Here is a 144,179-nt window from a genome sequence, read left to right as displayed (position 1 = left end):
TACAATAGTGTTACACTGGCACACAATAGTAGTATGGACTTGGAACAGCAACCAATCACACTACAAATAATGAAACAAAGAAATAAAGTATATACACTAAGAGAAAACACGTATACTGAGATAGTTCCAGGTGAACTTCACAACCACCTGTGGAAATATGTTACAAAAAGACAAAAGTGGAGACCACCCAGAATACGTATAATGAATAAAATACAAAAGGACAACCTGGTGAGGGTCCAATTCCCTAGAATGGGATCTGTGTGAAAATGAAAAACACTTTCATAGCGTAAAAAAGTAAATATCAATGGTGTTTAAAGTGAGATTAGAAATGCACTCACAAACAAACGGTTATTCAGGCCTTTCACCCTCTCAGGGGTAATAAGATGAGCACAGAGGTCCTCCAGCACGATATATGTGGATATAAAAATGCAATATAGTGAAGAATGTTTAGAAATATATAAATTCACATTTATTCATTGCACTTACAAATTTTCAGCATAAAAAAGGCATCTCTCCATAAACATATGGAACTCCTAGTGATGGTAATCGAGTATCCACAGTCCAGAGTCAGGAAGAAGATACAGCATACAAATAAAATTGAATAAAAACAATAGTACATAAGTACATGAGAAGTGTAGTAATATCCAACGCGTTTCGTCCTGTTGAATGACGGACTTCTTCAGGGATAATAGTAGATCCACTTCTGAGGGTTTTTGTACCCTTCAACATCCTTTTCTTAATCCGGTACAGCTGTTTACAGGCATGCGGTTCACTGTAAAACGCAGAAATCCGGCGCGAATACAGGAGGCTTCTCCAACAGTTCCGGGTAGTAGTGCGCATGCGCGTAATGTCCGCGCATGCGTCTATTGAAAAGATCACTGCCTGTGGGGGACAAAAAGCATAGGAAGGCGAAAAACGCCTCAGGCCTCAGGCGTTTTTCGCCTTCCTATGCTTTTTGTCCCCCACAGGCAGTGATCTTTTCAATAGACGCATGCGCGGACATTACGCGCATGCGCACTACTACCCGGAACTGTTGGAGAAGCCTCCTGTATTCGCGCCGGATTTCTGCGTTTTACAGTGAACCGCATGCCTGTAAACAGCTGTACCGGATTAAGAAAAGGATGTTGAAGGGTACAAAAACCCTCAGAAGTGGATCTACTATTATCCCTGAAGAAGTCCGTCATTCAACAGGACGAAACGCGTTGGATATTACTACACTTCTCATGTACTTATGTACTATTGTTTTTATTCAATTTTATTTGTATGCTGTATCTTCTTCCTGACTCTGGACTGTGGATACTCGATTACCATCACTAGGAGTTCCATATGTTTATGGAGAGATGCCTTTTTTATGCTGAAAATTTGTAAGTGCAATGAATAAATGTGAATTTATATATTTCTAAACATTCTTCACTATATTGCATTTTTATATCCACATATATCGTGCTGGAGGACCTCTGTGCTCATCTTATTACCCCTGAGAGGGTGAAAGGCCTGAATAACCGTTTGTTTGTGAGTGCATTTCTAATCTCACTTTAAACACCATTGATATTTACTTTTTTACACTATGAAAGTGTTTTTCATTTTCACACAGATCCCATTCTAGGGAATTGGACCCTCACCAGGTTGTCCTTTTGTATTTTATTCATTATACGTATTCTGGGTGGTCTCCACTTTTGTCTTTTTTTAATCACACTACAAAGCTTACAGTCAGTGTGAATATAGCCCTGTAATCATCAGTAGGGGTGTGCATGGGCAAAAAAGTTGGTTCAGTTCGCAACTTCCGAAAAGCGGGACTTCAGCAATTCGGGACTTCGAAAATAGGCACTTTGGTTCGGTTCGGCACTTTGGGAATTCTAGACTTGGGCAATTCCCTAACCCTACCTCTACTCCTAACCCCTAACCCTAACCCTTACCCCAACTTTCTTGGAAACTACCAATTTGGCATATTTATTGTGAATGCCACTCGGAAAATTGAGACTATACACCTGGACGTATTGTTAGAACATGTTTGCCTATTTGGTACTTATTGGCTGATATATTGTTGATTTCAAACGCAGATTTTTTTTTCTAGTTGAATTTGTTAGTATGTTAATGAGGATGTACAAGCATTATTTGATTTAGTCAATGTATCTTTTTGATGATGGAAGTTTGAATTGCATTGCACATACAATCTAATTATATTCTTAGAGAAACATTACACATTGTTTTGTCAATATATGGAAATTAAACATACATAATATTTTCTTAAGTCTATTGTTTTTAATTTGATCGGTTTGCCTTTTCCCATGATTTAATATTGTCTGTATATAATAAAGAGTAAAACGTGCAAATTTTCTTGAAATTTCCTTAGAATTTTTTTTTATTTGAGCTGAGATTGGGGAAAGTTCTGAGATACTTACACCAACACAATCAACAGAGTGCTCTCCTAGATTTATATATTTTTAACTGTTATTTTATAACATACAGTTACCACATGTGTGTATTTATACATACATACCTCCCAACATTTCAATGGAAAAAGTGGAACTGTTTAATTTTAGTGGTGTGAGTTGGGTAGTGGCCAGGGGAGAAATATCAGTTGATTTATTAACAATTATTGCAACTAAAATGTTATTCATAACAAGAACAATGTATCTTATTTACACACACTGATTTCTAAATGCATAAATTTAATACATATTTCTATTAGTGTTTTTTTTTTAAAAAATTTGCTGTGAAGCTCTGTTATACACTCAGACACACTAACAATATGGAACTCCTAGAAAAGCGGAACATTATGAAAGAAAAGAGGGACAGAGGAATTTGGACCCGAAATAGGGACTATCCCTCCTACATTGGGACACTTGCAAGGTATGTATATGGGACTGGAGGATGCTTTAAAGATACAGGCTATGGGGCAGCATGGAGGATAAATGATTCCCCTGTTATTTTCTGGATTTACTTCATAAAGTTTAAATAAAGGTTGTAAAAAAAAATCCAAATTGTGTCTGTGGCTGAGTTGGAGGATTTTTTACATATCCACTATTTTTTACCTCAGTTTTTCTATTTGGATTTAATTTGCAAAATTCAGCATTTAGTAAATAACCATGTGAGATGTTTCACCAGTTATGCCAACATTTGAGTACTAGAGTGAAATAAAAAAAAATACCAAAAGATAACTCTTTCATTGCAAATATAGTGCCTAAAAGGTTTTAGGCAATGTTGTTTGACAAGTAACACATTTTTTGCTCTAGGCCATTTTTAAGAGATCAGCTGATATTTTGGGGAAAATAAATTCACAAAAAGTGCTCACAATGTAAAACTGATTGCTATATGTAATGTAGTAAATACAGTCTGTGGCTGAATCCATTCATCTGTATTTCACAAGGCATTGCAGGCTGCTAATACGTTGTGTGTTCAGACTCAGAGTATTCCTTTGCAGACCTCTGCACAATGCAATGAAGTTGGAGGGTAGTTCAGTCCATACACTACCTCTGCATTAGGAAGAATTACTAATATCATGAACATGTCTGACCACTGCATGAAAGAAAGAACTCAGGACAAGGTGAAAGTATGAGAAGGTTTTGTTTTATTTTGATGCTTTTGTTTTTTTGCAATGGTAGTTAAAGAAGCATTTCTAGGCTAGGCTTAGGAATTAAACTGTTATAGATCAAAGCCTCCAAATAGAAGCTCAAAGAGGTAGTCTAGGAAATGAGGAAAAAGGCCAACCTCTCTGTTCAAACATCCCATGCAGGCCTCCTTCACCTAAAGCCCCATCAATGCCTCCACCTAAAGCTCGACCAAAGTCTCCAACTGGACCCTCATCTAGTCCAGTTATTCCCCAGTAAGGACTTCAAGTAAACCCTTACCAAGGCCACCCCCACCTAAAGCTCCACCAAGGGCTCTTCCACCTAGAGCTCCACAAACGCCTCCAACCGGATTCCCATTTAGTCCAACTAGAACCCCAGAAGGGACACTAAGTAGACCATTACCAATGCCTCCTCCAACTAGAGCTCCACCAATGCCTCCAACTGGATCCCCAATTAGTCCTAAAACCCCAGAAGGGACACTAAGTAGAACATTACCAATGCCTTCTCCACCTAGAGCTCCACCAATGCCTCCAACTGGATCCCCAATTAGTCCTAGAACCCCAGAAGGGACACTAAGTAGAACATTACCAATGCCTTCTCCACCTAGAGCTCCACCAACGCCTCCAACTGGATCCCCAATTAGTTCTAGAACCTCAGAAGGGACACTAAGTAGAACATTACCAATGTCTTCTCCACCTAGAGCTCCACCAACGCCTCCAACTGGATCCCCAATTAGTCCTAGAACCCCAGAAGGGACACTAAGTAGAACATTACCAATGCCTTCTCCACCTAGAGCTCCACCAACGCCTCCAACTGGATCCCCAATTAGTCCTATAACCCCAGAAGGGACACTAAGTAGACTATTACCAATGCCTCCAACTGGATCCCCAATTAGTCCTAGAACCCCAGAAGGGACACTAAGTAGACCATTACTAATGCCTTCTCCACCTAGAGCTCCACCAACGCCTCCAACTGGATCCCCAATTAGTCCTAGAACCCCAGAAGGGACACTAAGTAGACCATTACCAATGCCTCCTCCACCTAGAGCTCCACCAATGCCTCCAACTGGATCCCCAATTAGTCCTAGAACCCCAGAAGGGACACTAAGTAGACCGTTACCAATGCCTCCTTCACCTAGAGCTCCACCAATGCCTCCAACTGGATTCCCATTTAGTCCAGCTGGAGCCCCAGATGTGACACTAAGTGAACCCTTACCAATGCCTCCTCCACCTAGAGCTCCACCAACGCCTCCACCTAGAGCTCCACCAACACCTCTAACTGAACCTCCATCTAGTCCAGTTAAAACCCCAGGAAGGACTCCAAGACCTCCAACAAGTTTTCCAGCTGGACCCACAGTTTCAGTGAAGCCTCCATTTGTGTTATTTAGTAATTTCAGATCAGTTTTGCCATGTCCACTTCTGATCCTGTAACAGAAAATGTTTTGACATTGAGTTATTAACTGAACATGCGCACCCACCTACAGCAATTTCTGACAAGTCAAAGCCTGATGTTCCTCCTAATCTTCCAATAATTAAATAAGTGGCATGTGTCTTTTTTTTTTAAATTAAATTGTTACAAGAATGTTTTAAAAAGGCTAGAAAATTGGTAAAATAATATACAAGCTGTTCATTCGCAAAAAAAAATAGACTTGACATTTCAATATTTGTTTTCTCTCACACTTATATCTTTCTATTAAGATCCCTATAAATAAGAAATCTACATCTTTAAAGTACCCTACTACATTACTAAATGTATTTCTGCATTTCTATTTAATTTTGTTTCAAGTTTATTTATGAAAACGTGAGAATTTAAAGTGAATTTGAACATAAAGTCATAAGTCAGCTATGCTTTCAGTTGGGTTTGTTTGGCCCTAAGTTTGAAATACACTTTGAATTCACACTTTTATATATAATCCTGTTTAATCCTATTAACTACTGCCTTAAGAAATATGCTTTTTTTATACACTACATTATTAATATACTGACAAATGAAAAAAAAGTAATGTAGACTACAAACTTTAAAACAGCTGCCTCTTATGTGAAATCTATATATGTTTTCCTTTTTCTCAACTCCATAGCTCAGCATTATTCCTTCTGCGCCCCATTTCAAAGAGTGAGATTTCAACAGATTCCTGCTGTGCTATGCTTTAGGATTCTCTCCCATGTACACTGACATTAATTGTGACATTAGAGCTAAACTGTGAATACTAAATCTTGATATGAAAAACAAAATAACCAAAGTGATAAGCACATGTTCATGGACATATTTTGGACATGTGAACATCTCCAAGCAATTCGTTAAAGGCATACAAGAGACAACAGATATTGCAGATATCGCCAGGGATGTCAGGGCCATACATGAAAAACTGGAAGTATCAGACTGCAGAAATCATTCATCAAAAATGCTGTGTTAGCAGGAAATATGGATGGGGCAGAGTAAGGAAAATTCATCTCTGCTTTCATTACAGTACAAAAGAACTAAATCAATACAAAACAGTGCAGTTTGGGGTACAAGTTGTGATTGCTCCTTATTTAACATTTGGTCCCAGAATAGCATCTGTTCTCACCCTGATAAAACTCACAATAAATCAATAAATGTTTTGTCATCTAAGCAACATAATGTATTTTTACATGAAGTTACTTTTATATCATAGCCTTAGTTTGGTGAAAGGTTGTTGGCTGCAGCAACCTATAAAAGAATAGATAGGAGAACAGCGCCAGGTTCAGCAAGTAAAAAGTGCAGATTGTGCACATAGTTACTAAATTTAAACCAAATATATCTAAAACAAGTACACTAATTTTATAACAAGACACGGAGGCTCATATTGCATATCCCTTTCTTTACTGTTCCCCAATAGCAGCAAAGGAAACAAACAGAATGAAAAAAAGAATGAACATGTGATAACATAGGCCCCTCCCCGCTCAGGTCCCAGTATAACAGGCAGCGCTTCCCTTCCATTTCCCTCTTTCTTTGCTGCTCCGACACAAAGATAAGTACATGCCATATTTTTTCCTCATATTCTCTTATTATACTGGTTTTTGTTCATTGATAGTTTCTCTCATTTACTTGTATTTACTCGAATTTATTTATCCATTTATTTATCCGGTTATTTATTTATTCATTTATTCGTTTATTTCTTCAGTAGCTAAGCTACTTGTCTCATTGTTCCTATGTCCTATCTGGTTTTTCCGCTAGTCTCAGGGCCCAGACCTCCTCTGCCTATGTAGTCTTGTCTCCTGTTTGTACTTTTTCTGCCCGGGTGCCTCTTTGCGCACTTCGCATTCTTTCCCTCACGCTTGGTAGCTTTACCGCGTATCTCGCGGGCGCCGCGAATCCCGCGAGATTTTCCGGCGGCCATTTTCTGACATCCTGTCTCTACATCTTAGTGTGTCTCTGGTCTGGGCCCTGGTGAGAGCGATTTTTTCCTTATCTCCTACTTAGCTGTTTGGGTGACTAACCCATACGTTCTCTACTTCCTATTACTACTGCTAATTTCCCAACATGCCTAAACCCAGACTATCCGCTGGGTCCACTCCCTCTGGGGAGTCGGATGCCCCACTTATTAGAACTGAGGCCCCTGTCACCTCAGATATCTCGCCTTCTATGGCTGATGGAAATACCCACCACGGTGGGGCACAGTTTCTAGCGCTACAGCGCTCAGTAACAGACGCCATTATGGCAGCTATGGGGTCTATGTCCTCCACCCTCTCCCACACTATTTCACAGGCCCTCTTGCCACGTCCTTCAGGCGAGCAAATCTCGGGCCTATTGACACCCCAGAGAGAGGTGTCTAAAGAGGGGTTCAAAAAGGCTACCCGTAAGTCCAAACATTCCTCTGCCTCCAGAAACACCATGACTGGCGCACCTTCGGTCGCCCCAGAAAGCGTGTCCCATCCACGCAAAAGAGCCTTTCCGCGCCAGGCAGAACGGGCGCGGCTATGGAAATGTGCCAGAGCACAGATTGAGAGCGACAACGACTCAGAAATCGGGTCAAATGAGGAGGCTATGAGCAAGTCGGATTCCGACTCTGATACGGATGCCGCCGATGGCGCTCTCGACCTCCTTTCCTCTGCTCAGGCAGAGATGCCCGGAGGCGAGACAGGGACCAGGAACCCCGCGGCTGTGGGGCCCTCCCTCGTGGATCCTTCGGGGGTCCCACTCTTCGACCCGGATGACCTACACCATCCGAGGTCAGCGGAGTGGCTCCCGGCCGACCACGTTGCCACATACCTGGAAAATTGGGTCAGAAAACCCTTAAGCAAGGCGGCCCGCAACAAATTGAGGGCGGAGTGCCCTAGGCCTGTGGTGCCCAACAAGGTTTGTGACACCCCAGAGGTTGATCCCAAAATGACCCAGTTCCTCGCAAAAATGGGCTGGAATCCCCGTAAAGGACTGGAGTCCGCTTTGAAGTCCTGCCAGGACAAACACCTGGACATATTCGGACCTTTGGCCAAATTATTTGACTTGGCGGAAGACGCCAGAGCGGAAAACCGCATGGTCGACCCTGAAGACCTTAGAGGTTGGGTCCAGAGAGCAATTTGTATTGCTGGGAGTTTAAATACCTCCCTATCTATAGAAAGGCGTATGGCCATATTATTTAAAATTGAACCCAAACTAGCCAACCTCGCTCTTACGGAAGCGGGCAAAGACCCCCAAGGACTCCTCTTCGGAGATTCCTTCATTAAAGATTTAGGGCGCTTTGTGGGAGCATTCACGGCTCTAGACAAGGCCCAAGCCTCCATGAGGCGAGTATTCCAAGGGCGGGTCTCTACCAGGGCCGGCAGACTCAGGAGCCGTCTGTCCGGCCGCAACTACCCCCAATCCCGTGGCACGGGAAGAGGCTCCTTTCAACATCATAGCCAATACCGAGATGCCTCCCGCCCCATGTTTTTTCCATCCCGCGGACGTCCATGGCGATCCAGAGGCCTCCGGGGTAACCCAGGCTCAAGACGACCATACGGTGAGTTACCTCATACCACCCATTTCTTCTCCGGGTTACGTAGGGGGCAGACTCCAACATTTTTTCCCAGCCTGGTGACAGATCACTTCAGATCCCTGGGTACTGAACACTGTTCGGGGTTTCAATATAGAACTCACCAGCCACCCCATACACATTCCCCCTCCTCGACCGATCCGCTTTTCCCTCCAGGATCGCGGACAGATCGACGAGGAACTCTCTACCCTTTTGCTCAAAGGGGCTATAGAACTAGCGCCCCCCAACCCCGCAGGGGTACTAAGCAATATCTTCCTAGTGGAAAAGAAAGGCGGCCAATTGAGGCCAGTCATAAATTTGCGCCCCCTCAATGCCATAGTCAGGTACCGCCATTTCAAGATGGAGGGTATTCACCTGCTAAGGGATCTCCTCCTCCACGGAGACTGGCTAGCGAAGCTAGACTTAAAAGACGCCTACCTGACAGTGCCGATAGCGGCGGCGTCTTGGGACCTCCTACGCTTTTACTGGCGGCACGAGACATGGCGGTTCACCTGCTTACCCTTTGGCCTATCCTCAGCCCCGTGGTGTTTCACGAAACTTCTACGGCCTGTTATGGCCTGGCTACGCAGTCGAGGAGTTCGACTAATCGTCTACCTAGACGATATTCTCCTCATGGCTCAGGAGCGTTCCACCCTCCTCACACATCTACGGCTAGCCATAAACCTCCTGTCACGCTTAGGTTTCATAATCAACTGGGAGAAGTCATGCCTGACCCCCGCCACCCGTTTGGAATTCCTAGGATTCCAAGTGGATTCGGGGGCAGCAACGCTGAGCCTCCCGATGTCCAAAATTCGATCCATCCGCAAAGAGTCACGCAGGGCCCTTATCCGGCCCCAGCTCACCTTACGCCAACTGGCACGCCTCATAGGCCTACTGGCCTCCTCAATCCAGGCCGTGTTCCCGGGCCCTCTCCACTACCGAGCGCTACAGCGCTTAAAGATCGCTCACCTAAGAGCCGGGGCATCCTACGCGGATCTGGTATCATTGGACAACGAGACGAAAGACGAGCTGCGATGGTGGATTCTCAACCTGTCTGCATGGAATGGCAAAGCCATCTTCGGCTCAATGCCAGAATTCACGATCGACTCGGATGCGAGTCTACACGGCTGGGGAGCCCACTGCGAGGGAGTCTCCACGGGGGGCCGTTGGTCGGAGTCCGAATCCCGACTACACATCAATGCCCTGGAACTTCTGGCAGGCTCCTTCGCCATCCGCAGCTTCGCCAAGGACCGTGCCCTCTCATGCATTCGGCTCCGCATGGACAATGTTTCGGCGGTGAGATATGTCAACCACCTGGGTGGTACACAGTCGGCAGTCCTGGCCAGATTGGCGAAAGACTTTTGGGAATTCTGCCTGGAGCAGAACCTGATGGTCTACGCGGAGTACCTACCTGGTCTGCACAACGTTCAGGCGGACTGGGGTTCACGTTATCTCTCAGACACCAGCGATTGGAGATTGGCCAGGAAGGTGTTCTCCGATATATCATATCTCTGGGGACCATTTACCATAGACCTTTTCGCCTCCCGGCTCAACGCCCAACTCCCACGCTTCTTCAGCTGGAGGCCGGACCCAATGGCGGAGGCAGTGGATGCCTTCCTACAAGAGTGGAAGGGAGGCCTCCTTTATGCCTTTCCCCCGTTTTCCATGATCCCTCGCTCACTCCTGCAGGCCCGCAAGCACCGGGCGGAACTGGTCATGGTCACCCCATTCTGGGAAACGCAGTCATGGTTTCCCCAAATGCACGAGATGTCGTTGGACTACCCTCGACTCCTGCCGGGACACCACAACCTGCTGCAAGACCCGACGGGACGCTATCACCCCCTCCGGCTAGAGGGCTCTCTCCCACTCCTGGCATGGCGGATCTCCGGGGACCCTGGGAAGTCCAAGGAGTTTCGGACACGACTAGACACTTATTGGCAGCAGCATGGGCTCCCGGCACTAGACGGGCATATGGGTCAGCTTGGCGAGCTTGGGCTAGCTGGTGCATGGCTCGGAACGAGGATCCCGTTTCGGCCTCTGTAACAATAATCCTGCAGTTCCTGACATCCCTCTTCGAAGCCGGTAAGGCTTACAGGACTATTAACCTTTACCGTTCCGCTATCTCAGCGATTCACCAAGGCTTCGAGGGCCGCCCCGCAGGACAACACCCCCTAGTGTGCCGACTCATCAAGGGTTCTAAATTCTCAAGACCGCCCAGGCCCCGCTACTCCACGACCTGGGACGTATCAGTTATATTTGCTTTCCTCTCATCCTGGCCCGCTGTCAGGGTACCTGTAGTCTCTACCCCTGAGACGTTTTTCCATCCAGACGGCATGATTCTCCCGTTCCTCGCGGTCCCCTCGCGCATGTAAACGCCGGCCGCGAGAGAACTATGCCTTTTTGTAACGTGACGCTCAATAGTCGACGTCATGACGCTATTCTAGCCCGACCTGTCAGTCAAATCCCGGACACGAATCAGGTCTCGGCGGAGGCGTGATTAGTCTCTAGAACCAGGGTATTTAAGGGAGCTCTCAGCATTTGCTCATTGCCCTGTCGTGGTTCTAGCCAGCGTAGTCACACAGTGCTCTTGTATTCTCTTGTCTTTTGGTTCTGACCCGGCTTTGTTATTACTTACCTGTCTTCTCTGTTATCCTTGACCCGGCTTGTCTCTCGCTTACCTGTCTTCTCGTTCCCTCGACCTCGGCTTGTCCCTGACCATTCTATACGTAGTATTACGTTAAGTCCGGCCATTCTAAGGTCCGGTATACGTATCTGCTACGCTTTGTACTCTGCGTGTTGGATCCCTGTCCCGATCCTGACATTACGACAGGGCCAATGGATCCTGCAGGTACAAACTGTCAGCTTGGTTCTCCTGATCCTAGGTTTGACGCCATGGATCATAGAATGGATCAGATGGCACTAGCACTACAGGCGTTACTATCACGTCCTAATAATCCACCTGAGGAGATGCGTAATACTTCTATTCCTCCTGTGAGTTCAGGGCTAGAGGTAGCCACTGTAGGTGCTTCTTCCCGAGTTACCCCACCTGTATGTTATGCTGGTTCTCCTGAAAGGTGTCGTGGCTTTTTGAACCAGATCAGTATCCATTTCGAGCTACAACCCCGTTCCTACCCTACTGATAGGGCAAAGGTGGGATTTATTATCACCTTACTCATTGAGAAGGCTCTGAGATGGGCTAATCCGTTGTGGGAGAATGATAATCCATTAGTCTATAACTATAATGCCTTTGTAGCTGCTTTTAGAAGAACTTTTGACCCCCCTGGCAGAAAGGTCAATGCAGCTAGATTACTGTTGCGCCTTAGACAAGAGAACCGAACACTTGTGGATTACGCACTAGAGTTCAGGTCTTTGGCGGCAGAGGTTAAGTGGAATGAACAGGCTTATATAGACGTATTTTTAAATGGATTATCCGATGTAATACTTGACGAGGTAGCGACGAGAGAGCTTCCCGAGAATTTGGAGGACTTAATTTCCTTTATCTCTCGCATTGACGAACGTCTAAGAGAGAGGCAGAACACTCGAGATAGAACCGGTAGACCTTCCTTTAGACTAGCTCCTTCATTTCAAAGTCCTGAAACCAAAACTCCACAGTTTCCAGAACCTATGCAGATAGGCCTTACTCGCCTCTCAGAAGAGGAGAGACAGTACAGGAGAAGGGAGGGACTGTGTATGTATTGTGGAGTCAGATGTCACTTACGTTTGAATTGTCCCAATCGCCCGGGAAACGCTCGCACCTAAGTTTCTCTAGAGGACAGGCCTTGGGTGTTTCTATTTTGTCCTCTACTCATAACTACAAAGAACACAGGCTTCTATTACCCGTCTCTTTAACTTGGGAGAAGGGAACTTTAGAGACTGTGGCATTGATAGACTCCGGAGCTGCTGAGAGCTTTATCGACCAAGTTTTTCTCACCAAACACGCTATCCCATCCCAGTTAAGGAAGACACCTTTGGCTGTTGAGGCCATAGATGGTAGACCTTTAGTTGAGCCTGTGATTTTCCGGGAGACCACACCTCTTAACTTAACTACTGGTATTCTACACAAGGAGGAGATATCTCTACTACTCATTTCATCTCCTTCTGTTCCCATAGTCCTGGGATACTCCTGGCTGAAGAGACATAACCCCATTATAGATTGGAAATCAGGGGAAATAGTCTCGTGGGGTCAGGGTTGTCAAGAGAGATGTTTAAAGAGAGTGTCACCCCTTTGTATTGTTAACACACTTAATAACTCTACCGACTCTACTAAAGTACAGATACCGTTCTTGTATCTAGATTTAAAGGCGGTATTTGACAAAAGAAAGGCTGATACCTTACCACCACACAGGCCTTTTGATTGCAAAATTAATTTACTTCCTGGTACTATGCCTCCCAGGGGCCATGTATACCCTTTGTCTACGAATGAGAACTTAGTCTTAGAGGAGTATATTCGTGAAAACCTAGACAAAGGGTTCATTAGGAGATCCTCCTCCCCTGCTGGGGCTGGATTTTTTTTGTTAAAAAGAAGGATGGTTCTTTAAGACCTTGCATTGACTACCGAGGTTTGAACAAGATAACCATTAGAAATGCCTATCCGATCCCCTTGATCACCGAGCTTTTTGATCGATTAAAGGGTTCCAAGATTTTCACTAAGTTAGACCTCAGAGGTGCTTATAACTTGGTGAGAATTCAGCAGGGACACGAGTGGAAGACTGCGTTCAATACTCGTTATGGGCACTATGAGTATACTGTAATGCCTTTTGGTCTCTGTAATGCCCCGGCGGTATTTCAGGATCTAATTAATGAAGTTCTTAGGGAGTTTCAACATGACTGTGTTATTGTATACCTCGATGATATACTTATACATTCCAGGGATATTGAGACTCACCACGGACAGGTCAGAAGGGTTTTGCACAAACTTCTTCAACATGGCTTGTACTGCAAATTAGAGAAATGTAGCTTTGACCAATCCCAGACTACCTTTCTTGGTTACGTGATTTCTGGAGAGGGGTTTGAGATGGATCCGGAGAAACTCCAATCCATTTTAGATTGGCCTTTACCTAAGGGTCTCAAGGCCATTCAGAGATTTATTGGTTTCTCTAATTATTACAGACGTTTCATTAAGGGTTACTCCTCTATTATTGCTCCTATCACCAATATGACCAGACAAGGGGCTGACACTAAGAATTGGTCTACTGAAGCACTTCTGGCTTTTAAGACTCTCAAGGAGCTGTTTGCTTCCGCACCAATTTTAGTTCACCCTGATACTACTCTGCCTTTCCTACTCGAAGTTGACGCTTCTGAGACGGGTATAGGTGCCATCCTGTCCCAAAGGTTGGGTGTGGATAAACCATTACATCCATGTGGGTATTTTTCCAAAAAATTATCGGGTACTGAGAGCAGATATGACATTGGTGACAGGGAACTCCTAGCGGTTATCATGGCTTTAAAGGAGTGGAGACATCTATTGGAGGGGACTTTGCATCCTGTTACCATTTTGACGGATCATAAAAACTTATCCTATATTGGGGAGGCTAAACGATTATCATCGAGACAGGCCCGTTGGTCTATATTCCTCACTCACTTCAATTACATACTCACATATAGGCCTGGTTCTAAGAATTCTAAAGCTGATGCCTTGTCTCGCCAACATGAACCTTCTGCCATATCTGAGCCGGTTTTATCCTCTATAGTACCTAAGTGTAATATCATCGCTAACACAACTCTCAAAATCCATTCTCCGCTTCTTGATCAGATCAGGAGCTTGCAGCATCTGGCACCTAGACTGACTCCTGCGTCTAGACACTTCGTTCCTCCTGAACTCCAACTGGAGCTCTTACAGTGTCTTCACGAGAGTAAGGTGGCTGGTCATCCGGGCGTTCGCAAAACATATTCCTTGATCTCTAAGGATTTCTGGTGGCCTTCTTTACGGAGGGATATTAAGGATTTTATCGGAGCCTGTGAGGTCTGTACTAAGACTAAACTACCTCATTCGCTTCCTTGTGGTCTCTTACATCCCCTGGAAGTTCCAGAAAAACCTTGGTCCTGTTTGGCGATGGATTTTATTGTGGATTTGCCTGTTTCGAAAAAGCACACTGTTATTCTCACAGTGGTGGATAGGTTTACCAAGATGGCTCATTTCGTGCCTTTACCTAAACTTCCGACTTCACCTGAATTAGCGGAGATTTTTGCTAAAGAGATCTTTCGCTTACATGGGATACCTTCCGAGATTACTTCTGATAGAGTTTCCCAGTTTGTTTCACGTTTCTGGAGATCATTCTGTTCTCAACTAGGCATTAAATTGAATTTTTCTTCTGCTTATCACCCTCAGTCTAACGGAGCCGCTGAACGTACCAATCAAAAGATTGAACAATATCTGCGTTGTTTTGTTTCTGAACACCAGGACGATTGGGTCGGTCTGATTCCTTGGGCAGAGTTCGCACACAATAATCTTGTTTGCGATTCAACTCGCTCTAGCCCCTTTTTCATGAATTATGGTTTTCATCCTTCCATTCTTCCCTCGGTTCCTTCTTCCCAGGGGGTACCGTCGGTTGATACTCATGTTGCCAATCTGAAGAAGTTGTGGGATCAGACTCGACAAATTCTCCTACATAATTCTATTCTGTATAAAAAACACGCTGACAAACGCAGAAGGCCGGCTCCTAGTTTTGTCCCTGGTGATAGGGTATGGTTGAGTACTAGAAACATTCGTTTGAAAGTACCGTCTATGAAATTCGCTCCTCGCTACATTGGACCCTATAGGATCCTGAATCGAATTAATCCTGTTGCGTATCGCCTAGCGCTCCCCTCTGCCTTACGTATTCCTAATTCCTGTCATGTTTCCTTGCTAAAACCCCTGATCTGTAACAGATTCTCCTCCAAGGTCTCCTCTCCTCACTCTGTTCAGGTTGAGGGTCAGGAGGAGTACGAAATCAACTCCATCATCGATTCTCGAATCTCCCGGGGGAAAATCCAATACCTGGTTGACTGAAAGGGATATGGTCCAGAAGAGAGGACCTGGGTACCACAGGAGGATGTCCATGCTCCTCGTCTTCGCAGGGCTTTTCATTCCCGCTTTCCATCTCGTCCCGGTTCCTTCCGCCCGGTGGGCGTTTCTGAGAGGGGGGGTACTGTCAGGGTACCTGTAGTCTCTACCCCTGAGACGGGTAGAGACTTAGACGTTTTTCCATCCAGACGGCATGATTCTCCCGTTCCTCGCGGTCCCCTCGCGCATGTAAACGCCGGCCGCGAGAGAACTATGCCTTTTTGTAACGTGACGCTCAATAGTCGACGTCATGACGCTATTCTAGCCCGACCTGTCAGTCAAATCCCGGACACGAATCAGGTCTCGGCGGAGGCGTGATTAGTCTCTAGAACCAGGGTATTTAAGGGAGCTCTCAGCATTTGCTCATTGCCCTGTCGTGGTTCTAGCCAGCCTAGTCACACAGTGCTCTTGTATTCTCTTGTCTTTTGGTTCTGACCCGGCTTTGTTATTACTTACCTGTCTTCTCTGTTATCCTTGACCCGGCTTGTCTCTCGCTTACCTGTCTTCTCGTTCCCTCGACCTCGGCTTGTCCCTGACCATTCTATACGTAGTATTACGTTAAGTCCGGCCATTCTAAGGTCCGGTATACGTATCTGCTACGCTTTGTACTCTGCGTGTTGGATCCCTGTCCCGATCCTGACACCCGCTAACGCAGGACTCTCTCTCAAACAGCTGTCTGCCAAATTGGTTTGCCTGCTCTGCCTCATCTCATGCAAGAGAGTCTCGGATGTTAGTGCACTCGACTTCGATGCCAAGTCATATACCCCGGACGGGGTAACTTTTAACATCAGCAGGCGGACTAAGACTTCCATCTCAGCGGTATCATACCCTAGTTTCCCTGCCTCCCCTTCACTATGCCCAGTGTCCTGCCTTCGCGAATACGAAACTCGCACCGCACCACACCGCTCTACCGTCTCTCCTCAGTTGTTTTTATCTTTCCGCCCTCCTTTTCATCCAGTTTCTAGCACTACCTTGTCTCGCTGGGTGAAATGGCTGCTAGCCCAAGCAGGCATCGATACTACGGTATTTGGCGCCCATTCAGTACGGGGGGCATCAGCCTCCTCCATGATGTCGGCAGCCGCACGCTTAGAAGACATTATGAGGACAGCTGACTGGTCTAGGGAGTCTACTTTCTGAGAATTCTACTTTCGGCCGGCCCCACATACATTCGCTGCGGTAATGGACCAGCTTTAAACTTGCAATATGAGCCTCCGTGTCTTGTTATAAAATTGCATGATTTTGCTATTACATGACGAAAAGTCATGATTTTATTAAAGACACGGAGGCGAGTATTGTCCCACCCTTTTTGGTTGTTCTTACACACTGGTAACAATATTTTTCCCCCCCAGAATTACTCATACCACGACACACCGCATAGTATGGTTCAATACGGTAAGTGGGGCCATCCTTGGACATTGTTGTTTCGATAATACTAGATATATCTATTGTTTTGTGGGACTGTACATATGGGGGTCTTTGTCCTCACTGGTTTAACCTTGAAACTAGTTGCAAGTATCGACTTTAACCTATTGGCTCCTGTTCCTTTATATCTTCACAGCTTAATCCAGCAAGACAGCAAGCAATGGTCCGTCTTGTCGGTCTCTTCCCGCTGTTCTCCATCGGTCCTATGGATTCTACGGTCAAGCTTTCCAGTTTATGATGTTCTACCTTCTTTGGTTTTATGTTGTGCCTTGGGACTTTATTCTCACTACTCTCGTTATGGACATTTTTCCTTGGTCGCATCTGCAGAAAGAGGGAAATGGAAGGGAAGCGCTGCCTGTTATACTGGGACCTGAGCGGGGAGGGGCCTATGTTATCACATGTTCATTCTTTTTTTCATTCTGTTTGTTTCCTTTGCTGCTATTGGTGAACAGTAAAGAAAGGGATATGCAATACTCGCCTCCGTGTCTTTAATAAAATCATGACTTTTCATCATGTAATAGCAAAATTATGCAATTAAAAACAATCAAATAAGTTAAAGTTGGTTACTGATGGTAGAAGATGTGCACTCCTAGTAGTCTATAATAATTTTTTTTTGTTTTTTTGTTTTTTTTATCTATTGCTTGTATTACATACAAAAAAAGCCATTTATACTCACATTACAAATGTGCAACTCAAAAACAGGAACAGACCGGAGATTGTGGCTGAGGACATCCTGTGATTCAATTCCCGTGTCCAATCTCTATTTAGATGGATTTAAGAGACGGTTAACATACAGTCCACCTTTCTTCCATTCAAATTCTTCCTTGATCCACTTGCACAGCTTTGAAGGAGTTGGACCCGGAGTTGGAATCTGAATTGTATTTTTTTTATTAAAATGTATGAAGAAATGTTTACCGGCTCCCTTACAGGGAAAGAAAAAGCCTGATTTAAGAACTGTAATAATACAGACTGTTTCATTACAATTAACACATACCAGGAGGCACGGCTAGCCATAAGCCTTTAGGTGCTCTGTGTTTGTATAGGGTATTTAATAAAAAAATATATATTTTTTTTAAATATTCTTTCTTAATATGACCACCTGTGATCAACATGTCCTTCTCCCTGCAATTTAATAACAGGGAAGTAGGGTATGCTGATTTCTGGTGGTCCTGTGTGCTGGGAATCTGGTCTGAGCCTCCGTCTGGGGCAGACCATGAGTAATTGTCTTGGGAGGCACTTACAGTATCAGAGCTTTGCTGTGGTACTTTGTAGCAACATTCTGATTGGCCAGAGCTTGCGAGACATCTGCTTATTGTCTGCCACTGTCCACCTAATGCTGTAAATTGTTTTGCTTTGGAGCTCTAGATTATAACACACACAGTTATGTGTGTTTTGTATGACTGAGTGCTACTGTAATAAACCTCACAATAATATGATGTCATTTGTGTATGTGTGTGTTGTCTTTGTGTAATGGATGTGTGTGATATTGTATTCTACACACTATGAATCCCAACCCATGCTGCTATCATCATGAAAACATAGAACATGTTTGACCCATTCTCATACTAGCTAGTTGTATACTACAATCCATATATTATTTGTCTTGCATATGACATATTGACAAGATATAATACAATAATGTGACAGGTAAAACAAAATACATTTTTATTTTAATTTAACTATCATGAAACTTAATTCTTTATGGACAGTGTAAGTAGAATTTGCTTCTTTAGATGTGTATATATAAATCACAGTATGGATTGTACATTATAACACAATACATATCTTCCATTATAAATACAAAATTTACAAATATATAGGATTTAACTTATATTCACTTAACAGGTTGTTGGGTACAGAATTCAGATTGCCATTAACTCAAATGTATTAAGAACACTTCTTTATAACTAGAAAAAACAATACTTTTGCCTTATTAACACAATAAGTTACTCAAATCTCTACTCAATGAGTATACTGACTTCCTTGGACAGAGCTGCAGATTATGTTGATGCTTTAAAAATAGAAAAAAATTATTTTATAATCATATCTACCTTCTATTATTCTGTATCCAGTCGCTACTCTGTACCCTTTCTGCTCTTCAATTCAAGTCTTTCCTCTCTTTCTGACTGACCGAACTCACCTAATATAGTATTTTCACAACACGTGGTCTAATTGGCAAGACTTCTGATTGGTTGATGTGACATATTTTCATACGCAGACAGAATGAAAGGAAGCGGAAAACAAACAAAAAACAAACAGAAAAACAATTGGGCTTCAGGGAATATTTTGTATATTTACACAACCAGAAATAACCCTTACAATGTAAATGTTCCTCTAAGAAACTAATTGTATGTGCAATACAATTGAAATTTCTATCATGAAAAAGGGGCATTCACAAATCCTGATTCTATATGTATATAAGTTCCGGTGAACTTGATAGAAATATCAGCTATCCTATGCTCATTTGCACCCACTACAGCAGAAGAGGTTTCTGCTCTGCTCCGTTCCTCCTGCCCCACCACCACCCTCGATCCTATACCCTCATATCTCAGGCGCACTTTGTCTCCTTCCCTTGCTCGGCCTCTTACTAAAATTTTCAATCTCTCCCTCTCCTCTGGCACATTTCCTCTATCCTTCAAACATGCAACTGTAACCCCGATTCTGAAAAAGCCTAACCTTGACACTAAGTCCCCGTCCAACTATCGCCCTATCTCGCTACTGCCGTTTGTCTCCAAGATCCTTGAGAGAGTTGTGTATGTGAGATTGACAGACTTTCTCAAATCCAACTCTTTGCTTGACCCGCTTCAAACTGGATTCCGCGCTTGTCACTCATTTGCAACAGCTGTGACCAATGTATCCAATGATCTTATTGTCAGGATTACAGTATGATCCAGCACGTAGAATTGTGTAACACAGAGGACTGATAGGTAACATATACCGGACCTTAGAATGGCCGGACTAATGTACCAAAGAATAGTCAGGAATAGCCGAGGTCAATGGACACAGAAAAAGACACAACGATAAGGAAAAGCCAGGGTCAGGGATGCCAGAAAACAGGGAAGTCAAAATCCATGCCTAAGTCAAATAACCAGAATAACGAGAATCAATAATGCGCTCTCGGACAACCACAAGTGAAATAACGACAGGGCACTGAGCAAGAGGAGAACTGGGCCTAAATACCCCACCTGTGGATCTGATTGGTTGTAACCGGCCTTTGACCCCAAAGGCAGTTACCAGGTTCCTATTTGCATGATTGCTGCTCAGCACAAACCCTCCTGTGGATTGAGAATAAAAGATAATGGAGGGTGCACAATACTAAAACAATTCTAAATGATATACTTGAGGAACCTCTTGATCAGAAACACATAACATAAAACAAATCATAGCATAATACTGTTACATATATATTCAAGATCTATTATAGAGGTATTGGGTCACTCACACTTTCCAGAGCCACAACAAGCAGGCTCTGGCTCAGATAGCAGTTGAATAATCAGCTTATTCAGGCTGTAGAATTCCCATATGATGTCTCCTTTAAATGCCAACAGGAAACTAGCAGAATCCAGAATGTTGATAAAATAAACTTTACTGGATACTATAGCATATAATCAAAGAAGGCATACAGCATAAGCCAACTGCATACATATAAAAGAGTCCACTAGCACTAACGCGTTTCAACCTTGGGGTCTTTCTCAAAGTGCATGGTGGATCTTCTCTCTTGGTGCTTTATATATAGTTTTGTCTGCAGATGAATTTTGCGCTGTTTCGCCGGTGTCCCGCAATCTATTCCGGGTTCGTGACCCTCTTGTGGATTGATTGCTGCTCATCACAACTTTTCCTGTCAGGACAGTAATGTTGCTCGGCACAACTTTTCCTGTCAGAACAGTAAATGCCATTAATGACATTTTTATATGCGGATGAATACGTGACATTACCCCCCACCTGAAGAACGTCCACCGGGCGGGCAGGACTAGGCTTGAGAGGAAACTTGGCGTGAAAATAGCGAATCTTGCAGCCAGCATGTATATCAGATGCTGGAACTCAAGAACCATCGGCCGGTCCATAAGCTTTCCAATCCACCAAGTACTGTAAAGTGTCTCGAGAAAACCTGGAATCAATTATGGACGAGGCCTTATACTTTTCCTGTCCAGAAACAACTAAGGGAAGAGGAGGGACACTTGAGACAGGATATTTATTGTAAACAAGAGGTTTGAGTAAGGACACATGAAAGGTATTAGGAATTTCCATAAGGGAGGAAGGGCCAGAGAGTACGCAACAGGATTGAGCCTACGAAGGACACAAAAAGGTCCAAGGAACCTAGGAGCAAATTTCATGCTGGGGACTTTGAGCCTGATGTTACGAGTAGATAACCAAACCCTCTCACCCACTTGGTAAACAGGGTTGGCACCTCGACGTTTATCAGCATAATGCTTGAAATGGTCAGTAGCAGTACCCTCCTGTGGATTGATTGCTGCTCGGCACAACTTTTCCTGTCAGGACAGTAATGTTGCTCGGCACAACTTTTCCTGTCAGAACAGTAAATGCCATTAAACACATTTTTATATGTGGTTGAAAACGTGACACTTATCACTGCAAAATCCCATGGTCACTACTCTATCCTGATTATCCTCAACCTTTCTGCTGCTTTTAATACTGTTGATCATCAACAGCTTCTTCCCATCCTCCGTAATCTCGGTCTACGAGATACCTCTCTCCTGGTGCTCTTCCTACCTCTCTGTCACATCCTGCTTCTGCGGAGATATCTGGCCTTGGCTTCTGGTATCCAGTACTCTTTTTACAATTTTTGTTTAGTTTTTTGGTTTTTATGGTTTTCTATTCCTTGTCTGGTTTTCTTTATGCTGGGTTTTCCGGGTTCATTCCTTTATTCCGTTCTTGGAATTTCCAGTCTCTTGGATTCCTTTAAATGTTTGTTTTTTGTTGCCACACCCGTTCCTTTCCTATTAATCCTTTTTGTTTCAGTTGGTTCCTGCAGGCAGTTGCTACAAGTCCTGTGCCCTTTTCTAGCAGGTAAGTGCTGTGTGTGTTTTATTATTGTTTATTTAGTCATGCATATCTAGGTAGATAGGACCCACCTTAATTGGAGGACTTTGACATAGTTGGTGGACTGCATACATCTTGGCCATTTATGTATGTATGCATCTCCAATGTTTATTACATATATAGTACTTAGTTTTGTCTCCTCTTGTTTTGCCTTGCATCTCTGGTCTTGTTTTATTTTTGTCTTGTATCCCCAGTTCATGTACAGTCCTGTCCTGCCCTGTTCATGTTTCCCTCATGTCTTGTGTACATGTTCTGGGTTCTGCTTTCTGTCCTGCTCAGGTTCTGGGTTCTTCTAGTCTAGTCTTGTCTTGTTTTCTTGTTAGGTGCCTGTTCTAGTATTTCCTTGTTTCTGTACTGGATACATGTCAGCTGCAGAGCCCCCCCTATCCAGTTCCTGGGAGGTCTGCATATCAAGCTCCTAGCTCCTTGGATCTGCAGTAGCTGCATCAGGGCCCTGATATGTGGCTGCACAAACGCTGGTGCTCAATACCAGGGGGCGTGTGGTTACCCTGCACCAGGCCCTGATGGTCCATTTCCACGCTGAAGACTCTCATCTTTTCATCAGGCACTCAGGGGTACCGGTCTCCGTACCGCTACCCGTGACACTCTCCCAGTGCTCATTCAGTGTTTCTTTCTCTGGCTCTGCCTCTTCTCCCCAATCAATCTCTTTTGGTGTTCACCAAGGTTCTGTCCTTGGTCCCCTATTGTTCTCAATCTATACTGCCTCCCTTTGTAAACTCCTCAGCTTCTTCGGCTTCCAGTATAATTTCTATGTGGATGACACGCACATTTTTCTGTACTCCCCTGATTTATCATCATCCCTCTCGACTCATTTCTCTGACTGCCTCTCTGCTGTTTCCATCTGGGTGGCTGCTCATTTACTTAAACTGAACCTGTCCAAAACAGAACTTCTGGTTTTCCCTCACTCATGTTTTTGCTACTCCTGTGTCTGGCTCCCTCCAAGTCAATGGCGCTACCATCTGCTCTACTTCTAAGGCTTGCTGCCTAGGTGTTCTCTTTGACTCCGACCTCTCCTTCACCCCTCATGTCCAATCAATCGCCAAATCCTATTTAACGCCTGATAGGGCAAAAGTGCTTGTCCATGCCACTGTCCTCTCTTGCCTTGACTACTGTAATCTGCTTCTCAGTGGTCTTATGTGTTCCCAACTTGCCCTGGTACAGTCTATAATGAATGCGGAGGCAAGGCTCCTCTTCCTGCCCGCCCGCACCTTCTACGCCTCCCCCCTTTGTCAGTCCCTACATTGGCTTCCTATAAGATATTGGACTCAATTTAAGATCCTGATACTTGCTTACAAATCTCTACACAATGCTGCTTTCACCTACTTATCCTCACTAATACACAAATATGTCCCATCTAGGCCCCCATGCTCTGCCAGAGACCTACGTCTAACCTCTGTTCGTACTACTACCTCTGATGCTCAACTTAAAGACTGCACTGCACTCTTCACTCTATATTTTAGACAATGTGCATTTCAAGAACAATAGTTCTCATATAAACCACTTATTTTTAATTTGTACATACCATGATTAATCGTTCATCAAACCATGTTGAATACTACTAATGAATTTGTTCACAATTTATTCATATATTTGATCCCTTAATAACCTTTTAAAATAATTTCTCAAGCAGAAATGTGAAGCACGCAGATCTGTCATTTCAATGTAGAGATTTTGATTGATTTTTTTGAAGTCTTTGCTTTACACGGATAAAAGCATTTAACATTTCTGCCTTAACTCAATCCTCATTAACATTCTCATCTCTGATTTCAGTGAAACAACTCATGGTTGTTTTTTGTTGCTGTTGTTTTTTTTTTTTTTTTTAGAAATTATGAAATGTTACGGTCCATTCTTGCTCTCTCTTCATTGTTCAGGTTCTGTTTTAGCACATTTATTTGCAGTTTTGAAAGCATTGCTGGCGCTTGAGTTGTGTAGGCAAAAGAAAATACCATCAACCAAGTCTATTCATCATAAAAAATGTGTTCAATTATTAATATTATTATTATTGGCATTTATATAACGCCAACATATTCTGCAGCGCTTTACATTATAAAAGGGGGAAATTTAAGAATAAATGAGACAAGTACAGAGTGTTACAGGAACAGTAGGTTGATGAGGACCCTGCTCAAGTGAGCTTACAGTCAAGAGGAGCTGGGGTATAAAGCACAACAGGACAGGGGAAAGCAATCAAACAAGGTGGGAGTGAAGCAGAACTGGAGGAGAGAGTAGAGTGCTGCCCTTTAGGAGAGAGCAAGGGACAGAAATGTGAGGTAGAGGTTATTCTGGAAGGTCATACGCTTTCCTGAAGAGATGGGTTTTTAAGCACTTCTTAAATTATTGAAGACTAGGGGAGAGTCTGATAGGGGTAGGCAGACTGTTCCAAAGGAAAGGAGTTGCCCATGAGAAGTGTTGCAAGCATGAGTTAACTGTATGGCTAACTATGAATCAGTGAAGAGATACGACATGGGGCTAGAGTTGTTCAGTGCATTATAGGGATGGATTAGTATTTTGAATTGACTCCTATAGGGTACAGGAAGCCAATGTAAGGACTGGCAGAGGGGTGAGGTGTGAGAGGAGCGACTGGAGAGGAAACCCAGTCTGTCGGCAGCATCCATTGCAGACTGTAGCGGGGCAATTGGTCAGTTTGGGGGTTGTCCGTGTGACGCTTTGGTTTAGATGAAGTTTGCCCATGTGATCATTTCGTGAAAAAAATATTTTGATGACCCAATACTGCACAAATATGGGCCAGTCAGTGTACTGCTAAATATAAACGTGTATATATTTTGCAGTACACTGAAAGGCACACTGCCCCATCATTTGATTGACACATCAATTGAGAAGAAGTAACCAATAATGGGAAAAAGTAGAGGAAGAGCAAAAAAGCTATATTTTTATATAATACATTTATTACATATAAAATATATAAACTGTTTATCCTTTCTTACCCTCTACTGGTAACTTCAAATATTGGATTTGTATGGTGCTGCCAGCCCTTTAAGAACCATTTTGGGGCATGTAGAAAATTTGGGACAATGCCCCTTTAAATCTGTGTCCCCAGACCTATTTGGGACAATGCTCCTTTAAGACTTTGTGCCCAGTGTCCACAGACTGTTAATATACTGTGTTCCTGGCTTTCTCCCACTTGGTTCAGTAAATGGGGCTTACTGAACAAGGTACCACACAGGCGGACCACCCAGAACTGGAAGTGTGCAGGCAATTTACCTCCCAGGCTGGGAGCCTGCTGTAGGTAAATTGCCGACCGCTGGGTGGCCGCCATTCGACAAACGAACACGTGGCGGTTGCCATCTTTAATTCAGCTGAAGTTTTACCTTCTCCAGACTTCAATGCATTCGACAGTTTGAACGCCGTTCGACAGTTCATTCGACAGTTCGACAATACGAATGGTTGTCATTCGTGTGTTTGAACTGACTTTAACATGGGAAATAGACCGACCGCACAACCTGATTCTCTGGAACTGTTTTGGAGATGAAAATGTGCTTGCGGTCGGTCAAATAAGACTTTCCCTTAACTTTTTAACCCCGATTGCCCTGATTTTTGAGTATGTGTATATTTCAAGCATGCTGATTATGAAAATGTATGTTTTATGTGAATGGCATGAATGGATGGATGGTCCTAATGGATGAAAACTAACACATTTTGAATGATTTTTGTCCGAAAACAAATGGTTTGAAAACGAAATTCGGGATTGACGAATGAATTTTTTTTTTAAACGAAATCTTTCGTAGAAAATGAAAATTTCATTGGTGCACATGTCTAATTGTCACTGAAATGTAAAAATCTCAGCAGTAACTCGTATCTGGCTCTAGACATGGTTTGGGAGAATACTGGACTAGACATTATTGGGTTGGTGCTCCAGTATGAACAAATCGATGACTTCTTTATAATCCCCGTGAGCATTGTAAGAGCCCAGAATTTTTTAAGCTCTGGGACATCTGTGGGATGCCAGTCATGCTCCCTGACTGTATAGCTACCTGGATTGTTATCAATAAATTGGATAGCAAACAAGTTAGTCTGGGAAGCAATCTCCTCCCAGATGGTATCCCCTAAAAATAGTTCTTCATACTGCATTGGGGAGAAGCCATCCACATTAACATTAATGCCTGCATTGGCACTAAAAAGGGGGACGTTGGGCTCGGCTAACTGTGGAGGTACCCAGTCCTCCTCACATTCGGCGTAGCAGAGGAAGCACAGCTTCATTCTTCAGCCTGCTCACACACAGATGACATGTCGTCTTGACTAGACGTGTCAGAAAACTGACCTGGGTCAAAATCTGACGCAGTGTCAGTGGCGTCAGAGTCTGACGCCAAGAAGGCATATGCCTCCTGCAAGTTATACATACGCTGCATGCTTTACACATGACTAAAACAAATTACAAACACACACAATTTTTTTATACTTTTTTTTTTTTTTTTTACTAAAACAGACTAAACAGCAATCCCTAAACTAACTCCTGTCACAAAAAATCTAATGGGGATTTGGGGGAAGGAAACTGACTGACCAAGACAGACCAAGACAGACCAAGACACAGATTTTTAAGATCCTTTAACCTTTCCTGGTAAGTTTTATCCTGCAATCCATGAACCAGTTTAGTAGCCCTTCTCTGAACTCTCTCCAAAGTATCAAAGTATTCTTCTGGAGATACAGTCTCCAGTACTGCGTACAATACTCCAAGTGAGGTCTCACCCGTGTTCTGTACAATGGCATGAGCACTTCCCTCTTTCTACTGCTAACATCTCTCCATATACAACCAAGCAGTCTGCTAGCATTTCCTGCCTACCTTTACATTGTCTGCCTCCCTTTAAGTCATCTGAAATAATTATCCCTACATCCATTTCCTCAGATGTTGAGGCTAGGACTCAAATATTGCATACTCTGCCCTTGGGATTTTGCATCCAAGATGCGTTATCTTACACTTATCCACATAAAATGTCAGCTGCCACAGCTCTGACCATTTTTCTAGTTTACCTAAATCATTTGCCATTTGGCTTATCCCTCCTGGAACCATCAACCCTGTTACATATCTTAGTATCATCTGCAAAAAGGCATATCTTACCATCAACATCTTCTGCAATATCACTAATAAAAAATATTAAAGAGAATGGGTCCAAGTACAGATCCCAGAGATACCCCACTGGTAACAAGACCATGCTTCAAATATACTCCATTGACTACAGCCCTCAGTTGCCTGTCACACAGCCACTGCCTTACCCATTCATCAATATTGGAATCCAAACTTAAAGATTGCAATTTATTGATAAGCCTTCTATGTGCAACAATGTCAAAAGCTTTACTGAGATCTAGGTAAGCCATGATCTACTGCACCACCCTGATGTATTATTTTAGTTACCCAATCAAAAAAATCAATAAAATTAGTTTGGCATGATCTCCCTGAAGTAAACCCATGTTGTCTCTGATCTTTAAATCAATGTGATTTTAGATGTTGTAAGGAAACCACGTTTAACCAAATCGAGTTCGGTAGTTTCCTCCCGGACGGTCAGAGCCTAAGGTAGCGAGAATCCGGTTCGGTAGTTACAGGGACGAAGTCCATACGGAATATAACAGCTGCATAAGATAATTCCCTCGTTACAGCATACGAATTCCAAATAACAGTCAGAGTCCAGGTTCAGGATACAAGCAGAACTAACGTTTATTCACACACATGGCTTTTTATGCAGGTCCCCATGCAAGGGGACATCCCACAGGGAGGAGTAACAATTATCCAATCCCGAACAGTAAAAATATAAAACACACCCAATACAAACAGGCAGTTCCCTCCCCTAGTCCTGGAGATAATCAGGTCTGATATAGTAACAACCTAATTATCTCCAGGCTGAAAATTCACTATTTTCCCCAATTTCTGGAACACCCCTTTATACCTGGGGTATCCCCACAAATACTATATCCCCTGATAGCCCCGATCCGGGTGACCAACATATCCAAATTTCACCCGGATCGGTTCAGGGGTTCGCAAAAAGTATGGAAGTCCTTTGTGACCGGTCCACTGGGGCCGGACTGCCCAAAATAGTTCCAGAGGTTCGTGTGGTTTTGCCGGTCACTTCAGAAAAAGGGAAGAAATGCATAAAAGTACCGAATGAATTCCCCTGGCTCCTAGCAGCGATTGTTCCCCTCATTCGTGTGCATCTTTGTACCGAATAGCGCTCTCCTAGCTAATCGGTATCACTAGTTCCAGCGTTCGCATGATGGAGACCGGTGTTTGGGAAGTCGAGTGTCCGATTTTAGTTCCAGACACTCGACGACCAAGTCCCGCTGCCTTTGTTTGGCGAAAAAAAGATGGCCGCGGTTTTCTCTGCCACGTGGCGTTCGACAGTACGAACGCTGACCGCACACATAGAGGGTGAAAGTGATGCCGGCTTTGAAGTTAAGTGAGCCAGGGGTGGTCTCTGTTCGGCAGACCCATCTGCCGAATGAAAAGTACACAAAAAGCAAGAACTATGCAACAAAATATCGAATAATATAGTCATTTCTTCACACTGCTCCCCTATAAGTCCATAGGTCGGCATACCCGCCTAGACCCTGTCGGGTTGGCTTGGGGATGTCCGAGAAAAGTAGCGGTTTAGGAGTCCAGTTCGGTCTGGCGTGACAAGCCATCCGCATTACCATTTTGCTTTCCGGGCCGGTACTGCATAGTAAAATTATAAGGTTGAAGGGCTAGGCTCCACCGTAATAGCCTGGGATTGTCTCCAGCTACCCGGTTAAGCCATACCAGGGGGTTGTGGTCCGTCATAAGGGTAAATGCCCGCCCATACAAATAGGGCTGTAGCTTCTTGAGTGCCCACACGAGGGCCAAGCATTCTTTTTCTACGGTGGCATAGCTGACTTCTCGGGGTAACAGTTTACGGCTGAGGTATGCCACCGGGTGTTCCATGCCGTCTGTGCCCACTTGGCTTAGCACGGCTCCCAGTCCGAACATGGAGGCATCTGTGTGTACAAGAAATTGTTTAGTGTAGTCGGGTGCTGCCAACACAGGAGCCTCACTCAATGCCGCTTTAAGCTTCTGGAAAGCGTCCGTGCACTCTGGGGTCCAGGAAACCTGTTTGGGAAGGGCCTTTTTGGTAAGGTCGGTGAGGGGTTTGGCCAGGGCGCTGTACTCTGGGACAAACTTTCTATAATAACCGGCCGTCCCTAAGAAGGCTAGTACCTGGGTTTTGGTCCGAGGTTGGGGCCAGTTCGCTATGGCCTCTACCTTAGCTGGTTCTGGACGCTGTCTACCGGAGCCCACCCGGTGGCCGAGATACTGTACCTCGGCCAGTCCTACGTGACATTTGTCGGGTTTTAACGTGAGCCCTGCGAGGTGGATTCGTTGGAGTACCCTGGACACATGGCCCAGATGGTCTCCCCATGTGCGGCTGTAGACTGCAATATCGTCTAGATATGCGCATGCGAAGTCCTGAAACCCCTCCAGGAGCCTATCGGCCATCCTCTGAAAGGTAGCCGGGGCATTCTTCATCCCAAAGGGCATAACCTTGAATTGGTATAGCCCGAAAGGGGTGACGAATGCCGACTTGGGGATGGCCGCAGGCTCCAAGGGGATCTGCCAATAACCTTTGCACAGGTCCAGGGTAGTCAAGTAGTTCCCCCCCGCCATACGGTCTAAGAGCTCATCTATTCTGGGCATGGGGTAGGCGTCTGTTATGGTACGATCGTTAAGCCTCCGATAGTCTACACAGAAGCGCGTGGTACCGTCGCGCTTCGGCACTAGTACCACCGGGGAGGCCCAAGGACTTTGCGAGGGTTCTATTACCCCTAACTGTAACATATCCCTTAACTCGGTGAGCATATTCTCACGCACTGCTTCCGGGATCCGATATGGTTGTTGCCGCAGTGGCGTCTCTCCCTGTGTTTCCACGCGGTGTACCGCAGCGGAGGTATAGCCTGGGGTGGCTGAAAACATCTCTTGGTATCTCTGCAGCAGTTGCGTGGCCTCACCTTTCTCCAGGGGGTTTAAATTTTGACCCAAGCTTACTTGGTCAATAGTACAGGGAGCGGTGTCTAGTAAATCGGGGAGGGGTAGTCCCTCGCTATCTTCTGTGGCGGGCGCACACACGGCGCCCACATCCTCTGTTCTCTCAAAGTATGGTTTGAGCATATTCACATGGAAGGCTTTGGTCAGCCTTTCATCTGCGCATTTGCTCACGATGTAGGTGGTCTCGCTAACCCGTTCTACTACCTTAAATGGTCCCTGCCATGCGGCTTGTAGCTTATCCTTTTTAACTGGCCTCAAAGCTAACACCTTCTGCCCTAATTCTAGTACTCTATCTTGGGCTCCCCTATCGTACCATTTCCTCTGGTCCTCCTGGGCCGTCTGCAGGTTCTCCCGAACCGATGCAGTGAGCGCCCGCAGACGGTCCCGGAACTCCAGAACATACTGGACGATAGGGACTCCCCCCTCGTCTGTATTGCCCTCCCAGTGTTCCCGTACGAGCTCCAGTGGGCCCCGAACTTTTCTCCCGTACAGGAGTTCGAAGGGGGAAAACCCAGTGGAGGCCTGGGGCACTTCACGGTAGGCAAACAGAAGGTGGGGGAGGAATTTTTCCCAGTTCTTGTGGGACTCCGTAAAGGTTTTTAGCATCTGTTTTAGAGTGCCATTGAAACGTTCACAGAGCCCGTTAGTCTGGGGATGGTACGGGGCGCTGAACAGGGGTTTCACCCCACAGCTCTGCCACAATTGTTGTGTCAGGGTAGCCGTGAACTGAGTTCCCCGATCGGATAGGATCTCTTGTGGGAAACCTACTCGGGTGAAAATCTGAATAAGGGCTTCGGCCACGGTCTCTGCCTCTATATTGGTGAGGGCGACTGCCTCTGGGTATCTAGTGGCGTAGTCGACCACGGTTAGTATGAACTTTTTGCCCGACTGGCTGGGTCGGCTGAGGGGTCCTATTAAATCTACCGCTACTCGGTGAAAGGGCTGCTCTATAATGGGCAATGGGTGAAGTTTGGCCTTCCGAAGGTCTCCCCTTTTTCCCACCCTTTGGCAGACGTCGCACGTCCTGCAGTAATACTTGAGGTCCTGGGTGACCCTGGGCCAGAAGAAGGTTTGGGTTAACCTGTCTCTTGTCTTTTTAACCCCCAAATGTCCTGCTAGGGGAATGTCATGACTGAGTTTTAGCAATTCTGCCCGGAATTTACGGGGTACAATTAACTGTCTTTTGATGACCTGGGTGGCCCCCTGTCCCACCCCCTCGGTCACTCTATACAGCAACCCCTTATACCACTCAAACTTTTCGTGTGGGTTGTTCCCTGGGGTAACGGCCGCTGCCTTCCTATAACCCTCTAATGTGGGATCGGTACGCTGCTCTTGTTCAAACCCCTGGGGGTTATCCCAGAAAGGACAGGGAGGATCGGGTAAGGGGGGTATTTCGACTCTTACCTGGTTTTCCTCAGAGTGCAGCGGAGCTTCCAGTCTGGCTTGAGCTCGGGTGGTAACTGGGTATGCCTCGGCAGGGGGGTCTCGGGCCAGTTGGGAGGTCAAGCATCCTACATCATTTCCCAACAAAACCTCGGCGGGTAGTTCTTGCATAATCCCCACCTCCAGCTGTTTGGACCCGGAACCCCAATCAACAAGGATATTAGCAGTGGGCAGTTTGTGGATAGCGCCCCCAGCCACCCTCACAGCGACTGTGCGTCCGGTGCGAGCTTGCGCTCTGATCGTGTGAGGTTGCACCACAGTCAAAGTAGCCCCAGAGTCTCTCAGAGCCCGGGCCCCCACGCCATCTACGGTAATCCATTGGCGGTGGTGGTCCCGGTTGTCACCCCCAGCTTGAACTGGGTTGACCTCGTGTAACACACTCCACTGTTCTTCTTGGTTAGGAACACCGGTTGTGCCTTCCTGTTGCACACAATGAGCAGCTGCCCTGGGTTGTTGTGGGGGTTGCCTTTCCCAGCTTCCCCGGTTTAAGCGAGGGCACTGATTCTTATAATGCCCTGGTTGTTTGCAATAATGACACACTGCAGGGGGACGTGGTGTGTTTGCTGGGTTCGGTGAAGGGTTACTCATGGAGGGTCTAGGAGGGGTAGGGGTTGTTGGAGCCTGGTAGTTAGGCTTAAAAGGTGGTCTGCTCACCCCTTGCTCCTTCCTCCTATTATCCTGATACTCATCCGCTAACCTGGCGGCTTCCTCCACAGTTTTTGGTTTTCTATCTTTAACCCAGTCTTTTATGTCCTCTGCAGAGTGATTAAAAAATTGCTCCAGTAACATAAGTTGCAAAGCATCCTCCAGGGTGGTTGCTTGGCAGCCCTTCATCCAATTGCGGGCCGCCCGTTGTAGCCGAAATGCCCATTCCGTATGGGAATCTCTCCCAGTCTTTCTCAGATCTCTAAACGTTTTCCGGTATGCCTCCGGAGTTACAGCATATCTGGCCAACAAAATGTCTTTTATTTTTTCATAATTATGTATGTCCCCCTCAGGTACTGCTCGCAGCGCCTCGGCTGCTCTACCTGACAATTTACTGCTAATGACTGCAGCCCATTTCGTGGAGTCTAATCCCTCCAGTGCACATTGGCGTTCAAAGTCTTGCAAGTAACTGTCAATTTCCATCTCATTGTCATTAAAAGATTTAAAGGCTGCATAGTTTACCTTCTTTGGTATTTCCCCAGTACTTCCCGGGGAGTGTAGTAAATCCCCCTGTGACGGTCTGTCCCGGTCCTCTCGCTCTTTTTGCGATTGTCTAGCTTGTGCCATGACCTGCAGAACCGCCTCTGTAGCTGGGTTGGGTCCCAACAGACTGAGCATCCATCGGATGTCCTTTTGCATCACGTTTTCTTCCTCTTGATCCATTTCTGTGTTGCTGGTATTATCGCTCTGTATTAATTCTGCAATTAACGTGGCTTTTGTCTTGTTACTTGCCACTCTGCCTCGAGCTTCCAGTAAATCCTTTAGTGTGGTTCTTTTAAGTAGCTGGTACTGCTGAGCCATTCATTCCCTTGCTTGGTTTGCAATGTCCATTCGGGATTCGAATCCCTCCGCTTGCCACCAGTTGTAAGGAAACCACGTTTAACCAAATCGAGTTCGGTAGTTTCCTCCCGGACGGTCAGAGCCTAAGGTAGCGAGAATCCGGTTCGGTAGTTACAGGGACGAAGTCCATACGGAATATAACAGCTGCATAAGATAATTCCCTCGTTACAGCATACGAATTCCAAATAACAGTCAGAGTCCAGGTTCAGGATACAAGCAGAACTAACGTTTATTCACACACATGGCTTTTTATGCAGGTCCCCATGCAAGGGGACATCCCACAGGGAGGAGTAACAATTATCCAATCCCGAACAGTAAAAATATAAAACACACCCAATACAAACAGGCAGTTCCCTCCCCTAGTCCTGGAGATAATCAGGTCTGATATAGTAACAACCTAATTATCTCCAGGCTGAAAATTCACTATTTTCCCCAATTTCTGGAACACCCCTTTATACCTGGGGTATCCCCACAAATACTATATCCCCTGATAGCCCCGATCCGGGTGACCAACATATCCAAATTTCACCCGGATCGGTTCAGGGGTTCGCAAAAAGTATGGAAGTCCTTTGTGACCGGTCCACTGGGGCCGGACTGCCCAAAATAGTTCCAGAGGTTCGTGTGGTTTTGCCGGTCACTTCAGAAAAAGGGAAGAAATGCATAAAAGTACCGAATGAATTCCCCTGGCTCCTAGCAGCGATTGTTCCCCTCATTCGTGTGCATCTTTGTACCGAATAGCGCTCTCCTAGCTAATCGGTATCACTAGTTCCAGCGTTCGCATGATGGAGACCGGTGTTTGGGAAGTCGAGTTTCCGATTTTAGTTCCAGACACTCGACGACCAAGTCCCGCTGCCTTTGTTTGGCGAAAAAAAGATGGCCGCGGTTTTCTCTGCCACGTGGCGTTCGACAGTACGAACGCTGACCGCACACATAGAGGGTGAAAGTGATGCCGGCTTTGAAGTTAAGTGAGCCAGGGGTGGTCTCTGTTCGGCAGACCCATCTGCCGAATGAAAAGTACACAAAAAGCAAGAACTATGCAACAAAATATCGAATAATATAGTCATTTCTTCACAGATGTTCAACAATCCTATACTTTAACATGGTTTCCATCACGTAAGGCTTACTGGCCTATAGTTGCCCGACTCCTCCCTACTACCTTTCTTTGGAATGGGTAAAACATTCACTAACTTCTAGTGATGTCGCAAACATAACATTTTCGGTTCGCGAATGGCGAACGCGAACTTCCACAAATGTTCGCGAACCGGGCGAACCGCCATAGACTTCAATGGGCTGGCGAATTTTAAAACTCTTTCTGGCCACAATAGTGATGGAAAAGTTGTTTCAAGGGGACTAACACCTGGACTGTGGCATGCCAGAGGGGGATCCATGGCAAAACTCCCATAGAAAATTACACAGTTAATGCAGAGTCTGGTTTTAATCCATAAAGGGCATAAATCACCTAACATTCCTAAATCACAATGGATATGGATTGACACCTGACATATGACATATTGACACCTTGACATATGGATTGACACCTGCCCTCAGAGACCCTGATACACACTGACACAGAGCAGAATAGGGACTGTTCCCCCTACATAGGGTCACTTGGCAGATATAGATTTACACCTATCCTAAGGATCCCTGATACACACTGACACAGAGCAGAATAGGGAATGTTCCCCCTACATAGGGTCACTTGACAGATATGGATTGACACCTATCCTAAGGATCCCTGATACACACTGACACAGAGCAGAATAGGGACTGTTCCCCCTACATAGGGTCACTTGGCAGATATGGATTGACACCTATCCTAAGGATCCCTGATACACACTGACACAGAGAAGAATAGGGACTGTTTCCCCTACATAGGGTCACTTGGCAGATATGGATTGACACCTATCCTAAGGATCCCTGATACACACTGACACAGAGCAGAATAGGGACTGTTCCTCCTACAGGGTCACTTGGCAGATATGGATTGACAACTATCCTAAGGATCCCTGATACACACTGACACAGAGCAGAATAGGGACTGTTCCCCCTACATAGGGTCACTTGGAAGATATGGATTGACACCTATCCTAAGGATCCCTGATACACACTGACACAGAGCAGAATAGGGACTGTTCCCCCTACATAGGGTCACTTGGCAGATATGGATTGACACCTGTCCTCAGGGACCCTGATACACACTGAGGGGGGACCTACTGTCCTCCCCCCGCTCCCACCAGTGCGTGGTGGGTGGGGGCCATAAAAATAATGAGGGGGGACCTACTGTCCTCCCCCCAGCCCCCACCCCTGCACGGTGGGTGCCATAAATCACAATGGGGGGAGGACTTACTGTCCTACCACCACCCCCACCCCTGCGCGGTGGGTGGGGGCCATAAAAATGAGTGGTGGGACCTACTGACCTCCCCCCCGGCCCCCACCCCTGCGCGGTGTGTGGGGGCCATAAAAATAATGAGGGGGGACCTACTGTCCTCCCCCCTGGCCCCCAACCCTGAGCGGTGGGTGGGGGCCATAAAAATGAGTGGTGGGACCTACTGACCTCCCCCCCGGCCCCCACCCCTGCGCGGTGTGTGGGGGCCATAAAAATAATGAGGGGGGACCTACTGTCCTCCCCCCTGGCCCCCAACCCTGAGCGTTGGGTGGGGGCCCTAAAAAAAATAAGGGGGACCTACTGTCCCCCCTCAGCCCCCACCCCTGAGTGGTGGGTGGGGGCCCTAAACAACCCCCCCTAATCAAAGATGACTAGGGGTCCCCAAGCCCCTAGTCACCCACTCCCCCACAGCAAAAAAAGTTACCCCCTACCTACCCCCTCACCCAAAAAAATAGTGAAGGTGGAATAAAATAACTAACCTGTAAAGAAAAATTCAACTTACCATTTGACGTCTTCTTTTTTCTAAAATCTTCTTTTTTCATCCCCAAAAAAGGCCAAATAAAAAGCCATAAGAACCGACACAGTTTTAAAAAAAAATAAAAAATAAACGAGTGCAAAAAATAATAATCCATCTTCACCCATGGAGGGCTCCGCGCAGACTGAGCTCTGCAGGGCGGGGGAAGGCTTATAAAGCCTAGCCACGCCCTGCAATTATGCTAAGAACACTCTGATTGGCTGGTTTAAGCCAATCAGAGTGCTCTTTGTCATTTTACACAGCGTGGGAAAATTCCAAAGACCTTTCCCACGATGTGTATAATGACACAGAACACTCTGATTGGTTAGATTCCAAGCCCACCAATCAGAGTTCTCTTTGTCATTTTACACAGCGTGGGAAAATTCCAAAGAACTTTCCCACACTGTGTAAAATGACACAGAGCACTCTGATTGGTTAGATTCCAAGCCCACCAATCAGAGTTCTCTTTGTCATTTTACACAGCGTGGGAAAATTCCAAAGAACTTTCCCACGCTGTGTAAAATGACACAGAACACTCTGATTGGTTAGATTCCAAGCCCACCAATCAGAGTGCTCTTTGTCATTTTACACAGCGTGGGGAAATTCCAAAGAACTTTCCCACGCTGTGTAAAATGACACAGAACACTCTGATTGGTTAGATTCCAAGCCCACCAATCACAGTGCTCTGTGTCATTTTACACAGCGTGGGAAAGGTCTTTGGAATTTTCCCACGCTGTGTAAAATGACAAAGAGCACTCTGATTGGCTTAAACCAGCCAATCAGAGTGTTCTTAGCATAATTGCAGGGCGTGGCTAGGCTTTATAAGCCTTCCCCCGCCCTGCAGAGCTCAGTCTGCGTGGAGCCCTCCATGGGTGAAGATGGATTATTTTTTTTTGCGTTTTTTGGGGCTGAAAAAAGAAGATTTTAGAAAAAAGAAGACATCAAATGGTAAGTTGAATTTTTCTTTACAGGTAAGTTATTTTATTCCCCCTTCACTATTTTTTAGGGTGACGGGGGTAGGTAGGGGGTAACTTTTTTGGGGGTGGGGGAGTGGGTGTTGGAGTGGGAGTGGGTGACTAGGGGCTTGGGGACCCCTAGTCACCTTTGATTGGGTGGGGGGGAATTTTTATTTAGGGCCCACCCACCACTCAGGGGTGGGGGCTGGAGGGGGAACAGTAGGTCCCCCCTTATTGTTTTTTTTAGGGCCCCAACCCACCGCTCAGGGGTGGGGGCCAGGTGGGGAGGACAGTACGTCCCGTCCCCCTCATTATTTTTACGGCCGGGGGGAAGGACAGTAGGTCCCCCCTTCATTATTTTTATGGCCCCCACCCACCGCGCAGGGGTGGGGGCCGGGGGGGAGGACAGTAGGTCCCCCCCCTCATTATTTTTATGGCCCCCAACCACTGCGCAGGGGTGGGGGCGGGGGAAAGGACAGTAGGTCCTCCCTCCATTGTGATTTAGGGCCCCCACCCACTGTGCAGTGGTGGGGGCTGGGGGGAGGACAGTAGGTCCCCCCCTCATTATTTTTATGGCCCCCACCCACCGCGCAGGGGTGGGGGAGGGGGTAGGACAGTAGGACCCTCCCCTCGTTATTTTTATGGCCCCCACCCACCGTGCAGGGGTGGGGGCGGTGGGAGGACAGTAGGTCCCCACCCAACGCTCAGGGGTGGGGGCCGGGGGTAGAACAGTAGGTCCCTCCCCTCATTATTTTTATTACCACCACCCACCACGCAGGGGTGGGGGCGGGGGGTGGACAGTAGGTCCCCATCCAGTGTGTATCAGGGTCCCTATGCCAAGTGTCCCTATGTAGGGGAAACATTCCCTATTCTGCTCTGTGTCAGTGTGTATCAGGGATCCTTAGGATAGGTGTCAATCCATATCTGCCAAGTGACCCTATGTATGGGGAACAGTCCCTATTCTGCTCTGTGTCAGTGTGTATCAGGGATCCTTAGGAAAGGTGTCAACCATATCTGCCAAGTGACCCTATGTAGGGGGAACAGTCCCTATTTTGCTCTGTGTCAGTGTGTATCAGGGTCTCTGAGGACAGGTGTCAATCCATATCTGCCAAGTGACCCTATGTAGGGGGAACAGTCCCTATTCTGCTCTGTGTCAGTGTGTATAAGGGATCCTTAGGATAGGTGTCAATATATATCTGCCAAGTGACCCTATGTAGGGGGAACAGTCCCTATTCTGCTCTGTGTCAGTGTGTATCAGGGATCCTTAGGATAGGTGTCAATCCATATCTGCCAAGTGACCCTATGTAGGGGGAACAGTCCCTATTCTGCTCTGTGACAGTGTGTATCAGGGATTCTTAGGATAGGTGTCAATCCATATCTGCCAAGTGACCCTATGTAGGGGGAACAGTCCCTATTCTGCTCTGTGTCAGTGTGTATCAGGGATCCTTAGGAAAGGTGTCAATCCATATCTGCCGAGTGACCCTATGTAGGGGGAACAGTCCCTATTCTGCTCTGTGTCAGTGTGTATCAGGGTCTCTGAGGACAGGTGTCAATCAATATCTGCTAAGTGACCCTATGTAGGGGGAACAGTCCCTATTATGTTCTGTGTCAGTGTGTATCAGGGATCCTTAGGATAGGTGTCAATCCATATCTGCCAAGTGACCCTATGTAGGGGGAACAGTCCCTATTCTGCTCTGTGTCAGTGTGTATCAGGGATCCTTAGGATAGGTGTCAATCCATATCTGCCAAGTGACCCTATGTAGGAGGAACAGTCCCTATTCTGCTCTGTGTCAGTGTGTATCAGGAATCCTTAGTATAGGTGTCAATCCATATCTGCCAAGTGACCCTATGTAGGGGGAACAGTCCCTATTCTGCTCTGTGTCAGTGTCTGGGGGGAGTATCTGCAGTAATACAGAGTGTCTGGAGGGAGAATCTGCAGTAACACAGAGTGTCTGGAGGGAGTATCTGCAGTAACACAGAGTGTCTGGAAGGAGTATCTGCAGTAACACAGGGTGTCTGGAGGGAGTATCTGCAGCAACACAGAGTGTCTGGAGGGAGTATCTGCAGTAACACAGAGTGTCTGGAGGAAGTATCTGCAGTAACACAGAGTGTCTGGAGGGAGTATCTGCAGTAACACAGGGTGTCTGGAGGGAGTATCTGCAGTAACACAGAGTGTCTGGAGGGAGTATCTGCAGTAACACAGGGTGTCTGGAGGTAGTATCTGCAGTAACACAGAGTGTCTGGAGGGAGTATCTGCAGTAACACAGAGTGTCTGGGGGGAGTATCTGCAGTAATACAGAGTGTCTGGGGGAGTATCTGCTTGTAACATTTCTATGCACTTAAAAAAAATAATAATACATTGAAAAAAATAAATAAAATGGTTGCAGCTTCCGAATTAATCTAAAATGGATGCTGTCCAGTAGGTGGGAGGACCTGCTAGGGAGGGTCTGCTGCTGATTGGCTGGAATGTGTCTGCTGACTGTGAGGTACAGGGTCAAAGTTTACTCAATGATAAAGAATAGGGGGCGGACCGAACATTGCATGTGTTCGCCCCGCGGTGGTAAACGCGAACATGCTATGTTCGCCAGAAACTATTCGCCAGCGACATCACTACTAACTTCCAATCTTCTGGGACTTCTCCTGTTAATGATTGGTTAAATAAATCTGTTAATGGTTTTGCTAGTCCACCACTAAGCTCTTTTAATAGCTTTGGGTGTATTCCATCAGGTCCCATTGACTTATTTGTCTTTTCTTTTGACAGTCTAAATGGAACCTCTTCCTCTGTAAACTCACATGTAACAAATTACTCATTTGCTCACCTAATGGTCCATGCTAATAAGTGTTACTTTTAATATTGATTTATAGGTATCCTATTTATCTTCTATGTTTTGCCATTAAAGTAGAGTTTCTGCCAGTCAGTTAGTTGTAGAGCTGTCCTTATCATTGACATTGACATTGCTAAAGTAATATGTTTTAGTGAACCCCATTTAAATTATCATTTTTTAATTAGTTATAAAAATCTCTACATAATGGACATTATTTTCCAAGTGTGCGGTTACTTAAACCTTTTGCCACGAGGTCAGCATTACTTACCACCAGTTCCAGACACACATCCATTGCAATTGGTGTTTCTACTAATTAGGACATGAAGGTCTAATTTAACGGACACACTAAACAGATTCAAAACCTATTTCCTATAAATGAAAATCTAGTCCCATTATCCCAATCAGTATCTGGGTTATTAAAATATCCATATATATATATATATGTACATACAAACACAACATAAAACCAAAAACTCCAAAAAGATATATTGTAATACCTGCCAGCAAGCTAGTGCCATAAATACCAACCAGCGAGCTAGTGCAAGAGCCATAAATCATATACAGAAAACTATCTCCTAAAATATGAATACGAGAAGGAATAGAGATAAATAGAGATAGAGATGATGTCTATGCCATTTACAATACATAGTGAAGACTAAAAGCTCTGTGAAATCACACTTTGCTGACCATGTTGAAAATATACTTAGAAAATTTGGAAAGCATTACCTTTGAACCTTTTACCATTTGGAGACCCCAAATTACTATGTTTACAGGGTATCCACATAGTGGTGCAAAGAATGGTACAGTTTCAGCAATGTGAGCACTGACTTTTATTTTTTTAGAATTGTGTTCTAAGACCTTCTCTAGTAGCTTTAGCTTAGAGGAGATGCTGATTGACACAGAGTGGCAAAAGCTGTGGAAGTACACTAGCCCTGAAATTATCTATCACAATGATCTCAGCTAGGGTGGCGGCCTTGGTGAGACAAGTGATCGAATGATAAATAATAACTATTTATTCAAACATTTAAAGGATCACCATAGGGAAAGCATTGGATTGGCTAAAATCAACATGGGACGGGGCCAAATGCCATTTTGGCCAATCAGGATCTCCTCATAGAGATGCATTGAATCAATACATCTCTATGAGTAAAATTATGTGTCTCTATGCAGAATGTGGGGACGCTGAACGCCATTGCTGCTTACTGTGCAGCACTGATCCAGGAAGCCCCATCCAGTGGCCATCTAAGGAGTGACCACTTGGAGGTGTCCATAGGGGCAATATAAACACTGCATTTTCTCTGAAAAGGCAGTGTTTGCATGAAAATGCATGAAGGGAGCTATTATACTCATCAGAAGAACTACATTAAGCTTTTTTTTTAATTCTTTATTTTTGTTGTGCATAGGTGAACAAATCATCCTGCATCGTCACAATAACGAATGCAGGAACATGCAAAATTCACAATGAAACAGATTACATAAGAAATTATTCTTGAGAGTGATTACTTTGCTTCATTTTGCTGCGTCTGCACATTTTTTGTTAAGGTTAAAGTACAAAAGGTAACTGTACACATTTTTGAAATAGCTAGGGCACAAGTGATACATGCATGTCCGATGTGTATAGGTGTACGGTTGAAGCGGTAACTGTGAGACACTCAGATATGTGTGGTTATGATATGAAAAACTTAAACATATTGCATGCCTGTAAAACACAAGTAAAAGGGTAACTTGCAGAGACATTTAGGCACACGTAAGGGAGATTAGTCGAGCATTAGGCAGCATGCAGATAGACAATAATCTGCTCGCAAGATAGAGAAAACACGTTGCTTAATGGGATGCATATGATGGTTCTGCACTCTTTAACAATAGGTAGGCACATCAAGCTAGGTAAACCGTCCTAGGCCATTTACATTAAGCTAGTGTTACAGGCTGTTCTTGTACATCTAGCCATCAGATACCAAGCAGAAAGATAAACCCACTATAGCCCCCCATCAACGTTAGCATGTTACTTATAACAGCTGCCTCAGTAGGTGAGAGATTAATAAGGGAGCAAGGTTAACTAGAATGACGAACATGCTTTTGAGAATTCAGTAGATGACAGATATCTAAATACAAGCTGATTGAACTGATAAGATGGATACTCAGGCTTATAGGGTGATCTATTAACCAGCTTAGGGATGGGATTTACCACCAGGTAATGAGGGTAATACCGCTGGGTGTTAGTGGGTTAATATGTACAAATGACTCTAGTCCTCGAGGCTGTCCGTTTGTGAGTCTTTATTCAGCCCACGCCAATCGGGCAAAGTCCGGTGCCCCTATAGAGTGTTCAGTAGTCAAGGTTCTCCCCCCGGTGGGCCGCGGAGGGGCTCTCCACCCACATCTCATGCCAGTGTCCAGCTTCCCTGCCTCCCAGTCAGCGTCGCGGCTGGCACTGTGAGTTGTTAAGTGAGTAGTTGCGCCCTGCTGGGTGAGGGTAGTTGGGGCCGCTGAGGTGCGGGCGGGTCGGACCATCCCTGAGGCAATGGGGCGCGAGTGCTGGTGCCCAAGATACCTGGTGTTGTTTCTCCCCGTGCTGGTCCCCGGCGGGGAGGTTCCCTGGAGGTACGAGAGGGATACCCGCCCAGACGGTGCCGAAGTGCCGGGCGGATCCATGCCGCCACCGCATTTATTGCCATCTTAAAGGGTCGTCTCTGGGCATGGAACTTTGTCCAAAGGTTGGAGCAGATCCACTCGTAGAACTCCTGTGTTCGCTTAGGAGGCTTGATTAGTGTGCGGTTTGTGGTAGGCTGTGTCCGTGTCACCATTTTGTTTGGGCCTGGACAGTCCCATGTTGCCTTGGGTTTTGGTGCTGCAGACTTGCTGTGTGGGTTCGTCGCTTGTCTCCTTGGTAGCCAGGCTTGGATCGGGATAACCCTCACTGACCCGGGGGGGGGGGGGGGGAGGGTGAGGGCATCATGCCTCTGGGGCTGCTAGCGAGAGGACGGGGAACTCGGCCGTCTCTCCCTAGTTCCTGTGCACGCAGGCCGCGTTCATGCATCCTTGGATTCCGTGCACCGATTCTCTCAAGACGGGTATCCGTTTGTTCAGTGGGGCACACTGAGCTCAGGTAGGGTAGTCTTGTGTAGGTGAGAGCATTTTTTGCCGACTTTTAAGCGGTTTTCCAGTTTTAGCTGCAGGAGCTCTGCAACCATGCGTGTGGTCAGGATGCTGGTCAGGCTCCGCCCCCCGAATTCTCTCTTTTTTATCTTATTTGAAAGCCATTTTTTATCATTAAAAGTGTATTTCTGAATTGGTAATTTATAGAGCAAGTGTGGTAAAAGTTAACCCCCTTCACTACCAAGTGGTTTGCAAAAAAAAAAAAAAAAACACCTCCAGGACATGAGAACTTGGAGTGTCTTGGGAAGTAATGTTTAATTGTATTTTTCATTTCAGTATGCATAGATAGCATATTATTTAATAAACAAAAAATACCATTTTGGATGGACAGAAAAAAATAATAATTTACCAAAATAATTTTGTAGCCCACCCCCTCCCATCTTACAGGAACTGTAGCTAAACACAGACAGTGGCCAGCTCTGCGACGCTGAGAGCTTGGTGGTTTTTGGTGCCACAGAGCTCTATAAACTTCAGGATAAGATGTAAATGGAATTCTTTTGCAATTAACAAATTTCATTTGCAATTACTCAAATTGTGTATACGTGATTGCGGGGTACGAATGCATATATACATGTGCCGAGGCGATGTGGTTAAGCGACTGATGATAAGGTTTAAACAATTCAGCACAGATGTGTTTGTTTAGTACCAATATAGAAAAGTTATGTTCATTGGATATTAAACAAACTGAGTTTCATTCAAATTTTAGCCAGTTAGCCGGTCATCCGAAATAAGCTACTACAAAGAACCATATGGCTATATCACAAACAAACCAACAGGACAATGAATGAGCATATGAAAGTAAATTTAGAAATACAAAATTCAGATAAAGCATTGAAATAGGTGTATCAGAGGCATATAGAAAATATAAGGAAACCAGCTACAGTTGTGCTGTTGTTTACTCAGGCTAATTTGCTTATTACCACACCACATCACTGCACACATTGAGTGGTTTGTAAATACTGGGGTTAAACCCCTATTTACCTGTGGGCAGTTGGATAATGGCACCACTGTCCTTGCAATCGTATGTGGTGGGTAAGTTGTTAATAAAAAAAATTACCAAATTTTAAAATGGCCTAATACAGCTTTTGAAATCTCATAGCTTGGTTAGCTTGGTAAATCTCAGTTACACAGAATAAAATATACAACTGATATTAAACAAAAGGATGCATGGCCACTAAAATGAGAACTGGATAGATATTTTTTTTAATCTATTTGCTTTATCTACATTTGTGATAGTTTGAAATTGTACCTTAATCTGCACACTATGTCTGGGACAAAAGGATTTATTTGCAGAGTTAATTTATAGGCCATTGTAATTCATAGGCAACACCAACAAAACTATGCTACTAAATTAACTTTAAAAAAAAAAAATCAAAATGTAATTTTAAGCACCATAACAATGAAGCTTTATTGCAATCGGAATGGTGATTAGACTACCTTGCATCTAGGGCCAATGCAAGAATCTTTGTTGCCATACCCTCCAAAAAAATGCATCTTCCATTTTTGTCTCTTTACCACCCTTTTGAATTTCTCCCCCTCTTTTGTGTTTCCTACCCCATCTTTTGAATGTCTTACATCCCTCTTTAGTGTATCCTATCTCAAAGTTTTCCCCTTTGTGTCTTACACCACGCTTGTGTGTCTCTTACTTTCCAAATGTGTGTGTTTTACTTTCCCCCATCCCCTTTGTGTCTCTTACATCCACCTAGACCCTTTGTGCATCTCTTTCTTCCTCAGCCCCTTTGTGTGTCATTGTCCCCTTCCCAAGCCCCTCTGTGTGTGTGTGTGTGTCATTGTCCCCTTCCCCAGTCCCTCTGTGTGTGCATCATTGTCCCCTACCAAAGCCCCTCTGTGTATGTCATTGTCCCCTTCCCCAGCCCATCTGTGTGTCATTTTCACTTTCCACAGTCATTATCTTCTTCCCCAGCACCCCTTATCTGTCATTGTTCCCTTCCCCAGCCCCTTAGTTTCTGTCATTGTCCCCTTCGTCAACCCTTTTGTGTGTGCCATTATCCCCTTCTCTGCCACTCTCTGTGCCATTGTCCCCTTCTTCAGCCCCTCTCTCTGTTTCATTTTGCCCTTCCCCAGCCAGTGTGTGTGTGTGTCATTGTCCTCTTTTAAGCTCCTCTCTGTGCCGTTATCCTCTTCTCCAGCCACTCTGTGTGTTAATATCCCCTTCCCAAGCACCTCTGTGTGCCATTGCCCTGTTCCCCAGTCCCAATGTGTGTTTCATATTTGCTCTTTCCCAGGCCCCTCTGTGTGTCACGGTCCCCTTCTTAACTCTTCTCTGTGTCATTGTCTCCTTGCCCAGGCCCTTTTATGTGCCCTTCTCTTTTCCCACCTTGCTTGCCTGCTCACCTCCCCTTATGTAGCATACCTGAATGGACTGTGGTAGAGGAACCTCTGTTTCCTCTATCTGGACTGACAGGAAGGTGTTCAGTGCTCTCTTTTGTACTTTGCTCATCCAGAAGGGGCATCAGTTTTTAAGGTGGAAAAAAAAATTCTAGCACCGTGGGACCACTAAGATTTATTTTTTGGTGGTAAAGGGAGTGGTGTTTAAGCAAAAACATATGAAATAAAATACAAAAATACATAGATTAAATAACACCAGACATTTCTAATGTACATGTCAAAATTTAAAAAACAAAATTGTCTATACTTATGTCATCGGTGTCAGTACTAAAATGACCCCCACTTACACTTATTGATGACTTTCTGGAGAAGCTTTCTTGAGAGCATCCAGGCATGAAAAATAGGAACAGATTTGAATTTTTCCTGTTTCAGAAGTATATAACTTTGAGTAGTGCATGAATATATTTATGGTAGAATAAAGTGGTAATCTGTGATAAAAGGCGCTTAAAAAAGGTGGATTGCAATACAATACACAGTAAAGTGGTAGCAGCTCACACAACAGAAATAGGCACTCAACAACCTATTAACAATTAGATATATACAAAGAACGCTATTGTGCAAATAAATGCCTAATAGTGCAAAAGAGTGTGGAGCGCTTTAGCAGTAAACAAAACACTTACTCCTGTGGTATTCAGGAGATATGTAGAAATAGTCCAGAAATCCTTGTTTATCCACGGTAGATTAACCCCTTAAGGACCGCTGACGGTTCAGGACCGTCAGCGGTAAAACGTGCGTTTGGACCGCGGACGGTCCTGAACCGTCATAACGGTTTTGGGCTACTTACCTGATCGCCGTCGGTCCCACGGCGGCGATCAGCTCTCCTCCCGGTCCAGGGGGGTTGCCTGTCTGCCCGGGCAGCCCCCCCTCGGCAGATCAGGACCCCACGGCCATGTGATCACTCGATCACATGACCGCAATAGGGGTCTTTGTATCTGCCTGCAGGGGGACTGTCTGTGCTGACAGGCAGTCTCCCTGCAAGTGAAAAATCAGAAATAAAGTTTTAAAATAAAGTAATAAGTGTGAAAAAAATAATAATATGTGTATATATATATGCTATATATACATGTATTATATCTATATATACCTATATATAATATATGTATATATATCATATATATATAATGTCACACTAAGTGTATTTTTATATTTATATATACGTATATAATTATAAAAATACACTTATATTTAAATTACACACGAATATATACAATATATATAATAACTATATATATGGTATATATATATTATTATAAAATACAAATAATATGTTAATAAAAATAAATAACAAAAAATAAAAATTATTTTTAATAATTAAAAAAAAATTATATATATATATTCAGTTTTATTCTAACAGTATTTTGATATTGATATATATATATTTATATCAAAATACACTTAGAATGTAATGATATATATATCTATGAATAAATAAATAAATAAAAATAATACGAAATATACATATGTCCACATACATAATTACATAAATAATTTCATAAATATACACGTAGACGTCAAATATATAAATATGTATATATATTAAAATTCTACGTGCATATTTATGTAATATTTTTACCTAATTAAGTAATTTTAATGATTGCAATTTGAGGGACCTGCCTGCCAACCCAGGCCAAAAGTCCAGATAATTTAATTTGCTAGCACTGTGTTTAACCCTGTAACTTTCTATGACACCCTAAATCCTGTACATGGGGGTACTGTTTTACTCGGGAGACTTCGCTGAACACAAATATTAGTGTTTCAAAACAGTAAAACATATCACAGCGATGATATTGTCAGTGAAAGTGACGTTTTTTGCATTTTTCACACACAAACAGCTCTTTCACTGAGGATATTATTGCTGTGATATATTTTACTGTTCTGATACACTAATATTTGTGTTCAGCGAAGTCTCCTGAGTATAACAGTACCCCACATGTAGAGGTTTTATAGTGTTTGTGAAAGTTACAGGGTCAAATATAAGGCTTGATTTTACTTTTTTTTTTTTATTGAAATTTGTCAGATTGGTTAGGTTGCCTTTGAGAGCGTATGGTAGCCAAGGAATGAGAATTAGCCCCATGATGGCATACCATTTGCAAAAGAAGACAACCCAAGGTATTGCAAATGGGGTATGTTCAGCTTTTTTTAGTAGCCACTTAGTCACAAACACCGGCCAAAGTTAGCGTTTTTTGCATTTTTAACACACAAACAAATATAAATGCTAACTTTGGCCAGTGTTTGTGACTAGGTGGCTACTAAAAAAGACTGGACATACCCCATTTTGAATACCCTGGGTTGTCTACTTTAAAAAATATGTACATGTTAGGTGTGTTTCGGGGATTTATGACAGATAACGGTGTAACAATGTCACTATTGATACATTTAAAATATATATATATTGAAACAGCAATTTCCTACTTGTATTTATAGGCCTATAACTTGCAAAAAAAAGCAATAAAGCATGTAAACACTGGGTGTTTTTAAACTCGGGACAAAATTTTGAATCTATTTAGCAGTTTTTTTCATTAGCTTTTGTAGATAAGTAAAAGATTTTTCAAGTAAAAGTCCAAAAACATGTTTTTTTTTTTATTTTTCACCATATTTTATTATTTTTTTTAAATACAATATATGACATAATATAAATACTGGTATGTAAAGAAAGCCCTTCTTGTCGTGAAAAAAACAATATATAACTTGTATGGGAACCGTAAATGAGAGAGCGGAAAATTACAGCTAAACACAAACACCACAAAAGTGTTAAAACTGCTCTGGTCCTTAACGTACAAACATCGCAAAAACAGGCCGGTCCTGAAGGGGTTAACAACCTCGGAGATGGAAACAAAAGCAGAAAAGGGAAGCAGTGCTAACCCTAGTGTAGAAATCCTTTAAACAGTGATGTAGTTAAATGTTGGTGACAATTAGCTTCTCACCTTGTCTGGAGCCAGTAACCAGGCTCCAAGTATGCAGACGTGGTGTCAAATATAGAGTGACACAACCCTTCTTTGCAGCAGCTTAAATATTGCACTAATCCACTTGATTTAGAAATAAAACATTTATTGTGTATACAACTTTAAAACAATAAAATCAATACTCAAGTGTCAGTGCTCCGTCCAAGACGCGTTTCGCCTGTGTAATTCGGCTTTATCAATTGGTACAAACATGCTGCAAGTGTAAACTTTAAATATCACCTACTGGTAGTTGATTGGTGCATGGCGTCCGTGATACATCCAATCACAGCGCTCATGTTAGTGGGAGTGTAGGGACACAGCTGCTGATGATAATTCCGGCATCGTGACGTCATCACACACGACGGCTCGTGCGTGTGACGTCACACGCGGAAGTGAAACTTCTTGTGTGCGTCCGTCCCACAATACCAATAAGTCCAAGGAGTATTGTAGCTCCTCCAAATGTCCGAAAATGTCCCCTCCTGCTTCCTATCGTGACGTAGGCTTGTCAATCCGCACGATAGGAGTCGGCCATTTTTCTTGAGGGCAATGTGCTGGAAGTCAATGTTCATATGTAGTCCAGTATAAATCCAATATTAAAACATGTTGTTTAAATATGGTGAATTCTCAAGGGACATAGTCATAATAAGAGAAGAGAAATAAAAAGAAAGAAGTTGGTGTTTTATCCAAAGTAAGGGAATACAACAATAGAGAATACCTTCTCATATACATATCCCCACTGTGTAAATATATACCATAGTGACATCATTATTCAATCAGTACAGAAGTGCATAGTGTGAAACTGGAATGGTGACTTCATACATTTAAAGGCATATATAAGTAAAAAATATATATATATTAAAAATATATAAAAAATATATATGTTAAAAAATGTATATAAAAGTTAAAAATCACTATTAGTATGAATAAATAAAATTATAAAAAGTGACAAATCTCAAAGTCATCATTCAGTCCGTGGGGTTGCATTGTATCCAAATTAAATATCCATTTCATCTCTGTTTGTCCTATGGTCTTAATTAGATCACCCCCTCTCCAGTTTGTGGAAACCCTTTGAATACCCATGAATTCCATATGACTGGGGTCACAATTGTGTCTCTCTTTAAAATGCATAGAGACACTATGTTTTTCAAAACCGTTCTTTATGTTGCGTATATGTTCTTGAATACGTGTAAAGGAATAAACGCAGGCAACACTCCAATAGTAAGGATGGTATATTTATTGGTAGGTGAGCCACCCCATAGAAAGTGTGACGTTTCAGCTCATGCAATAAGGCTCTGCTGAGCTGAAACGTCACACTTTCTTTGGGGTGGTTCACCTATTAATAAATATACCATCCTTACTATTGGAGTGTTGCCTGCGTTTATTCCTTTTGAATACATACACAGACCGTCATACAGAGACATACAGACTGAATGTCTCTGTATGACGGTCTGTGTATGTACACAGGATGGCTTAAAGATAGATCCCCATCTGTCGTGCAACTTCAACAATGCTTTGAAAGCTGGGGCTCTACCGATTCCCCATGCTTGCAGGATTGTATTTAGCATGGAACAGTATTTGTGTGTTTGACTGTAAGCATGTGTTTGTATGGAGTATGTTTGTATGATTGTAGGGGTGTGTTTGTATGTAGTGTTTGCGTTTGAATGCAAGCATGCATTTATGTGTAGTGTTGGTTTTTGAACGCAGGTGTGTGTTTATATATAATTTTGGTGTCTGATACAGAGGTGTGTTTGTATGTAGATTTGACATTTGAATGCAGGGGTGTGTTTGTATGTTGTGTTGACGTTTGCATGCAGGTGTTTATTTGTGTGTAGTGTTGGTGTTTGAATGCTGAGATATATGCACATATACACATACACTGCCACACACGCACACACTGTGATACACATACACAAAGATACACACACTGACACACATGCAGATACACATATACACAAACTGATACACATTCAGATAGACAGACACACAGATACACACAAACACTGTCAGACATACAGATACACACACACTGACATACAGACACACTGACAGACACATAGATACACACTGACAGACATACAGATACACACATACACAATGATATACATACACAAACACACAAAGACACACTAACAGACAGACATACACACACTGACAGACAGACAGACATATACACACACACACACACTGACAGACATACATATACACACACACACACACACTGACAGACAGGTTCAGGAGGGTGGCTTACCTGGGATCCAAAGTGCTGCCTGAGGTAGTTGGGAGTTGGAGGAGCTGGTCCTGCCCAGCCCCCCTCCTACCTGCCTTCTCCTGTAGTCCTCCCATGTCGATGAGATGGAGGCCGGTGGTAGCTCCGCCCCTGCTGGGCGCCAGCCGCGCAGTGTGCTACAGAGGGAGCAGGGATATGTCGTGTTCATATTCCTGCCCCCTCCACTCAGTCCGCGGCACTGCAGGTTGGCGCTCGGCCACGATACAAGAAGTGACCGGCAGGAGAGGTGAGCTTTGCCGGTCACCCGGACATTTGCGCCCCCGGGCCGGTGCGCCCTAAGGCGGCCACCTGTGCCACCTTATGGATGCGCCGGCCCTGTATCCTAGTGGTATCCATCTGAAGTGTCTACAAATGAATCAAGTCAAAAAAATGGTGCTGACATTTTGTAAGTACCCAAAGTATACAATTCTTAAATAATCCCAAGTCGAACATTAGATTAGTCCTTAGGTAACTGTTTTTAAACAATAAGAAAAGTCATTTAAATTACTGAATAAGGAATTTCCAGACGCTCATATGATTAGGATGGCTCTGCACTATGACTACCAAGAGTTTATCTCATCACGGTGAGCAGTTTTAGGTTTAAAAAATGGATCAGATAAGCCTTCTAAGAGTTTCTCTATGCCCTCGGTAATGGGTTTGGTATAAATATTATATGTGGGAATTTTTGCCTAGGCAAACTTGCTTATTAACCCTCATCACTGCACACGTTGAGGGGTTTACAAATATTGGAGCGCAACCCCTATTTACCAGCAGGCAGTTGCATACTGGCCCCACTGTCTTAGCAACCTTATGTGCTGGGTAAGATGTTAATAAAAAAATTACAGTATGTTAAAATTTACATAGTACAGCTTTTAAAATATCAGTGCGTGGTTATAAATCTAGGTTACACAGAGTAAAATAAATATACAACTGATATTAAACAATGGGATTTATGGCCACTAAAATGAGAACTCGATAGAACTTTTGTTATCTGTTTGCTTTATCCAAATTTATGACATTTTCACAATGTACCATGATCTGCACACTCTGGGACAAAAGGATCTATTTGCAGAGTTAATTTATAGGCTATTGTAATTTATAGGTAAGACAAACAAAACAACGCAAGTGACTTCACTGTGAAAAAAAAAACATTGAAAGGTAATTTATGCACCATAACAATGAACCATTACTGGAAATGTTATAGTTATGATAGTTTCTTGTGACCAGGGCAAGTTCAAGGATTTTTGACTACTCAGGCGAAAATACATTTTGTAAAAAACAAAAAAAATCCCTCTGTGTTTGTCATTGCCACCCTCTTAGCACCTCTGTTTGTGTCATTGTCCCTTTCCCCAGCATTTTTGTGTGTGTTATTGCCCCTTCCCCATGCCCTCTCTGTATTGTTGTCTTCATCCCCAGCCCTACTGTGTGTCATTGTCCCCTTTCCCAGCCTTTCAGTGTATTTCATTGTTCCCTTTTACAGCCCCTCTGTGTGTATCATTGACCCCTCAGTTGTAATCTTCTCCATCCGCCTCTCTGTGTGTCATTTTCTCCTTCCAAAGTCAGAGTTGTCATTGTCCCCCTCGTATCCCCTCTCTGTGTCATTGTTACCTCCTCCAGACCCTCTATGTATGTCATTGTCCCCTTTTCCAACCCATCGGTGTATGTCATTGTCTTCTTACTCCAAGCTCCTCTCTGTCATCATCCTCTTTCCCAGGAACTCTTTGTGTGCTTTTGTCTCCTTCCACAGCCCCTGTGTGTGTCATCGTCCCCAGCCCATCTGTTATTATTCCATTTGAGAAAGCCTATATGGTGAAACACGTGGACATTACTTTTTATTTGATTGAATAAAGGATTTTGGTTTTACAATAATTTATTGTACCATTAGCTTTTTATTTCAACAACCTATTTATACTTCCTGGCATTTTATCATAATTTTTTATCATTCCTACTCTCAAGAATATCCCAGGTGGGATCATACCACCAACACTATCATAATAGAACAGTGAGTCTGCTCTACGCTTGTGAGTACAATTCTGTTTATTTTATATTACTGTTACTATATTACTGAGAACACTATTTGTGGCTATTTTATTTCTTTTCTGAGCACCTGGACAACCATCTGCTGTGAACGATCTTTACCATATCCCATAAGTGGGGATAATACCACGATATGCCATACACACTAGGGCTGGTCATAGCTCTTTTACATGTGGGTGCAATATTATTATTAGTGATGTACCGAACTGTCCGCCGGCGAACAGTTCCCGGCGAACTTAGCGTGTTCGCGTTCGCCGCGGCGGGCGGACACATGCGCAGTTCGATCCGCCCCCTATTCGACATCATTGGGCAAACTTTGACCCTGTGCCTCTCGGTCAGCAGACACATTCCAGCCAATCAGCAGCACTCCCTCCCTTCCACACCCTCCAACCTCCCTCCCAGCATCCATTTTCGATTCATTCTGAAGCTGCATGCTTAGTGAGAGGAGGGAAAGTTTAGCTGCTGCTGATTAGATAGGGAAATTGATAGCTAGGCTAGGGTATTCAGTGTCCACTACAATCCTGAAGGACTCATCTGATCTCTGCTGTAAGGACAGCACCCCAAAAAGCCATTTTTAGGGCTATAACATCAGGCTGCTTTTTTTTTTTTTTTTTTCTGTGTAATGTAATTGCAGGTGCCTGCCTGCCAGCTTCTGTGTGAGGTTCACATTAGATACTGTGCCCACTTGCCCAGTGCCACCACTCATATCTGTTTTAACAATTGGTTAAGCTTTAGATTTAAAATAAATAATTTGTTTTCACTGGAATAGAAGAGCAGTTGCCTGCCTGCCAGCTTCTGTGTCAGGTTGGATGCCTTGCCCATTTGCACAGTCAGTGCCACCACTCATATCTGTTTTAACAATTGGTTAAGCTTTAGATTTTAAATAAATAATTGTTTTCACTGTAATAGAAGAGCAGTTGCCTGCCTGCCAGCTTCTGTGTGAGGTTCACATTGGATACTGTGCCTACTTGCCCAGTGCCACCACTCATATCTGTTTTAACAATAGCTTAAGCTTTAGATTTTAAAGAAATCATTTTTTTTCACTGTAATAGAAGAGCAGTTGCCTGCCTGCCAGCTTCTGTGTCAGGTTGGATGCCTTGCCCATTTGCACAGTCAGTGCCACCACTCATATCTGTTTTAACAATTGGTTAAGCTTTAGATTTTAAATAAATAATTTTTTTCACTGTAATAGAAGAGCAGTTGCCTGCCTGCCAGCTTCTGTGTGAGGTTCACATTGGATACTGTGCCTACTTGCCCAGTGCCACCACTCATATCTGTTTTAACAATAGCTTAAGCTTTAGATTTTAAAGAAATCATTTTTTTTCACTGTAATAGAAGAGCAGTTGCCTGCCTGCCAGCTTCTGTGTCAGGTTGGATGCCTTGCCGATTTGCACAGTCAGTGCCACCACTCATATCTGTTTTAACAATAGCTTAAGCTTTAGATTTTAAAGAAATAATTTTTTTTCACTGTAATAGAAGATCAGTTAGTTGTCTGCAAGCGTCTGGGTGTCAGGCCTACTTCAGCGTGTGCTCTGCAGACCTGTGCCAGCGTGCTTTGACAGTTGCCAATCATATCTGGTGTCTCTTTAGCGTGCTTTTACAAAGAAAAAAGGTTTCCAGTGTAAGCTAATAGCAGCCAGTCAGTGTCCTTCAAGCGGCTCTGTCAGGCCTTCCTTCAGCGTGTGCCCTGCACAACCCTGCCAGCGTACTTTGACAGTTGCCACTCATATCTGGTGTCTCTATAGCGTGCTTTTACAACCAAAATTTTGTTTCCACTGTAATAGAAGAGCAGTTGCCTGCCTGCCAGCTTCTGTGTGAGGTTCACATTGGATACTGTGCCTACTTGCCCAGTGCCACCACTCATATCTATTTTAACAATAGGTTAAGCTTTACATTTAAAATAAATATTTTTTTTCACTGTAATAGAAGAGCAGTTGCCTGCCTGCCAGCTTCTGTGTGAGGTTCACATTGGATACTGTGCCCACTTGCCCAGTGCCACCACTCATATCTGTTTTAACAATTGGTTAAGCTTTAGATTTAAAATAAATAATTTGTTTTCACTGTAATAGAAGAGCAGTTGCCTGCCTGCCAGCTTCTGTGTCAGGTTGGATGCCTTGCCCATTTGCACAGTCAGTGCCACCACTCATATCTGTTTTAACAATTGGTTAAGCTTTAGATTTTAAATAAATAATTGTTTTCACTGTAATAGAAGAGCAGTTGCCTGCCTGCCAGCTTCTGTGTGAGGTTCACATTGGATACTGTGCCTACTTGCCCAGTGCCACCACTCATATCTGTTTTAACAATAGCTTAAGCTTTAGATTTTAAAGAAATCATTTTTTTTCACTGTAATAGAAGATCAGTTAGTTGTCTGCAAGCGTCTGGGTGTCAGGCCTACTTCAGCGTGTGCTCTGCAGACCTGTGCCAGCGTGCTTTGACAGTTGCCAATCATATCTGGTGTCTCTTTAGCGTGCTTTTACAAAGAAAAAAGGTTTCCAGTGTAAGCTAATAGCAGCCAGTCAGTGTCCTTCAAGCGGCTCTGTCAGGCCTTCCTTCAGCATGTGCCCTGCACAACCCTGCCAGCGTACTTTGACAGTTGCCACTCATATCTGGTGTCTCTATAGCGTGCTTTTACAACCAAAATTTTGTTTCCACTGTAATAGAAGAGCAGTTGCCTGCCTGCCAGCTTCTGTGTGAGGTTCACATTGGATACTGTGCCTACTTGCCCAGTGCCACCACTCATATCTGTTTTAACAATTGGTTAAGCTTTAGATTTTAAAGAAATCATTTTTTTTCACTGTAATAGAAGAGCAGTTGCCTGCCTGCCAGCTTCTGTGTCAGGTTGGATGCCTTGCCCATTTGCACAGTCAGTGCCACCACTCATATCTGTTTTAACAATAGCTTAAGCTTTAGATTTTAAAGAAATCATTTTTTTTTCACTGTAATAGAAGAGCAGTTGCCTGCCTGCCAGCTTCTGTGTCAGGTTGGATGCCTTGCCCATTTGCACAGTCAGTGCCACCACTCATATCTGTTTTAACAGTAGCTTAAGCTTTAGATTTAAAAGAAATTTTTTTTTTCACTGTAATAGAAGAGCAGTTAGTTGTCTGCAAGCGTCTGGGTGTCAGGCCTACTTCAGCGTGTGCTCTGTAGACCTGTTCCAGCGTGCTTTGACAGTTGCCAATCATATTTGGTGTCTCTTTAGCGGGCTTTTACAAAGAAAAAAGGTTTCTAGTGTAAGCTAATAGCAGCCAGTCAGTGTCCTTCAAGCGGCTCTGTCAGTCCTTCCTTCAGCGTGTGCTCTCCAGAACTGTTCCAGTGCACATTGCCAATCATATCTGGTGTCTCTATAGCGTGCTTTTAAAACCAAAATTTGTTTTTCACTGTTATAGATTGAATAGCAGTTACTTGTCTTCAAGCGGGTGTGTCAGGCCTACAGTGTGTGCTCTGCAGAACTGTTCAAGTGCACATTGCCAATCATATCTGGTGTCTCTATAGCGTGCTTTTACAAAGAAAAAAGGTTTCTAGTGTAAGCTAATAGCAGCCAGTCAGTGTCCTTCAAGCGGCTCTGTCAGTCCTTCCTTCAGCGTGTGCTCTCCAGAACTGTTCCAGTGCACATTGCCAATCATATCTGGTGTCTCTATAGCGTGCTTTTAAAACCATAAATTTTTCTGGCCGTGCTACAGCAGCGGCTGCAACAATACCACATTTTTCAGGCATGTGTACATGCCTAATTTTTAGGCCCACTGGTGCAGCACTGTGGCTTCAAAAACCAAACCCAAAAAAAATCCTCCAAGATGGCACCAATATACCAGTGGTCTAAGCATCTTCCCACCTTGGCCTAAAAAGGGGAGGTGATTCAACAATTAAAAATCTCTGCCATTTACACGTCCACTGATAGGAGACGCGGAAGGTATTAAACTGATATGAACAATACTAAACTCACCACTCCTATCTGGTGGCACATTAGCTTGCCCGCGCAGTGCCCCAAATTTCAAGTAAGAGGACCGACCAAGCATCTTCTTCCATCTCCCTGTTACATAAATCAATGCCATATCCAGAGAAATTGTAGAGAATATCCAGGATAGTTTTACAGGGCCAAATCATGTCGCCTGTTGAAAGAGGTGACCTTGCTCGGGTCCCAGGTGTGCGGTTCCTAAAATGGCTGCCATATACATGTCCTCTGATAGGAGACGCGGAAGGTATTAAACTGATATGAACAATACTAAACTCACCACTCCTATCTGGTGGCACATTAGCTTGCCCGCGCAGTGCCCCAAATTTCAAGTAAGAGGACCGACCAAGCATCTTCTTCCATCTCCCTGTTACATAAATCAATGCCATATCCAGAGAAATTGTAGAGAATATCCAGGATAGTTTTACAGGGCCAAATCATGTCGCCTGTTGAAAGAGGTGACCTTGCTCGGGTCCCAGGTGTGCGGTTCCTAAAATGGCTGCCATATACATGTCCTCTGATAGGAGACGCGGAAGGTATTAAACTGATATGAACAATACTAAACTCACCACTCCTATCTGGTGGCACATTAGCTTGCCCGCGCAGTGCCCCAAATTTCAAGTAAGAGGACCGACCAAGCATCTTCTTCCATCTCCCTGTTACATAAATCAATGCCATATCCAGAGAAATTGTAGAGAATATCCAGGATAGTTTTACAGGGCCAAATCATGTCGCCTGTTGAAAGAGGTGACCTTGCTCGGGTCCCAGGTGTGCGGTTCCTAAAATGGCTGCCATATACATGTCCTCTGATAGGAGACGCGGAAGGTATTAAACTGATATGAACAATACTAAACTCACCACTCCTATCTGGTGGCACATTAGCTTGCCCGCGCAGTGCCCCAAATTTCAAGTAAGAGGACCGACCAAGCATCTTCTTCCATCTCCCTGTTACATAAATCAATGCCATATCCAGAGAAATTGTAGAGAATATCCAGGATAGTTTTACAGGGCCAAATCATGTCGCCTGTTGAAAGAGGTGACCTTGATCGGGTCCCAGGTGTGCGGTTCCTAAAATGGCTGCCATATACATGTCCACTGATAGGAGACGCGGAAGGTATTAAACTGATATGAACATTTACTAAACTCACCACTCCGAGTGCTGTTATTTATTTAATTTTTTTGTGGTGAGGCTTTACAGGACAGAGTGCTTCTCCACGGGACATGTTAACTCACGGGCAGCTGGCTCATCAAGGAACCAGAGCAGCTTGAACGAGGTGACCTTGCTCGGGTCCCAGGTGTGCGGTTCCTAAAATGGCTGCCATATACACGTCCACTGATAGGAGACGCGGAAGGTATTAAACTGATATAAACTATACTCCACTCCTATCAGTAGGTCCGTCCCATTGTGATTTATGCCCCCCACCCACCGCGCAGGGATGGGGGCCGGGGGGGAGGAAAGTAGGCCCCCCCATTGTGATTTATGGCCCCCACCCACCGCGCAGGGGTGGGGGCAGAAGGGGGGAGGGCAGTAGGTCCCCCCATTGTGATTTATGGCCCCCACCCACCGCGCAGGGGTTGGGGAGGACAGTAGCTCCCCCCAGTGTGTATCATGCGCTTTGAGGACAGGTGTCAATCCATACCTGCCAAGTGACCCTATGTAGGGGTAACAGTCCCTATTCTGCTCTGTGTCAGTGTGTATCATGGTCTCTGTGGACGGGGAACAGTCTCTATTCTGCTCTGTGTCAGTGTGTATCATGGTCTCTGTGGACAGGGAACAGTCTCTATTCTGCTCTGTGTCAGTGTGTATCAGGGGCTTTGAGGACAGGTGTCAATCCATACCTGCCAAGTGACCCTTTGTATGGGTAACAGTCTCTATTCTGCTCTGTGTCAGTGTGTATCATGGTCTCTGTGGACGGGGAACAGTCTCTATTCTGCTCTGTGTCAGTGTGTATCATGGTCTCTGTGGACAGGGAACAGTCTCTATTCTGCTCTGTGTCAGTGTGTATCAGGGGTTTTGAGGACAGGTGTCAATCCATATCTGCCAAGTGACCCTATGTAGGAGGAACATTCCCTATTCTGCTCTGTGTCAGTGTGTATCAGGGGTTTTGAGGACAGGTGTCAATCCATATCTGCCAAGTGACCCTATGTAGGGGGAACAGTCCCTATTCTGCTCTGTGTCAGTGTATATCAGGGGTTTTGAGGACAGGTGTCAATCCATATCTGCCAAGTGACCCTATGTAGGGGGAACAGTCTCTATTCTGCTCTGTGTCAGTGTGTATCAGGGATCATTAGGATAGGTGTCAATCCATATCTGCCAAGTGACCCTATGTAGGGGGAACAGTCCCTATTCTGCTCTGTGTCAGTGTGTATCAGGGATCCTTAGGATATGTGTCAATCCATATCTGCCAAGTGATCCTATGTAGGGGGAACAGTCCCTATTCTGCTCTGTGTCAGTGTGTATCATGGTCTCTGTGGACGGGGAACAGTCTCTATTCTGCTCTGTGTCAGTGTGTATCATGGTCTCTGTGGACAGGGAACAGTCTCTATTCTGCTCTGTGTCAGTGTGTATCAGGGTTTTTGAGGACAGGTGTCAATCCATATCTGCCAAGTGACCCTATGTAGGAGGAACATTCCCTATTCTGCTCTGTGTCAGTGTGTATCAGGGGTTTTGAGGACAGGTGTCAATCCATATCTGCCAAGTGACCCTATGTAGGGGGAACAGTCCCTATTCTGCTCTATGTCAGTGTGTATCAGGGGATTTTGAGGACAGGTGTCAATCCATATCTGCCAAGTGACCCTATGTAGGGGGAACAGTCTCTATTCTGCTCTGTGTCAGTGTGTATCAGGGATCATTAGGATAGGTGTCAATCCATATCTGCCAAGTGACCCTATGTAGGGGGAACAGTCCCTATTCTGCTCTGTGTCAGTGTGTATCAGGGATCCTTAGGATATGTGTCAATCCATATCTGCCAAGTGATCCTATGTAGGGGGAACAGTCCCTATTCTGCTCTGTGTCAGTGTGTATCATGGTCTCTGTGGACGGGGAACAGTCTCTATTCTGCTCTGTGTCAGTGTGTATCATGGTCTCTGTGGACAGGGAACAGTCTCTATTCTGCTCTGTGTCAGTGTGTATCAGGGTTTTTGAGGACAGGTGTCAATCCATATCTGCCAAGTGACCCTATGTAGGAGGAACATTCCCTATTCTGCTCTGTGTCAGTGTGTATCAGGGGTTTTGAGGACAGGTGTCAATCCATATCTGCCAAGTGACCCTATGTAGGGGGAACAGTCCCTATTCTGCTCTGTGTCAGTGTGTATCAGGGGTTTTGAGGACAGGTGTCAATCCATATCTGCCAAGTGACCCTATGTAGGGGGAACAGTCTCTATTCTGCTCTGTGTCAGTGTGTATCAGGGATCATTAGGATAGGTGTCAATCCATATCTGCCAAGTGACCCTATGTAGGGGGAACAGTCCCTATTCTGCTCTGTGTCAGTGTGTATCAGGGATTTGACTATCTTTATTCAGATTCCAAAATTACAATTCCAGGAAAAATGTAACAAACATTTACAAGAACATGTTATGCACATCATAGAAACAACGTGAACCTCTTTAAAGCCACAAACTTAAGACAAAAAATACACACAATGTGTAAGGGTTTGAAAGAATATTCTGAATTCTTACATGTTTACTTTATCGTTTGTTTGATTTTTGTGAACCATATATAAACTACAAGCAGCGTGAAAACTATAAAAACTCAAGTGGCCATGCTGATCAAATTAAATAGTATGCTTTACACAGCGTATAAGGGTGATGTCACAGCACAACGGGAATCTAACAGGGGAAGAGGTGAAAGTCATCCTCCCCCTCCCACGACCCCGCCATATCTGCCAAGTGACCCTATGTAGGGGTAACAGTCTCTATTCTGCTCTGTGTCAGTGTGTATCATGGGCTCTGAGGACGGGGAACAGTCTCTATTCTGCTCTGTGTCAGTGTGTATCAGGGGCTTTGAGGACAGGTGTCAATGTTAGGTGATTTCTGCCCTTTATGGATTAAAAGCAGACTCTGCATCAACTGTGCAATTTTCCATGGGAGTTTTGCCATGGATCCCCCTCCGGCATGCCACAGTCCAGGTGTCAGTCCCCTTGAAACAACTTTTCCATCACTTTTGTGGCCAGAAAGAGTCCCTGTTGGTTTTAAAATTCGCCTGCCCATTGAAGTCAATGGCGGTTCGCGCGGTTTGCGGTTTGCGGAAGTTCGCGTTCGCCGCTCGCGAACCGAAAATTTCGGGTTCGCGACAACACTAATTATTATTATTATTTACGTTTTGTCTATCCAGCCCTGACTTATTGCACTATTAGGTTGTTTTGTCCTTTTTCTATCCATATACGGAGATTGAAGACACTCAGCCCTTCCACATCCCCCAAGCATAAAGAACTTAGAAACCACAGCTGCATTTACTTCTTGATAAAAGACACCTTCTTATGTGACAATCTGCACTGTTGGGACGAAGCTTTAAGTACTATCTATTTGATTTTATGGCGCAGCCCTTCTCTATTTTTTACCTCTTTTTGTGTTAAAATATATATATATATATATGTGTGTGTAATTATAGATTTTTTTGTTTGCTGCACCTCCTTTTTTCCCTCTCTTGGTCACCTTTTCTTATTTATTTTATAATATACAGGTGTGCTCAAAAGTTTACATACTCTTCCAGAAATTGTGAAATGTTTGCATTGATTTTGAAAATATGACTAATCATGCAAAAAAAGTATTTTATTGAAGAATAGTGATCGTATGAAGCTATATATATATATATATATATAGCTTCATACGATCACTATTGTTCAATAAAATACTTTTATATACTTTGTAATACTTTTATATATATAGCTTCATACGATCACTATTCTTCAATAAAATACTTTTTTTGCATGATTAGTCATATTTTCAAAATCAATGCAAACATTTCACAATTTCTGGAAGAGTATGTAAACTTTTGAGCACACCTGTATATTATAAAATAAATAAGAAAAGGTGACCAAGAGAGGGAAAAAAGAGGAGGTGCAGGAAACAAAAAAATCTATAATTACACACACACATATATATATATATATATATTTTAACACAAAAAGAGGTAAAAAATAGAGAAGGGCTGCGCCACATAAAATCGAATAGATAGTACTTAAAGCTTTGTCCCAACAGTGCAGATTGTCCCATAAGAAGGTGTCTTTTATCAAGACGTAAATGCAGCCGTGGTTTCTAAGTTCTTTATGCTTGGGGGATGTGGAAGGTCTGAGTGTCTTCACTTGCTTTATCCAAATTTAGGACATTTTCACAATGTACCATGATCTGCACACTCTGGGACAAAAGGATCTATTTGCAGAGTTAATTTATAGGCTATTGTAATTTATAGGTAAGACAAACAAAACAACGCAAGTGACTTCACTGTGAAAAAAAAACATTGAAAGGTAATTTATGCACCATAACAATGACAAATATATATATATATATATATATATATATATATATATATATATATATTTGAAGGTTAATTTCTCAAACCTGTGGCTTTTTAAATTGCAATTAGTGTCTGTGAATAAATAGTCAATGAGTGTATTAGCTCTCATGTAGATGCACTGAGCCATGAGGAGCAGAAAAGAACTCTCAAAAGACCTGTGTAACAAGGTAATGAAACTTTAAAAAATGGAAAAGGATATAGATAGATATCCAAAGTCTTGAAAATGTCAGTCAGTACTGTTCAATCACTTACTAAGAAGTGGAAAATTTGAGGATCTCTTGATACCAAGCCAAGGTCGGGTAGACCAAGAAAGATTTCAGCCACAACTGCCAAAGGAATTGTTCGGGATACAAAGAAAAACCCACAGGTAACTTCAGAAGAAATCCAGGCTGCTGGAAAAAGACAGTGGGGTTGTTTCAAGGAGCACAATACGACGATGCTTGAATAAAAATGAGCTGCGTGGTCGAGTTTCCAGAAAGAAGCCTTTACCGCACCAATGCCTCAAAAAACCTGGTTACAATATGCCCAACAACACCTTGAAATCCCTCACAGCTTCTGGCACACTAATTTGGAGTGACCAGATCAAAATAGAGCTTTATGGTTACAACTGTAAGCGCTATGTTTGGAGAGGGATCCACAAGGCCTATAGTGGAAAGAATACCTTCTCCACTGTGAAGCATGGTGGTGGCTCACTGATGTTTTGGTGGGAGTGAGCTCTAAAGGCATGAGGAATCTTGTGATAATTGATGGCAATATGAATGCAGCATGTTATCAGAAAATACTGGCAGACAATTTGCTTTCTCCTGCATGAAGGCTGCGCATGGGATGCTCTTGGACATTCCAGCATGACAATGACCCTAAGCACAAGGCCAAGTTGAAGTGTAAAAGGTTCTTGAGTGGCCATCACAGTCTCCTGACCTTAATATCATCAAGCCACTCTGAGGAGATCTCAAACGTGCGGTTAATGCAAAACGACCAGAGACTTTGCATGACCAGAAGGCATTTTGCCAAGACGAATGGGCAGCTACACCACCTGCAAGAATTAGGGGCCTCATAGACAACTATTACAAATGACTGCACACTGTCATTGATGCTAATGGGGGCAATACACAGTATTAAGAACTAAGGGTATGCAGACTTTTGAATAGGGGTCATTTATTATTATTTTTTTTGCCACATTTTGTTTCATGATTGTGCCATTCTTTTATAACCTACAGTTGAATATGAATCCCAAACAAAATGTTTTTTGTCTGTTCACTCATGTTTTCTTTATAGATGGTACATATATTGCCAATTCTCCAAGGGTATGCAAAAATTTGAGCACAACTGTAAAACTTTCATTAGTTCCTGGCCTTATCGTATATCTAGGATAACCTTATGCCTATTCCACACATGCTTAAACACCCTAACTGTGTTAATCTATACCACTTCAGCTAGAAGGCTATTCCACGCATCCACTACCATGACAGTAAAGTAATACTTTCAGATATTATTTTTAAACCTTTGCCCTTCTAATTTAATTTTAAGACTATGTCCTCTTGTTGTGGTAGTTGTATGGGCACTGTAATAATGATCTTCTTACAATAATTTTTCTCATGTAAAGAAAAATGAAAAAAGTTTAACCCATGTTTCCATGTAAAAGGACATTCAAAAAACATAACTACTACAACTCAGTGCAGTGGTTATGTTTTCTACAGTTTCTGGGTGACATTTCTGCGTTTTCTGTCAAACCATTTTTAAGTGGTTTGAAAAAAAAGTTGTGGCTCTACCTTGCACTTGCCTCTCACCCACATTGATAATTGAGAATTTTTACTTCCACATTATCAGTATCGATTTTGACCAAGCAGAGGAGCATTGATAGGATGAACATCTAATTACCAGTACCACCATTCCAGATTGTATGAAATTGGTTAAAAAAAAAAATGAGAAAATGTTTTATATTATATAGAGTATCCTTTTAATTGATGTTTAGTGGAGTGCCCCATTGTAGTGGACTTTACAAAGTTTGTCAGTAATATTAAAAATATGACATCATATTCCGGCTCCACGTGACCGGCATCACTCTGCGGCGCGCGAGGGAGCTGAGCAGAGAGCTCAGGGGAAAGTGCTCCCTTGCCAGCGCCGCCCGCCCAGCCTCCCCACTAGACCCCAGGGAGAGGGAGAACCCCTCCCAGCATTCCCAAAGGTAAGGAGTCTGGGGGGTTGAATTTTTAAAAGAAAAAGTGAGTGTGTTAATGTGTGTGTGTGTGTGTGTGTATTAGTGAGTGTGTGTGTCTGTTAGTGTGTGTCTGTTAGTGTGTGTGTGTGTGTCTGTCTGTTAGTGAGTGTGTGTGTGTTTGTTAGTGAGTGTGTGTGTGTGTGTCTGTTAGTGTGTGTGAGGGTGTGTGTCTGTTAGTGAGTGTGTGTGTGTGTGTGTCTGTTAGTGTGTGGGTCTGTTAGTGAGTGTGTGTTTGCCTGTTAGTGAGTGTGTGTGTATGTGTGTGTCTGTTAGTGTGTGTGTGCTTGTTAGTGAGTGTGTGTGTCTGTTAGTGTGTGTGTGTGTCTGTGTCACGACACTCCTTAGTCGACATGCCCTCGTGCAGTACTCGCACTCACCACTGTTTCTGTTTGGCACTGTTTCTCATTTCCTTTTGTTAGGCACTACACCTGGCCCTTGTTTAGCACCTATATATTCTGGTTTCTCCCCTCACTCCCGGTCAGATCATTATCCTCTATCCTTGACCCTGTACCTGCTGTTTCCTGGCTCCCGTGATTCTGGCTCCTGTCTCCTGTGTCTTGTTTCCTGAGTATCCTGAGTATCCTGAGTATCTTGTGTTTCCTTATCCGGTGTTCCGATGTCCTTATGGTCCTGTGTCCTGTGCCTCCTGTTCCAGTGTTCGCCTGCAGTGTTCCTGTCTAGACTCCTTCTCCAGTGATTCTGACCTTGCTGCATTATTTCTGTGTGACCTGCTTAGGACTTTGCCCCTTGATGTTCATTTTGTACTTGGTGGCTGCACTAACCTGACTAAGCCTTTACCTTTGCCTAGGACTATCGTGGACTCTGCCTGCTCTATTGTATATATTGGGTTATTGTATATATTTATATATTTGTGGCATTGTCATATTTTGTTTTGTATATATTATATATATCTATATCCTTTTGGTTTGCCTTAATACATTTTCTTTATTACTCCATTTATCGTGTCCTAGAATTATTTCTCTGCTAAGTTGGTTCCCACACTTAAAGGGACAGTGCTGTTGCAGGGCAGCACCCCTTCATGTCATGACAGTCTGTTAGTGAGTGTGTGTGTGTCTGTTAGTGAGTGTGTCTGTTAGTGAGTGTATGTCAGGGAATGTGTCTGTTAGGGAGTGTGTTACTATGTGTGTGTCTGTTAGTTTGTGTGTCTGTTAGTGAGAGTGTATGCATCTGTTAGTGAATGTGTGTGTCTGCTAGTGACTGTATGTGTCTGTTAGTGAGTGTGTATGTCTGTTAGCTAGTGTATGCGTGTCTGTCAGTGAATGTGTGTGTGTGTATTTAGAAGGCGGGGAAGAGGGGTGGCGCGGGGGTTGGTGCGAGGGGGGGGGGGGGGCGCCTGAGTTTTGGCATGCAAAGGACAGCACAAAACCAGGATACACCACTGCCCAGGTGGCATTATTTATCAGTGTCCTATGGTCTAAGTGGGGCCTCAATGAGGTGCAAAGCCCTGGGCCAGCAGGTTCATCTATTACAGCGTTACCAATTCGGTTGAGAAAACGAGATAGCTTGAGATGGTGAGGAGGAGGGAGGGGAAGAGAGAGATGAAGAGGGAGAGAAGATCGAAAAAGACAGAAAGAAAGAAAGAATGAATGAATAGGAGTGGTGGGGTACTGAATAAGTAATTTCCAGATCCTCTTATCAACAGGATGGATTCTGCAGCGCTGATAATGGCCCGACTATCCTTGCAACTTTTATGGGGTGGGTATGGTATTAATAAAATATTACCAGATGTAAAAAAAAGTCTAATACAGCTTTTAAAATCTCAGAGCTTGGTTATACATCAAGGTGACACAGAGTAAAATAAATATACAACTGTTATTAAACAATGGAATAAATTGCCACTAAAATGGCAACTGGACAGATCTTTTGTTAGCTATTTGCTTTACCCAAATCCTTGACATTTTAACAATGTACCTTGATCTGCACACTCTGGGACAAAATGATCTATTTGCTGAGTAAATGTATAGTCCATTGTAATTTATAGGCAACACAAACAACGCTATGCCAGCGAGTTAACTGTAAAATAAATAAATCAAAAGGTCATTTTAAGAACCATAACAAAGAAGTATTACTGCACATGTTATGGAAATGAGACTACTGTGCGTCTAGGGCCAATGAGAGTATTTTTGACTACTCATGCGAAGATGCATTTTTTGGGTGCTAAACTGCTAAATAGTACATTAGTGGGGTGCACTTCATATCTGAGAGTCAAATAGAAGTGTCAAATACTGCTGTCACATTGCAGTTTTAAAACATAAATGTTTTTGGGTGCTAAACTGCTAAATAGTGTTTTAGTGGGGTGCACTTCATATCTGAGAGTCAAATAGAATTGTCTAATAGTGTGCTTACAGCGCAGTGGTAAACATTCTAATTGTTTTGCTGCTAATCTGCTGCTTACATTGGAGTTTTAAAAAGTCAAATTTTTGTTTTGTGCTAAATAGTATATTTGGGGTGTGCACTTCATATCTGAGTGTCAAATAGAAGCGTCAAATAGTGTGCTTACTGCGCAGTTGTAAACATTCTAATTGTTTTGCTGCTAATCTGCTAAATAGTACAGTTTGTGGCCTGCTCTTCATATCTTTGAGTCAAATCGAAGTGTCTAATAGTGTGTTTACAGCGCAGTTGTAAAATTTGTAATTTTCTGGGTGCTAATCTGCTAAATAGTACATTTTGGGGCGTGCACTTCATATCTGAGTGTCAAATAGAAGCATCTAATAGTGTGTTTACAGCGCAGTGGTACAAATTCTTATTTTCTGGGTGCTAATCTGCTAAATAGTACATTTTGGGGTGTGCACGTCATATCTGAGAGTCAAATCGAAGCGTCTAATAGTGCGCCTACAACACAGTGGTAAACATTCTTAGTTTCTGGGTGCTAATCTGCTGCTAACATTGGAGTTTTAAAAAGTCAATTCTTTTTACATTTTTTTTTGGTGCTAAATAGTATATTTGGGGTGTTCACTTCATATCTGAGAGTCAAATCGAAGCGTAACTTTGATTTGAATTTACTACATCGGTCACTTGTAATATTGTTTCACACCCACAACACTTGTTACACAGATCTAAGTGATAGAAAACAGATTGATATTTTCTACACTAGAAACTACCAGATAACAAGCTGCTATATTTAAACCAGTTATCAATAGCTAAGAGGTACTTAAACAATATTGTAATTCTGGGGCAATACCCTCACAAGTCAAACTGAGAGGTCAGTTTATAAGGAAAACTGTTGCCTGGATACAATTCTAAAACAATTTCCATATGTCTGTCGCAGACTTTACATGCTGGGAAAACACAGGTGCCAACTGCTGTGGTTTCTGCGGTGTGCATACCGGCAAGGGGGCAGGGTTGAGGAGTGGGTGGAAGATGATGTGGAGGATGATGAGGTCCTAGACCCCACATGGAATCAAAGTCATGCGAGTGACGTGTGCAGTTTGGAGGAAGAGGCGCTGGTCGCACAGAGGCACCAGCACAGCATAAGCGGGAGCAGGGTGCAAAAGCAGAGCGGCGGTCCCCTAGCGCTCGTCGGCATGTATTAGCTCGAGAATTACCAGTTATGCAATTAATACATGTAGCGATCAAAGGATCCATAATAGAGTTAAGCGAACCCGAACTGCAAAGTTCGGGTTCGTACCAGATATAACGATCCATTCGTAGTTTCACAGTCAGGTGGGCAGTTCGGTGACCAGGACCCAGACACTGTCTGGGCAGCGGTCGGACGACCGGAACCCAGTATGCCTGATATTGAAGTTAGGAGTCACAGTGTGGAATGGATTAGCAGGGTCTGGTGCAGGGTAACCGCACGCCTCCTGGTGTTGAGCACCAGTGTGTGTGCGCCCACATACTAGGACCCTGATACAGCTTCAGTAAAAAGAGTACTGAATACTAGAAGCCATCACCAGACTGATCCGCAACTTGGAACAGGATGTCACATTCACTGTAGCGCCTGTGCGCTCTTATGGCATTGTCACCCTGCTGCTGCTTACTTGTCTGTGCTGCAGCGTAACTTCGGTCTTCCTGCTCACCGCCTCATAAGACTGTGCGAGATAGTGGAGTTTCAGCTGCAGCACGCACGGGTCAGTGGCTCTGCACCAGACTTCCCTCCATTTGATCAGAGTTAAAGGATTTCAAGTGGACTCATTACAATTACAGGGCCTCTAAAGAGTCCTGTATTGTTATTTGTCGTCACTACCTTCCCGCGTCGGGAGTGGGTCATTTGCTCGCATGCTGCCTTCCTTGCATGTTGTAGCCGTTTCTCAGGGTCCCTGTACGAAATGGAACCCTGATTCCCCATTACCCGTGGTCACCATGGTAGGTGCAGAAACTGGCATCGAAAGTTGATATGGATGACATCCGAATGCAAAGTCGCCGTCACGGAGATGTGCGATTGGCCCGAGGTTCTCTAGACAAAGTGTCAACAAAGTGCCTGCGCAACTATAATGTCAACAGCTACTATGCGGAACAGAGTTGTCTTTTTTTATATGTCCCAATATTTTGGGGGCTACCCCAATTAAAATATATATATTTCTCCATGCATCAGGAGTTGAGCATTTCTCCATGCATCAGGACTGCAAGAAATGCACCGCAGGCCGCAAATGTTTCTTTTTTTTGTATGTCCCAATATTTTGGGGGCTACCACAATAAAAAAAAAAAAAAACATAAAAAACAGGGAGGGCTACCTCATCCTCCTCCTCCATTGCTGCTTCCACCTACACCACCACGGTCACGCCTCCTCAACCTATGGGTCACTTAGTATAACTATGTACACAATAACAGAGGCTTGTGAAGGCCTTTTCTCCATACATCAGGAGTTGAGCATTTCTCCATGCATCAGTACTGCAAGAAATGCACCGCAGGCCACAAATGTTTATTTTTTTGTATGTCCCAATATTTTGGGGGCTACCACAATTAAAATAAAAAAAATATATATATATAAACAGTGTTGGCTACCTCATCCTCCTCCTCCACCGCCGCTTCCACCTACACCGCCACAGTCACCGCCTCCTCAACCTATGGGTCACTTAGTATAAACTATGTACACAATAGCAGAGGCTTGTGAAGGCCTTTTCTCCATGCATCAGGAGTTGAGCTCAGTTTGAACAACGAAAGAGAACACCCTGCACTCCAACCCTCTCTCAAATGGATAATTCTGGTGATCCTCCTGACTGCCATGCTTTAGATTTTGGTTCTTCCAAAGCTAAAATAAAAGATTCCATCTAGTGCTATTTTATGGCTCAGCTGTATTTAAATTTTTTAGGTATTTTATGTTATTTTAAGTGATTTCCCTATCTGCATTTGTTTGCAGGGCACTTGTCCTACTCTTACCCCCATTTTACTTATTTTGCACTTACTTATTTTGCAGCTCTCTAGCACTTTCCAGGAGTTTTTTAGAGGCATTTTTTGGCCAAAAGTTTGGGCCCTCATTGACTTCAATGGGGCTCGGGGTCAAGCTCCGGGTCAAGTTCGAGCCCGAACCCGTACTTTTTTTCAAAATGCGGCCGCCCCCGCCGGGCAATAACATCCAGGTGTCCGCTCAACTCTACTAGTGAGTGCACTTAATCTTACATGTTGTATGTTGCCATGAGCAGTAGTGTTATGGGCAAATGCAAATATTCCAAGTTTTAGAATGAAATGTTGTATTTCTTAAACTGTGTACTTTGTCTTTAAGAGATATTGCAAATTGACAAGGTGTTAGAAATGGAACATATTGTTTTTCATAGATGTTTCTTTAAGCAATAACCTCAGTGCATAATATGTTTGTGCCATTTTGTCCCAGACGAATTACAATAACAATAATGCATAAACAAGCTTCAAGGCTATACTACGACTCTGTCAGTACACAATATACTGTGGTAACCCCAAGTTAATGGAACTTCCCCAAATCCGGGAATCTCCCACGACTGTGCACTTACGTCTTAGTATAAACAACAGATAAGCTATTCAGACTTTAAGATGCCATCTTGAACCAAGTCAGGAAAATTTCCATGACGTATGCACCCTTTAGTTATGGCCTTGTATGTTTGCCAAGTTAAGGGAGGTCCTAAAATGAATAAAGTAAAAGAAGTATTACTTTTTCATATATATGAACTACGGTAACCCTAAAATGATGACACCTAATGTTAAGAGAGGAGCGACTTGGAGACAGACGCTGCTCCATCTTAAAATGACAGAGAGGCTGACATGATGACATGTTCAGAAGGGCATGTTAACCTATTAATGGTATTTGCAAGCATTTAATTTCATCTTATAAACTCTGATATAATGGATTTTATATGTCTATGTTTATATTTTTATATAATAAAAATCTAAAAGACAAAATTATTGCTTCCAAGACAATCCTTATTTTATATTGTATTCTCAATTATTTATATATGTAAATAGAGGATCTCTTACTAACTATATAAAATGATGGCTAAGATATCTGTATGGTTAGCCCTACTAAGTTCTATGCTTTAAGACATTATAGTGGTAAATAAGGGAACCAGCTGCGGTTACAGTAGACTCTCAAACCCTACTCAGAATTTTGGTACACCTTTTATGTGTGTGTTCATATCAAGGTACACTTAGAATGAAATGATTGATTTTTTTTTTTAATAAATACACCAGTCACATTTAACCTAAGACCTGCGAGTGTTTCATTCTTTTCCTTTTATGCTAAATATTTCAACGTGGGATATTTGCACCCAGGCAAGCAGTACTTTATATCTATATGTTGGTGGAGTGCCAGCAGACTTCCATTGTGATATATATATATATATATATATATATATATATATATATATATATATAGTGTCAAAATTCAGAGTAGGATTTGAGGAGTCAATAACTTTTTTATTAATCAACAATTTCAATGGTATTACATACAATGGATGCTTAAGGCATTGGCCTAGGGGTGCCCAAGTAGAGATTTCCCAATGGGCTTCCCTGCCGGTGTGCTGGACAAGCAGCTCCTTAGCCACCAGCCAGAGCAGCCATTCATCTGCTGGGCTCCTCTCAGATGATTATCTGCTCAGAAAGTGGGGTTTACTATAACCCAGCACCCGGGCAGAGCGCTCTGCTTTCTGCAGGCATGGGAAACCAGGACATGATCTGGTATTCCGACTGCCCCTTGCCTGTGGACACAGGAAACATTGTGAAGGGAGCAGGAAGCAGATTGTGCTCAGAGTGCGCTACTCTCCTGCTACCCCAGCGGAAAGAACACTTCCTGCAGGCTTGAGGCTGATCCCCTTCTCTTTCAGTTACAGTACTCAGGCATGACATATGTGGAGGCTAAGGGGGGCTGGTTATTGTGTGTGTAACGGATCACCTGGCACCCCGACTGGGTACCTCCGTTAAAGGATGCTCCTAGCGCTCCTGAGGACTCCAAGCACTCTGGCAGACACCACAATCACCGAATCTGAGAAGCATATAAATCCTCTCAAGCCTCTGAATGCTGTAGACAGTTGAATAGGAACCATACGAATAGGTTTTCAATCCTAGCAGTCAAACTGGAACAGCATACAATAAATCCTCCCCCAATAATGAGACGACACTTCACTTTGAGGGTAAAACAGGAACTCTGGACTGGCACATCCAGCCTGGCTTTTATTACAAGAGTACACATACAGGCCACATCCAGGGGGAGGCATAAAATAACCAATAGTATCACGGGTGCAACCCACACATCCCCTCCCCTTAGTGTGACACATAATCCCATTATTCATACAGTTTAAACATAACTTTTACACAATATCTATAACTTCTAAAATATACATGTCACAAACATAAAACATACATTTTCTTACTCAGCATACTTCAATTAGTAATACTCTCAAAAATCATCCCAATCCCTCCAGTAGATCAATAGTTAGCTGGAGGTCCCTTTATGACCGACCGCAAGCACATTTTCCTGCCCAAAACAGTTCCATGGATTTGGGCTGTGCGGTCGGTCAATTACTGGCATAAAACGGCTAAGTCCCATTCGAAGTGTGCCTGTACTTCGACTTTAGTCGAAGTGTCGTAGTGGAGGGGATGGTAAGGGTCGGCGGTGTTCGAAGTTAAAATGGCCGCCGCCACGTGGTCCTTTGTCCGATGCCGGCCACTTCGACGACTTCGACAACTTCGGTAACTTCGACAACTTCGACAGCTTCGACTGCTTCGACTGCTTCGACTGTGTCCGAAGTGCTATATACAAAAGTACCAATCTTTCCCCAAAGTATTTAAAGTGCTAGGGACAGTATTATACAATTCACATGCCCAAAAGTAGTTCTTAAAGGGTCAGTACATTATGGTAGCAGTCCATAAGCCCCAATTCAGTCCCTTAAAGGGCAATATCTCCCAGGGACCATAATCACTGGGCAGGAGGCTAGCAACCAGGCTTCTCCAGTTCTCAGTGGCGAGCTTGGTTCCGCCACAGTGTGCATAGTTGTACATTTTTGTGTGTGTTAAATTGCTGTCTGTGCATGTTAATAAAGTGTGTCTATATGTAAAGTGTTGTGAGTTTGAGTTTGAGTGACAGTGTGTGTTAGTGAGAGTATGTAAGTGACACTGTATATTAGTGACAGCGTGTAAGTAACACTATGTATGTCGCTGAGAGTATATGTGTTAGTGAGTGTGTGCAAGTGACACTGTGTGTATGTCAGTGAGCGTGTGTGTGCAAGTGACAGTGTGTGAGTGCATGTGTGTGTTAGCGAGAATGTGTAAGTAACACTGTATGCCAGTGACAGCGTGTAAGTAACACTATGTATGTCGCTGAGAGTATATGTGTTAGTGAGTGTGTGCAAGTGACACTGTGTGTATGTCAGTGAGCGTGTGTGTGCTAGTGAGAGTGTGAAGTGAAACTGTGTATGTTAGTGACAGTATATGTGTGTTAGTAAGAGTGTGTAAGTGACACTGTATATGTCAGTGTTAGTATGTTTGTTAGTACAAGTGTGTGTTAGTGAGAGTGTGTAAGTGACGCTGTGTATGTCAGTGAACGTGTCAGTGAGTGTGTTTGTGCTAGTGTGTGTGTGTGCTAATGTGTGTATGACCATGTAAAGAGATTCTTATATATTAAATAATATTTATAATTGATGTATGTTTTAGGCAGTATGATTGTATATATATATGTGTATATATATATATATATATATATATATATACTATGCAGTATGTGTACGGATATATGTATTAGGCAATATGTAGATATTCCAATAAACGGATAGCACTCCAGGGTCTTTCAGATGAAAGGTCTTTCAGGATACATGTCTCTATCCTGAAGAAGGCTCCAGAGGAGAGCCGAAACGTTGATGTATTTTTTAAAAAAAAATTTAACATGAGTTAAAAGTTACATTTTATTTTCATCTAAAAGACCCTGGAGTGCTATCCGTTTATTGGAATATCTACATCATGGTGCTGGATCAGCACCGGGCAATATTAGTGTCTTTACCAGGAGTGCAAGCATCTTTGGATTTTGTATTAGGCAATATGAGTGTATGTATGTATGTAGTGAGGTGTGTGTGGATTTATGTATTGGGCTATGTATGTAATTGTATGTAATAGGCAGTATTTATGTATATTTATGTATTAGGCAGAATGTGTATGGAGGCATATACTGGATGAGTGTGTTTATATTGAGCAGTGGGTTTCTTTCTGTCCCTAAATGTGTGCTCACTGTTTCTCTCTCCAAAAATGTCTCCCAGTCTCTGTTTCCTAAATATCTCAACAGTCTCTCTATTTTTTCCCTAATTATCTCCGCAGGCTATTTCCATTTTATTTCCAGTTTGTTTACGTACACCTGCTTCTTCAGAAATCCCCACAGGAAGCTATCTGGAGCTGAAAGGTCGGCAAACACGGCAGTCAAAAAATCTGGAATTTCTTGCAATTATCCATTCGATTAAAAGTTTTCTCAAATTTGAAAATAACCTTCTATTTTATTCGTTGCACTTTTGTGAAATGATCCATGATGAATCTCCCAAGGCTCAATTATATTATGTACCTGCACCAAAAAAAATTAACTACTAACAAATAAGTTATTTACCTGTCAAAACCTACTCTGAATGTTGGTCCAGCCTGTCTATACAGATATAATTTCACTCCAACTTTAATTATATATTATTTATATATAATGATATTATTTTCATAATAATATGTGAAAGCAACTGCTTGACAACCCAGGCAGAAAGTCCAGAGAATTTAAATTGCAATCCCTATATTTAACCTTGTAACGCTCCAATACACCATAATATCTGTACATCGGGGTTCTGTTGTACTCAGAAGACTCCACTGAACACAAATAGGAGTGTTTTAAAACAGTAAAATGTATCATGACAATGCTATCATCAGTGAAAGTGTAGTTTTTGTGTGAAAAATGCAAAAAACAAATAGGAATGCTAACTGTGGTCAGGTTTTGTGATAAAATGACTACTAATAAAATGGATATACCCCATTTCTAATGCCCTGGGATGTCTACTTTAATGGTATGCCTTGATGTGGTTAATATTTATTGCTGGGCTGCCATACGGTCTCAAATGCAACATAGGCCCAGCAAACTAATCTGGCAAATTTCAATGTGTAAACACTGAAAAGGAGAAAGCCCTATATTTAACCCTGTAACTTTCCAAAAACCCATTAAACCTGTATATGGGGGTACTGTTGTACTTGTGAGACATTGTGAGACAAGCATGGGTATTTCATTGCAGTAAAAGCTAACAGTTGTATGACATTCACAGTTACAAAGCTTGGAAAATAAAATTTCCTAATTTATCACACACTTGTTTAAGATTTTATTCATATCAAATTATGTTTCAAATATAAATATTTGATGTACAATGAAAGTCACGTTTCTCCTTAACAAACTGATATATAATAACTGTGGGTGTGCTAAATACAAAAGAGGTACACTATGGTTGAAACAAATTATAGCTTAAATTCTAGGCTTTGTTTCGCTCAGAACTTGTACAATTGCCTCTGTTATTTTTATTTTATAAGTGATTGTTTTTCTGATATTTATATTTCCCCTCCCTCATTAGAGAGTATTTAATGGACAGCAATATTGCATCAATTTCATTTTGAACAGCCCTGTAATAAGGACAAAGCATGTTGATAGTCGTGGCTGATAGAGGCAGAATGCCTGTTTACCGAAGGATTGGCGAAAATACCATTGCTCTATAGAAGAGGAATTACGTCACAGTGATATATGCTTTAACACTGTTACAGTTTGGTACACTCTTGATTGATCTGTATAAGTTATCCTTATCAGGTATTAAACAACACACTACTGCTATAGGACAGACTGATTCATTGGTACATTATTGCTAAATGTAGTTACTCTTTCAGTTTGGTGAATACATATTCTTTGCAGTGTATCCTTATAATATAATCCATTTGATGTTGTGTGTTATTGAATATTTAGGCTGCAGTTGATATACTTTTAAAGCTACATTAATTACAAGTTTTTTTAATATAAATTTTAAGGGGTATTTTGAAATGAATATTTTCCTTATTTCAGTTTTTTTTTAATGTCTAAGTAGAAAAGCATCAGTTTGATCGCTGGCAGTGGTCTTTAGGCTCTCTGTCACCTATGGTGATACTATATATTGACTGTATTGTCTCATCAGATTCCTGAAATTCTATGTAGGCTGTGTGTACACATATTTTTTGTTATTAGGACCAGAATATTTATATGTAAGTGTGTATTGTCAGAACTAGGTTTTCTTTCCAGTGGAAATAGAACTTGAATGTCCCATGTTAGGAGACTGTTTTAATAGTTTTTCGTGTTCTCTCCTTTTATTAGCATGATAGTGTGTACAACAAAGTTGATGCGCTGACAACTCCAAGTATGGTGAGTGTCAGGGCCAGATTAACATAGGGGCTGATGGAGCTGCAGCTCCAGGCCCAGGCCCATGGAATAGGCCCATTAAAAAAGATATATATATATATTTTTCTTCTTTTTAATACACTACTCTTAGGTTTGCCACCTGCCTGGTATTTTACTGGCACAGCCTGTATTTGAGGCTGCCTGGCTGTACAGGTATTGCAGTAATACCGGCAATACAAATGCAGATATTTTTCTCAGTATAAACAGAGATTACTCTGCAATACCAGCACCGGCCAGTAGGGGCACTGTGTGTGGAGAGAGGCAGGGATAGGAAGTTACAGCATATCCCTGCCTCTCTCTATTACTCACTGATCCGTGGGGTAGCCGCTACACAGCACTGAGAGTCCAGACAGCAGCTTAGGTAAGTGAGGGATGGGGGAAAGGTAGCAGGGAGACATGGGGACAGAGGCGGCTCTCTAATTAGGCGGTTTAGGCGGCCGCCTAAGGCCTCGCGCTGGCGGGGGCCTCGCGGCCGCCTAAACCGCCTGTTGGCAGAGTGTGTCAGGTCCTCGGTCAGTGACCGAGGACCTGACACCAGGAGGGGGCCCGGCGGCTTGCCCGGTATGCCGCCGGGTGCGAGGCCCCTCCTGGCTGCCCGGCCACCATCGCAGACACTGGTCTGCAGCTCCGCAGTGTGCAGAGCTGCAGACCATGTGACTCGCAAGAATTTGCCAATCAGAGCGTTGCCGCGGGTTACCACGGCAACGCTCTGAAATCTCGCGAGACTACTCGGTCTGCAGCTCTGCAGACCGAGAGCAGTGGCCACCGGACCACCAGGGAGCCCACTGGACCACCAGGGAAATCAAGGTAGGCTCTCCCTCCCCATCACCCCCAACACACTCAGCCTCACCCCCCCAGTCACCATCACCACACTCAGCCTTACCCCCAGCCTCACCATCCCCCCACCACCACCCTCAGCCTCACCACCCCCACCACCATCACCCCCACCACCCTCAGCCTCACCACCCCTAGCCCCCACCACCCTCACCATCACCCCACGCCACCACCCCCACCACCCTCAGCATCACCCCCCTCAGTCTCACCCCCAGCCCCCCTCAGCCTCACCCCCACCACCCTCAGCCTCACCACCCCTAGCCCCCACCACCTCACCCTCAGCCTCACCCCCCACCACCCTCAGCCTCACCACCCCTAGCCCCCACCACCTCACCATCACCCCCACCACCCCTAGCCCCCACCACCCTCACCACTACCCCACCACCCTCAGCCTCACCCCCAGTCCCACTCAGCCTCACCCCCACCACCCTCAGCCTCACCACCCCTAGCCCCCACCACCCTCACCATCACCCCCCACCACCCCTAGCCCCCACCACCCTCACCACCACCCTCAGCATCACCCCCAGCCCCCCTCAGTCTCACCCCCAGCCCCCCTCAGTCTCACCCCCAGCCCCCCTCAGCCTCACCCCCAGCCCCCCTCAGCCTCACCCCCAGCCCCCTCAGCCTCACCCCCAGCCCCCCTCAGCCTCGCCCCCACCCCCCCTCAGCATCATCCCCCTCAGCCTCACCCCCACCACCCTCAGCCTCACCCCCACCACCCTCAGCCTCACCATCACCCCACCACCCTCACCCCCTCACCCCCTCACCATCACCCCCCTCACCCCCTCACCCCCTCACCATCACCCCACCACCCTCAGCATCACCCTCAGCATCACCCCCCCACCACCCTCAGCATCACCCCCCACCACCCTCAGCATCACCCCCCACCACCCTCAGCATCACCCCCCACCACCCTCAGCATCACCTCCCCCCACCAGCCTCACCCCCCACCACCCTCAGCCTCACCACCCCCCACCACCCTCACCATCACCCCTACCACCCTCACCATCACCCCCACCACCCTCACCATCACCCCCACCACCCTCAGCCTCACCACCCACCACCCTCAGCCTCACCCCCCACCACCCTCAGCCTCACCCCCCACCACCCTCAGCATCACACCCCTCACCACCCTCAGCCTCACCACCCTCAGCCTCACCACCCTCAGCCTCACCACCCTCACCTCCCTCAGCCTCACCACCCTCACCACCCTCAGCATCACACCCCTCACCACCCTCAGCCTCACCACCCCCACCACCCTCAGCCTCACCACCCCCACCACCATCAGCATCACCACCCCCACCACCCTCAGCATCACCACCCCACCACCCTCAGCATCACCACCCCACCACCCTCAGCATCACCCCCCACCACCCTCAGCATCACCACCCCACCACCCTCAGCATCACCCCCCACCACCCTCAGCATCACCCCCCACCACCCTCAGCATCACCCCCCACCACCCCCCTCAGCATCACCCCCCACCACCACCCCCCACCACCACCCTCAGCATCACCCCCCCACCACCCTCAGCCTCACCCCCCTCTCACTCTCACATTATCCCCCCTCTCACTCTCACATTATCCCCCCTCTCACTCTCACATTATCCCCCCTCTCACTCTCACATTATCCCCCCTCTCACTCTCACATTATCCCCCCTCTCACTCTCACATTACCCCCTCTCACTCTCACATTACCATTACCCTCCCTCTCACCATCAACCCCCCGCTCCCTCTAACCATCAACCCCCCGCTCCCTCTCACCATCACCCCCCGCTCCCTCTCACCATCACCCCCCCGCTCCCTCTCACCATCACCCCCCGCTCCCTCTCACCATCACCCCCCGCTCCCTCTCACCATCACCCCCCGCTCCCTCTCACCATCACCCCCCGCTCCCTCTCACCATCACCCCCCGCTCCCTCTCACCATCACCCCCCGCTCCCTCTCACCATCACCCCCCGCTCCCTCTCACCATCACCCCCCGCTCCCTCTCACCATCACCCCCCGCTCCCTCTCACCATCACCCCCCCTCTCCCTCTCACCATCACCCCCCCCTCACCATCTCACATCACCCCCCCTCTCCCTCTCACCATCACCCCCCCTCTCCCTCTCACCATCACCCCCCCTCTCCCTCTCACCATCACCCCCCCTCTCCCTCTCACCATCACCCCCCCTCTCCCTCTCACCATCACCCCCCTCTCCCTCTCACCATCACCCCCCCTCTCCCTCTCACCATCACCCCCCCCTCCCTCTCACCATCACCCCCCTCTCCCTCTCACCATCACCCCCCTCTCCCTCTCACCATCACCCCCCTCTCCCTCTCACCATCACCCCCCTCTCCCTCTCACCATCACCCCCCTCTCCCTCTCACCATCACCCCCCCTCTCCCTCTCACCATCACCCCCCCCTCTCCCTCTCACCATCACCCCCCTCTCCCTCTCACCATCACCCCCCTCTCCCTCTCACCATCACCCCCCTCTCCCTCTCACCATCACCCCCCCTCTCCCTCTCACCATCACCCCCCCTCTCCCTCTCACCATCACCCCCCCTCTCCCTCTCACCATCACCCCCCCCCTCCCTCTCACCATCACCCCCCCTCCCTCTCACCATCACCCCCCCCCTCCCTCTCACCATCACCCCCCCCTCCCTCTCACCATCACCCCCCCTCCCTCTCACCATCACCCCCCTCCCTCTCACCATCACCCCCCCTCCCTCTCACCATCAACCCCCCTCTCCCTCTCACCATCACCCCCCCTCCCTCTCACCATCACCCCCCTCCCTCTCACCATCAACCCCCCTCTCCCTCCCCCCTTCACCATCAACCCCCCTCTCACCATCAACCCCCCTCTCACCATCAACCCCCCTCTCACCATCACCCCCACACCATCACCCCCCTCTCACCATCACCCGCCTCTCCCCCCCCCCATACACACAACACACTCAGAGACATACATTCACACACACAAGGATACTCTTTGTCAGACACACTCTCAGGCACATACACAGGTAGACAGTGCATCAATGTGTATATGTGACACTTTTTTTTGTTAGTGGGGCCTCATGTTTGCGTTTCGCCTAAGGCCTCATAAAGTCTAGAGCCGCCTTTGCATGGGGACACTGAGACACTAGGAGACACAGACACTAGGGGACACTGGAAGACCTGGGGACACTGAGATACTTGTGGACACTGGAAAACATGGGGACACTGACACACATGGGGACACTGTGACACATGGGGACGCTGAGACACATGGGAACGCTGTGAGACATAGGGACATTGGGACATGGAGACACTAGGGACACAGTGTCCCCATGTCTCCCAGTGTCCCCATGTCCCCCAGCCAGTGTCCCCATATCCCCCAGCCAGTGTCCCTAGTGGCTCAGTGTCCATATGGCTCCCAGTTTCCCCTAGTCTCCCATTGTCTGTGTCCCCATGTCTCTCAGTGTTCCTAGTGACTCAGAGTCCCCATGTCTCCCTGCCAGTGTCCTCAGTGTCCCCATGTCTCCCAGTGTCCCCCCAAGTCTCCCTGTGTCCCCATGTCTTCCAGTGTCCCCATGTCTCCCACTGTCCCCATGTCTGTATTCACAAGTGCCCCATGTCTCCCAGTGTCCCATAGTGTCTCAGTGCCCCCCATGTCTCCCAGTGTCCCCATGTCTCACTGTGTCCCCTAGTATCCTAGTGACATGGGGACACACTGAGACATGGGGACACTGGGAGAAATGGGGACACTAGGAGACAATGGGACTGGGCGACATGGGGAAACTGACACTGTGATACATAGGGACACTGAGACACTGTCAGGATCGGGACAGGGATCCAACACGCAGAGTACAAACAGGTGGTAGGTACGTATACCGGACCTTAGAATGGCCGGGCTTAACGTAAGGAGTAAGTAGAGAATGGTCTAGGAACAAGCCGAGGTCGAGGGAACGAGAGGACAGGTAAGCGAGAGACAAGCCGAATCAAAGGGTAACAGAGATAAACAGGGTAGTACAAACAAGCCGGGTCAGAACCAAAGAGACAACTAGAATACAAGAGCACTGAGTGACTAGACAGGCTAGAACCACGACAGGGCAATGAGCAGATGCCGAAAGCCTTACTTTATACCTTGATTCTAGAGGGTAATCACGCCCCCGACGAGTCCTGATTAGTACTCGGGACTTGACTGACAGGTCGACCCGGGTTGGCGTCATGACGTCGACTACTGAGCGTCGCGTCATATAAGGAAGTGGATCCCTCGCGGTCGGCTTGTAAATGGCCGAGAGAACCGCGAGGAACGGAAGAAACAACCCCTCTGGGAGGATAAACGTCTAAGTCTCTCACCTCCTCTGAGGTAGAGACTACAGGTACCCTGACAGTACCCCCCCCTCTCAGAAACGCCCACCGGGCGGAAGGAACCGGGACGAGATGGAAAACGGGAGTGAAAAGCCCTGCGGAGGCGAGGAGCATGTACATCCTCCTGAGGTACCCAAGTCCTCTCCTCAGGACCATATCCCTTCCAGTCAATAAGATATTGTAACTTCCCCCGGGAGATTCGAGAATCGATGATGGAGTTGATTTCGTACTCCTCCTGACCCTCAACCGGAACAGAGCGAAGAGAGGATATAGTGGAGGAAAATCTGTTACAGACTAGCGGTTTCAGTAAAGAAACATGAAAGGAGTTAGGAATGCGTAAGGCAGCTGGAAGAGCTAGGCGATACGCAACTGGGTTAATTCGAGTCAGAACCCTGTAAGGGCCAATGTAACGAGGAGCGAATTTCATAGAAGGAACCTTCAAACGAATGTTTCTAGTACTCAACCATACCCTATCACCTGGAACAAAAACCGGAGCCGCCCTTCTGTGCTTATCAGCGTGTTTCTTGAACAACATGGAATTATGTAGGAGAATTTGTCGAGTCTGATCCCACAACTTCCTCAAATTGGCAACATGAACATCAACCGACGGTACCCCTTGGGAAGGAGAAACCGAGGGAAGAATGGAAGGATGAAAGCCATAATTCATGAAGAAGGGACTGGAACAAGTAGAATCACAAACGAGATTATTGTGTGCAAACTCCGCCCAAGGAATCAAACCGACCCAATCGTCCTGGTGTTCAGAAACAAAACAACGCAAATATTGTTCAATCTTTTGATTGGTACGTTCAGCAGCTCCGTTAGACTGAGGGTGATAGGCAGAAGAAAAATTCAATTTGATGCCTAGTTGAGAACAGAAGGATCTCCAAAAACATGAAACAAATTGGGAACCTCTATCGGAAACAATTTCGGAAGGTATCCCATGTAAGCGAAAAATCTCTCTCGCGAATATCTCCGCCAATTCAGGAGAAGTCGGGAGTTTAGTTAAGGGCACGAAATGAGCCATCTTAGTAAACCTATCAACCACCGTGAGGATCACAGTCTGTTTTTTAGAAACAGGCAAATCTACAATGAAGTCCATAGCCAAACAGGACCATGGTCTCTCTGGAATGTTCAAGGGATGTAACAACCCACATGGAAGCGTATGAGGTTGCTTAGTCTTCATACAGACCTCACATGCTCCGATGAAATCCCTAATATCCTTCCGTAAAGAAGGCCACCAGAAATCTTTAGAGATCAAGGAACATGTCTTGCGAATACCCGGATGCCCAGCCGCCTTACTGTTGTGAAAACACTGTAAGAGTTCCAGTTGGAGTTCAGGAGGAACGAAATGCCTTGCCCCAGGAGTCTGTCTAGGCGCCAGATGCTGCAACTTCATGATCTGACCAAGCAACGGAGAGTGAATCTTAAGACTCGTGTTGGCGATAATATTGCACCTGGGTACTATAGAAGACAAAACCGGCTCAGATATCGCAGAAGGTTCATATTGTCGAGACAAAGCATCGGCTTTAGAATTCTTAGAACCAGGTCTATAAGTGAGCACGTAATTGAAATGCGTGAGGAATAAAGACCAACGAGCTTGCCTGGAGGACAAGCGCTTGGCCTCCCCAATATAGGACAGGTTCTTGTGGTCTGTCAAAATAGTAACAGGATGTAAGGTGCCCTCCAATAAATGTCTCCACTCCTTTAAAGCCATGATAACTGCTAGTAGTTCCCTCTCACCAATGTCATATCTGCTCTCAGGGCCTGATAGTTTCTTGGAAAAAAAAACACATGGATGTAAGGGCTTATCCACACCTAACCTTTGGGACAGGATAGCACCTATACCTGTCTCTGAGGCGTCTACCTCGAGTAGGAAAGGCAGAGTCGTATCAGGGTGAACTAAAATTGGTGCAGAAGCAAACAGTTCCTTGAGTGTTTTGAAGGCAAGAAGGGCTTCAGTAGACCAGTTCTTAGTGTCAGCCCCCTGTCTGGTCATATTGGTAATAGGAGCTATAATTGAAGAGTAACCCTTAATGAAGCGCCTATAATAGTTGGAGAATCCAATAAACCTCTGAATGGCCTTGAGGCCCCTGGGTAAAGGCCAATCCAAAATGGACTGGAGCTTATCCGGGTCCATCTTAAACCCTTCTCCAGAAATCACATAACCAAGAAAGTTTATCTGGGATTGGTCAAAGCTGCATTTCTCCAATTTGCAGTACAGGCCATGTTGAAGAAGCTTGCGCAATACCCTTCTGACTTGTCTGTGGTGAGTCTCAATCTCTCTAGAGTGTATAAGTATATCATCCAGATATACAATAACGCAGTCATGTTGAAATTCCCTAAGAACTTCATTGATCAGGTCCTGAAATACTGCCGGTGCATTACAGAGGCCAAAAGGCATTACTGTGTATTCATAGTGCCCATAACGGGTATTGAACGCCGTCATCCACTCGTGTCCCTGCTGAATTCTCACCAAGTTATACGCCCCTCTGAGATCTAACTTGGTGAAAATCTTGGAGCCTTTTAGACGATCAAAGAGCTCGGTAATCAAAGGAATTGGGTAGGCATTTCTAATGGTTATTTTGTTCAAACCTCGATAATCAATGCAAGGTCTTAGTGTACCATCCTTCTTTTTAACAAAAAAAACCCAGCCCCGGCAGGAGAGGAGGATCTCCTAATGAATCCTTTTTCAAGGTTCTCACGAATATACTCCTCTAAGACTCTAAGTTCTCTTTAGTGGACAAAGGATATACATTACCCCTGGGGGGCATAGTACCAGGTAGTAGATTAATCTTACAATCAAAAGACCTGTGTGGAGGTAAAGTATCAGCATTCTTTTTGTCAAATACTGCCTTTAAATCCAGGTACAGGGGCGGTATTTGTACCTCTGTAGAGTAGGTAGAATTAATCGGTGTGTTAACTGCGCAAAGCGGTGACACTGTCCGTAAGCACCTGTCCTGACAACCCTGACCCCATGAGATTATCTCCCCTAATTCCCAATCAATAATAGGGTTATGTTTTTTTAACCAAGGGTACCCCAGGACTATGGGAACAGAAGGAAAAGAAATAAGCAATAAAGATATGTCTTCCTCGTGTAAGATACCAACAGTTAATTTAACGGGTATGGTTTCATGGAAAATAACAGGCTCAACTAAAGGTCTACCATCTATGGCCTCAACGGCCAAGGGTGTCTCCCTTAACTGGGATGGGATAGCGTGTTTGGTAACAAAAACTTGGTCGATAAAGCTCTCAGCAGCTCCGGAATCTATCAATGCCATAGTTTCTAGTACTCCCTTCTCCCAAGTTAAAGAAACGGGTAGCAGAAGCCTGTGATCTTTATAATTAAGATTAGAGGACAAAATAGAAACACCCAAGGCCTGTCCTCTAGAGAAACTTAGGTGCGAGCGTTTCCCGAGCGATTAGGACAATTTAGGCGTAAATGACCTCTGACTCCACAGTACATACACAACCCCTCCCTTCTCCTGTACTGTCTCTCCTCTTCTGAGAGGCGAGTATTGCCTATCTGCATAGGTTCTGGAAAAAGTGAGGTTGTGGATTCAGAACTTTGAAATGAAGGAGCTAGTTTAAAGGAAGGTCTACGGTTTCTCTCTCGAGTGTTCTGCCTCTCTCTTAAACGTTCGTCAATGCGAGAAATAAAAGAAATTAAATCCTCCAAATTTTCAGGAAGCTCTCTAGTAGCAACCTCATCAAGGATTATGTCTGATAACCCGTTTAAAAATACATCTATATAAGCCTGTTCATTCCACTTAACCTCTGCCGCCAAGGACCTGAACTCTAGTGCATAATCCACAAGTGTTCGGTTTTCTTGTCTAAGGCGCAACAGTAATCTAGCTGCATTGACCTTTCTACCTGGAGGGTCAAAAGTTCTTCTGAAAGCAGCTACAAAGGCATTATAATTATATACTAACGGATTCTCATTTTCCCACAATGGATTGGCCCATCTCAAAGCTTTCTCAACAAGTAATGTGATAATAAATCCAACCTTCGCCCTATCTGTAGGATAGGAGCGGGGTTGTAATTCGAAATGGATACCTATTTGGTTTAACCCCTTAAGGACACATGACATGTGTGACACGTCATGATTCCCTTTTATTCCAGAAGCTTGGTCCTTAAGGGGTTAAGAAACCACGACACTTCTCTGGAGAACCACCATAACGTACAGGTGGAGTGATACGGGAAGAAGCACCTACAGTGGCTACCTCTAGACCTGAACTCACAGGAGAGATAGAAGTATTACGCATCTCCTCTGGTTGATTACTAGAACGAGATAGTAACGCCTGTAGTGCTAGAGCCATCTGGTCCATTCTGTGATCCATGGCGTCGAACCTAGAGTCAGAAGGACCAACCTGAGTGTTTGTACCTGCAGGATCCATTGGCCCTGTCGTAATGTCAGGATCGGGACAGGGATCCAACACGCAGAGTACAAACAGGTGGTAGGTACGTATACCGGACCTTAGAATGGCCGGGCTTAACGTAAGGATTAAGTAGAGAATGGTCTAGGAACAAGCCGAGGTCGAGGGAACGAGAGGACAGGTAAGCGAGAGACAAGCCGAATCAAAGGGTAACAGAGATAAACAGGGTAGTACAAACAAGCCGGGTCAGAACCAAAGAGACAACTAGAATACAAGAGCACTGAGTGACTAGACAGGCTAGAACCACGACAGGGCAATGAGCAGATGCCGAAAGCCTTACTTTATACCTTGATTCTAGAGGGTAATCACGCCCCCGACGAGTCCTGATTAGTGCTCGGGACTTGACTGACAGGTCGACCCGGGTTGGCGTCATGACGTCGACTACTGAGCGTCGCGTCATATAAGGAAGTGGATCCATCGCGGTCGGCTTGTAAATGGCCGAGAGAACCGCGAGGAACGGAAGAAACAACCCCTCTGGGAGGATAAACGTCTAAGTCTCTCACCTCCTCTGAGGTAGAGACTACAGGTACCCTGACAGACACTGGGTGACTTGCAAGACTGAGACACTGGGAGACAGGGAGACACTGGGAGCAATTCATCTATACAGCAGAATCAAACTGTGAACAGTTTGTTGGTGATTTTACAGAATTTTCTCTTATGGCACTCCTTGTGATTTACATCATGTGATGTCATGCATAACTAATTAATTATACAAATGATTAAGGCTGGTAATTTTTTTCCAAGAAAGGTGGCAACCCTAACTACTCTTCACATATTCTTGCTTAAAGGGACACTCCAGGCACCCAGACCACTTCTGCTCATTGGAGTGGTCTGGGTGCCAACTCCCACTACCCTTAACCCTGCAACTGTAATAATTGCAGGTTTTTTAAAACTGCAATAATTACCTTGCAGGGTTAAGTCCTCCCCTAGTGGCTGTCTATTAGACAGCCACTAGAGGGAACTTCCTGCTCTATAGCACAGGTTTTCTGTGCTAGAGCGTCGCTGGACGTCCTCACGCTGTGTGACGACCTCCAGCGTCGCTCTATTCCCCATAGGGAAGCATTGAAATTAATTTTCAATGCTTTCCTATGGGGTGCGCTAATGCGCATGCGCGGCATTGCCGCGCATGCGCATTAGGTCTCCTCGGCCGGCGGGCAGGATCAGTCTCGCCCACCGGCCGACGTAAGTAGAAGGAGGAGCAGTGGGGGAGGAGGAAGCAGCGACGTGGGACATGTCACTGCCTCTGGTAAGTCACTGAAGGGGTTTTCACCCCTTCAGCAACTGGGGATTGGGGGGTGGGAGGGAGAGGGACCCTCCAGTGCCAGGAAAACGGATCGTTTTCCTGGCACTGGAGTTTCCCTTTAAAGGAACACTATAGGGTCAGGAACACAATCATGTATTTCTGACCCTATTATGTAAAAACCACCATCTAGTCCCCCTGATCCCCTCTTGCCTCCCTAAATATAATAAAATCTTACTTGTATTCAAGTCTGCAGATGCTGGCTCTGCCTCTGAACTGACATCATCAGAAGTGGTGGTCGGAGCAAATTACAATGCTTCCCCATAAGATTGACTGAGACTGTGAACCAGGCAGAGCCAGAACAAGTCAAACATAGTCCTTGCCAATCAGCATCTCCTCATAAAGATCAATTGAATCATTGCATCTCTATGAGGTAAGTTCAGTGTCTGCATGCAGAGGGTGGAGACACTGAGTGACAGGCAACAGAGTGTTGTAGTCAATGGAGTATATTCGAAGCTTGGGCTTGTCACCAGTGGGGTACCTCAGGGATCTGTACTTGGACCCATTCTCTTTAATATTTTTATTAGTGATATTGCAGAAGGTCTTGATGGTAAGGTGTGTCTTTTTGCGGATGATACTAAGATATGTAACAGGGTTGATGTTCCAGGAGGGATAAGCCAAATGGCAAATGATTTAGGTAAACTAGAAAAATGGTTTAGAGTTGTGGCAACTGACATTTAATGTGGATAAGTGCAAGATAATGCATCTTGGACGTAAAAACCCAAGGGCAGAGTACAGAATATTTGATAGAGTCCTAACCTCAACATCTGAGGAAAGGGATTTAGGGGTGATTATTTCTGAGGACTTAAAGGTAGGCAGACAATGTAATAGAACAGCAGGAAATGCTAGCAGAATGCTTGGCTGTATAGGGAGAGGTATTAGCAGTAGAAAGAGGGAAGTGCTCATGCCATTGTACAGAACACTGGTGAGACCTCACTTGGAGTACTGTACACAGTACTGGAGACCATATCTTCAGAAGGATATTGATACCTTAGAGAGAGTTCAAAGAAGGGCTACTAAACTGGTTCATGGATTGCAGGATAAAACTTACCAGGAAAGGTTAAAGGATCTTAACATGTATAGCTTGGTGGAAAGACGAGACAGGGGGGATATGATAGAAACATTTAAATACATAAAGGGAATCAACACAGTAAAGGAGGAGACTATATTTAAAAGAAGAAAAACTACCACAACCAGAGGACATAGTCTAAAATTAGAGGGACAAAGGTTTAAAAATAATATCAGGAAGTATTACTTTACTGAGAGGGTAGTGGATGCATGGAATAGCCTTCCAGCTGAAGTGGTAGAGGTTAACACAGTAAAGGAGTTTAAGCATGTGTGGGATAGGCATAAGGCTATCCTAACTATAAGATAATGCCAGGGACTAATGAAAGTATTTAGAAAACTGGGCAGACTAGATGGGCCGAATGGTTCTTATCTGCCGTCACATTCTATGTTTCTATGTTTCTATGCTGCACACTAGGCAGTACTACCCCTGGAATCACCTCTAGCATCCATCTAAGGAGTGGCTAGTGGAGTTATTTTCTCTGAAAAGTCAGTGTATAATGCAAAAAGCCTGAAGGGAATGATTCTACATACCAGAACAAATACAATAAGCTGTAGTTGTTTTGGTGACTGTAGTGTCCCTTTAAGTTTGGAAGCTTAAGAGGGATGTATGGCAACAAAACATTTTGCTGGACTGGCTGACAATAAAATTAGTTTAGGTAATGCAGACTTTGGTTTCTCTAACACTGTGGTATGTCCCCTTTCTTCTACACTCACTACACACACTTTTACTCTGTCCCAGACTATATACCAGGAACTTCTGCCTGCTAGTAAGAAAGTAAGGAGACAAGTGGACATGTGAGTGCTAGGGGACCGTCCTTAGAATGCGTAGAGTAGGTGCATCATTTGATGCATTTATGTCAAGCTCAGGGTGCTGCTTGCATAGTATGCCCTTAGTTGGACAGCCTGCATGATTGGCAGGCAGCCTGACATGCATTCATGCCAGGCTGGCCTTCCAATTCTTTGGACAAACATGCCCCCTGTTTGGGCATGTTCACTCCTTTTGGCAGGTCTAGTCACGTGATTCGCATCAGTGGCACACCCTTTTACCCTGCCCATCGACTTCCTGCTTCACTGGACACTGCTATTAGGGGGTATGGATTTACTTGAAAGATGAAAACATAAATTAGAGAGAGATTAGCATAGAGGATGTGTTTTCGTACAGCTGCATCCTTTCCCTCCAACACCATCTCCATCAGATACACAACGCTTAGGAGGTATGGTTGTTTTAGTGTTTTTGGTTAATAAGAGTCTGTAATTAGGCCCATCATAATTGTCAGCTCCAGGCCCACTGGGCTCTTAATCTGGCCCTGGTGAGTGTACTCATGGCTATATTCCAGACCATTCTGTCAAGACAGGTTCTGTTAAGGGATAGCAGTCACCAAGCATGCAACCCAGAAGAGTTGCCATTGTGAAGCTATAGATTTTCTTCATAATGACACTCTGTGAATTACATGCAAATTCATCCCCAGAACACTGATTTGAATCATTTATAGAGTTAAAAGCTGTGCATACTGCGAGAGCAAATATACTAAGCATTTAAACTGTTCCATTTAATAACTGGACTTAGTGAAAGATCTGAGGAATGGAGTATTATATATTTTTACACATTATTTTAACCTTTTTATTATATTTTTCTTTCTTTTTTTAACCTCGCCCTTTTTTACCATAGAAAGATAGAATGTGACGGCAGATAAGAACTGTTTGGCCCATCTAGTATGCCCAATTTTCTAGATACTTTCATTAGTCCATGGCCTTATCTTAAAGGGACACTATAGTCACCTGAACAGCTTTGATCAGTTTGCCTTGTTTATTCAAGTTTGTTATTGATTATGTACAAGCATTATTTGGTTTTGTGATTGCCTCTTTTTGATGATGGAAGTTTGAATTGTTGTGCACATACAACCTAATTATATTTTTAGAGAAACATTACACATTGTTGTGTCATTATAGACAAATCAAATATACATATATATTATTATCTGAAGTCTACTGTGTTTGTTTTGTTTTTTGTTTGCTTTTTCACTCAATTTAATATTGTCTGCATATTGTAAAGATTATTGTGATGGATCCTGTCACAGGCCCGGGGTTGCAGTGTAGGGCTTCCTCTTGCTTGGGTGGGAATTTTAAAAAAGAGCCTTTGTTGTTTCAGGTTGTTAGAATTATATGGTCAAAATTGAGCTCAGCATTTGCTAGTTTTGGTGAGGCTCAGCTTTACTTTTTAGCAAGAAAAACAAGGAATTATGGGAAGAAGACTTGAGGGGGATATGTAAGCATTGCTAATTACCCTATTGTATGCAAATTACCTTCTGTGGGTTTAAATACCACTGCACAGCTGCAATAAAGTTCTTGTCCCCAGCACTACGTGTTGTCTAGTGTCAATAGAAACATAGAATGTGACGGCAGATAAGAACGATATGGCCCATCTAGTCTGCCCAATTTTCTAAATACTTTATTAGTCCCTGGCCTTATCTTATATGTAGGACAGTCTTATGCCAACCATACACATTCTTAAACTTTCTCACTGTGTTAACCTCTGTGACTTCAGTTGGAAGGCTATTCCATGCCTTCATTACCCTCTAAATAAATTAAACCTTCCTGATATTATTTTTAAACCTTTGCCCCTCTAATTTAAGACAATGTCCGCTTGTTGAGGTAGTTTTTCTTCTTTTGATTATAGTCTCCTCCTTTACTGTGTTGATTCCATTTATGTATGTAAATGTTTCTATCATATCCCACTGTATCATCTTTCCTCCAAGCTATACTGTAATGTCTCTTAAGAAGATTCAATTAATGGATGGAACACAACTGCAGAAATATTGATTAGATATTTTAATTAATTGCCAAAGAAAGCTACCATTGGTTGGAGCAGTTACTGTAGCTTTAAATCTTAGCTTGGGCGTTGCTGATAAAAATAGTGCAAGCAGAGATAGATTTGTTTCAGAGTAGCAGTAGTAATTAACACAATTCAAAATGTAAGGAGAGGATTCCAGAGCTGTTATATTAGCAGCAAACAATAGGAATATTATTTGGCAATAGCAGGTTAGCGGTTGCAAAAGCAAGCAGACAAATTCCCACTTTACTTAAGTGAAACTCAGCGTTCAGTGGATGTTAGATCCAATGCTCTTTAGGTGAAATAAATTTGCAGGAGAAAGGTTGCAAGCGTATATTGCAAAGGTAAGCAGTGAGTTGGCAATTCCGAAAGAACTTTTAACCCCTTGAGGACGCTAGACGGTTCAGGACCGTCATCGGCATTTTTCCCTTGCCGACCGACGACGGTCCTGAACCGTCCTAAATGTAAAATGTACTTACCCGATCGCCGTCGTTCCCCCGGCGGCGATCGGCGGTGCTCCCGGTGTGGGGAGACTGCCTGCAGCCCAGACAGTCTCCCCATGGCGGTTTAGGACCCCTGGGGCCATGTGATCGCCCAACAGGGCGACCACATGGTCACAATAGGTGTCCTAGTCTCTGCCTGCAGGGGGACTGTCTGTGCTGACAGGCAGTCTCCCTGCAACTGTAAAATCATAAAAAAATTTAAAGTGAAAGTTAATAAAAAAAAAAATATTATTATATATGTGTATATATATGATATATAGACATATATTATACCTATATAATATATGTCTATATATCATATATATAATGTCATGCTAAGTGTATTTTTATATTAATATGTACATATATTAATATAAAAATACACTTATAATTAATTTACACACGTATATATAATATATATATAATAACTATATATATTGTATATATATATTATTATAAAATACGAATAATAAATAATTTAAATTAAATTAAAAAAGTTAAAAATAATAATAAAAATAAAAAAAATTATATATCTATACGAAATTTTATTCTAACTGTATTTTGATATTAATATATATATATATTTATATCAAAATACACTTAGAATGAAATTGTATATATATCTATGTATATATAAATAAATAAAAAGAATGCGAACTATTCATATGTCCATATACAAAATTACATAAATAATTATATAAATATACACGTAGACTTCAAATATATAAATATGCATATATATTTAAATTCTACGTGCGTATTTATGTAATATTTTTACATAATTAAGTTATTTTATTGATTGCAATTTAAGGGACCTGCCTGCCAACCCAGGCCGAAAGTCCAGAGAATTTAATTTGCTATCACTGTATTTTACCCTGTAACGTTCTACGACACCCTAAAACCTGTACATGGGGGGTACTGTTTTACTCGGGAGACTTCGCTGAACACAAATATTAGTGATTCAAAACAGTAAAACATATCACAGCGATGATATTGTCAGTGAAAGTGACTTTTTTTGCATTTTTCACACACAAACAGCACTTTTATTGATGATATAATTGTTGTGATACATTTTCCAGTTTTGAAACACTAATATTTGTGTTCAGCAAAGTCTCCTGAGTAGAACAGGACCCCCATGTACAGGTTTTATAGCGCTTTTGAAAGTTACAGGGTCAAATATATGGGTCAAATATTTTTACATTGAAAATGGCCAGGTTGGTTACGTTGCCTTTGAGAGCGTATGGTAGCCCAGGAATGAGAATTACCCCCATGATGGCATACCATTTGCAAAAGAAGACACCCCATTTGCAATACCTTGGGTTATGTCCAGTCTTTTTTTAGTAACCACTTAGTCACAAACACTGGCCAAAATTAGTGTTCAATTTAGTTTTTTACTTTTTTCACACACAAACAAATATGAACGCTAACTTTGGCCAGTGTTTGCGACTAAGTGGCTACTAAAAAAGTCTGGACATACCCCATATTGAATACCCTGGGTTGTCTACTTTAAAAAAAATATGTACATGTGGGGTGTTATTTAGCAATTTATGACAGATAATAGTGTTACAATGTCACTATTGATACATTTTAAAAATGTATGTTTTGAAACCGCAATATCCTACTTGTACTTATAGCCCTATAACATGCAAAAAAATAGCAAAAAGCATGTAAACACTGGGTATTTTTGAACTCAGGACAACATTTTGAATCTATTTAGCAGTTTTTTTCATTTGCTTTTGTAGATGAGTAAAAGATTTTTCACATAAAATTCAAAAAACGTGTATTTTTTTCAATTTTTCATCATATTTTTTCATTTTTTTAAAATTAAATTACATGAGATTATATAAATAATGGTATGTAAAGAAAGCCCCTTTTGTCCTGAAAAAAACAATATATAATTTGTATGGGAACAGTAAATGAGAGAGCAGAAAATTACAGCTAAACACAAACACCACAAAAGTGTCAAAAAGATGCCTGGTCGCAAATGTACAACATCGCAAAAAAAGTCCGGTCCTTAAGGGGTTAAATGATACTTAGCGTTCAGTGGGAGGAATTCCGGGGTTCTTATTTGAATTGTATCTAGCACGAGGAAATCCTTATGAAGCAAGCAGAGATCCTGTTCAGTCCGAGGTCGAGGAGTGGAGAAGGTAGGTTAACGATGTCCAGTCCGGTTCAGTACACGTATCTTTAGTTTGTAGTTGTTGGAGCCGGTAAGAGGTACTTGGTGCAAGTCTCTTCATTAATCCAGCATTTTGAATCTGGCGCGGTCTCGTTATGTAGCGAGAAGAGACAGCGTCAGAGAAGGTGGCGTGGCTGCACTCCATTTATGCGGAAATGCCTGGGAAAAGTTGATGACGATAGATAAGACCTGACATATACATGTTAAGATCGTTTAACCTTTCCTGGTAAGTTTTAAATCCATGAACCGGTTTTCTAGTTATTTTCTGAACTTTCTCCAATGTATCAATGTGCTTCTTGACATAGGGTCTCTCGTACTGTGTACAACACTCCAAGTGAGGTCTCACCAGTTCTCTGTACAGGTGTACTGCGAACACCTCTCCCTATGCAACCAACCATTCTGCTAGAATGTCCTGCTGCTCTATTACATTGTCTGCCAACCTTTAAGTCATCTGAAATTTGCCATTTGGATTATCCATCCTGCAAATCTAAGTATCATCAACAAAAAGTCATACCTTCCCACCAAGACCTTCTGCAATATCACTAAAAAAAAATATTAAAGTGAATGGGTCCAAGTAAAGATCCCAGAGGTACCCCACTGGTAACTAGACCTTGCTTTGAATACACTCTGTTGACTACAACCCTGTTTTGTATGCCATTCAACCACTGCCTAACCCATTCTACAATATTGGAATCCAAACTCAAAGATTGCAGTGTATTGGTAAGCATTCTATGTGTGACAGTGTCAAAATCCTTACTGAAATCTATATAAGGGTTTTGCTAGTTCTATTAATAACTTTGGATGAATTCCATCAGGCCCTATGGACTAATTTGTTTTTACTTTAGCCAAATAAAATTTAACCTCATCCTGTAAACTAACATGTAGACAATTATTCAGTCTTTTTTCCTAACTGAGGTCCCTTTCTTTCATATTCATCTGTAAATACTGAACAAAAATATTCATTGAGGCGGACAGCTAGACCTTTATCCTCTTCCACATACCTTCCTTCTTTTGGTTTTAGTCTAACTATTCCTTGATTTACTTTCTTTTTCTCATTTATGTATTTAAAATATGTTTTATTGCCCTTTTTTACTGACAGCTATTTTCTATGTGTGCTTTGGAATATCTTATAATCTGATTTGCCTCTTTCTGCCTAAGCACTCTGTTTTGTTTTGTTTTTATAATTATTAAATGCTAACTTTTTGTTAATTAATATTTTGGCTACTTATCGGTGTAACAAAGTGGTTTCTTCACTTTGTTGCTCTTACTGACCTGCTTAATGCAATTTTCTTTTGCCATCAGTAGCAACCTTTAATCACTATAGTGCAATTTTCTCCTAAACTCCTCTTTAAGAACACTAAAAGAGAGGTACTCACTCTAAAATAAACAAATGTGTGGTATAGCACACTATACACCACTCTATACACCAAATACGTGAAACACAAGTCTATGTAATCACTATACAGGGTGAGGTAGAGGCAGAAATTGCCTACAAAATTAAAAATAAAAACAAAGAAAAAATTAAACCTGTGTAGCGGATACTCAACACTGAAGTCCCAACAGTGTATATACAACCAAAAAACAAACAGGAATCCTGCACATCCAGTATAGGTGTGCACACCCAGGTGGTACCACAATTTATTTGAGGACAAAGTTAATGCAGCAAACGTTTCGAGCAGCAGCCCGTTCTCAATGCTAATGTCCTTCTCAATGCTAATGTAAGTCTATGTAACAGAGGAGTACTGAGATCCACTACAAATATAAATAATTAATTATCCTGGTATTCAATTTCTTTTTATTTGATCTGGTATTGGGGAAAGTTCTGAGATACTTGCAACGACACAATTAACAGTGTTGTGTTAGATTTATATATTTTTTAAAACATATTTTATAACATACTGTAACTGTATGTGTGTGATTTTATATACATACCTCCTAACATTTCAAATGGATAAAGATGAACACTTTCATTTTAGAGGTGTGATTGCAGATGTGGCCAGGGAAGGGGGCTGTGCTGAGAAACATTAGGTGACTTACTAATAACAATTTATGAAATGTAACTAATAATAATTCATAACAAATGCATTGTTATGAGTTTTATTACTGTGGCGCAATAACACACTCAGACACTAACAGTATAAGGCTCCTAGAAAAGAGGAACAGAAGGATTTGGACCCAATATAAGGACTGTCCCTCATAAATACGGACACTTGGGAGTGATGTATATGGGACACAGGGTGCTTTCAGGAAACTTGTCTTGGGGCAGCAAGGAGTGTAAATGCTTTCACTATTGTATTCTGGATTTACTGCATACAATTTAAATAAAGATTGTAAAAGAAATGAGGTTGGAGGATATTTTGTCTTATTAGTCCATACCCTACCTCTGCATTGGGAAAAATGACTAAATACCATAAATATGTCTGAACACTGCATGAAAAAAGAACACAGGTGTACGTAAGAGAATGTTTTTCTTTATTTTGTGTTTTTGTTTTTTTTACAGTTGAAGTAAAAGAAGTACATCTAGGCTCAGCTCAGGAATTAAGCTGTTAAAGAAAGGATGTAACTAATACTATATTTAAATGTGAGCCTGGCCTTCAGAAAAGTAGTTGGAACAGCAATGTAAGGGATAGAGCAAGAATATATTTTAATTAACTCTCACCTATTAGACCCATCATGTGGACGTGCTAGATATGAGGGCCAGAAGGATACCAATTACCAAACGGTTTGTCTATCTTTGCACAATTCTCTTTATATATAGACTCATCATATCTCATTACAGTTTCCTCAGGGCATTTATCTAGACTCTCATCAAGGCACGGACAAGTTTTTCCGACATCACTAGTGCTTCCACATTTGGATATCGACACAGGGTTTCCAAATCCACTGCTGGGCCTGAAACAGTTACAATGTTTAGTTATTAAGTGAAAATTCTCAACCAACAGCATTTTCTGACAAGTTATACCCTGATTTTCCTCCTACATTTTCAATAATTAAAGTGATGCTATAGTCAGCTTATTGAAGTTGTTCAGAGAAAAGGCAGTGTTTACATTACAGCATATGAACACCTCCAGTGGCTTCTCTTCAGAAGGCTTTTAGAGGTGCTTCCTGGGGCAGCCGTAATGACCCTCAGCACAGGAGTCACAATTTTACTTAAGCTTAATTAAATCCACCCTATAAGTACCTAGTAATCTATATAGTGATTTATAGTGATTGTTTATATATGTTTTTTTTTATCTCAATAAATATTTTTGTGAAATCATCTGGATTTTCTATCTTCCATCCTTGAGAAGTGGGTTGAGCAGTCTTAAGAGGCACCCTTGAGCCATTTATATAGAGCCTGGTACGGCTTCGGGCCATGTGAGTGATATTCTTATTCTTAGAGTTGCATTTGTGTATACAGTTCACACTATGTGTCTTTTTAATGTTATCTTCTAGATATTTTATCAATGTTGCCATTATTTTTATACAAATTATAAGTTCATATTTATAATTTACACTGGTTTTGCACTGATACACTAAGGTTTCTTTGAAATGCTAGATTTGTATGATTCTTTGTGTGTTGGGAAACACTTAGATATAAGAACTTCACATTTCATTTGGCACTATCATTGAATTTAAGAGGCACCTGACACACTTCTACACATTTGCTTAATTTGAAGGACCAGCCTGACAACCCAGACAGAAAGTCCTGAGAATTTAATTGGCAATCCCTATATTTGACCCTGTAACTTTAAAAACACACGTACAGGGAGGTACTGTTGTACTCGGGAGGCTTCGCTAAACACAAATATTAGTGTTTCAAGACAGTAAAACGTATCACAATGATGATATAATCAGTGAAATTGCAGTGTTTGTGTGAAAAATGCAAAAAAACAAAAACAAATATGAACGTGTTTGTTACTAAGTGGCTGCTAACAAAGTCTGGACATATCACATTTTGAATACCCTGGGTTGTCTGGCAAATTTCAGTGTACAAAAACAGGAATGGACAAATCTTATATTTGACCCTGTTACTTTCTAAAACACCATGAACATATGGGGGGTACTGTTGTACTTGTGAGACATAACTGAACATAAATATGAGTGTTTTAAATCTGTAAAATTATAATGCTGATGATATCATCAGTGAAAGTGCAGTTTATTTATGAAAAATACAAAAAAAAAACAAATACATTGGCTACTAGAAAAGCCTGGATATACCCCATTTTGAGTACCCTGGGTTGGCTACTTTTTCAAAAAGAATGCCATAATGGGGGTACATTTAATTCCTGAGCTTCCATATGGCCTCACAAGCAACAGAGGCTCAACAAACCAAACTGGCAAATTTCAATGTGTAAAAGCTGAAAACATGAAAAGCCCTATATTTGACCCTGTAACTTTCCCAAACGTCATAAAACCTGTACATGGGCGGTACTATTGTAATTACAAATCTGTGTATTCTATTGCAGTAAAAGGTAACGGTATTGTGACATTCACAGTTAAAATCAGAACTTGAAATAAAAATGTTTTAGCTTGTATTCATATTAAATTATGTTTCATATATGAATATTTGATGTCAAATGAAAAACATGTTTCTCCTGAACAAAATTATATATAATAATAAGTGTGGGTGCACTTAATATGCAAGAGGTAAATTATTAACTTTGGGTGTGTTCTATCAGGCACCATGGACTAATTTGTCTTTACTTTAGACAACTTAAATGTAACCCCTTCCTGTAAACTCACATATAACAAATTATTCAGTATTTTTTCCTAATTGAGGTCCCTTTCTTTCATATTCATCTGTAAATACTGAACAAAAATATTCATTGAGGCAGTCAGCTAGACCTTTATCCTCTTCTATATACCTTCCTTCTTTGGTTTTAGTCTAACTATTCCTTGTTTTACCTTGATTTTCTCATTTATGTATTTAAAATATGTTTTATTCCCCTTTCTCACTGACTGAGCTATTTTCTCTTCAATGTGTGCTTTGGAATCTCTTATAACCTGCTTAGCCGCTATCTTCCTAATTTTATAGATCTGTCTGTCTTCCTCACTCACTTTTTTTAAAATTATTAAATGCTAACTTTTTGTTATCTACTATTTTGGCTACTAATGCGGTGTAACAAAGTGGTTTCTTCACTTTGTTGCTCTTACTGACATGCTTAATGCAATTTTCTTTTGCCTTCAGTAGTGAAACATTTAATCATTATAGTGCAATTTTCTCGTGGAATAAGAACACTAAAAGAGAGGTACTCACACTAAAATTAACAAATGTCTAGTATAATAGTGCACTATACACCGCACTATACACCAAATACGTGAAACACAAGTCTATGTAAGAGAGGAGTGCTGAGATCCACTACAGGTATAAATAGTTAATTACCCTGGTATTCATTTTCTTTTTATTTGATCTGGTATTGGGGAAAGTTATGAGATACTTGCAGTGAAACAGTTAACAGAGTGTTGTGTTTGATATATGTATATATATATATATTATTTCTCTTATAGCATACTGTAACTGTATGTGTGTGTTTTATATACATACCTCCTAACATTTCAAATGGATAAAGTTGAACACTTTCATTTTAGAGGTGTGATTGCAGGTGTGGCCGGGGGAAGGGGACTGTGGTGAGAAATATTAGGTGACTTACTAATAACAAGTTATGGAATGTATGTAACTAATTCTAATTCATAACAAACGCATTGAAGACATTTCTGTGAGTTTTATTACTGTGGAGCTGTTACACACTCAGACACTAACAGTATGAAGCTCATTGAAAAATGGGACAGAAGGATTTGGACCCAATATAGGGAATGTCCCTCCTAAATAGGGACACTTGGGAGTTATGTATATGGGGCATGGGGTGCATTCATGAAACTTGTCTTGGGGCAGCAAGAAGTGTAAATGCTTTCACTATTTTATTCTGGATTTACTGCATACAATTTAAATAAAGATTATTAAAGAAATGAGGTTGGAGGATATTTTGTCATTTTAGTCCATACCCTACCTCTGCATTGGGAAAAATGACTAAATACCATAAATGTGTCTGACCACTGCATGAAATAAGAACACAGGTGTACGGGAAAAGTAAGAGAATGTTTTTCTTTATTTTGTGTTTTAGTTTTTAGTTTTTTTGTTGTTTTTTACATTGGAAGTAAAATAAGTACTTCTAGGCTTGGCTCAGGAATTAAACTGTTATAGAAAGGTAACTAATACTATATTTACATGTGAGCCTGGCCTTTAGAAAAGTAGGTAGAACAGCAACGTAAGGAATAAAGCAAGAATATATTATTAATTAACTCTCACCTATTAGACCCATCATGTAAACTTGCAAGATATGAGGGGCAAGAAGGATACCAATTACCGAACGGTTTGTCTATCTTTGCACAATTCTCTTTATATATAGACTCGTCATATCTCATTACAGTTTTCTCAGGGCATTCATCTAGAATCTCATCAAGGCACGGACAAGTTTTTCCAACATGACTAGTGCTTCCACATGTGCTAGTTTTGGATATCGGCACAGGGTTGCCACATCCACTGCTGAGCCTGAAACAGTTAAAATGTTTAGTTATTAAGTGGAAATTCTCAACCAACAGCATTTTCTGACAAGTTATACCCTGATTAGTGATGTCGCGAACACGAAATTTTTGGTTCGCGAACGGCGAACGGGAACTTCCGCAAACGGTCGCGAACCGGCGAACCGGGCGAACCGCCATTGACTTCAATGGGCAGGCGAATTTTAAAACCCACAGGGACTCTTTCTGGCCACAAAAGTGATGTAAAAGTTGTTTCAAGGGGACTAACCACCAGCATGGGAAAGTTCTTTGGAATTTTCCCACGCTGTGTAAAATGACAAAGAGACCTCTGATTGGTGGGCTTGGAATCTAACCAATCAGAGTGCTCTGTGTCATTTTACACAGCGTGGGGAAATTCCAAAGAACTTTCCCACGCTGTGTAAAATGACACAGAACACTCTGATTGGTTAGATTCCAAGCCCACCAATCAGAGTTCTCTTTGTCATTTTACACAGCGTGGGAAAATTCCAAAGAACTTTCCCACGCTGTGTAAAATGACACAGAACACTCTGATTGGTTAGATTCCAAGCCCACCAATCAGAGTTCTCTTTGTCATTTTACACAGCGTGGGAAAGTTCTTTGGAATTTTCCCACGCTGTGTAAAATGACACAGAGCACTCTGATTGGTTAGATTCCAAGCCCACCAATCAGAGTGCTCTTTGTCATTTTACACAGCGTGGGAAAATTCCAAAGAACTTTCCCACGCTGTGTAAAATGACACAGAACACTCTGATTGGTTAGATTCCAAGCCCACCAATCAGAGTGCTCTTTGTAATTTTACACCGCGTGGGAAAATTCCAAAGAACTTTCCCACGCTGTGTAAAATTACACAGAGCACTGTGATTGGTGGGCTTGGAATCTAACCAATCAGAGTGCTCTGTGTCATTTTACACAGCGTGGGAAAGTTCTTTGGAATTTTCCCACGCTGTGTAAAATGACAAAGAGCACTCTGATTGGTTTAAACCAGCCAATCAGAGTGTTCTTAGCCTAATTGCAGGGCGTGGCAAGGCTTTATAAGCCTTCCCCTGCCCTGCAGAGCTCAGTCTGCGCGGAGCCCTCCATGGGTGAAGATGGATTATTTTGGATTATTTTTAAATTGCGTCAGTTCTTATGGCTTTTTATTTGTCCTTTTTTGGGGCTGAAAAAAGAAGATTTTAGAAAAAAGAAGACGTCAAATGGTAAGTTGAATTTTTCTTTACAGGTTAATTATTTTATTCCCCCTTCACTATTTTTTTGTGTGAGGGAGGTAGGTAGGGGGTAACTTTTTTGGGGTAGGGTGGTGGGTGACTAGGGGCTTGGGGACCCCTAGTCACCTTTGATTGGGGGGGATTTTTATTTAGGGCCCCCACCCACCACTAAGGGGTGGGGCTGGGGGGGACAGTAGGTCCCCCCTCATTATTTTTATGGCCCCCACCCACCACGCAGGGGTGGGGGCGGGAGGTGGACAGTAGGTCCTCCCCCTTTGTGATTTATGGCCCCCACCCGCCGCGCAGGGGTGGGGGCGGGGGGAGGACAGTAGCTACTCCCCCCATTGTGATTTATGGCCCCCACCCACTGTGCAGTGGTGGGGGCCGGGGGTAGGACAGTAGGTCCCCCCCTCATTATTTTTATGGCCCCCACCCACCACGCAGGGGTGGGGGCAGGGGGAGGACAGTAGGTCCCACCCCAGTGTGTATCAGGGTCCCTGAGGACAGATGTCAATCCATATCTGCCAAGTGACCCTATCTAGGGGGAACAGTCCCTATTCTGCTCTGTGTCAGTGTGTATCAGGGATCCTTAGGATAGGTGTCAATCCATATCTGCCAAGTGACCCTATGTAGGGGGATAGTCCCTATTCTGCTCTGTGTCAGTGTGTATCAGGGATCCTTAGAATAGGTGTCAATCCATATCTGCCAAGTGACCCTATGTATGGAGAACAGTCCCTATTCTGCTCTATGTCAGTGTCTGGGGGGAGTATCTGCAGTAATACAGAGTGTCTGGAGGGAGTATCTGCAGTAACACAGGGTGTCTGGAGGGAGTATCTGCAGTAACACAGAATGTCTGGAGGGAGTATCTGCAGTAACACAGAGTGTCTGGAGGGAGTATCTGCAGTAGCACAGGGTGTCCGGAGGGAGTATCTGCAGTAACACCGAGTGTCTGGAGGGAGTATCTACAGTAACACAGAGTGTCTGGAGGGAGTATCTGCAGTAACACAGGGTGTCTGGAGGGAGTATCTGCAGTAACACAGAGTGTCTGGGGGGGAGTATCTGCAGTAATACAGAGTGTCTTGGGGAGTATCTGCTTGTAACATTTATATGCACTAGAAAAATAAAATAAATAAAAAATTGAAAAAATAAAATAAAATGGTTGCAACTTCCGAATGATCCTAAAATGGATGCTGTCCAGTAGGTGGGAGGGTCTGCTAGGGAGGGTGTGCTGCTGATTGGCTGGAATGTGTCTGCTGACTGTGAGATACAGGGTCAAAGTTTACTCAATGATAAAGAATAGGGGGCGGACCGAACATCACTAACCCTGATTTTTATCATACACTTTCAATAATTAAAGTGATGCTATAGTCGGCTTATTGAAGTTGTTCAGAGAAAAGGCTGTGTTTACATTACAGCCTAGGGACACCTCCAGTGACCGCTCTTCAGAAGGCTTCTAGAGGTGCTTCCTAGGGCAGCCGTAACGGCTTTGAGCCCAGGAGTTGCTGTTTTCCTTAAGCTTAATTAAATCCATCCTATAAGTACCCAGTGATCTATATTGTGATTTATTTGTTATTTTTATATATGTATGTTTTGATCTCAATAAATAATTTCGTGTAATCATCTGGATTTTCCATCTTCCATCCTTGAGAAGTGGATTGAGCAGCCTTAAGAGGTACCCTTGAGCCATTTATACAGAGCCTGGTACAGCTCTGGGCCATGTGAGTGATATTCTTATTCTTAGAGTTGCATTTTTTTGTATACAGTACACACTATGTGTCTTTTTAATTTTATCTTAGTTTTTTTTATCTATGTTACCAGTATTTGTATACAAAGTATATGTTTATATTTATATTTTACACTGGTTTTGCACTGATACACTAAGGTTTGTTTGAACTGCTATATTTAATATTTCAGAGTTTTATGATTCTTTGTGTGTTGGGAAACAGATATAAACTAGAGAAAAAAAAAAAAAAGACCCAGCGAAAAGGCGATTGGGATCAGAAGTTAAGGCAGCATGAGTCATTCTGGATCTACAAACTTAATACACTTTCACCACAGGGTCTAAATGAAGGCTTTTCGTTTTCTTCTCTTTTGTAATTTTTTTGTAATTGCCCCTTTTTTGAGATGTGTGTGCTTTTTAACCACAAAGTTAAGTTTGAGACATGTATATTTAGTTTTTGCTGTAATTATGTAATATATTATGAATAAAGTTTGTTAATTTTTAACCCATTTATCTAACAGAGTGCCTTAAGGGAAATCCTGGTCCACATTATATTAGCCAATAGCTACACTGTCTATAATATAGTAATATACACTGGGCTAGTATCATGAGCATACATTGTGGCATATACAGTAGATCACCCTTGCTGTAGAGAAAGATGTTAGTAATCCTTTAAGGGGTTAAGTGTTTTTCTAGAGCTTTAACATTGATGTCTTTAAACAGTTACCTGTTATTAGGATTTAGCCATTTATACCAACATCATATCAGCATAATCATCATCACTTATGTATTATATACATCCTCAGGATTGAGTCCCTTATCTCTATATAGTACCTATGATGCACAGAGGGTGTGTTGAGTGACGTCGGGACACGCCCCCCCCCCTAACCACGCCACGGGACAGCAGTTGATTAAATTTAACTTGCTGTATGGTGAGTATATTTACCGGCTGGGTGGACACATAGTCTTCTTAGCTCCTGACGACGGCATTGTAGACACGCCGAAACGCGCGTCGAGCGTTTAGTCTTTTTTTATTTTGGTTCTCACTAGGTAGCACTGCTTGTTATGTTCTATTTAGGTTAATTTAATTTATTTTCTTAGCAACTTTAATGGCAGGCGCTGGGATGTGGTTGGGGTAACTGCAGATTTAGTACTGCTCTCCTAGGGACAGGTCAACTTTGTCTGGTCAGTTTCCCTTTTGTTATGAGGAGTTTATCTATGTTTTCTGCAGCAACCTACCATATCTGCCAAGTGACCCTATGTAGGGGGAACAGTCCCTATTCTGCTCTGTGTCAGTGTGTATCAGGGATCCTTAGAATAGGTGTCAATCCATATCTGCCAAGTGACCCTATGTAGGGGGGACAGTCCCTATTCTGCTCTGTGTCAGTGTGTATCAGGGATCCTTAGGATAGGTGTCAATCCATATCTGCCAAGTGACCCTATGTAGGTGGAACAGTCCCTATTCTGCTCTGTGTCAGTGTGTATCAGGGATCCTCAGGATAGGTGTCAATCCATATCTGCCAAGTGACCCTATGTAGGTCACCCTTGCTGTAGAGAAAGATGTTAGTAATCCTTTAAGGGGTTAAGTGTTTTTCTAGAGCTTTAACATTGATGTCTTTAAACAGTTACTAGTTATTAGGATTTAGCCATTTATACCAACATCATATCAGCATAATCATCATCACTTAAGTATTATATACATCCTCAGGATTAAGTCCCTTATCTCTATATAGTACCTATGATGCACAGAGGGTGTGTTGAGTGACGTCGGGACACGCCCCCCCCCCCCCCCCCCGAACCACGCCACGGGACAGCAGTTGATTCAATTTAACTTGCTGTATGGTGAGTATATTTACCGGCTGGGTGGACACATAGTCTTCTTACATTAATTGTCAGTCCCTATATTTCACCCTGTGACTTTGCAAAACACCATAAAGCCCGTACATGGAGGTACTGTTGTACTCAGGAGACTTTGCTAAACATGAATATTAGTGTTTAAAAACAGTAAAACATATTAAAATGATGATATAATCCGTGAAATTTCAGTTTTTGTGTGATAAAGGCAAAAAAACAAATATGAACGCATTTGTTACTAGGTGGGTACTAAAAAATTCTGGACATACCACAGTTTGAATACCCTGAGTTGTCTACTTTCTCAAATGGTATGCCATGATGGGAGTAATTTTCATTCTTCGGCTGCCATACGGTCTCAAAGGCAGCATAACCAATCTCGCAAATTTCAAAGTACAAAAACAGGAATGGACAACAAGTCTTATATTTGACCCTGTTACTTTCTATAACACCATGCACATATGGGGGGGGGGGGGAGTGGGGGGGTACAGTTGTACTTGTGAAACATTACTGAACAGAAATATGAGTGTTTTAAATCAGTAAAATTATAATGCTGATGATATCATTTTGAATACCCGGGTTTGGCTACTTTTTCAAATGGAATGCCATGATGGGCTAAGCAAACCAATCTGGCAAATGTTAATCTGTAAAAACTGAAAACATGAAAAGTCCTATAATTGACCCTGTAACTTTCCAAAAACTTCCTAAAACCTGTTTATGTGTATTCTATTGCAGTAAAAGCTAACCGTATTGTGACATTCACAGTTAAAATACGATGCAGAACTTGAAAAAAAATCTTAGCTTGTATTCATATTAAATTATGTTTCATATATGAATATTTGGTGTGAAATTAAAGACATGTTTCTCCTGAACAAAATTATATATAATATTTGAATCAAGTTAGATTTATATCATAGCCTTAGTTTGGTGAGCGGTTGTTGGCTTTAGCGACCTTTAGAAGTGTGCTGAGGAGAACAGAGCCCAGTTCAGCAAGTAATAAGAGCAGGATTTGCAAATAATTCCTACATTTGAAATAAATATATTTAACCCCTTAAGGACCAAACTTCTGGAATAAAAGGGAATCATGACATGTCACACATGTCATGTGTCCTTAAGGGGTTAAAACAAGAACACTATTTAAAACAATTAAATAAGTTCAAATTGTAAAAAGTTTTGAGACTACCAATCACTGATAGTAAATACTGTGCACTCAAAATATATTTTAATAAAAGTATATTTTGCTACTAGTGATGTCGCGAACATAACATTTTCGGTTCACGAACGCAACTTCCGCAAATGTTCGCGACCGGGCGAACGGGGCGAACCACCATAGACTTCAATAGGCAGGTGAATTTTAAAACCCACAGGGACTCTTTCTGGCCACACTAGTGATGGAAAAGTAGTTTCAAGGGGACTAATACCTGGACTGTGGCATGCCGGAGGGGGATCCATGGCAAAACTCCCATGGAAAATTACATAGTTGATGCAGAGTCTGGTTTTAATCCATAAAGGGCATAAATCACCTAGAAAAAAGAGAGGAATACTGTGGAGTGGATCAAGTCCACACCTGGATTCCTGAGGGGTTACAGAGATATCACGGGGCATGAACCCCAAATGTTAGTAAAGAGAAAAAGACTGAAGTGGAATAGTAGCACCAATAAGGATGACACAGTTGGGCGTCTATTCCACAGATTGATATCTCAAAATTACAGTTAAAAATAATTACGGGATATACCCTTTATTTAGCCGCTTACGGACAAGACACACACACAGTGTAATAATGGTGAAACACTCGTGTAAACTAAAGGTGAATTAAAAACTGGGTGGATGCAATTTGGATATTCCCCAGCAGTAGTGAGGGTGGCAGAGACAAAATATATATCTGAGATATAGTGTTGAATATATAATACGGTATATAGTATAGTCTATATTTAGTCAGATAGGCACCCTAAACCTACATGTATGGAGGACTTAGTATATATCCCAGCTATTGGACGTGTCAGTTCCTTTCTACAGACTCTAAGGTAAAATAATGAGGGACAGAGCACACATAATCTCTGTATAGTCATAAAGTGTCCGTCCAGATTTCGATTGATTATATAGAGTCTATAGTGGGCTAAAGGAGAGTGTACACTAAAAATGTCACTCTACATTTACAGCATAGTGGTAGTGCATACGGAACTGTTCAGTCAGTGAGGGCAGAAGTCAGTATCCATTAGTCTATACACATCTCTAATGGATAAAAATAGGGTCGTTTTCACCAGGTGTTGCCAGGTAAACAATGTCTCTGAGTCTTAATCTAGTAGCCTACAGAGAATAGAGTTAACCTCATCCCGACTAGTCTTTGTAGTTGATTTAGTCAGGATGTAGTTTATTAGACCCTGCTAGGCAGCTGATTGTACAGGAAATGTCTGTGGGACTTGTATGTAGCACACCTATATAGAGAATCTCCCCAGGAGATCAACAATTAGTATTGGATATATAAAAATACCGGATACAAATGTGTGAATCAGCCGGTCCAGTTCCTGCATATACTTAGTAAAGCTTAGTAAGACTGTTACTTCAAGGCAGCCTGCCGTTATATAGTGCAGGAAGATGAGAGTGTGAATCAGCCGGTCTAGTCCCTAAATGCACTTAGTAAAACTTAATTAAACTGCAACTTCAAGGCAGCCCTCCGTTATCTAGTGCAGGAAAATAGTCCAGCTGACCACAATAGTATCCCACTCAGATCTGACTCATAGAAGTATTAAATAGGTAGACTGCTGCTTCAAGGCAGCCTAGCGTTTTGTATGTCCCATAGACTGTCTAGCTGACTAAAGAGGTTTTAACTGCCTCAAAAGGGTATCTCTCTATGTATGAATCACAGAGCCCCCTATTCCCAAGAGCTGCCAGGACTGGGTGTTACTGCTGCTATTTGAAAGGTAGCCTAGCAGTCTCTGGTCCAAGCACAGTCACCCGATCCCTAGCAATAGCAGACTTCCCCCATAATAAAGTTAAGCCTAAAGCATCCCCCAGTATTAAAAATAAAATACGGCAAAACGCTCGACGCGCGTTTCGGCGTGCTCACACGCCTTTGTCAAGAGCTACTGGCACAGCTGAAGGGAGGTGAATATGAACCGAGGGAAATCCCGCCCCTCTCACTGTGTCTTCCAATCGGCACGATTGCGGACTAGCCGAGGGCGGGGTTAGACCTCGAAACACCTACTCGTTACTCATAGGCTCATTACTTGTAGGGTCACGTGTCTCCAACACATCGGTCACCATGGTGACGTGACTCGCCTCATGGTGTGCGCGCTCAGTGTCTAGTAGCTGCACACAGTCCTAAATTCGGAACTCCAGTGCCCACATTCAGTCTCCATTAAATTTGCCCTAAACAAAGCGAAGTGGCTGAACTGACTTCCAGTAGTGATTGGAATTATTACACAGATTTAGTCCACTTGTTTAGTAGGGGGGTCTAAACTGTAATTATATCGGTCTAAGCAAAGGAGTTAGATCGCTATATCTATTCCCAAATGGATTCATCTAAGGACTTCCCTATAGAGAATCATTCGCTGTGGTGGGTCACTGATGTGTATAAATGTACCTTTGAGCTAGCGCTCACCATTAGTATTATGCCCAATGAGTTAGATTGGGTTCAAGATCCAAGATGATTTTCATTTATTTTGTTCTATCATTTATTTACATATTTTGACTAACATGGTAAATTTATGACCAGACTGTCTTGTTTCATTAATTCAGTAGTGAAGCTAATGTGCATAAATTACCTACATGTTCTATAGTCATCATCTTAGTATATTGAACCTGTGCCAGGTATAGGGTATATACAATGTAGAATTATTATAAACAGATCAAAAAAATTATAATTATAGAATGACAATATATACAGGTGGCGGCTTGTTCTTAGTAGAATAATGCCATACATTTTTCTATTGGTGTTTAGTTGAAGTTTTTGGTGTTTTATATTTTATATTTTTTATACTTTATTTATTAAAGTATATATTTTTTATTTTGTATTTTTTATTTTTTATATATATATATATGTGCGTGTGTTACAAGGTCAGGGAGGTGGGTCACGGAATTGCGAGTAGATCGTGTGCTGATGGTTATATGTAGGGGGAAAAGGAGAAGCCTTCATTTAGGCCTTTTGGACTCAGGGTCTTGAGTTTATCTATCCACCTACACTCCTTTTGACGTAAAAGTTTGTCAAAATCACCTCGTCTCTGATCTCGTTTAACCCATTCCAGACCACAGAACCTAATCTCACTCGAGACGCCTTCATGGAAATTCTTCAGGTGTCTGGAGATTGGGGTTTCCATGCGGTTTTTTGGGGACCTCACGTGCTCTTTGATCCGTTCCTTGAGCGGTCTGAAGGTTTTACCCACATACATCATGTTGCAGCTACAGACTAGAAGGTACACCACACCAGCTGTGTTGCAGTTGAAAAAATGGGTAATCTCAAAAACCTGTTGTCCATCACTGTCTTGGACTTTCTTTGAATCGCGTAGGATATATTTGCACGCGACACATCTGCCGCAACCGAACGAACCACATGGGGGATTACGTCCTAGCCATGTTGTTTTACTCTGTTTCATTGAAAAATGACTTGGTACCAACATATCGCGGAGGTTTTTGCCTCTACGAGCTGTGATGGTTGCTTTGGAGCTAAGTACGTCTTTCAAGTGGACATCTTTCAAAAGGATGGGCCAAAATTTCTCAATAGAGTTTTTCACTGTGTTCCATCCTGTGTCAAAGGTTCCAATCATACGGATGAGTTTATTAGATGGTACTTGTTTCGGTTGATCCAGGATAAGGTCATCTCTATCCATTTCTAGGGCTCGTCTATATGCCTTTTTCAGACATTTGTTCGGGTAGCCTTTTTCTCGGAATTGTTGCCTTAGTAAGGCTGCTTTTATTTTAAAGTCTGATAGGTCTGTACAGTTTCTGCGTACTCTTAGGTATTGTCCGACTGGTATGCCCTGCTTCAGAGGTCTAGGGTGACAACTATCCCATCTCAAGAGTGCATTAGATGCAGTTGGCTTCTTATAGAGGGTTGTTTTCAGAGAGCCATTTATATTAATGGAGATAGTTATGTCCAGGAAATTCAATGATTGTCCCCCAAATTCTGCTGTAAATTTTAAATTCTCTTCGTTGATGTTCAGAAGGGAGACGAACTCTTTGAATTCATCTTCTATACCTAGCCAGACAATAAAGATGTCGTCTATATACCTGAGCCATGTATGTGTTTTGGGTATATATGTCTGGAGGGTATCCGATTTCATAAATTGTGACTCCCACCAGCCTAGGTGGAGATTGGCGTAGGAGGGTGCACACGCCGTGCCCATCGCTGTCCCCCTTATTTGATGAAAGAATTTGCCGTGAAACAAAAAATAATTATGGGACAGGATATACCCTAATAGTTTCAATACAAATTTTGTATGGAGGGTATGAGTTGGGCCTCTTTGGTCTAAAAAGTATTTTGTGTGCTCAATACCCCGTTCATGGGGGATTGAGGAGTATAGCGCCTCAACATCAAGGCTACACAAGCTTGCTGAGCTTGGTAGTTGTAGGTTCGAGAAAAGTGACAGTGCCTGTTTTGTGTCCCTGATATACGAGGGAAGCTGTTCCACAAAAGGTCTCAGTATTTTCTCGATATACAGGCTACCATTCTGTGTTAGATTATCCACACCGGAGACGATGGGACGGCCCGGTGGGAATTGTGTGTCTTTATGGATTTTGGGCAGGCAGTAGAAGGTTGCTATCCTGGGACAACGATTCAGAATGAATTCGTACTCGTCCCCGGATAGCAACCCCCCACTGCGGCCCTCATCCAGTATCTCCTTGTATTTAGATAGAAAGAGATTAGTGGGGTCAGTTTTCAGCAACATATATGTGTCGTCATTTCCTAATACTCTCTGTACCATGTTCTCATAATCGGATGTATTCATGACCACCACATTGCCCCCCTTGTCGGCTGGTTTAATAACCAGCTGGTCATTCTCTTTCAGTGACTTCAAAGCTGTTTGTTCAGTTCTGGAGAGATTGTCATTAGGGAAAGATTCAAAAATACTACTATCGATACCCTCGATTTCACTCTTAACTGCTTCTAAGAACAGATCTAAGTTCCTAAAGCTAGAGAAATTTGGAGTGAATCGGCTCTTGGGTTTCAATTTAGTGTAGTCAGTATGTAAATGGACATCATTTTCGTCCAAAAGAGATACTAGTGTATTCACCAGAGCTAGATCTTTACAGGACAGACCGTAGGCTCTCGCTTTTTTCTCTTCATTAATAGTGTGATATTTATGTAAGGCCAGTTTTCGTACGAATAAATGTAGATCCTTGATCCAAGTAAATTTGTCGAAAACGGGCGTTGGTACAAAGGACAATCCCCTCTCCAGAACCCTAATATGATGTACATTTAGCTCATATGTAGACAGATTTATCACATGTTGTTTTAGTACCGGGGTTGATGGGGTCTTTACATTTCTAGTTAGTAGCGTCTCCTGCGTGTTCTCCCTCTTCCCCTCCCTCCTCCTCCCCTAAGCACTGACATCATGCGTCCAAAAACGTGATGACGCGTTTCGCCTTGGCGGCTTCCTCAGATCACGTTCAGGTGGTTGCCGTCTCTCACGAGAGACGGCAACCACCTGAACGTGATCTGAGGAAGCCGCCAAGGCGAAACGCGTCATCACGTTTTTGGACGCACAACGTCAGTACGTGCTACCAGCACCTCCCATTCCCGGAAGCATTCAACCACTGGAAAGACCGCAAGTGCATGCCGCGAGTGTTTTGTGAACCATCCAAGCTTTCCAGGGAGAGGGGTGAAAATTTTTATATTTTACTTTGTACCAATAAAAGGCTTATTTGGATTCCGGTGCCGTCCTGCTTGTTTTAAGCACACCATCCAACTGTTCTACAGAATCCTGCAGAAAGGATTTTTTCATAAGTTAGAGCAGACTTTATACTGCTCTACCATTGTGAGTTGCCAATTCACTTGTTATTTTTATTATACTCATCATACGGATTTACACTATATTGTTTTCCTATTTTCTTTATTTATATGTGGAGCGATTTAAAAAGATACTCCTTCAATCTTCAGCGGTTTCTATATTTTGAGGAACAAGTGTTTCTCTGGTTATATTTTCACAAAAGCCTGTTTTAATTGTTTAACTAGCACTTAAAGGCACAGCACACTTTTTTCTGCACATACTATTCAAGTGGTTTTAGAGTTATTTTCACTTTTATTAGTGCTTGCTAGCCTTTGTTGTGATATTTCAAATTATTTTCACTGATTTTATAGCGCCATTTTTACTTGATTTTTTTGTACTGTTGCTATTATATTACAGTCAAAAAGTTTTTTGTTTTTTTTAAATGCAAGCTGTTGTGACACCAGTGAGTGAGTGGTGGCACTGGGCAGACCCTGAAACGCACACTAGTGAAGGAAACTGACTGCTATTATATTACAGTCAAAAAAGTTTTGTTTTTTTAAAATGCAAGCTATTGTGACACCAGTGAGTGAGTGGTGGCACTGGGCAAGTGGGCACAGTATATGCTGTGAGCCTGACACACAGTCTGGCAGGCAGGCAACTGCAATTACATTACACAGAAAAAAAAAGCAGACTGATGTTCTAGCCCTAAAAAGGGCTTTTTGGGGTGCTGTCCTTACAGCAGAGATCAGATGAGTCCTTCAGGACTGTAGTGGACACTGAATACACTAGCCTAGCTATCAATTTCCCTATCAAATCAGCAGCAGCTACACTGTCCCTCCTCTCACTAAGAATGCAGCTTCAAAATGAATGTAAAATGGATGCTATCCAGGAGGTGGGAGGGTCTGGGAGGGAGGGTCTGCTGCTGATTGACTGGAATGTGTCTGCTGACTGTGAGGTACAGGGTCAAAGTTTACTCAACGATGACGAATAGGGGGCGGACCGAACAGCGCATGTGTTCGCCGTCCGTGGCGAACGCGAACAAGCAATGTTCGCCAGGAACTATTCGCCAGCGAACAGTTCGGGACATCACTATTTGCTACCTATCATTAACATTGCATACAAAAAAAACTATTATACTCACATTAGGAACATGTAACTCAAAAACAGGAGCAGACTGGAGATTTTGGCTGAGGACATCCTGTGATTATAATCCCGTGTCCAATCTCTAGACCACTTTAATTTAAATTAAATGCTGCCAGATCCACGTGCACACCTTTTAATGAGTCGGACCTGGATTGTGATCACAGAAGTAGCGTGGTACTTGAAATTAAGAAAAATAGAGCTAATGATAGGACATGTTTGATGATCACTGACATTTTAATTAGATAAATACACATATTGCAATCCACATATTCTAAATTATCTAATGCTACTGACCTCAAACAAAAATACTAAATATATGAGTGAGGTCTAGAATGATAAGAGACCATGTCAGGAATACAACCTGGGATTTCTTTGTTAAACTGTATGAATAAAAGGGTTCCCTTACAGGGAAAGAAAAAAACTGATTAAGAACTGTAATACTTTCCTGTTTCATTATATTTAACACATACCAGGAGGCAGGTGCCCTGCGGGAAAAATCTTCACAGCGCCACTCCCTGGTCACCCATTCATCCAGGTATAGTCTGTGTGTATAGGGGTTTAGTGTTTGTATAGGGTATTTATTAAACATTATTTTTAAACTATATTCATTTTTAATACGACCACTTGTGATCATGTCCCTCTCCCTGCAAGCTAACATAAATGATGGGGGGCATGCTGATCTCTGTTGGTCCTGTGTGCTGGGAATCTGTTCTGTGCCTCCATCTGGGGTAGACCAAGAGTAACTGTCTGCGAGGCACTTACAGTGTCCGCTTTGCTGTGGTAATTTGTGGCAACACTCTGATTGCCTGGAGCTCGGGAGACAGCTGCTTATGGTCTGCCACTGTAACAATTGGTTGTTTAGCTTTGGAGCTCTGGATTATAAAACACAGTGTAATGAGTCTCACAATAATATGATGGTATTTGTGTATTTGTGTGTTGTCTTTGTGTGATGGCTGTGTGTGATATTGTAATGTGTGTATCGACGGTGTGTGCATTGGCTGTGTGATATTGGTGATGGGTTAATCAGCTGTGTGTGATGGGTATTTCATTCAGATAAAATATGCATGTAGACCCGTGTGGGAATTGTGGTCTGTTTTTTTGCTGTGTAACATGCACACAGTCCCACAGTTAGATGCACACAGTTATACACATACACTGTCAGAAACAGTCCTAGGCACATGGTCATACACAGTTACAGGTGGTCATAAACACACATATTATTACAAGCAGACAGTCACACACTCAGTTACAAGCACACAGTCACACATAGTTACCAGTAAGTGTATTTATTTTTACCGCCACTGCCTGCTTAGCTCTGCCCCTCATGCAGGGCTGTCCATTTAGCTATGCCCCTACTGCCCATACCATTTAGCTATGCCCCTACTGCCCTTCAACCTGGATGCAGCGCAGCCACACTACATAGCATGACCTTGAGGACGAGGGCGCTCAGTGCACCAACTCACACCTGTCAGTTAGAGCATTTGTGAGCTATGTCAACCACCTGGTATCCATGCTGCAATGATGCCCTTTGTGGTCGCACAGTGCCATTTTTCCCAAAATGTACCAAAACAGTAGAATATTAAATCTAAGTAAACATGTCTACTATTTATATTTTGCAATCTCTTCTCCAAATCGGAGTGAGTGCCTTCTTCCTGCAACTCAATCTGTCCAAAGCAGGACTTCATATTTTTCCTTCTTTATTCCCAAGCATTCTATTGTTTACCCTGATATATTTTTCGCTCCACAGTCCACACTATATCTACACACTATGAATCTCTAACCCATGTTGCTATCACCATAAAAAGATCTCTTCCCCATTCTCATGCTAGTTGTAACTAGCTAGTTGATTACTGCAACCCACACAGCATTTGTCTTGTAGATGACATAATGACAGTAGAAAGAGAGTAATACAATTTTGTATACCTTTTAATTACTCTCTAGATATTTTATATAGAGAGTTTAATCAAATAAAAGTTCTGCTGAATTGACAAATGGGATGCAGAATTTAGGAAATTATGCAATAAATGTGCCTATCTAAGACTTGGAGTGACAATTAACTATACATATCACAGTCTGGATTGTACAATATAACATAATATGTTTCTTCCATTATAAATACAAAATATACAAATATATACGATTTTACTTGTATTTACTGAACAGAGGTTACTGGGTACAGCAAACAGATTACCATTGAATTAATAACACAACAATCTATACAGATCTCTACTCAATGAGTATATTGACTTCCTCGGACAGAGCTACAGATAATGTCGGTGCGTTATAAACAGTAAAAAGGTATTTTATAATCATATCTACCTTATATTATTCTGTATCCAGTCGATACTCAGATTGTACTTTTTCTGATCTTCAATTCAACCAAGTCTTCCCTCTCTTTCTGCCTGACCTATCTCACCTAATTTAGCATTTTCACAACATATGTTACAATAGGGAAACCTTCTGATTGGTTGGTTTAACATGTTTTTCATACGCAGACAATATGAAAGGAAGCGAAAAACAAACAAAAACACATTTAGGCTTCAGGGAATATTATGTATATTTGATTTATGCATAATGGCACAACCACCAATAACTCTTACAATGTGTGATGTTCCCGTAAAGAAAACGAATTGAATTGCATGTGCAAAAAAAATCTACCTTCAAAAAGGTGCATTCATAAATCCTGATTATATTTATATATAAGCTCCAGCGAACTTGATATATTATGAATTCATCCAGAAAAAAATAACTATGTCCACTTTTTAAGTCAACAGCTCCGTTGAAAAGTTCCAAATGAACACAATTTTAAGAATATGTTCGGGTTTATAGTCCCGCTGAGTTGAAGTGGCACTTTAATAAACAGGTTGAAGAGAAGTGGACGCAGGACAGACCCCGAGGGATTCCACTTACCACCTTTCTCATTAAAATGATAGTGGTACAAATATCTAACCAAAAATCATTTATTTTATAAATAACACAATATAAATAACCATTAATGGAAAAGTGTCATTTTTGATAAAGCCCCAGCGGTGAAACGCGTTAATGGTTATTTATATTGTGTTATTTATAAAATAAATGAATTTTTGGTTAGATATTTGTACCACTATCATTTTTTGCACACTATTATTACTATTTTATTTTTTCTCCTGGCATTTTATACTACATATCCTGAAGTGGGGATTATACCACTAACGCTATTTCTAAAGTGCAGTGTGACCTGCACTTTACTTGTGAGTATATTTTATCTTATTTTATTCACTACCTTATAAATATCATCAGAGAGCACTATCTGCTGTTTTTATCTCCTTCTTCTCCTGAGAGTTAGACAAACCCCCTGGAGGACAAGCACCGATATATCCTGTAAGCGGGGATTATACCGCTATATGCCTACAAACCCTGAGCTGGCTATAGCTCATCCAAATGTGAGTGCAATATATATATTTTTAATACTGTCACATTAAGTGTATACACTCCGCACGATTGATCCTTTCTCCTTGTGTTTTCCATATCACGAGACGGTGTGAACTACTACAACAAGAGAACTTACCCCCACAGCGGAATCAGTGACTATACTCATCTTATCTCCTGACACTCATTGGAACTTACCTATTATTTTGTATTTTATTTTATTTTAATTTAACTTTAATTTATTTTTATTTTTTATTATTTTTATTTTTATTTATTTTAATTTCTGGCGCAACCTTTCTTTCTCTTTACTATGTCAGGAATAATGCACATTTTATAAAAAAGACATTAATAACAATTGTGAGTGAGGATAGAAATAAAACATGCAGAAATTTGTACGGCTACTCAAACTGTATATACAAGAGTAAATATGTGTGAATGGAATGACTAAGCAGTGTAGAGTTTGAGCTCAAGCAGCTAACCCTGATATGCGTTTTAAGAAAAGGAGCACAGAACAGGCATATTAAGTCAATGCTGCAGATAGGGGCCAAGATACTACATGAAACATGTCCAAAGTAACAGCCAAGTTCATCTCAGACCAGATGGCCCTGTGAGTTTAGGTCACTCAACCTATCCCTGACGAGGCCAGGCTGAGTGAACCTACTTGATTCCCCATCTGGGAGAAGGCCCCCAAACTGGAGCTCTGACCGGAGCTCTCCCAAAATCGCTAGCATATGGCATCACATTTTTGTAGAAATTCCACTTCACAGTTTCTAAAAGTTGCTCACTCAGCAGGCATAACGGTGCCATCTGCCATTTTGGTCAGCTGCCCAGGAGCAATACAGAGGTAGGTGCTCACTTTGTGGGGGGACCGGGATAATCCCCACCAGCCCAGAGAGGAGAGTGTGGGGCTCTGAGAGACCTCAAGAAAGGAAGCAAAAGTAACCCCAGATGGAAATATCGACTGCTTCCCCTGCCATGGAACCAGGCCTAAACAAGCTGGAGGCCGCAGTTGCCGTTTATCAAGAGTGTCGATGCTGAAACTCTCTCCAAAGGTGTCCCAGCTGTGCCAGTTGAGGGTATCATTGTGTGAGAGTCCAGTAGCATGGTATTTGCACCTTTTAAAGCTCAATTAAAGCTCAATCAAAGCTCAATTAAAGCTCTATTGGTCACTTAACACGTTGCGTGTGAAAAAACAAAAAACAACATTTAGTGACTGTCCCTAACTAACACTCATGTTTTTTCCCCATCAACCAACTGTTTTTTTTGTGCCATGTATAGAACTGCGAATCACAAACAAAGAATTTCTGTCAGCTAATGAGTTGTAAAGCTTACCATTGAAATGAAATTATGATATTATATTAAATTCTATAAATTATGCAAATCAACTGCCAGCTATACATGGACATTTATCAAGGTAAGAATAGACATCTTGACCCACCAGGATGCCCTTATTCAATGGGCACAAATGGCAAGATTGTGTGGGATGTGAAAAACGAAGGTAGTGTCAGCTTCTGTCATTGGAAGAACTGAAACGCAGGAAAAACCGAAGAGCATCGTAGACTACATCAAGTATAAAGGGGGAAGTAGAAATGGTTGACCAATGTTTACCACCTCATCTGTTAAACCGAGGTCCTGGTACAAGAAAATTGCAATCTATTTGTAACCGCAACTGGTACCTTTATTTACCACTACAACATCTTAAAGCATAGAGATATCTTAGCCATAATTTTACATAGTTAGTAAGAGATCCTCTATTTAACATATATAAATAATTGAGAATACAATATAAAATAAGGATTGTCTTGGAAGTAATAAAGTTTTGTCTGTTTAGATATTTATTATATAAAAATATAAATATAGACATATAAAATCCATTACAATAATTTATAGCAGAGTTTATAAGATTAAACTAAATGCTTGCAAATATCATTAATAGATTAACATACCCTCCTGAACATGCCATCATGTCAGTCTCTCTGTCATTTTAAGATGGAACAGCATCTGTCTCCAAGTCTCTCCTCTGTCCGTTACCATTTAAAAGTACACCTATTTATACCCTATGTGTCTTCATTTTAGGGTCACCGTAGTTCATATATGAAAAAGTAACTTTTTTTACTTTATTCATTTTAGGACCTCTCTTTACTTGGCAAAAATACATAACTAAAGGGCCTACACGTCATGGCATCTTAAAGTCTGAACATCTTTATCTACTTAGGGTAACCACAGTATATTATGTACTGAAAGAGTCGTAGCATAGCCTTGAAGCTTTTTTATGCATTATTGTTATTGTAATTCGTCTGGGACAAAATGGTGTAAACGTAATATGCCCATAACATATTTAAGCCAGGTTGCCTTTCAATTCCTATATGCTGTATAAAAAAGCAATCCATACCCATTTTTAAATTTTATTTTATGTTAAACCGTACAATATTTTATTTACCCAGTCCCCCAATCCTCTCTCTTTAGAATCAGTTGATGTCCAGAGACTTTGTGGCAAGTACTTTCCTTCCCAAATTTGTAAAAACAAAAGAAAAGCAAAATGAACACAACATTTCATTAGATATGCTCTGAATTCACTCTCCTCCAATAATTTTATAGTGATATCAATTTAAAATTTCTCCAAATTAATCCGATCAACAAGATGGGGCTGATTTTCACTAAATACCCAGCAGCAAAGACTACAGCAATACTGAATTAGTCCCAAGTCGAACAAATAGATTAGTCATTAGGCAACTGTTTTTAAAAAATAAAAATTAATTTATTACTGAATAAGGAATTCCCAGACTCTCTTATGAACAGGATGGCTCTGCACTATGGCTACCAAGAGTTTATCTCATCACGGTGAGCAGTTTTAGGTTTAAAAAATGGATCAGCTACTACGCACTCATGAGTTTCTCTATACACTAAATATTGTGTTAGATATCAATAATATAAGTGTTTGTTTGTTTTTTACTTAGGGGTACTTGATTATTACCACCCCCCCATTAGTGATGTCGTGAACATAACATTTTCCGTTCGCAAACGGCCAATGAGAATTTCCGCAAATGTTCGCGAACGGGCGAACCGGGCGAACCGGGCGAACCGCCATAGACTTCAATGGGCAGGCGAATTTTAAAACCCACAGGGACTCTTTCTGGCCACAATAGTGATGGAAAAGTTGTTTCAAGGGGACTAACACCTGGACTGTGGCATGACGGAGGGGGTCCATGGCAAAACTCCCATGGAAAATTACATAGTTGATGCAGAGTCTGGTTTTAATCCATAAAGGGCATAAATCACCTAACATTCCTAAATTGTTTGGAATAACGTGCTTTAAAACATTAGGTATGATGTTGTATCGATCAGGTAGTGTAAGGGTTACGCCCGCTTCACAGTGACAGACCAAACTCCCCGTTTAATGCACCGCAAACAACCGCAAACTCCCCATTTGCACAAGGTTGGATACCAAGCTAGCCATGTCCCGTTCCTTGTCCTCACTGATGTCATTGAAGGTCTCTTCCTCCACCCAGCCATGTACAACACCAAGGGTCCCCGAAAGGGGACAACAAGCCCCCTGTAATTTTTTTTTAAATGTACACTACTGTTACACCAGATATGAGTTGCACTGGTGTAACACTGTGCCCTGGCAGGCCCTGAAACGTACACGCGTGAAGGAAACTGACTGCTATTATTTCACAGTCAAAAAAGTGTTGTTTTTTTTAAATGTACACTACTGTTAAACCAGATATGAGTTGCACTGGTGTGACACTGTGCCCGGGCAGGCCCTGAAACGCACACGTGTGAAGGAAACTGACTGCTATTATTTCACAGTCAAAAAAGTGTTGTTTTTTTTTAAATGTACACTACTGTTACACCAGATATGAGTTGCACTGGTGTGACACTGTGCCCTGGCAGGCCCTGAAACGCACACGCGTGAAGGAAACTGACTGCTATTATTTCACAGTCAAAAAAGTGTTGTTTTTTTTAAAATGTACACTACTGTTACACCAGATATGAGTTGCACTGGTGTGACACTGTGCCCTGGCAGGCCCTGAAACGCACACGTGTGAAGGAAACTGACTGCTATTATATTACAGTCAAAAACGTTTTTGTTTTTTTTAAATACAAGCTATTGTGACACCAGATATGAGTGGTGGCACTGGGCAAGTGGGCACAGTATATGCTGTGAGCCTGACACACACGCTGGCAGGCAGGCAACTGCAATTAGATTACACAGGGAAAAAAGGAAAAAAAAGCAGACTGATGTTCTAGCCCTAAAAATGACTTTTTGGGGAGCTGTCCTTACAGCAGAGATCAGATGAGTCCTTCAGGACTGTAGTGGACACCGAATACACTAGCCTAGCTATCAATTTCCCTATTAAATCAGCAGCAGCACACTGTCCCTCCTCTCACTAAGAATGCAGCTTCAGAATGAATCTAAAATGGATGCTGTCCAGGAGGTGGGAGGGTCTAGGAGGGAGGGTCTGCTGCTTATTGGCTGGAATGTGTCTGCTGACTGTGAGGTACAGGGTCAAAGTTTACTCAATGATGACGAATAGGGGGCGGACCGAACATCGCATATGTTTGCCGTCCGTGGCGAACACGAACAAGCTATGTTCGCCAGGAACTATTCGCCAGCGAACCGTTCGGGACATTACTACCCCCCATCATTGCACATTGTTTGAGATGTTTGCAAATACTGGGGTGAAACCTTATGTGGTGGGTAATGTGTTAATAATAAAAAATGATCCAATGTTATAAAGGCCTAATACAGCATTTAAAATTTAGAAGCTTGGCTAAAAATCAAGGTTACACAGTGAAAAATAAATATACAACTGATATTAAACAATGGGATGCATGAGAACTGGATAGATCTTTTGTTATTTATTTGCTTTACCCAAATCCATGACATTTTGACAATGTACCTTGATCTGCACACTCTGTCTGGTACATAAGGATCTATTTGCAGAGTTAATTTATAGGCTATTGTAATATACAAGCAACACAAATAAAACTATGCCAGCAAAATAACTGTAAAAAATAAATCAAAAGGTAATTTCAAGCACCATAACAATAAGGCATTACTGCACACATTATGGTGATGACTACCTTGCGTCCTGATTTTTGATGAAGATGCATTTGAAAATGAAGATGCATTTTACCATATCCCTACCCAAACTGCATCTTATTTGTGTGCCTCTTAAAGGGATTCTATGAGTGTCAGGAATACAAAACTGAGAGCTTCCATTGCCAGTTACCGGACCATAGAATTCAGGAAGCACCTCTAGTGGCTGTCTGGGAGACTTAGGGCTGCAATGTAAATTTTGCAGTTTATCTGGTTTAATATTGCAGCACTAAGTGCAATAGGGACACTGCACCCAAACCCCTTCAATGATCTGAAGTGGTCTGGGTGCCTATAGTGTCCCTTTAACTCCCTCTTTGAATTTCTTACCCCCTTTTGTGTTTCTTATCCCATATTGTGAATGTATTTTAGTGTGTCATATCCCTTATTTTTAGCCTTTATGTTTTACACTCCTCCTTGTGTTTCTTTTACTTTCCCCCTGTATGTGTTTTACTTTACCGTAGCCATTGTCCCCTTCTCCGGCCCCTCTGTGTCATTGATGCCTTCCATATCTCCTTTCTGTGTCATTTTCCCCTTCTCACCTCCTCTCTATGTCATTGTCCCCTTCTAGTGCCCCTATGCATGTATTATTGTCCTCTTCTCCAGCTCCACTGTGTGTCATTGTCCTATTACCCCAGCTCCACTCTGTGTCATTGTCACCTTCTCAGCTCCTCTCTATATCATTGTCACCTTCTACAGCCCCTTTGTGTATGTTTTATTGTCTTCTTATCCAACCTTCTGTGTTTCATTGTCCCCTTCCCGATCCCCTCTGTGTGGGTCATAATTGGCCTCTTTCACAACCCCTCTGAGTGTCTTTATCCCCTTCTAAGCCCCTATTTGTGTCATTGTCCCCTTCCCCAGGCCCTTTTCTATGCCCTCCTCTTTTCCTGCCTTGCATACCTGCTTACCTCCCTTCATATAGCGTGGTCAATCTTACCTCCTGTTTCCTCTATCCGGACTGACATGAAGCTGTTTGGTGCTCTCACTGAGCACTTCCTGTCAGACTGTGTAGAGGATAAAGATCTGCTTAATCAAACTACAAGAAGTCACTGAAAGGAGGGGGAGAACTGTGCACTCTACTCCTGCCGGTCACCCGGAGCTCAGATATTGATATGTCAGTTACATCTTAGTTGTGAATGATGTGTATAAATGCCACACATATAACTAGCTCAGGAATGATCAGTGCTGCAGCCTCACATCTGCTGATGTCTGTATGAAAATCAGGCAGCTTTATTGCTTTTCTTCAATGGAGGCTTATCCAGAGGGGCACTAACGGCCATGTCCCACTAGTTTTTATGTGGAAAAATCTATTTCTGCCACTTCTTTATTTAAGCTAAAACACATGGGATAAAAAGTATATTAAAATACTCCAGACATTTCTTATGTGCATGTAAAAATAAAAAAATAAAAATTGGTGGGTGGTGAAGTTAGTTGGGAGACCAACCCATCTGTGAAGATTGAGGGGTAATAATATTGGGCACTTCGAATGTGAAGGTGACAAAATATTGTAACAGGAATGTAAGAAAAACATTATAACTAAATAAACTATATATAGCCTGGTGTTATTACGACTGATAAACTGTCATCTGTGGGCTCTCCGGTGAACAAACAGGATGGTAGTCGCAGGGTCCCACGTGTAGGGTGTTGCGTTAGCTTTTGACTTAGAGAGTCCCATGGGAGGCCAATGGTTTCCAGGAGATCCGCAGCTTCGCGTAGGTCCTGTATAGAATGGACCAAGTTGCCATGTTGAACTTGGAGGGTCCTCGACCCGCGCCATCTGTAGCTGATGTCGCAATCCCTATGGAGCTTGGTAAATGGACGTAGGGAGCTCCACTATTGTAGTATGTCTCCAGATAGGTCTGAAAACAACGTAAGTTCCATGTTCTCGAATTTGTATGGAGAGGTTCCCTTTAGAGCTGACTGTACAGCAACTTTATTGCTGCTATTCTGGAAGCGCATTACTAAATCTCTAGGCACCACTTCGGGGGCTCTCCCTGGCTCAGGAACTCTGAAGTATTCATCGATGGAGATCTGCTTGGTCTGTTTTGGTGACAGCAAGGCCGTTAGCAACCTCCTCAGGAGATGCAGAAGCTCCGCAGCTGGTGACGTCCTCCGGGATGCCCCTGATCTTCACATTTTTGCGGCGTCTCATATACTCCAAGGCTGCAAAACTCCGGCTTCCTGCTTTCTTTTCAGGGCCTGCATTTCCTGTTCAAGTGAAGTGATCTCTAGAGCCTGTGTATCTGCTAAGGCCTCGACTGTACTCGGTCGGATTACGAGGCCTGAAATGTCATGCCGTAGGGACGCTATACCAGCTTGTTGTCACGTCAAGGGTGTATAATTCATTGTTGCACTATAGAATATTTCCATTTAATGTAATTTGTGTAGTGCATATATGGATTGGCCACTTGGTAGGGGGTCAGATGACAGAAGGGGTAGTGCAAATTGAATAGGAATGTGAAAGGGGGAAGATGGTTTACCATATAGATTGATCCTTTGATTAATCAATGGCTCTGTAAGGTGTGAGAAGTCACACATAAGTGATCTGAAAGTCTAGTTCCAATGTAAACTAGCTGACTTCAGCCATATGGTTTGTACCTTGTAATTGATGAGCTTATTTCTTTGATATGTTAATGATCATTAGCCATTAAGAAAACAATAAAACAAAAACAAGCCTTGTGTTCCAGTATCATATCCAAAAGAAACCCACGGAATAATAATTGAGCCTCATTATTGCAATATTTGGAATGAGACGGGCACAGTCTTCTAATCAAGCCTAAATATGATTTGCGTAACCTACTCATATGGGAAGGGATTGTGAAGTCTGCTATATTGGGTCACAATTAAGAAGTATGACATATCTATGGAATAGAAAAATGGTAACACATTCATGGATGCAATTATTATTTCTGTGGCAAGTATATATGAGGAGATAAAATCAAATGCTTTCATTTGGATTGATGTTGGTCTGGAACACAAGGGGGTGGTTACTTATTGTTTCTATAGGTAGGCCTTAACTACACCCCTGGGCAAGACTTGGTAATCCACAGGGTATATATCTAATGATTCTGAAAGGTATTAGTACTTGCTTGGGTACAGAATCGAATTCTGAGTGAGTCACCATCAAGTTGGATTTGGTGGGTTTTTATTATTTATTTACCTAGGGGACCAAGGCACCCCATTTCTAAATTGTTTTGGTGGTGGCAGCGTTAAAATAGTAATATTATAATTGTTATGGTTAAGTGTGGGTGGTGTTAACTTTTACCCTTTCATCACCACAACTACATCACGCACACTCTTGAAGTAGGGTGCGTTCATGACAGAAGTGTATTTTGGAGATTCACCAGTAGCTCCTTCAGCATCTCTGTCATTACCGGCTGAGAGTCCAGTTTTCGTGGGACAGATAGTGATGCTGCTTGGGGTGGTAAGTCTCCGGTTCCTCTGCCTTGGGAAAACACGTCTGAGAAATCTGAGTCGTCGAAGTCCGCTGCCATTTTGAGCCCACAAGCACCCTGCATTTGGCAAAAGAGGTCTCTGATTTTCATGCCCTGTCTGGGCTTGTCGGACCTCGACCTTTTGGTCTTGGGACCCATGAAGACTTGGGGTATGAGACTGCTCGATGTTAGGCATAGAAATTAGCTCAAATATGCTTTTTTAAGCACGTCTGCACAGAGCTCTTCAGATGTGCGTCTAGTCTTCTCGACAGTATGTCAGTGTGTCTGTGTGTCTTAGCATGTTTGTGTGTGCCTGTGTGTCTGTGTGTGTGAGTCAGTGTGTCTACGTGTTTCTGTCTGTGTGTGTCTGTGTGTGTCTGTCTGTGTGTGTCTGTCTGTCTGTGTGTGTGTCTGTGTCAATATGTCTCTCAGTGTGTCAATATGTCTCTCATTGTGTCAGTATGTCTGTGGGTGTGTGTCAGTATTTATATATATAAAAATAGTAATGCACTCCACCTCCCTTGATGTACTTGCCAGGTGCTAATCAGCAAACAGATACAGCCAAAAGTACAAGATAGCACTCCAGAACCTTCCAAGTCAAATGAATAAAACTTAGCTTTTATTAGCTCAAAATAAAAATCAAGTTTCAGTCTGTATCACAGACTTTCATCAGGATCATCAGGATTGTACTTTTGGCTATATATATATATATATATATATATATATATATATATATATATATATAAATATAGAAAATAATCTTGCACTCCATATAGAAAAAATACTTGCCCGGTGCTTGTCAAGCCAAAATGTAGATAGGTAGAAAATGATAGCACTCCCAGGACTCCAATTTAAGATTTAACTTTTAATTTATTAATAAAATAAAAAGATCGACGTTTCAGTCTGCCATTTGCAGACTTTCATCAGGACTAACACATACACAACTGGTGCACACATATATACAGAAATAAAAACCAGCAATCAACTTACCCACCACCGGAATACACTCCCACTCCCTGTCTGTCCGGTTCGAAAAACGCGCGGGTTCCGCCGTCGGTCACGTGTGCGTGCGTGACGTCATCACGTGGCGTCGGCGTCATTACCACGTCACGTGATCGGCCGGAATACAGATTCATGGGGAGACTGTTGCTATGCGACCAAAGTGTCCATAGCAACTAAAATAAACATAAACACTGCTCGAGGGACATTTGCATAATATGTATATAGATTGTAGCCACCACAATCTGCCTAATCTAATCCATTTATCAAAATATATAATATACATTTAGTCATTGGTCAAGTATGTACATAAAGTACTAAATATAAAGACAGAACAGGCTTATCAGTAAATTTAACGACCAAGCAAAGCAGGCATATGAATCAAACCAGAGAGGAACTGGAAAACAAGAAAAATACAGAAAAAATAAAGAAAAATTGCATAATAATAATGATTATAGCTTGCTTGAGCTCAAGAGAAACGTATCAAATGCCCTCCATCTAAATATTGTAGGGTAAATAATGGTACTGACTGTCATACATCAAACGCCTATGTATCCATATCCAATTATATTACAACCCATAGGAAAAAGAGAAAGCCACAGCAAAAGTCAGAGATATATACCAAGTAGAAATTAGAGCAAATAAAGAGTTGTATAGTGGGAGGATATATCTCCCCAAATATATACAACACAATACTCTGTACACAAATATTGGGGGAACGAGCAGTACCCTAGTTAGCAGGGAAGTCAGGGTGTATGCCTATCCCCCAGGGTGGGCATCACTTCCCCCAAATCTGCCTCCACAGGGTGCATAGATGTACAAATAGGTAAAAAAGAACAAATACCATACAAAATGTACCCAACTGCGTAACTAACCAGTAATCTAGGTTCTAAAGCAGGGTATTTAGACTATACCGAGATCATAAATGTACTAGGTACAGCCTTAGTAGGCAATGACACTAAGGAATAATAGCCGCAGATAGTGCACATTGGTGTACCGGGCCTTACAAAGAACCTCTACATCCTAACACGCTGAGCCATAGAGATGGTACATGGATCCATTGGATGGGTACCAAACTCCCACCACAGCTAGTGTTAGAGTGAGTATCTCACAGAAAAGCAGACAGTGAATACTTTTCATTTAAACCGTTGGGGTGGACAGTTTGTAATGTCCTGATCCAGTATAACTCCCTCTGTAATAGCATCTTTTTGCGGTCGCCACCCCTCCTGGGCATGGGAACCTGGTCGATAGCCATCAATTTCATAGATGGGAGAGTATGTCCCAATTCGAGGAAGTGCTTGGCAACCGGTAGCTCGGATTTGTTGTCCCTGTATGCCGTCCTAATGCTTGACCTATGATTCCGTACTCTTTCTCTCAAGGGTAGATCGGTCTTTCCGATATAAGTAAGTCCACACGGGCATACTAGTTTGTAGACCACGAAGTCACTAGTGCACGTTAGACGGTGTTGAATTCGATAACTGGTGCCTGTGTGTGGATGGGTGAAAGTTTTACCTGGGATCATGTGTCCACAGGTTACGCAACCAAGGCAGCGATAGCAACCTAGGTTCTGTGCCGTTTTATCCTTCAGGTAACAGTGTGTAGGGTCAGTTTTTACTAGTAGATCTTTCAGGTTTTTATTTCTTTTGTAACAGATCATTGGTGGTTGTTGGAAAATGGCTGGTAGTGTGACATCGTTTCTTAATATTCTCCAGTTGTCATGGATGATGTCCCTGAATTTCGATGATGACGTAGTATATGTAGTAGGGAACACCAGTCTCTTGGGCTGAGTCATAGAAGATGAGATGTCACTGGATGTAAGGCATCTATTGAGGGCTTTCTGTAGCACATAGCCACTGTATCCCCGCTCACGGAATTTATGCCACATATTCTTGAGTTGTTCTTGAGCGTTGTTAAAATTAGAATTATTTCGCAGCACTCGGAGAAATTGAGAATAAGGTAATGAGTTTTTCAATGCCGTCGGATGGAAACTATTTGCTTGTAATAGCATATTGCGATCCGTGGGTTTGGAGTATAGTGTGTAGGCCAGACTGGAGTCTACACGTGTTACCCTGACATCCAAAAATTCCACTGAAGATGCATCCACCACCGCCGTGAGTTCTATATTAGGCGTACAAGAGTTGATCTGTGTAATCATCTGTTCCACTTCCACTGCGTCCCCCTTCACTAGCATGAATATGTCATCGATATAGCGGACATATAATAGGATACGATCTTTATAAGGTTCCAAGATGTAGTTAGTCTCAAAGTTGAACATGTAACCATTGGCATACATGGGTGCCATAGCAGCACCCATGGATGTTCCAGCGATTTGTCTGTACCATTCAGATTCAAATCTGAAATAGTTTTGAGATAGGACAATGTCCAGTATTTCCAATGTGAATTCTATTGGAGGACCAGTATAGTATGTGGACGTGGCTAGAATAGATCTCATCGCCTCAATACCTTCTTGGTGCGGTATAACTGTATATAGGCTTTTCACATCGCAAGTCACTAGGACTATGGGTTCAGAGGGTAGGCACATGTCGGACAGCCGCTTAATGAAGCTTGGAGTGTCTTTAATGCATGTTGGGAGATGTTCTATAGTTTCCTTGAATAGATGGTCCAACCATTTGGCCAATGGTTCCAATACGCCCCCTATTGCAGATACAATGGGGCGTCCAGGTGGTGTCTCTCTGTTCTTATGCACTTTGGGCAGTGTATATAGCACTGGAGTTCTAGGTGCTGTTGACTGCAGGTATGAAAATAACTCCATAGAAATGTGATTGGAGTGCAAGCCTCGTAATAAGCAAGTTTCAATCAGATGGATCACCTATTCCGTAGGGTCATTTGCCAATCTGAGATAGGTCGATTGATCAGAGAGTTGTCCCAAAATTTCGGAGCGGTAATTGGAGTAATTTTGAATGACAATACCGCCACCCTTGTCAGCTGGCCTAATGACGATGGTCTTGTCAGTAGCCAGTGACTTAATTGTTGCTCGATCCTTCTGTGTACAGTTGGAGTGGTGTGGGGGACTTTCCTTCAGATAATCAGATGACTCTTTGTGTACTGAACGCAGAAACGTCTTAATAGAAGCCTGATTGGGCATGGGATCGAACGTACTCTTCTTCCTAAATTGAGCAGACTGAGTAGAGTAGTCAGTGGGTTTAGCCTTGAAAAAATCCTTCAGCCTTAATGAGCGGCCGAATTTGTACAATTCCACCTCCCAATTTAATGGACTTGGTTTAGAGGTGGGGACAAAAGATAGTCCCTTGCTTAATAGGCTCACTTCATCTGTTGATAGAATTCTTGAAGATAAATTAAAGATAGGGGCTACCTCTGCTGGCGGGGGGGTCTGCCTCTTCCCCCAAAAGGTACGCCCTTGCTGCCCACGTCTTGTGATGTGTCTGTGCCTGCCCCTCCGTGTCTGCTCTGATAGCGTGTCCGTATACCCGTGTCCTCTGATGATGATGTCCCTAAAAAAGGTTGTGATGTGCCAGTCGCACCACCATGATGTCGTGTAGATCCTTGTTCACGAGGGTACTCCGATTCGGACGTAGATTCACCAGAGGTTTTATCAATGGTATACTGTCTAGGCTTTCTAATGGGTCTCCGTTTCTTTATAAAGTATGGTTGATCGTTCTTCCCACTCAGCCACCTGTACACTCGGTGCTCCTTATAATCTGTGGTTACTTTGTCTTGTTTTTCCTTTTTCTGAACTATGCTATGCTTTTTCTGAACTATTGAAGATGAACGATTGAACTATTTTGTAACAACAGTTTGTGTGTGTATGTCAGTGAGTGTGTTTCATAAAAGTGAGATTGTGTATGTTATTGAGAATGTGTGTCAATGTGTCAAGGATCAGATCAACCGCAGGGGGACTACCTGAACCCTCTATTCAGTCTCCAGAATGGCGACCTCTGGCGGGGCTTTTCAGGGATTGGGTAAGTAATAAGGATGGTGGGTACATTCTATTCTGCCCTGTGGCATTTAGGACTGCCCCCTTAAGGATGGCATGGAACACCCATCCTTAAATGGTTAATGTAACGGACCGTTTCACTTACAAGAGGATAAAACCCAGTTTAGGCGATAATCCCCTTTCCAGATGCACAGGCAGCTACTGCAAACACCATTCTCCCGACTGGAACCACACGAACACTGGAACAGCTGAACAAGAAAAGCAGACATCGGCTTACACTCTTGGCAGTCAGCATACAATCCCATTCCCCCAAAGACCGAGACAACACATCGCTTTGAGGGTTAAGCAAGAACTCTAGACTGGGACACCCAGTCTGGCTTTTATTTCCAACTCACACATACAGGCCACACCCAGGGGGAGGCATAAAAGAACCAATGACATAGATGTTACCTCCCACACATCCCCTCCCCTTAGTGTGACACATAATCCCATTATGCATACAGAGTAAAATATACTTTTACACAACTTTCATAACTTTAAAACCATACATCACATTCACATAAAAATACATATCCACAATCAATCCATTCAGGGGAACAACATATTAAAAAATGGCATGAATCCGAACAGGGGTTTAAAAGTTACTAAAAGTATCTTTTGGGCCCTGGCTTGCAGCATGGCACAATCTGGCTCAAACAGAAGTAAAACATCCCCCACAATGCATCCCGGCTTCCTCCCTTCTGCCCTGGAGATAATTGGAGAAGTAATCCAATTATCTAGGACTAGAGTCAGACTCCATTAACCACATGGTTGCAAAAAGACAGTAAAAGACATAAAATTACATACTGATACATTTAACACATAAAACACACATTTCTACATATCCCCAGTTTAACTGAACACATAAATACCTACATAATATTTAAGACAGTATTACTGTGATATGTTACAAAGTCTTAAAGGGACATTAGTCCCAAAAGTCCCAATATGTCCATCGCTGATTTTAAAGGGCCAGTAGCAGCAATATAAATTATTACATGCCCAAATATAGTGTTTATAGAGCAATATGTCCATGGGCCGTAGTCGCAGGGCAGGAGGCTAGCAGCCAGGCCTCTCCAGTTCACAGTGGCGAAGCTGGTTTCGCCACATTTCTCCTCTTTGCCAATTAGACTAACAGGGTACCTGACTTTCTGCCGGTCAGTGCCCTGGTTAGTCCAGCAACCCACCCACAAAACAGAAATAACAGAGCAGCCCACCCACACTAACCGGTTACTACATCTGGGTGAGGAAGGATTTTGTCCAAGTTCTGGTGTTTCACCACTGCTGGGTGGGAGACGGGTAGGCTGCCTTGGTGGGTTGCTGAGGGGGCAGAGACCAGCGGTACTCTGTCCTGTTGCCAGCACTACCACGGGAGTAGTCTGGTGGGCGCCTGGTTGCTGGAGACTGGCTGTCTCCCCTTTAGGTGCACAGCTCGACTGCCGGAGCGGGAGACCGACTGTCTCCCCTTTGGATCCATCACACTGAGGCTGGGGAACAGGACCGACCGTCCCTATCCCTTGTGCTGTAAGTGCAGAGACTACGGTCCCATCTGCACAGTTGTGGGGCTTAACATCTCCCCTTGGTGGGTTAGGTTGCCGTGGGAGAGAGGGTGTAACAAGTTCCTCTCTCTGGATGGCAAACTGCCGCTGGGGAGAAAGGATGGCACCTTCTGCTCCCTGGGGTACACACTGCCGCTGGGGAGGAAGGACGACACCATCAGCTCCCTGGGGTACACACTGCCGCTGGGGAGGAAGGATTGCACCTTCTGCTCCCTGAGGTACACACTGCCGCTGGGGAGGAAGGACGACACCTTCATCTCCCTGGGGTCCACACTGCCGCTGGGGAGGGAGGACGCTGCTCTCCTCTCCCTTCACTTCACACTGCCTTCCTGGCACATCACTTTGTTGCTGGGGGGCAGGAACAACAACCTCTGCCCCCTGTAACTCAGCCTGCCGCTGGGGAGGATGGACGACACCATCAGCTCCCAGAGACACACACTGCCGCTGGGGAGGAAGGACTGCACCTTCTGCTCCCTGGGGCACACACTGCCGCTGGGGAGGGAGGACGCTGCTCTCCTCTCCCTTCACTTCACACTGCCTTCTTGGCATATCACTTTGCTGCTGGGGGGCAGGAACAACAACCTCTGCCCCCTGTAACACAACCTGCCGCTGGGGAGGAAGGACTGCACCTTCGGCTCCCTGGGGCACACACTGCCGCTGGGGAGGGAGGACGCTGCTCTCCTCTCCCTTTACTTCACACTGCCTTCCTGGCACATCACTTTTCTGCTGGGGGGCAGGAACAACAACCTCTGCCCCCTGTAACTCAGCCTGCCGCTGGGGAGGAAGGACGACACCTTCATCTCCCTGGGGTACACACTGCCGCTGGGGAGGAAGGACGACACCTTCATCTCCCTGGGGTTGCTCACAGGACCAGTCTAGGAACTCTGCTACCTCGGGTACTGCTGGTTGCTGTTGGGCGGGAGGACCGGTTGTCTCTTCCCAGGCCTCATTGATGAGTCGCAGGTAATCCCCCTCCAGGTTCCATTCCTTGGTGACCAAATATCGTAGGTCTGCCTCGAGGTCCATAGCGCCAAAGAGACCCAGCATGTTCTCTCGGATGCCGTACAGGTCCCAAAAACGATAGTCGGTATCTTCCCCAAAGTCCTCGTCACCACTATTATCCCAAAATAGACCGGGGCCAGTGTATTCTCCGCCTTCTGGGAACTCATACTCTGCCATCCTGGGGACACACTGAGCCGCGTACCACTGTAGCGCCTGGTACGCGTTGTCGAGCGTCAGTTCTGCGTATACTAGAATCTCGAGTCTAGTCACCCACTTTCCTGTGGTCTGGTTTCTCAGGAGGGGCATCCGCTCTGCCATTCTAGCCAGGATTTGCTGCCTTCTGCTGCGGCGCCGCTCCCCTCGTGAATACGGTACTTCTTCCATGGCTTTGTCCCACAATTTGGCTCTGGCCCTCTGTCTGTACATCAACCTGAGCTCCTCTGGGACTACTCCAGACCACAGGCCTACGTAACTGGACATTTCATCCTGAAGCTTCTTCTCCATTTTCTGAGTTCCTTTGTAGATAGGGTCGCTGTACGGATACTAGCGTTGCCCTCAATTTGTAATCCAGAAATAGTGTTGTCTGTAGCTGTCCCTCTGGTTGTAGGAACGATCCCACCGCTGCCACCAATTGTAACGGACCGTTTCACTTACAAGAGGATAAAACCCAGTTTAGGCGATAATCCCCTTTCCAGATGCACAGGCAGCTACTGCAAACACCATTCTCCCGACTGGAACCACACGAACACTGGAACAGCTGAACAAGAAAAGCAGACATCGGCTTACACTCTTGGCAGTCAGCATACAATCCCATTCCCCCAAAGACCGAGACAACACATCGCTTTGAGGGTTAAGCAAGAACTCTAGACTGGGACACCCAGTCTGGCTTTTATTTCCAACTCACACATACAGGCCACACCCAGGGGGAGGCATAAAAGAACCAATGACATAGATGTTACCTCCCACACATCCCCTCCCCTTAGTGTGACACATAATCCCATTATGCATACAGAGTAAAATATACTTTTACACAACTTTCATAACTTTAAAACCATACATCACATTCACATAAAAATACATATCCACAATCAATCCATTCAGGGGAACAACATATTATAAAATGGCATGAATCCGAACAGGGGTTTAAAAGTTACTAAAAGTATCTTTTGGGCCCTGGCTTGCAGCATGGCACAATCTGGCTCAAACAGAAGTAAAACATCCCCCACAATGCATCCCGGCTTCCTCCCTTCTGCCCTGGAGATAATTGGAGAAGTAATCCAATTATCTAGGACTAGAGTCAGACTCCATTAACCACATGGTTGCAAAAAGACAGTAAAAGACATAAAATTACATACTGATACATTTAACACATAAAACACACATTTCTACATATCCCCAGTTTAACTGAACACATAAATACCTACATAATATTTAAGACAGTATTACTGTGATATGTTACAAAGTCTTAAAGGGACATTAGTCCCAAAAGTCCCAATATGTCCATCGCTGATTTTAAAGGGCCAGTAGCAGCAATATAAATTATTACATGCCCAAATATAGTGTTTATAGAGCAATATGTCCATGGGCCGTAGTCGCCGGGCAGGAGGCTAGCAGCCAGGCCTCTCCAGTTCACAGTGGCGAAGCTGGTTTCGCCACAGTTAATATTGTCTATTTAGCTATAAATAGCTAAAAACTAAACCGATTGCACCAATCAGCTGCCCAATCAAAAGAAAGTGTGCGAAACCTAGTTTAAACGAGCACTCCTGCTCTGATTGGTCGCTGGCTCCCTCGTGCTGACCAACGTGAAGAATGGCGTGAACCCAGTTTGAATGGATGCTCCTTCACAGTCCCAGGGATTCCCTGCTGGCACGCGTCCCTCTCTCGGGTGGATATCCCCACGCTGGTATCCACCAGAGAGCGGTTTTCTGGGCAGCCACGAGCCTAGCCTCGTAAACCCAAGTAGGGGTGTTGTAACAGCACCCCCAAGTATACGAAGGGTTAACGTGTTTAGGATGTTCCCTTTCTGAATGCCAAGGCAGCTAACCAACACTCCAATCAGCCGAACAGGAATCATACGAACACTTCAAACAGCCAAGCAGTAAATCCATACAAATAAATTCCCCCAAGTATGAGACAAGGCTCTGTATTGAGGGTCAAGCAGTGAACTGATTTAATGGGACTAACCGCCCGGTATTTATGCATGTCTTCCACCAGGTGGACATTTTCCCTAGGGGACCTGGTGGAAAAATGGGACAAAAATAGTACAGTAGCCAATCATAGTGTTACAGGCATGAACACTCCCCTTTAGCTGTAAAAGACCCTCCTCTCTATCCTGGAGATAATTGGGAAGGAATTAAATTATCTCAGAGGATAGAAGCAAAACTCCTTATTATACATGGCAATAAAAATACATAATATGAAAACTACCAAATGCACTAGGTACAATTAACATATCCCCAGATAGCTTAGATCTGAGCACACATTATTACCGAATGGCGCTCAGATCACATACATACAGTTCAGCCATGGAGCTAAAGTCTTTCACATAGTCTTTCGTTATACGAATGGGCTTCATGGCATGGCTATCTGGGGTAAGTCCATTTCTGCAGAAAAGTACCGAACAGACCGGCGTTTGTATGATGGAGAAATAAGAGAAGGGAGTTCGGTGGCTTCAGCGGTGTTCGTGCAAACTAGTATCCGTTTTTAGTTCCATTAAATCGTCGACGCATTCGTATGTCCAAGATGGCCGCCGCCTCGTGTTCGTTATACAAACGACGACCACCCAGCCTACATTCAACAATTAAGAGGTGTCTGCAGTTAACCACAACATTCTAATGAGGCCAAGAGGTTAACCAGCAGCACACTTCCATGCTGGGTGGCCGGCTGTTCGGCAGTTAATTCGTTCAAATGAAGAATAAGCGAACGGGCTGTACGGACAAAGAACTAGCCGAACAAACAGACGAACCAAGGAGAAATTAAGCAATTTAAAAGACAGAGAGGTCTGTCACAGGTGTAAAGAGGGGTTTTAGCTCCATTGGGAGTGGGTAGGACGATCCTCGACACGGGGATCAAAGACAGTGTGCGCCGGCCAATTCGGGATGCGAATGCTCCCCTGTTGGAAGAATGCACCGCTTGTTTCCCTTGCGGTCTGAGGTTTTCACACCTTGTTAGCGAGGGGTGAATATTCTAACTATACATTCTAAATGGGGTATCGGGGTGTCCCTGTGTGGTTGAAAAGTAATTTGCCTGATTTAATGTGAAAATTACAGAAAGGAGGGAAATTAAAAAGGGAAAACATACATTCCAGGAGAGTACATCCACACTGTGGTGGAAACAGCCCCGCCACTTGTGCCTGGAGAGGACTGCTTGCCAGCCTCTTGCCATGTGATTATGGTCCCTGGGAGGTTTGGCACTTGAAATAACATATTTGAACCTTTAACCTTTAAGAACTATCTGGGGACATACTGTTGAGTTACTGGGTGGCCACCATTTCATGTATCAGAGGCACATGGTGAGAACAATGGATGAAGCACATGGTGAGAACAATGGATGGCGGTCTTTTTAACTCACAGACACTGTTTGGACTTTTCTACATGGTGCCATCTCGCCGGTATTTGGTGCACAAAGACATCGTGCAGTAGTTTTAAACTATACAACAGGGGACACATTATACAGTAATTATTTTTCATATAGCCTGTATATGTTCTGCGGAATCTGCATTAAACTGTATCTTCCAAACTACTAAACGGATCTGGGTGAATTTTGGATTTATGGGGTTATTGTATGTTTTGGGGTCCCTGTGATATGATTTATACAACTGTATTTCTCTGCCTGTGATAATTATATTACCCATTGTGTTCAGTAATCATATCACAGGCAGAGGGGAGGATTTTGTGTGGGAGTGTCTGTGTGTATTGTGCAGAGTGATTGGTTGTATTCCAAAACCCTGTGGGCAGTACTATGTTTGTGGATTGTGAATAAAAGAGGCTGTATGTGCCAGTACAGACAGTTCTGCTTGACCTCAAAACGAAGTGTCGTCTCGTTATTGGGGGAATTGGATTGTATGCTGATTGCCAGGAGTGTAAGCTGATTGTATGCTTTGCCTGTTCAGCTGTTTACAGCATTCATATGCTTGAGAGCATTCGTATGCTTCTCCGGTTCAGTGGTTGTGGTGTCTGCTGCAGTGCTTGGAGTCCTCAAGAAGCGCTAGGAGCATCCTTCAACGGAGGTACCCAGTCGGGGTGCCGTTGATCCGTCGATCCGTTACACACACATAGGAGAGGGCAAATCACAGTTATGCAGCGGTCACGCCACAGGGATAAAACATTTTTTAGATACATAAATGAGAAGAGCAAAATAAAACAAGGATTAGATAGACGAAAACCAAAAGAAGGAAGGTATGTAGAAGAGGATACAGGTATAGTTGACTGCCTCAATGAATATTGTGTTTAGTATTTACAAATGGAAATGAAGGAAATGTACCTCAGTTAGGAAAAAATACTATTTTTAGTAACTTGTTACATTTAAGTTTACAATGGAAGAAGTTCTATTTCAGCTGTCTACAGTAAAGACAAATAAGTCAATGGGGCCAGATGGGATACACCCAAAGTTATTAAAATATTTATTTAACCAATCATTATTAACGGGAATAGGGTCTGAAGATTTTAAATAAGCAAATGGTGTGCCAATTCACAAGAAAGGAAGAAGGGAGGAGTCAGGAAACTATAGGCTAGTAAGCCTTACTTCAGTAGTGGGGAAAGTGATGGAAACCATGTTAAAGGATAGGATTGTTGAACATCTAAAGTCACATGGATTTCAAAATCAGAGACAACATGGGTTTACTTCAGGGAGATCATTGATCTTATTGATTTTTTGATTGGGTAACTAAAATAATAGATCAGTGTGGTGCAGTAGGCATTGCTTACCTAGATTTCAGTAAGGCTTTTGACACTGTTGCACATAGAAGGCTTATCAATAAACTGCAATCTTTAAGTTTGGATTCCAATATTGTTGAATGGGTAAGGCAGTGGCTGAGTGACAGACAACAGAGGGTTGTAGTCAATGGAGTTTATTCGAATCATGGGCTTGTCACCAGTGGGGTACCTCAGGGATCTGTACTTGGACCCATTCTCTTTAATATTTTTATTAGTGATATTGAAGAAGGTCTTGATGGTAAGGTATGTATTTTTGCTGGTGATACAAAGATATGTAACACGGTTGATATTCCAGGACGGATAAGCCAAATGGCAAATGTTTTAGGTAAACTAGAACAATGGTCAGAGTTGTGGCAACTGACATTTAATGTGAATAAGTGCAAGATAATGCATCTTGGACGTGAAAACACAAGGGCAGAGTACAGAATATTTGATAGAGTCCTAACCTCAACCTCTGAGGAAAGGGATTTAGGGGTGATTATTTCTGATGACTTAAAGACAATGTAATAGAACAGCAGGAAATGCTAGCAGAATGCTTTGTTGTATAGGGAGAGGTATTAGCAGTAGAAAGAGGGAAGTGCTCATGCCATTGTACAGAACACTGGTGAGACCTCACTTGGAGTATTGTACACAGTACTAGAGACCAGGGTTGCCATCGGGGGGTGACAACCATAACGATTGTCACGGGCCTGGCGGTCCTGGGGGGCCCGGACTGCTTTGGCAGTCTATGGCCCCACAATTACTCTCTGCACCTATATATAGCGATGATCGCTATATATAGGTGCAGCCGCGGGCCCCTGGCTTCCTATACTTGCAGAGGGGGCCCAACGGACTGCAGCTGTACTTTACAGCATTTCCCTCGCTCTAACTCCCGCGAGACACCACATCTCGCGGGAGTTAGAGAGAGGGAAATGCTGTAAAGTACAGCTGCAGTCCTCTGGGCCCCCTCTGAAAGTATAGGGAGACGGAGGGCCCCACCATGCCACCGGACCACCAGGGATCATGGAATCTCCCCCCTCCCTGAACCAGGTAAGAAACAGGGAGGGGAGAATAACAGATTACATTTACATTATTATATTACATGCATACACTAGTAAACACACACACAGTCTGCAATCATTACACTGACACACATACTGCATTCATTACACTAACACACACTCTGCATACACTACACTAACACACACTCTGCATTCACTACACTGACACACACACACTCTGAATACATTACACTAACACACACTCTGCATTCACTACACTGACACACACTTTGCATTCATTACACTAACACACTCTGCATTCATTACACTAGCACACACTCTGCATACATTACACTAACACACACTCTGCATTCACTACACTGACACACACACATTCTGCATACACTATACTAACACACACTCTGCATTCACTACACTGACACACACACTGCATTCATTACACTAACACACACTGCATTCATTGCAGGGGAGGAGGCCGGCCGGGCGAAGGGGTGGGCCCAGACCTTGTGCTTTGTCAGGGGCCACAACATTTCTGGTGGCGGCCCTGCTAGAGACCGTATCTCCGGAAGGTTATTGATACTTTAGAGAGAGTTCCGAGAAGGGCTACTATACTGGTTCATGGATTGCAGGATAAAACTTACAAGGAAAGGTTAAAGGAACTTAACATGTATAACTTGGAGGAAAGACAAGACGGGGGGATATGATGCAAACATTTAAATACATAAAGGGAATCAACACAGTAAAGAAGGAGACTATACTTAAAAGAAGAAAAACTACCACAACAAGAGGAGATAGTCTTAAGTTAGTGGGGCAAAGGTTTAAAAATAATATCAGGAAGTATCACTTTACTGAGAGGGTAGTGGATGCATGGAATAGCCTTTCAGCTGAATTGGTAGAGGTTAACACAGTAATGGAGTTTAAGCATGCGTGGGATAGACATAAGGCTATCCTAACTATAAGATAAGGCCAGGGACTAATGAGAGTATTTAGAAAATTGGGCAGACTAGATGGGCCGAATGGTTCTTATCTGCCGTCACATTCTATGTTTCTATGAGTCTATACCGATAGTCTGGGGGTAAGGAAGGGGGGGGGGGGTCGTTGGCATATGTTTATGAAATCTATACATTTGCTAGAAATTTTGCAAGCACAATGTATAAAGAGTATGAGGAGAGATATCAAATAACCTAAAGTAGAAAGTACCATGACAGATACCCTTTAAATGCACATTATTATTTTGAAATGATTACCTGTTTATTGGGTTTGGCTGCTTAAATTATGGCTGTCATTAATTCCAATCAATATATGTTTTAAAAACAGCCAAAACCACTTGATGATTATCGTTTTTTGTCAATAGAATTTATTAAAAGTCAAAATACCTTTACAGAGGTTATTTTATTCAACGGATAATGGCCTTTACATACTTTTGTATAAGCTTATCAAATGATTTAAAATTGTCGATACACTTTTCATATGATTTTTAACAAATATTAAAAGATTAAAAAATGCACACACACAAAGTTGTATCCAAAGTTGCTTTCAATGGCAACCATATCACTCGATATTTCACTTTGACTGACGTACAGGATAGTCTTTTATATAATTGTTTCGTACCCAGTTTATACTAGACGTCTTTGTGAGGACCAAGTATGAAATTTCCATTTAAGGGCTATTTCTTATTTAGCTGCAAGTAGAAAAATTCATTAAAGGAATTTTGTTTGGAAAATACGTTGATACAAAATAAGCAGGGGAAAAGGGAATCTCTGAGAAGCATGTTTGTTTGAGGTTCATGTGATCATGTAACCAGAAATTTTTGATTTGGGTACTTTCTAATCATATAGGGCAAAATGTCTGAGATACTGTCATTATAGACCAGACACGTCAAGGAGAATTTTGTGTTTTTTCTCAGGGGTGAAGTACCATATTTAATCAGATTTTATGCTCTTTGATGCGGTTGCAGCAGGCAGTTTTCTTGGAAATACATGTCAGTGCAACCCACTATGGAAGAGATAAGGAGAGAGATTAGTCAATATTCCGTGCTATTCTATAACTACATTTGTATTCCTCCATAGTATGATAATCGCATTGTAGCAGAAAGAAAGACCATTTTATTTGGCAGTCACGTTGACACGTTAGGAATAGTTCTGGTATATCATTTATTAATTGGACATCTGGAGACTCCAGTAATTTTGTTTCCAGAGACAGTTGGGAGATATAAGGGATATATCGTTCCAGGGTGAGATTTGTAAGTGTTTCTGGTGAGTGTGATAGCCTGCAGTGCACATTAATTAATTCCAAATGTTTAAATTAAGTAAAGTAATTGGAAAGCAGTCCTTAAAAAGCTTTCTTTATTTCTTAGGTGTTCAGAAAATTTCAGAATGAGAGGGGAGTGCATTGCTTTCCATGTCTACTCGTTACTCAGGACCTGATGATGCATTTAGATGTATGGCCTGGGCCATTATAGTGACTTTACAATACCCCTGAATGTTGGGTGTCACTATGACTCCCACATTTGAGGGTTTGCGTAATAACTTTACAAGAAGTTAAAGGTTCAAAGATGGAATAAAGGCCTGAAATGGACAGGGTTCCAATATAAATATATAGGATGATAGGTAGTCATCTTTTTTATAATGTTAAGTTTACCTGCCCATAAAAACCTTTTATTGTTCCAGGACAACCGCTCAATACGTACAAATGTAAGAATCGAGGAATAGTTGTATTTAAAGATAATTTGACTATATCTAGTATGTACACCAGGCACTTTGTCTGTATCTGCTGGAACTGTTTAGTTAAATAAGGAGCTAATATATCTTTAAGTGATTTGTCACAAACATTGGGTAGTCCATCAAGGATGGGAATTTATCTACTGGACAGATAGGGGATAAATTGTTGTTGCCCCAGGCTAGCTGAGGGTTGGACCGTAGATAGGATGCTCCTGGCACTTACCAAGGACCATCAGCACCGCACCGGACATCATAAATACTGCAGACCCCACGAACCGCCGCAGCTTGGTTGGGGTGTCGCTGCCTCCTACTCACCCTGGACCTACGACAAGGCTTCAGGCTCCATTGGGTGAACCTCTCTTCCTCCCAGAGAGCGACGCAGGATCAGGAACAAGAGCTCTTACAAGAGCTCAGTGAAGCTAAGGGAATATGCAGATCATAGCAATCCCTGTAGTGATTATAGCTGTCCCCTCCAAACACGACTCAAGGCTGCGAGTTGGTGGATAAAGTAGAACTGGTTTAATGAGCATACAGGTCTTTCTTATATACACATTTCCCCACAAGGTTACTACCCACGTGGACCTTGTGGAACACAGGACACAAAGTTACAACAGCCAATCAACACAGCACAGTACAGTCAGACGCTCCCAGCTAATGCACACAAGCCCTCCCCTCTGCCTGTGATACAATTACCAAACACAATGGACTAACTTAATTACCACAGGCAGAAAACATACAGTTTTACCCAAAGTCCAGAAACACCCCAAAACACAAACATATCCCCATAAATCCTACATCCCTGTATAGCCCTGATCTGGGTGAACCACATCCAAAAATCACCCAGATCAGAGCAGGGGTTCAAAAGTTTTATGGAAGTCACATTTGACCGACCGCAAGCATGGCTTTCATGCCCAAAACAGTTCCACAGATTTAGGCTGTATGGCTAGTCTATCTTCTCCTCTATCCTGGAGATAATTGGCTTAAGTGGCTGTAGCAAGCCTAATATCTCCAGGTACAGGAAATATCTCTAAGTCCAAAAACTGTTACAAAAACCACATAAAAATACATAACTCATATACCGTATATACTCGAGTATAAGCCGAGTTTTTCAGCACATTTTTTGTGCTGAAAAACCCCAACTCGGCTTATACTCGAGTCAATAGTCTGTATTATGGCAATTTGCATTGCCATAATACAGACAGGGGCTGTGGGGGCTGGCAGAGAGTTTACTTACCTCTCCTGCAGCTCCTGTCAGCTTCCTCCTCCTCCGCGCCGTCCGTTCAGCACCTCGGTCAGCTCCCACTGTAAGTCTCGCGAGAGCCGCGGCTCTCGCGAGACTTACAGTGTGAGCTGATAGAGGTGCTGAACGGACCGGCGCAGAGGAGGAGAGAGCTTACAGTGTGTGTATGAGTGCAGTGTGTGTATGAGTGCAGCGTGTGTGTAAGAATGCAGCGTGTGTGTATGAGTGCAGTGTGTGTATGAGTGCAGTGTGTGTATGAATGCAGTGTGTGTATGTATGAGTGCAGTGTGTGTATGTATGAGTGCAGTGTGTGTATGTGTGCAGTGTGTGTATGTGTGCAGTGTGTGTGTGTGCGTGTGTGTATGTGTGTATGAGTATGTGTGCAGTGTGTTTATGAATGCAGTGTGTGTGTGTGTGTGTGTGTGTGTGTGTTGCAGAGCCTTGGTGGGGAGTGGGCAATTTTTTTATTATTATTATTTTAATATTTTTTATGACTAATTTTATTATTTTATTTTATTTAATTTTTTGTATTATTATTTTATTATTTATTTTTTATTATTTTATTTGTAATATTTATTATTTTTTTTTTTTTGTCCCCCCTCCCTGCTTTATACATAGCAGGGAGGGGGGCTCCTTCCCTGGTGGTCTAGTGGCATTGGTAGTTCAGTGGGGGGAGGAGGGGGCTGTCAGAGAGTTTACTTACCTCTCCTGCAGCTCCTGTCAGCTTCCTCCTCCTCCGCGCCGTCCGTTCAGCACCTCGGTCAGCTCCCACTGTAAGTCTCGCAAGACTTACAGTGTGAGCTGATAGAGGTGCTGAACGGACCGGCGCAGAGGAGGAGAGAGCTGACAGGAGCTGCAGGAGAGGTAAGTAAACTCTCTGACAGCCCCCTTCTCCCCCCCACTGAACTACCAATGCCACTAGACCACCAGGGAAGGAGCCCCCCTCCCTGCTATGTATAAAGCAGGGAGGGGGGACAAAAAAAAAATAATAATAAATATTACAAATAAAATAATAAAAATAAATCATAAAATAATAATAAAAAAAATAAATAAAATAAAATAATAAAAATTAGTCATAAAAAATATTAAAATAATAATAATAAAAAAAATTGCCCACTCCCCACCAAGGCTCTGCAACACACACACACACACACACACACACACACACACACTGCATTCATAAACACACTGCACACATACTCATACACACATACACACACGCACACACACACACTGCACACATACACACACTGCACTCATACATACACACACTGCACTCATACATACACACACTGCACTCATACATACACACACTGCATTCATACACACACTGCACTCATACACACACTGCACTCATATACACACGCTGCATTCTTACACACATGCTGCACTCATACACACACTGCACTCATACACACACGCTGCACTCATACACACACGCTGCACTCATACACACACTGTAAATAAATATTCAATTAATATAATTTTTTTAGGATCTAATTTTATTTAGAAATTTACCAGTAGTTGCTGCATTTCCCACCCTAGTCTTATACTCGAGTCAATAAGTTTTCCCAGTTTTTTGGGGTAAAATTAGGGGCCTCGGCTTATATTCGGGTTGGCTTATACTCGAGTATATACGGTAATACAATGTTTAACCTATATGTCCAACATATCCCCAGATAGCTTGGATCTGAGTGCTCAATATGTCCGAAAAGCGCTCAGATCTCACAAATACAGTTGGATTGCCATGGGGTTAAACAATTGCAAGGGCTGATGAGAGACTGAGGAGGGACAAAGCAGCCAGTTTCAACTGGTCTGGCAGTGTCCCTTGGACAACGCCCTGCTAAAGAACAATAGGACAGGAAAAAGGGGGGGG

The sequence above is a fragment of the Pelobates fuscus genome, chromosome 1 (genome assembly GCF_036172605.1).
Source record: "Pelobates fuscus isolate aPelFus1 chromosome 1, aPelFus1.pri, whole genome shotgun sequence".
Lineage (NCBI taxonomy): Eukaryota > Metazoa > Chordata > Amphibia > Anura > Pelobatidae > Pelobates > Pelobates fuscus.
The sequence above is the reverse complement of the archived record's forward strand: the minus strand, read 5'-3'. Positions refer to the sequence as shown.